Below are 134,939 nucleotides of genomic sequence, written 5' to 3'. Positions count from 1 at the left end.
ACATCCAGAATTACCTCTGGCCCATCCGGCGGATTCCTACACAATCCCCTTTCAGGCAAACTGACAGACTTCCTAGATAAAAGGTCAGAAGCCTTCTCCTTCCCTTTGCCACACACAAGTTCAGAATCTTTTCCTTCTTGCTACAGGTTCCCACACCCTCAGTAGGTAACACAGTCACATCACCTTCATGCTCTCCTTGTGCCCTGGCCAGGATCTCACCCTGATTAGACAGAGTTGCTCCACCCTTTCCCAACCACACACGAGTAACAGGCAAAATACAAGCACCAGAATTGTCTGGGCTCTGGGATTTACATAGACACTAACTGGATGCGACCTAGTTACAGGGCCATTCTCCTGAGCAGACCCAAACTTCGGACCCTTCCCTTCCTGGGCTTTAGCTGAATCCAGAACCAACTCTGAGACAACTGCACGACCCTCAACCATCACAGGCTGAAAGGCCCCTTCTGTCTGCTCCACAGACAAAGAAGAGCCGGACGCACTTTCTCCTTTCCCAGACACACAGCTTGGGATCTCATTCCCCTTGTCCCAGCACACAGGGCTGGTCACAGACAACTGCTTGGAGATCAGGGTAGCTCCCTCCACAGGCAAGTCAACACCCCTGACAGACACAGGCACGTTTCCTTCACTGTCCCAATTCTCCACCCAGCTAACAGGTAAGGTCCAGGGACACTCATCTTCCACTCTCCTCGCCTTCCCACCCTGCTGACTAGACACAGCCCTCAGCTCACAAGGCTGCCTAGGCTCGTCCAAACTTTACTTAACAAGCACCTTGCCACTCCCCACAGATCCCCTGCCCTGCCTGTGTCTCCCCCCACGCAGCTGGGGTCTCAGCTCCCACTGGAGGTCCGAGGGGCCTGGCCCCAGGAAACTCCACACAGACACATAGGTTGGGGTCAGGAGTGGGAGCCTGTCCACCTCCCCACCCATCTGGCTGACGGAGTCTGTGGCCTTGGGACCCAGCAAGGGAGCTAGACACCGGGGCTTTTCCGCAGGGTCCCCCTGGTTCAAATCTCCAGCCTGCTCAAAGGCAGTGAGGTGGCATCCACATCCCCCCCTCCTTAACCAGGGGCAGCAATTTAGTCTCGAGGTTCCCTGCGGAACTGGCCCCCCGGGGTCTATCCCCACTCACCCCGGGGAGGTCCCCTAGGCCTCTCCGCTCCCCCACCGCCAGTTCATGCCACTTCTGCAGCTCTTTCTCGGGCTCTCGCTGTCTCTCACAGTCCTCTTGCTCTCTCGGACTCAGCTCCAATCCCGTCCGTCTCCGATCCCCCGATGGGGAACCCGATCGTGAAGACCCTCGTCTGGTCGGGGACAGGAGTCTTGGGGATGCCTGGCTCCCACTCCAGCTGCTCCCAGATCCTGCTATAGCCCCATTTGGGGTCAGGCATCTGTCCCTTAGCACGGTCATCCTCCTCCAGCTGCACGATTAACTCTGCTTTGGTGAACTTTCCAATGCTCCACCCTCTCTTTCTGCACAGGGTTACAATGTCCTTCTCAAGGAGGCGGTGACAGGCCATCACTCCGCTCTTCCCAAGTTGTTGTGGACTCACAGGCCTGTGTACTCTCAGCTCCCCATGGTCTCCAGGGAGAACCCCTCGTGTGCCAGCCCTTCTCAAGGTCACCACCTCTTTGCCAGGGTCGAGCTGCAGACTCCTCCGCCCCTGGGACTGCTCGCTGCAATCCCCAGGGGGACCCTGTTACTGCAAAAGTCCTTCTCTCTCCCAGGGCCAAGCCGCAGGCTCCTCCGCCCCTGAGACTGCTCACCGCAGTCCCCTGGGAGACCCCATTACTGCACAGTCCTTCTCGCTGGTCACACACTCCCAGGGGTTAACCGCCCCCCGAAACCGCTCCTCTCTGAGCCTTCAGCACGCCTGATCCTCGTCAATCCCCCTTCATTTTACTGCTCCTGAGTCACTTACCTCAGGAAGCGCCGTCCGTGGGGTGCAGTACATCCCACCGCTGCCACCAGTTGTCACGGAGTCCCTGGGCGATGCTCTGGAACTGCTCCCCATGAAGCCAGGCAGGACTCTGGGGAGTCTCCTTTCTGGGAGCAGCCTGTCTGCAGGACACACAGCTCCCCCGGCTCCACCTTCCTGGGGCTGACCTTGGAGCATTCAGCCTCCTCTGCCCCGCTGTGCGCTTCCCACAGCGAGTCTGCTCAGGCGGGGCTCCTGGGGAAGCCAGAGGATCCTGCCCCCAACGCCGCAGTCAGACGTGACTCTCAGCCAGCTAGTAAACCAGAAGGTTTATTAGACGACAGGGACATGGTCTAACACAGAGCTTGTAGGTGCAGAGAACAGGACCCCTCGGCTGGGTCCATTTTGGGGGGCAGTGAGCCAGACAACCACGTCTGCCCTTCACTCCATGTCTCCAGCCAGCCCCAAACTAAAACTCCCTCCGCCCCCCCCCCCCCGGGCTTTGTCCCTTTCCCGGGCCAGGAGGTCACCTGATTCCTTTGTTCTCCAACCCTTTAGCTCTCACCTTGCGGGGTGAGGGGCCCAGGCCATCAGGTGCCAGGAAACAGGGTGTCGGCCATTCTCTGTGTCCAGACCCCTGCACACACCTGCCCTCTAGGGCTCTGCAACGATCATACGCCCTTACTCCATCACCTAGATACTTAAGAACTGAATAGGGGAAACTGAGGCACCCCCACACTATTCAGAGGAAACATTAAGAACAGTCCCACTTCGTCACAGCCCCATCTCCCCAGCCTGGCACCAGGGGGCGCCGCCCTCTGTCCCCTGCCCACCCCCCCAGCCATGCCCCATTTCCCCCACCTGGCACCAAGGGGCGCTGCCTCCGTCCCCCTGACTCTCCCCTCCCGCACAGGGCGAGTTCAAGGTGTCGGAGCGCAGCATCACCATGGCCGACCTCATCCGGGGGCTGCAGGAGAAGCGGGTCCGGGAGGTGTTCGGCTCAGGCACGGCCTGCGTCGTCTCGCCCGTGAGCCACATCCTGTACCAGGGCAAGGTGGGATGCCGGGGTGATGGGCCCGCCGGCCGAGCTGGGTGTGTCGGGGGCAGAGGGCAGGGGGAACCGGGCTTGACGGGGGGGAGCCGGATCCGATGGGGGCTGGAGGGGGGGGACCGGGCTTGACGGGGGGGAGCCGGATCCGATGGGGGCTGGAGGGCGGGGACCGGGCTTGACGGGGGGGAGCCGGATCCGATGGGGGCTGGAGGGGGGGGGGGGGGACCGGGCTTGACGGGGGGGAGCCGGATCCGATGGGGGCTGGAGTGGGGGGGGGGACCGGGCTTGACGGGGGGGAGCCGGATCCGATGGGGGCTGGAGGGGGGGGACCGGGCTTGACGGGGGGGAGCCGGATCCGATGGGGGCTGGAGGGGGGGGGGGACCGGGCTTGACGGGGGGGAGCCGGATCCGATGGGGGCTGGAGGGGGGGGGGGACCGGGCTTGACGGGGGGGAGCCGGATCCGATGGGGGCTGGAAGGCGGGGACCGGGCTTGACGGGGGGGAGCCGGATCCGATGGGGGCTGGAGGGGGGGGGACCGGGCTTGACGGGGGGGAGCCGGATCCGATGGGGGCTGGAGGGGGGGGACCGGGCTTGACGGGGGGGGAGCCGGATCCGATGGGGGCTGGAGGGCGGGGACCGGGCTTGACGGGGGGGAGCCGGATCCGATGGGGGCTGGAGGGGGGGGGGGACCGGGCTTGACGGGGGGGAGCCGGATCCGATGGGGGCTGGAGGGGGGGGGGGAACGGGCTGGAGGGGGGGGGGACCGGGCTTGACGGGGGGGAGCCGGATCCGATGGGGGCTGGAAGGCGGGGACCGGGCTTGACGGGGGGGAGCCGGATCCGATGGGGGCTGGAGGGGGGGGACCGGGCTTGACGGGGGGGAGCCGGATCCAATGGGGGCTTGATGGGGGGGGGGCCGGGCTTGATGGGGGGGAGCCGGATCCGATGGGGGCTTGATGGGGGGGGGGCCGGGCTTGACGGGGGGGAGCCGGATCCGATGGGGGCTTGATGGGGGAGGGGGGCCGGGCTTGACGGGGGGGAGCCGGATCCGATGGGGGGCTTGATGGGGGGGGGGGCAGGCTTGATGGGGGGGGAGCCGGATCCGATGGGGGCTTGATGGGGGGGGAGCCGGATCCGATGGGGGCTTGATGGGGGGGGGCCGGATCCGATGGGGGCTTGATGGGGGGGGGGGGCGGGCTTGATGGGGGCTGGAGCGGGAGGGGACCGGGCTTGATGGGGGGGAGCCGGATCCGATGGGGGCTGGAGCGGGAGGGGACTGGGTTTGACGGGTGGGAGCCGGATCCGATGGGGGCTGGAGGGGGGGGGACCGGGCTTGACGGGGGGGAAGCCGGATCCGATGGGGGCTGGAGGGGGGGGACCGGGCTTGATGGGGGGAGCCGGATCCGATCAGGTCTCGTCTCCTTCCAGACCTATCCCATCCCCACCATGGAGAACGGCCCCGAGCTGGCCAAGCGGTTCTGGAAGGAGCTGACGGACATCCAGGTACTGGCCCGTGGGGGGGCTGGGGTTAGTGCAGGGCGGTGGGTGGGGGGGGGCGGTGGGGAGGGGGTCAGAGCCCCAGGGTTGGCGTTTCAGGTGTATGGAAAAGATCTGGCCCCAGGACAGGGACTGGCTGGTGGGGTGGGGAATGGGGCGCGGGCCTGTCCCCCTAGGGGGTGCCGGCTCCCACCCGGCCCAGGGCAGGGACTGGCTGGCTCAGCCCGGTTCCAAGGGGCCGGTCCCCCCCCCCCCCCCCACGCGGGCTGTGGAAGGGGTGTCTGTGCCGAGCTCCCGCCCATTCTGACCCCCCCGCCGTCTGTCTGTCTGTCTCCTTGCAGTACGGCCGTGTGCCCAGCGACTGGGTGCTGCCCGTCTGAGCCGGACCGGACCTCGCCCCCCTATTGAAAACGGGGGGGGGGGGGGCTTTGGTTTTTAACACTCCCCCAGAGCGACCCCCCAGCTGCCCCCTGTGCTCCGCCCCCCCATGAGTGACACAGGTCCCTGGAGCAGAACCAAACTTGCCCCACCCCCGGGATCCCCCCCTGCCCACTGCCCCCGTCCCCTCCCGCCCTGGGGCCGGTCAGATTGGGACTGGGCCAACACCCCACCCCACACCCCCCCGCACCAGCATAGCTGGGCCAGTGCAAGGCCTGCTGGGTAATCCCGGGAGCAGTGCATTGTGGGAGACCGGATCGGCCAGTTGAAATGCCTTCTGGGTAAACTATCCCGTCCTGCAATTTCTTACCCCCCCGCCCCCCCCTGCCGGCCAGCAGCTGGAGGGTGCACTGAGACGCCCGGGGTAGCCCGCCTCCGCTGGGCCTGTTCTGGGCTCCCCCAGGCTCTCAGGCCAGTCTGTGTCCCCGGGGCCAGGCCTACGGGCCCCCCCCTTGCTGCCCGCAGGGGGCCGAAATGCCCGGCGCTGACCCAAAAAGCTTTTCTATTAAACTAAATGAAACCAACCCACTGGGTCCAGAGTCTGCGTCGGGGGATGGGGGACAGCGGGTGCTACAGGATCCCCCCCGCCCCCCACACCGAGATCAGGGCCCCGTGGTGCCGGGCGCTGCACCGATCCCCACCCCCCCACACCGAGATCAGGGCCCCGTGGTGCCGGGCGCTGCACAGATCCCCCTGGACTGAGATCAGGGCCCCGTGGTGCCGGGCTCTGCGCCGATCCCCACCCCCCCGCACCGAGATCAGGGCCCCTTGGTGCTGGGCTCTGCACAGATCCCCACCCCCCCACACCGAGATCAGGGCCCCTTGGTGCCGGGCTCTGCACCGATCCCCACCCCCCCACACCGAGATCAGGGCCCCGTGGTGCCGGGCTCTGCACCGATCCCCACCCCCCCGCACCGAGATCAGGGCCCCGTGGTGCCGGGCGCTGCACAGATCCCCCCCACGACCGAGATCAGGGCCCCGTGGTGCCGGGCGCTGCACAGATCCCCCCCCCCCCCCCGACTGAGATCAGGGCCCCGTGGTGCCGGGCGCTGCACAGACCCCCCTACGACCGAGATCAGGGCCCCTTGGTGCCGGGCTCTGCACAGATCCCCACACCCCCAGCGAGATCAGGGCCCCGTGGTGCCGGGCGCTGCACAGATCCCCACACCCCCCCACCGAGATCAGGGCCCCGTGGTGCCGGGTGCTGCACAGATCCCGCCCCCCCCCCCCCCGACTTAGATCAGGGCCCCGTGGTGCCGGGCGCTGCACAGATCCCCACCCCCACACCGAGATCAGGGCCCCGTGGTGCCGGGCGCTGCACAGATCCCCACCCCCACACCGAGATCAGGGCCCCGTGGTGCCGGGCGCTGCACAGATCCCCACCCCCCCACCGAGATCAGGGCCCCGTGGTGCTGGGCGCTGCACAGATCCCCACCCCCCCACCGAGATCAGGGCCCCGTGGTGCCGGGCGCTGCACAGATCCCGCCCCCCCCGACCAAGATCAGGGCCCCGTGGCACCGGGCACTGCACAGATCCCGCCCCCCCCCGACTGAGATCAGGGCCCCGTGGTGCCGGGCGCTGCATGGGAACCGTGATCATAGGGCAGGAGGGCTTAGAGAGGAACTGGGCTGAAGGAAGGGATTGAGGGGGGAGTTGGGGGATGGAGGGGGAGAGGAGCTGGCCTATAGCTCAGTGGGGGGGCGGGGCATTGCCCCATTCCCCTCCTCCCCCGGCATTGCTCAGCCCCTGTGGCCCAGGGCCCGGCTCTCCTGTGGGGCCCAGCTGCCGGTCCCTGACCCGGCCCGGGGGTCTGGCTGATGCCCCATGAGCTGAGCGGTGCTGGCCCAGCGGATCTCACCCCTGCGACGTCAGGGCCGGGCTGGGCCGAGCCGAGCTGGGAGGTCTTATAGCCGGGGCTAGGGGGAGCCGTGTAAACAGCGAGCCAGAAGCAAAGGGACTGGCCCAGCCAGAGCCCCAGGACCCCAAACAGCCCCCGGCGGGGTGGGGGGGGAGGGATGGACACAGAGCCTTTCCCCTCTAGGGGGGTCCCACCCAGCCCCAGGGCAGGGACTGGCTGTCTCAGGGGGGCTGGGAATGGGGCCCGGGGCCCTTCCCCTCTAGGGGGGGTCCCATCCGGCCCCAGGGCAGGGACTGGCTGGCTCAGGGGGGTGGGGAATGGGGCCTTTCCTCTCTCCCCACGGTGGCTGAGCTGGTGGGGTCCTCTCTTCTGATGGAGCCCCCTACTTCCCGATCTGCCACCGCCCCCCTCACTGGGGCTGCCTTCCCTTCACCGCTCCTGGCCTCCCTCCTCCAGCTTTTCTTTTGTCTTGTCCTTTTCTTTTGTTTCTTGGGGCCGGGATCCTCCCCTGCCCCTCGCTTTTGCTCGTTCAGCTTTCAAGTGCCTCTTTCTTTCGTGGTTTTCTCTTTCTGTCTTTCTGTGTCTCTCTCACGGGGTCCCCGGATGCTGCTCTGGATCTGCTCCCCACGCAGCCAGGCAGGACTCTGGGGGAGTCTCCTCTCCCGGAGCAGCCTGTCTGCAGGGCACACAGCTCCCCCGGCTCCACCTTCCTGGGGCTGACCCCGGAGCCTCCAGCCTCCCCTGCCCCTCCGGGCACTTCCCCCAGCGAGTCCACTCAGGCGGGGTCCTGGGGAAGCCAGAGGGTCCTGCCCCCCAACTCTGCAGTCAGACGTGACTTTCAGCCAGCCAGTAACACAGGAGGTTTATTAGACGACAGGAACATGGTCTAAACCAGAGCTTGTAGGTGCAGAGAACAGGACCCCTCAGCCGGGTCCATTTTGGGGGCCAGGGAGCCAGACAACCACGTCTGCCCTTCACTCCATGTCCCGGCCAGCCCCAAACTGACTCTCTCCAGCCCCCCAACCCCCTCCTCTGGGCTTTGTCCCTTTCCCGGGCCAGGAAGGCACCTGATTCCTTTGTTCTCCAACCCTTTAGCTCTCACCTTGCAGGGGGGAAGGGCCCGGGCCATCAGTGGCCAGGAAACAGGGTGTCGCCCATTGTCTGTGTCCAGACCCCTGCACACACCTGCCCTCTAGGGCTCTGCAAGGATCATACATCCTTATCCCACCACCTAGATACTTAAGAACTGCCTAGGGGAAACTGAGGCACCCCCACACTATTCAGAGGAAACATTAAGAACAGTCCCGCTTCGTCACAGTCTCCATTCATTCTTCCTAGTTTTCATTTTTCCAAGTTTTTCGTTTGTTCTCGGGTTTGTTCTAGGTTTTCATTCCGTCTCTGGTTCTTTCTCGTGTTCCACAAATTCTTCTTAGCTTTTCATTCGTTCGTTCCAGTTTTTCATTCATTTTTTCCTGGTTTTTCATTTGTTTTTCCTCATTTTCTATTCGTTCTCTGGTTCTTTCTAGCTTTCCATTCATTCATTCCAGTTTTTCATTCATTTTTTCCCAGTTTTTCATTCGTTTTTCCTCGTTTTCTCTTCGTTCTCTGGTTCTTTCTAGCTTTTCATTCGTTCGTTCCAGTTTTTTCATTCATTCTTCCCAGTGTTCATTCATTTTTCCTTGTTTTTTATTCATTCTCCGGTGCTTTCTAGTGTTTCACAAATTCTTTCTAGCTTTTCATTTGTTCCATCCAGTTTTTCATTTATTCTTCCTAGCTTTTCATTCGTTTTTCCTCATTTTTTATTCGGTCTCTGGTTCTTTCTAGTGTTTCACAAATTCTTCGTAGCTTTTCATTCGTTCTTTCCAGTTTTTCATTCATTCTTCCCCCTTTTTCATTTGTTCTTTTGTTCTTTCGAGTTTTTCACTTTTCCCTTCTCCCTTTTTACTGATGGGTACTTTCCATTTCTTCCTTTGTTCCCTCTGCGCCCCCAGCCCCTTTTACATCACCCCTTCTGCCCTGCTGGTCTGTGGCCAGGGTCAGCTGCCTGCCCCTCCACCCTCCCCGCTCCCCCCCCACCCGCATCAGCCCCATCGGGGGCAGGAAGGGTGTAAATATTTAGATTGGAGCCACCTGGAGGCCGGGCTGAGCCATCCGTCACCCCCTCGCCCCCGCCAGCTGTACCCAGCCCTGGCCTGACGCAGGCTCGGATGCGGGGGATCGGAAGTGCATCCTGGAACGTGCTTTGTATGGGGTGGGGGGGTGGATATTTGGGATGGATGGAGGGTGTCGTCATGGGGGGTGACTGGTTTCCTCATGAGCTGGGCCTGGCGGCAGCCGGCAAAGAACCCAGGAGTCCTGGCTCCCAGCCCCCTGCTCTACCCACTAGACCCCACTCCCTTCCCCTCCCCAAGCCAGGAGAGAACCCAGGTGTCCTTGCTCCTGGCCCTTGTTTCTCGGGCCGGGTGAAGGGGTCCCCCTATCAAGAGCCCCTGCCCGCAGCTGCAGGGCACATGACAGCACATTCCTTTCGGATGAGATCGAAATTGCAAGTCATCAAAGCTGGGGGGAGGGAGGCTGGGGACATGGGCTGGGGAGCCCGGGGGGCCCTGGGGATGCGGGCTGGGGCGGGCCTGGCTTGGGGGTCCCCTGGGGATGTGGGTTGGGGGGGCCCTGGCCTGGGGGGCCTTGGGGATACTGGCGGGGGGGGGGTCTCTTGGGACAAGCTGGGGGAAGGGGCTGGATGCTCAGCTGCAGGCAAGTGCGAAGTTGCATCAGGGGCCAGCTTGGCTCGGGCAGCGGGGGGCAGCTGGGGTCATGTTTTCCCTGGCACCGCGCCCGTGTGTGTCAGGCAAAGTCCCAGCGAAGCTGAACCCCCCCCCGCCCGGTCCCCCCGCTGACACACAAACGCCAGCCAGGTCTGGGTGAGCCACGGCCCGGCCTGAGCGCTGAGCCCGTGGGTACAGATGAGTCTGCAGAAACCGGTGCGGGCACCGCCTGTCTTCAGGCCCCAGCCTGGGCCCGTAGTGCCAGGGGTAGGCACGGCTGGGGCGTCGGGAGCCGGGGTGGGGCCCATAATGCCGGGGGTGGGCATGGCAGGGCTGGGGCGTCGGGACCCGGTGTGGGGCCCCTAATGCCAGGGGTAGGCACGGCTGGGGCATCGGGAGCCGGGGTGGGGCCCATAATGCCGGGGTGGGCATGGCAGGGCTGGGGCGTCAGGACCCGGTGTGAGGCCCGTAATGCCAGGGGTGGGCATGGCAGGGCTGGGGCGTCGGGACCCGGTATGGGGCCCATAATGCCAGGGGTGGGCATGGCAGGGCTGGGGCATTGGGACACAGTGTGGGGCTTGTTATGCCATGGGTGGGCATGGCAGGGCTGGGGCGTCGGGACCCGGTGTGGGGCCCCTAATGCCAGGGGTGGGCATGGCACGGCTGGGGCGTCGGGACCCGGTGTGGGGCCCATAATGCCGGGGTGGGCATGGCAGGGCTGGGGCGTCAGGACCCGGTGTGAGGCCCGTAATGCCAGGGGTGGGCATGGCAGGGCTGGGGCGTCGGGACCCGGTATGGGGCCCATAATGCCAGGGGTGGGCATGGCAGGGCTGGGGCATTGGGACACAGTGTGGGGCTTGTTATGCCAGGGGTAGGCATGGCAGGGCTGGGCCGTCGGGACCCAGTGTGGGGCCCGTAATGCCAGGGGTAGGCATGGCAGGGCTGGGGCGTCGGGACCCAGTGTGGGGCCCGTAATGCCAGGGGTGGGCATGGCAGGGCTGGGGCGTCGGGACCCGGTGTGTGGCCCATAATGCCAGGGGTGGGCATGGCAGGGCTGGGGCGTCGGGACCCGGTATGGGGCTTGTTATTCAAGGGGTGGACATGGCAGGGCTGGGGCGTCGGGACCCGGTGTGGGGCCCGTAATGCCAGGGGTGGGCATGGCAGGGCTGGGGCATTGGGACACAGTGTGGGGCTTGTTATGCCATGGGTGGGCATGGCAGGGCTGGGGCGTCGGGACCCGGTGTGTGGCCCGTAATGCGAGGGGTGGGCATGGCAGGGCTGGGCCGTCGGGACCCAGTGTGGGGCCCGTAATGCCAGGGGTGGGCATAGCAGGGGTGGGGCATTGGGACCCGATGTGGGGCCCGTAATGCCAGGAGTGGGCATGGCAGGGCTGGGCCGTCGGGACCCAGTGTGGGGCCCGTAATGCCAGGGGTGGGCATGGCAGGGCTGGGGCGTCGGGACCCGGTGTGGAGCTTGTTATGCCAGGGGTGGGCATGGCAGGGCTGGGGCATCGGGACCCAGTGTGGGGCCCGTAATGCCAGGGGTGGGCATGGCAGGGCTGGGGCATTGGGACACAGTGTGGGGCTTGTTATGCCATGAATGGGCATGGCAGGGCTGGGGCGTCGGGACCCGGTGTGGGGCCCGCAATGCCAGGGGTGGGCATGGCAGGGCTGGGCCGTCGGGACCCAGTGTGGGGCCCGTAATGCCAGGGGTGGGCATGGCAGGGCTGGGCCGTCGGGACCCAGTGTGGGGCCCGTAATGCCAGGGGTGGGCATGGGAGGTCTGGGGCATTGGGACCCAGTGTGGGGCCCATAATGCCAGGGGTGGGCATGGCAGGGCTGGGCCGTCGGGACCCAGTGTGGGGCCCGTAATGCCAGGGGTAGGCATGGCAGGGCTGGGGCATTGGGACACAGTGTGGGGCTTGTTATGCCATGGGTGGGCATGGCAGGGCTGGGGCGTCGGGACCCGGTGTGGGGCCCATAATGCCAGGGGTGGGCATGGCAGGGCTGGGGCGTCGGGACCCGGTGTGTGGCCCGTAATGCCAGGGGTGGGCATGGCAGGGCTGGGCCGTCGGGACCCGGTGTGTGGCCCGTAATGCCAGGGGTGGGCATGGCAGGGCTGGGCCGTCGGGACCCAGTGTGGGGCCTGTAATGCCAGGGGTGGGCATGGCAGGGCTGGGGCATTGGGACCCGGTGTGGGGCCCGTAATGCCAGGGGTGGGCATGGCAGGGCTGGGCCGTCGGGACCCAGTGTGGGGCCCGTAATGCCAGGGGTGGGCATGGCAGGGCTGGGGCATTGGGACACAGTGTGGGGCTTGTTATGCCATGGGTGGGCATGGCAGGGCTGGGGCGTCGGGACCCGGTGTGTGGCCCGTAATGCGAGGGGTGGGCATGGCAGGGCTGGGGCGTCGGGACCCGGTATGGGGCTTGTTATTCAAGGGGTGGATATGGCAGGGCTGGGGCGTCGGGACCCGGTGTGGGGCCCGTAATGCCAGGGGTGGGCATGGCAGGGCTGGGCCGTCGGGACCCAGTGTGGGGCCTGTAATGCCAGGGGTGGGCATGGCGGGGTGGGGCATTGGGACCCGGTGTAGGGCCCGTAATGCCAGGGGTGGGCATGGCAGGGCTGGGCCGTCGGGACCCAGTGTGGGGCCCGTAATGCCAGGGGTGGGCATGGCAGGGCTGGGACATTGGGACCCGGTGTGGAGCTTGTTATGCCAGGGGTGGGCATGGCAGGGCTGGGGCATCGGGACCCAGTGTGGGGCCCGTAATGCCAGGGGTGGGCATGGCAGGGCTGGGGCATTGGGACACAGTGTGGGGCTTGTTATGCCATGAATGGGCATGGCAGGGCTGGGGCGTCGGGACCCGGTGTGTGGCCCGTAATGCCAGGGGTGGGCATGGCAGGGTTGGGCCGTCGGGACCCAGTGTGGGGCCTGTAATGCCAGGGGTGGGCATGGCAGGGCTGGGGCATTGGGACCCGGTGTGGGGCCCGTAATGCCAGGGGTGGGCATGGCAGGGCTGGGCCGTCGGGACCCAGTGTGGGGCCCGTAATGCCAGGGGTGGGCATGGGAGGTCTGGGGCATTGGGACCCAGTGTGGGGCCCATAATGCCAGGGGTGGGCATGGCAGGGGCGTCGGGACCCGGTGTGGGGCCCGTAATGCCAGGGGTGGGCATGGCAGGGCTGGGGCGTCGGGACCCGGTGTGGGGCCCGTAATGCCAGGGGTGGGCATGGCGGGCTGGGGCATTGGGACCCGGTATGGGGCCCGTAATGCCAGGGGTGGGCATGGCAGGGCTGGGGCATTGGGACACAGTGTGGGGCTTGTTATGCCATGAATGGGCATGGCAGGGCTGGGGCGTCGGGACCCGGTGTGTGGCCCGTAATGCCAGGGGTGGGCATGGCAGGGCTGGGCCGTCGGGACCCAGTGTGGGGCCTGTAATGCCAGGGGTGGGCATGGCAGGGCTGGGGCATTGGGACCCAGTGTGGGGCCCATAATGCCAGGGGTGGGCATGGCAGGGGCGTCGGGACCCGGTGTGGGGCCCGTAATGCCAGGGGTGGGCATGGCAGGGCTGGGGCATTGGGACCCGGTATGGGGCCCGTAATGCCAGGGGTGGGCATGGCAGGGCTGGGGCATTGGGACCCGGTGTGGGGCCCATAATGCTAGGGGTGGGCATGGCAGGGCTGGGGCATTGGGACCCGGTGTGGGGCCCATAATGCCAGGGGTGGGCATGGCAGGGCGGGGCATCAGGACCCGGCGTGGGGCCCTTAGTGCCAGGGGTGGGCCCTTGGCACAGTGCCCAAAGGGGAAGGAGGTGTGGGTCCATGGAGGCCGGGCCAGCTGCACGACTTGCACCAGGAAGGGATGGGAGCTGCCCATGCCAGACCTGGGAACTGGGCACAATCGGGCTCATCCCTGCAGCCCAGCCTTTGGCCTACTGGGCGCCCCCCTGTCTGGCCATGAGGCAAAGCCAAATATTTATATTTTCATCGGCTCTGTTTACTGTTTGAGAGCCAGGAGATGAACCTTGAGAGAACCCAGGAGTCCTGGCTCCCAGCCCCCCCAGCTCTAACCCACTAGAGCCCACTCCCCTCCCAGAGCTAGGGATAAGGACCCAGGAGTCCTGGCTCCCAGCCCCCCTACGCCCCCGCATCCAACAGACACCACGTTCCACAATAAACTAATCCTGTTAGCTGTACACACGCAACCGGATGTTGTGAGGTTTTGCAGATGTTCTGAGTAGCTGCTTTAACACCCACACACCCACAGCGCAGGGCCCGGCCCCTCCAGCAGGGGGCGCCAGGGATGCACACACAGCGCAGGACCCCGGCCCTCCAACGGGGGGCGCCAGGGACACACACAGCATGCAGGACCCCGCCCCTCCTGCAGGGGCACCAGGGACGCACACACAGCGCAGGACCCTGCCCCTCCAGCAGGGGGCGCCAGGGACACACACACAGCGCAGGGCCCCGCCCTTCCAACAGGGGGCACCAGGGATGTGCACACAGCGCAGGACCCCACCCCTCCAACAGGGGGCGCCAGGGACACACACACAGCACAGGGCCTGGCCCCTCCAGCGGGGGGCCCCAGGGACGCACACACAGCGCAGGGCCCGGCTCCTCCAGCAGGGTGCGCCAGGGACACACACATAGCGCAGGGCCCGGCTCCTCCAGCAGGGGGCTCCAGGGACACACACACAGCGCAGGACCCCGCCCCTCCTGCAGGGGGCGCCAGGGACACACACACAGCACAGGGCCCGGCCCCTCCAGCAGGGGGCGCCAGGGACACACACACAGCGCAGGGCCCGGCCCCTCCGGCAGGGGGCGCCAGGGACACACACATAGCGCAGGGCCCGGCTCCTCCGGCAGGGGGCCCCAGGGACGCACACACAGCGCAGGGCCCGGCCCCTCCGGCAGGGGGCGCCAGGGACGCACACACAGAACAGGGCCCGGCCCCTCCAGCAGGGGGCGCCAGGGACACACACACAGTGCAGGGCCCGGCCCCTCCAGCAGGGGGCGCCAGGGACGCGCACACCCCGCAGGGCCCGGCTCCTCCAGCAGGGGGCTCCAGGGACGCACACACAGCGCAGGACCCGGCCCCTCCAGCAGGGGGCGCCAGGGACACACACACAGCGCAGGGCCCTGCCCCTCCAGCAGGGGGCGCCAGGGACACACACACCCCGCAGGACCCGGCCCCTCCGGCAGGGGGTCCAGGGGCACACACAGGCTGCTCTAGCCCGGCCTGTTCTGCGTGAGCACTTTCGGGCCCAAAGTCCCAAGTCCCCGGGGATGAAATCATTGTGCCTACGTGCCCTGGTGGTGGGCATGGCCACAGGCCTGAATGAGCGACTGGGGCAAAGGGGATGGTGGTGAGCAAACCCAGGAATCCTGCCTCTCCCCTCCCCCCCACTCTAACCACTCGATCCCCCACCCCCTTCCTGAGCCAGGGAGAGAACCCAGGTGTCCTGGCTCCCCAACACACGCTCCCATTCTCTGACCACTGGACCGCCATGTTCCCCTTCCCCCAAAGAGCTCTGCTCCCACAGGGATGGGTGGTGGTGTGAACCCCGAAAAACAGTGGGGGGGCAGTGGAAGGATAGCTGGCAGCAGGGGTGTCTGGAGATAGGGGAGGGATGGTGGTAGATGGTATCTGGGTGTCGGGGGGGCCAGGAGGGATTGGGGGGTTAGGGTGTTGGGGGACCCTGGAGGAAAAGAGGGAAGGGGGGATGCAGACCCTGAGATGGGGAGATGGGGACCCTTGGGGGGGGTTGGGGGGATCCCAGAGGGATGGGGAGGCTGGTGACCCTGGGGGGAGGGCAGAACAGGAGTGCAGGGGACCCTGAAGGGGGGATTGGGGGGATCCTGGGGGGGGGTGGGGGGCTGGGGAGCCCAGAGGGATAGGAACTGGAGACCCTGAAGGGAGAGCTGGGGGCATGGGGACCCCGGGGGGGCGGGAAGGACAGAGGGGCTGGGGATCCTGGAGGGGGATGTTGAGGGATCCTGGTGGGGGGCCGGGGGACCCTGGAGGGATGGTAGCTGGGAGTGAGGGTGCCAGGGGACCCGGGGGCGCTGGGCTCCCTGGGGGATGGGGACCCCGGATAGGAGGATGGGGGCCTGGGGAACCCAGGGGGATGGGGGATGGGGGACCCCGGCTGCTCCTCCCCCCCCTTCCTTTCCCCGAGTTGCATCAGGTTCCTTTTATGTGGCCGCGGCTGGCCGGACGCTCCGCGAGTCAGTGACCAGAGCGGTCCCATGACTCAGGCCCACGGGGGGGGGGACCCTGCCCGGGGGGATAAATAGGTGCCCAGGGGACCCTCCGGGCTCAGAAAAACAGGAGCAGCCAGAGACGGGCCGGGAGCCCCTCGCACGTCCCCCGCACTGACCTGCCAAGGAAACACAACTCACCCCCACTGGGCTGCCTGCTCGGCTTGGAGCATTGCTGCTGTCGGACGCCTGGGTTCTCTCGCCGGCTCTCGGAGGGGAGTGAGGTCTAGTGGTTAGAGCAGGGGGGGCGCCAGGACGCCTGGGTTCTCTCCCTGGTTTGGGCTCGGATCCGGCACTGCCTGTCAGCCCTCGGCATGTGGGGTAGCTCGACCCCCGTCCCAGCGGAGTCCTGGCTGCTGCTGGCTGCCCTGATGTGGGGGACCCGGCCCCCCGCTCCCTCCCAGGCCGCCCCCCTGCAGAACTCCAGCCCCCTGTACCAGTTCGACGGGCAGGTTCGGCTCCGACACCTGTACACAGCTAACACCCACACGCAGCTGTACCTGGAGATCACCCCGCAGGGCGAGGTGCGCGGGGCCCCCGACCAGACCCCCTACAGTGAGTACCGGTGGGTGATGGCGATGGGCGGGGGGAGGGCAGTTGGGAACCAGGACTCCTGGGTTCTCTCCCTGGCTCTGGGAGGGTCTAGTGGTTAGAACGGGGGAGGGCTGGGAGCCAGGACTCCTGGGTTCTGTCACAGGCTCTGGGAGGGGAGTGGGGTCGAGTGGTTAGAGCGTGGCGGGGGCTGGGAGCCAAGACTCCTGAGTTCTCTGCCTGGCTCTGGGAGGGGAGTGGGGTCTAGCTGGTTAGAGCAGAGGAGCAGGGCTAGGAGCCCGGACGCCTGGGTTCCCTTGCTGACTTTGCTCTGCCTCGGGTGCTGCAGGTCTGATGGAGATTAAGGCGGTGAAACCTGGTGTGATCCGGATGCAAGGGATGAAAACGCTCCTGTTTCTGTGCATGGATCCCAGCGGGCATCTGCATGGGGCGGTGAGTGGAACCCCGGCAGCAGGGGGTAGGGTTAGGGTCTGGGGGGTTAGCTAGATGGGAGAGGGGGACACACAGCCAACCAAAGGGCCCCTCCAGCCCTGCATCTCTCCCCCTCCCTGCCATCCTGCCTCTGCAAGGGGAGGGGGGGTCTAGTGGTTAGAGCAAGGGGGGCTGGGAGTCAGGACTCCTGGGTTCTCTCCCCAGCTCTTGGAGGGGAGTGGGGTCTAGTGGTTAGAGCTGGGGGGGCTGTGTCACGGCACAGGCTGGGAGTCTGGACTCCTGGGTTCTCTCCCCGGCTCTGGGAGGGGAGTGGGGTCTAGTGGTTAGAGCAGGGGGGGCGGGGGGGCACTGTGTCACGGCACAGGCTGGGAGTCAGGACTCCTGGGTTCTCTCCCCAGCTCTTGGAGGGGAGTGGGGTCTAGTGGTTAGATCGGGGGGGCGGGGGGGGCTGTGTCACGGCACAGGCTGGGAGTCTGGACTCCTGGGTTCTCTCCCTGGCTCTGGGAGGGGAGTGGGGTCTAGTGGTTAGACCGGAGGGGCGGGGGGGGGCTGTGTCACGGCACAGGCTGGGAGTCTGGACTCCTGGGTTCTCTCCCCGGCTCTGGGAGGGGAGTGGTTCTAGTGGTTAGAGTGGGGGGAGCCAGGACTTCTGGGTTCTCTTGTGAGCTCTGGGAGGGGAGTGAGGTCTAATGCTTAGAGCAGGGAGGATCCTCAGACACAGCTGCTCACCTGCACCCCTATAATCTCCCTCCCCCGCAGAGCTCATACTCGGAGGCCTGTAATTTCCGGGAGAAGGTTCAGCGCGATGGGTACAACCTCTACTTCTCTGAGACCCGCAACATCCCTGTCAGCCTGAGGCCTGCGGAGGGGCCCCCTGGGGCCCGGGGGCACCCGGCCCCCCGTCTCTTCCACTTCCTGCCCATGGTCAGCCGGGTGCCGGTGGAGCCCGTCCTGCTGGAATACGACTTCTACGGCGACCCGCCGCTGGATGTGGAGTCCTCCGACCCCCTCAGCATGATGGGCCGCCTCTCCCGGGTCCTGAGCCCCAGCTACATCTTCTGAGAGCCGGGACTCCTGGGTCCCCTGCCCGGCTCAGGGAGGGGAGCAGGGTCTAGTGGTTAGAGCAGAGGGGCGCTGGGAGGCAGGACTCCTGGGTTCTCTCCCTGGCTCCGGGACTGATTTCCCCTGGACTGGGACTCTATGGATGCCAGCGCTGAGTAGACTGATGCAGACAGTGGTCCGTGAGACGCAGCGCCATCGGTCCTACGGGCCGCTTCCCACCAGCCGTATTTGGTTCCAATTTTTTTACATATTTAATAACTTATTTATTAGCCAGATGGGTTTATTTATTGAGCGGGTTCGTGGAATCCGTGGCTGGCTGGGGCGGGCAGGCGAGGGGATTCCTGCTATTTATTGGGGCATCGTTCCAGGACTGGCTATTTATTGCGGGGTCCGTGGTGGCTTCGTGGCCAATGGCTTGAGAATAAAGAACTGGTGTGAGCCAAACCCGCCCTGGGTGTCCTGGTCTCTGTGGGGGGAGCGGTACGATTTCTGGGTTGATGCAAAGTCCGGGGTTGGAAAAGGGAGTTTGGGGCAGGACGAACCGGTGGAAATGAGGCCGGGGGCATGACCGAAAGCGAGTCCGGGGACCCAACTGGTGCAGTGTGGCACAGCGCCCCCTAGTGCCGCCCAGCGGCCCCTGCTGAGCCCCCCGCCCTGCTCCCTGCAGCCCAGCGCCGCCTTGGGGCATTGCGGCCAGCCCTGACCACGAGGGGAGAGCGCCTCCTGCTGATCCTGTCTTCTCCCTACACCCAGCGGCCAGCTGGGAGAGCGCGGGACACTTCCACACACGCTGCTGCCTCCATATTGCCCCAGCCGCCCCACTCGGCCGTGTGGGGTGCGGGGGGGGGGAGCGACAGGCCGACGGCCCGGGAGGGCCCAGAGAGCTGAGAGCCGCCTGTGAGCAGATTCCCTGCTTCGTAACAACGAGAGCCTGGGGAGCGAGAGGTGGGGGCTATGGGGCTAGCTAGTGGGGGCTATGGGGTTAGATGGGGGGCTATGGGAATAGCTAGTGGGAGCTATGGGGTTAGATGGGGGGCTATGGGGATAGTTAGAGGGGGCTATGGGGGTAGATAGGAGCTATGGGGCTAGCTAGAGGGGGCTATGGGGATAGATGGGGGGCTATAGGGATAGTTAGAGGGGGCTATGGGGTTAGATGGGGGGCTATGGGGTAGCTATTGGGGCTATGGGGTTAGATGGGGGCTATGGGGATAGTTAGAGGAGGCTATGGGGCTAGATGGGAGCTATGGGGCTAGCTAGAGGGGGCTATGGGGCGAGCTAGAGGGGGCTATGGGGATAATAAGAGGTTACGGGGATAGAGGGGGACTATGGGGATAGATGGGTGGCTATGGGGATAGATGGGGCTCTGGGGGTAGCTAACTGGGGGCTAGGGGGTATTTGGGGTGGCTATGGGGATAGCTAGATGACAGATGACTGCAGGGGATAGCTGGGTAGAGCTTGGTCACTTTGGCCACTAGGGGTCAGTGTCCCCCACTGCATGGCACCGGCTGCCCGGGGCCCATCTGGGTTCTGAGCCAAGGGGGTGGCTGTGTAGGGGGCTGAGAAGCAGCTGCTAGGCAAGATCTCGATGCCCCCTCCCCCTTTGTGCTGGGCTCCCCACAGCGAGGTTACCAGCTGGTCTTGAACTCAGCTCCCATGGAGTGACCCCCATCCTGGGTGGAAAATGGGGCCAGGGCCGGGTTAGCAGGGGGCTGCGGGTCAGGAGTGAGGGGCACCGGCAGGGCTGGGGGGGTGGGAGGGGGAGGGGCATCAGTGCTAGGATGGGGGTGGAGTTTGCTTGTTCAAAGCTCCTCCTTCGCAATTCCTCACCGAGCATCGGGGCCAGCCCTGCCGGCCATAGGGAAGTGCCCCCTGTCAGCCACCCACCCCCTCCTGCAGCCCAGCACCCCCTAGCGCTGCTCTGGGTCTGGGCATGTCCCTGTCCATCTGTCATGGGGATCCCCCAGCCCGCAGACAGTCCCAGTGTCACCCCTCCCCCTGATAATACAGCGCTGGGCGTCTGGGCCCATAATCAGGTGCCAGAGTGGGGAGAGTGGAGCCAGACTAGGGGGCAGGAAAGCAGGGTGGGGGGCATGGGGCCTTTTCCTTTCTGGCTGCACCTATTCAAGCCCGCCCAATTCTCAACTCTAACACACTAGATCCCCGCGCCAGGGATAGAACCCAGGAGTCCTGGCTCCCCCTCCTCCCACTCTAACCATGTAACACTGGGGAAGGGGACGGTCCCATCACTTGGGAAGTTCCTATGAGAAGACCACTTGTAGGTCATTGGCTTCTTGTGACAAAGTGGGACTGTTCTTAATGTTTCCTCTGAATAGTGTGGGGGTGCCTCAGTTTCCCCTAGGCAGTTCTTAAGTCTCTAGGTGGTGAGGTAAGGGTGTATGATCATTGCAGAGCCCTAGAGGGCAGGTGTGTGCAGGGGTCTGGACACAGAGAATGGCCGACACCCTGTTTCCTGGCACCCGATGGCCTGGGCACTTCCCCCTGCCAGGTGAGAGCTAAAGGGTTGGAGAACAAAGGAATCAGGTGACCTCCTGGCCCGGGAAAGGGACAAAGCCCAGAGGAGGGGGTTGGGGGGCTGGAGGGAGTTTCAGTTTGGGGCTGGCTGGGACATGGAGTGAAGGGCAGACAGGGTTGTCTGGCTTACTGCCCCCCAAAATGGACCCAGCTGAGGGGTCCCGTTCTCTGCACCTACAAGCTCTGTTTTAGACCGTGTTCCTGTCATCTAATAAACCTCTGTTTTACTGGCTGGCTGAGAGTCACGTCTGACTGCGGAGTTGGGGGGCAGGACCCTCTGGCTTCCCCAGGAGCCCTCCTGAGTGGACTCGCTGTGGGAAGCGCACGGAGGGGCAGAGGATGCTGAATGCTCCGAGGTCAGCCCCAGGAAGGTGGAGCCGGGGGAGCTGTGTGTCCTGCAGACAGGCTGCTCCCAGAGAAGAGACTTCCCCAGAGTCCTGCCTGGCTTCATGGGGAGCAGTTCCAGAGCATCGCCCAGGGACTCCATGACACTTCTCTATATGCCACCCATCCTGGCCAGGGGATCTTAGGCATCCAATCCCAGGCTGACTGGACCAATTACAGTGGGTGGATCCTGCTGGCAACCCAGCCAGGTACCGGTTGGCCTCCTCCTTGATGTGGTTGTGGAAGGAGAATTTCTGGAGGATCTCCTATTGGAGACGGAGGTAGAAGGACCAGGACCAGGGGTAGCCCATGAGCCAGACATATCTGCTTGTGGAGGCACCTGTCCGTCTCCGACATCCAGTTGTGTAGCCTGTCGTCTTCCCCTGGGACCCTCTGGACCACGTCGCCGGAGAGCACGGCCAGGATGATGCGGAAGAGCGACACCAGCTCCTGGTGCCTCTCCGGGAGAATGTAGGCCTGGGGCTCATTCACCTTGGCCAGGGCGTAGAGGGTGGCATGTTCCTCCCTTTGGTTCCCCCGGTGCCCAATGAAGTTGACAGTCCACATGCCTTGTTCCATTTTGGTAGCTGTGATGGATGGATGGGAACATTGGGTGGAAGGATGGATGAATGAGAACAATGGGTGCAGGGATGGATGGAATGGAAGGTGGGCTGGGTGGAGGGATGGATGGATGGATGAGGACATTGGGTGAAGGGATGGATGAATGAATGAGGACGTTGGGTGGAGTAATGGATGGATGGATGAGGACATTGGATGGATGGATGGATGGATGGATGAGGACGTTGGGTGGAGGGATGGATGGATGGATGGATGAGGCTGTTGGGTGGAGGGATGGATAGATGAGGACGTTGGGTGGAGGGATGGCCGGTTGAGGACATTGGATGGATGGCTAGATGGATGGATGGATGAGGACATTGGGTGGAGGGATGGATGGTTGGATGAAGATGTTGGGTGGATGGATGGATGGATGGATGGATGAGGACGTTAGATGGATGGATGGGTGGATGGATGGAGGGGTAGAGGGCTGGGGGTGGGGATGGATGAATGAAGAGACAGACAGATGGATGGATAGATGGATAGAGGGCTGGGGGTGGTGAGAGATGGGTGGATGGGAGTGGGGACAGGTGGATGGCGGCTGGAGGAGTCGGTATCTTTGGTCAGAGAGGGGCCAGGACAGTTTCTAGGTGGGGAATCTCCCTCCCTTTCACATTGGTGAGGTGGGATTTGGGACCAGGCTGCTTCCTCCTGCTCCCATCTGGGTTCCCTGGGGCGGCTCCAGCTGCAAATATTTGCTGCAAATATATAACAGTGGTGGCAACAGTGATCTATAGGGTTACAGATTATGTTAATAATGTCACACACCCCTTCCCCTGAGGCCCCGTCCCAGGCCCCACCCCTTCCTCCTGAGGCCCCACCCCCTGTTCGCTCCGCCTTCCTTCTCCCTCCATCGATCACTGCTTTGCCCCTCCCTGGGTGGGTCGGGGGGGACTCACCTGCAGAGCTGGGCCTGGGAGCTGCAGCCCCTCCGATGTGGCTGTGCTGGCAAGTGGGGCTTGCTAATACCCTGGGGGGAGCTCTGGGGGGCTTGGGTACGTCACCCTGCCTAGCGTGTCTAACATGTCACCGAAAGCTTCCTGACGCTCCCCCCCACCTCGTGCCCAGAATTTATGCATTAGACATTTTGTATAGCGAGCAGAGTTTTTAAATAACTTCTCACTTTACTTGACCTATTTGCTGGTGGGAGCCAGAGAACTGGGCTCCAGTAAATGGGGCTGGGTGATTTCTTTTTTCCAGCTGCTGCATAACTAGGGTTGGGGATCAGGAGCCCAGCTGGTGACTGGTTGGTGAATCTAACCACAGTTTGCTGTAGTGAAGTGAGCTGTAGCTCACGAAAGCTCATGCTCAAATAAATTGGTTAGTCTCTAAGGTGCCACAAGTACTCCTTTTCTTCTAACCACAGTGTTAACCTCCAGGTTTGGGAGAATCCGCGTGCCTGTTTGCAGTCTGCCCTGCACTTGGCATTTTCGGTGTGGGCCACCCGAGACACCTCGGCTCACAACAGATCAGTAATAAACAGGGGCCTCGAGACAGCAATGGAGGGGTGGAAGCAGCCGGAGACAAAGCAAATTTGCATTTCAGCAGAGACGAGGGAGAAGAAAGAGCCTGGGGCCAGACGTCTCCACCTTGACCGCTCGAATCAATGTTGCTTTGAGGGGGAGCCCTCACAAAAATCCACTCCAAAGGACAACTGGGCTATAAAAGGGAGGGACACACGTTCCCCCCTACCCAAAGCAGCTCTCCTTCTCGTGCTGTTTTCACCTAAGATGACAAATGAACCCGCCCGTTGACCCAGCCTGTGGATCTGGGGACCTAGGGTGAGGATCTGACCTGGACCCCAACCCAGCTTGCTAAGGGTCAGCTCCGAGGAAGCGTTTTTATCATTTGTTCTGACTTGAACACCTGACACTTGTGCTCACTCAAACCCGGCCTCCGCCACGTGAAAGAAATGTGTGTTTCTCCAGCTCAGCGAAGCCCGAGCTGCATTTAAACCGAGCGGGTTGGGGGAACTCCAGTTAAAGTAGCAAACGGTCCCATACGGATCCCTGATGGGAAAACGGGCCTTTCATATCGGGACTGGCCAGGAGAGGGCTGGAAGGTGCAGGTCACATGTTCTGGGGAAAATCCGGGACAGGGCGGGTGTCGGGGTCACCCCACAGGTGCCAACCCAGGCTGGTGGAAGCCACAGCGTGGCTGGGGACGTGAGCTGGTAGGCTGGTTGTGAGTGACCCAGGTTGGGAGAGCCCGGGGCTATGGGACAGGCGGTGCCGCGGCCCTTTGCTGGTTCGGGTTGCAACCCGGGAGCGTGACTCTATGTCTTGTTCACACGATTCCCGGCTGGGGTTGACGAGGCGGCCACGGGTTGCTGCCCGGTGCAACACCATCAACAGCAGCCCGGCAAGGGCTCGTGACCCGCTCCACCCTTGCCGGGCCTCTAGACGCTGGCCCCTGTGTTAATTAACCCCAAAGTAACACTCGGAGCCCCTGCAGCCGCAGCTGTCCCAGAGGCAGATTTCTCCCTGGCTGCTCTGGTGAGCAGAGCTTGCTAATACCCTGGGGGGAGCTCTGGGGGGGCTTGGGTTCGTCTCCCTGCCTAGCGTGTCTAACATATAAATTCTGGGCCCGGGGGAATGGGGCAACCTTAAGCTTTCGGTGCTCGACAGCAAACCTCCAGGGCACACCCAGTCCAGGAGCCGTAACCATATCCCCGTGGCCAAATACTGCGACCGCCCCGTAACCGCTGGCTTTGCAGCTGCAGGGGACTTTTCATCGCTCTCCAGCACGACATTCCCAGCTGCTCTGCACGGGCCATCGGCTTCCCAGGGGAAATATTCTTATGAGTGTCAATACGATGTCACTGGAATATGCTTTATGCACAAGGTCTCTTGTAAGGTATCATTACAAAGCTCAGGATCTACTGAGTGTGGTCATCCCATTTGTTTGAATGTATCATTCTTGTATCTGAAACTAGAAATATGAAGTTAACTCTGAGGTCGGTGTCACGGAGTCCCCAGGCGATGCTCTGGAACTGCTCCCCGTGAAGCCAGGCAGGACTCTGGGGAAGTCTCCTTTCTGTGAGCAGCCTGTCTGCAGGACACACAGCTCCCCCGGCTCCACCTTCCTGGGTCTGACCTCGGAGCCTCCAGCCTCCCCTGCCCCTCCGTGCGCTTCCCACAGCGAGTCTGCCCAGACAGGGTCCTGGGGGGGCCAGAGGGTCCTGCCCCCCAACTCCGCAGTCAGACGGGACTCTCAGCCAGCCAGTAAAACAGAGTTTTATTAGATGACAGGAACATGGTCGAACACAGAGCTTGTAGGTGCAGAGAATAGGACCTCTCAGCTGGGTCCATTTTGGGGGGCAGTGAGCCAGACAACCACGTCTGCCCTTCACTCCATGTCCCCAGCCAGCCCCAAACTGACACTTCCTCCAGCCCCCCAACCCCCTCCTCTGGGCTTTGTCCCTTTCCCGGGCCAGGAGGCCAGCTGATTCCTTTGTTCTCCAACCCTTTAGCTCTCACCTTGCAGGGGGGAAGGGCCCAGGCCATCAGTTGCCAGGAAACAGGGTGTCGGCCATTCTCTGTGTCCAGACCCCTGCACACACCTGCCCTCTAGGGCTCTGCAAGGATCATACACCCTTATCCCACCCCCTAGATACCTAAGAACTGCCTAGGGGAAACTGAAGCACCCCAACACTATTCAGAGGAAACATTAAGAACAGTCCCACTTTGTCACAGTCGGCTTGTAACTATGCAAAGTGTGGGCCATTAATGGTGGCTTGGAATCCTGATGGCTCCTGTTGACGAGGACAATCGGTGGTGGATGGCTCTGTTTACTTGCAAGCCTCCACTGCATAGACGCGGGTCAGTCCTGGAGGAATGGAGGGGGGCTCACAGGACATGTGGCCATGGCACCTGACCCTGGAATCCATGTTTAACCTGGTGCTTTTTCCACTTAGGAGGGGTGGGGACCCAGAGAGAGAGAAAGGGTTCCCGCCTTGTTCCAAAGCTACATAAGTCCCAGTCTTATTAATCTCTCCTCATACGGAAGCCGTCCCACACCCCTGATCACTTTGGTTGCCCTTTTCCGAACCTTTTCCAATGCCACTAGATCATTTTCGAGATGCATCTGCCGTCATTTAAGGCGTCGAGAAACTTTGTCTCTGCATCCCGTCCTGAGGTGATGCTTGTATGCTTGTGTGGGGCTACTTGTCGTGTGGGAAGGAGGGATGGGTCCCAAAGTAACGAATCAAGTAAAGAGCTGCAGAAACAAAACACAAATTCTCTCCAGAGAAAGAAGCCCCAAACCTTCCCACTGGTCGGCTGGTAATCAAGGATTGCAGGGGGTTAGAGAAGGCCTCAGAGGAAGGGAAGTAGCCAGGATAAACCTCTTCAAACTGGGTTTTTGCTAAGGCCAAGAAGTTCGCTAACAGGTGTAAAGAGAGAGCCAGGAACCTGAAGGCACTTTGTCAGATCCTGCCTGATCACGCTGGAACACTCCCTACGAGCATCTCCTCCCTCGGGCTGGCCAGGTTGTAAGTGCCCTGATCACGGGCATGTAACTAGCTTGTTCCTGTGGGCTTATCCCCACTGGCAATTTACGGCACTGAAATGTTCTCGCTCAGGGGGGTGAAAAAACACACACACACACACCCCGAGCGCAGTGAGTTGCAAACAAATAACCCAGTCCCATGGAATCCCCTGCTTTTAACAAATAACCCAGCCACCAAGCGCCCGGCCCTGGGCTGGATCTTGTATGCAGGCACGTCCCACTCCGTTGGGGACGGCAGGCCGTGGCCTTCCGGGAGTAGCCAGTGTCCGGGGCTGGGTAACTTCAAAGGGGCTGGGGGGGGCTGGGCAGCACCGAGGGGTAACCCGCAGCGGCAGGGCCCGGTGAGGCCTGGCCGAGCCCGGGGCTAGGAACAGGGTTTGGATGACAGCTGCTAAGCCCACAGTCCTGGGAGAACCGGTATGGCTCCGGCTCCCTCTGACCCTGCTGCGGCACCCGGTTATTTCCTCTTCCTCTTACCAGCGTTTAGATCCAGCCAGCTGTCCTGGGTGGGACACTCTGCCTGTTGTCATCCCCCCCCGACCCCCCAGGGGCAAAGAGACTGAGGCTTGCTTTGTCAGGGAGGAAGGCTGGAGGTTGGGTCTGAGGAGGAAATAGGGGAGCCAGGACTCCTGGGTTCTCTCCCTGGCTCTGGGAGGGGAGTGGGATCTAGTGGTTAGAGCAGAGTGGGGCTTGGAGCTAGGACTCCTGGGTTCTGTCCCCGACTCAGGGACCCTGTGTCAGTATCTACCCCACCCCTCGAAAATGGACAGAGAGAGAGACTGGATAAGGAGGGATACTCTGACCTGTTCCCTTAGGGACCCCACTCTGCTGGCGCCCCTCACTCCTGACCCGCAGCCCCCTGCTAGCCCAGCCCTGGCCTCACCCCAACCCTCCCTCCACTTTTCTGTGCTGACAATCTGAATTCAGGGGCGCAGGTGGGAGCCCAGGGCTGGACTAGCAGGGGGCTGTGGGGCGGGACTGAAGAGCAAAGGTCAATGTACCTGACTTGTTTCCTTCTGGGTTCGTGCCAGGCCCTTAGGGATTTCGATGTGCCTGATGCCATCGCAGCTGTAGGGAGTGGTGAGACGGGGTCCGGGTGTGCTGGAAAAGTGACAGTCCTGGCTTGTCAAGTCCTTCACTGCATGGCGCATCCACCACCTCTGAGCCCCGGGGGGGAGCTCCCACCCCCGCCTGCTCTAATCACTAGACCCTGCTCCCCTCCCAGAGCTGGGGAGAGAACCCAGGTGTCCTGGCTCCCCGCTCCCCCTCCACTCCCCTCCCAGAGCCGAGGCGAGAACCCAGGCGTCCTGGCCCGCCTATTTCATGAAGAGATCTACTCCCACGCCTAGTTCCTCACCCTCCCTGACTGGCATGGCATGCCCCAGAGTGCCCCAGGCCCTGTGCTGGGGAGAGGCAGGCAGGGCTAGGCAGGGCTAGGGAGGCCCAGGGGCAGCTGGCTGGATTAATGTTTAAGCACTGATAAGAGCACAACTGAAAATAATTGGCTGACGCAGAGTCAGAGGGATCCGGAGCCGGAGCCGGAGCTGGAGCCTTGCTGGGGAGAGCAGGCGGGAGCGGCCGCCCCTGGTGCCCACCTCACCAAGGTAAGAAAGGGAGAGATCCCCTACCTAGAAACTGTCCTGGCCTGTCTCTGACCAAAGATATGGAGCCTCCTGGCTGGCTGGCTCCACCCCCAGCCCTGTATCAACCCACCTACCCACCCACCCTTTCCCCTCCCCAACCCTCTATCTACTCGTCCATCCATCCATCCATCCATCCCCAAACCCAACTCTCTGTCTACCACTCCATCCATCCACCCTCAACCCTCTATCTACCCCTCCATCCATTCTTCCCCAGACCCAGCCCTCCATCTAACTCTCGAACCTGCTGTCCTTCCCCATCCACCCATCCGTCCATCCCCAGACCCAACCCTGTCTACCCCTCCATCCATCCACCCATCCCTCCTCAACCTTCTATCTACCCATCCATCCATGCATGCATCCATCCACCCATCCATCCTCAACCTTCTATCTATCTACTCATCCATCCACTCACCCACCCACCCATCCATCCATCAATCTACCCATGGTTAATCGATCATATATATACAAATGACTGCAAAGTCCTTGTATCAGGTTTGTAACAGTGAAGTTACAGGCTGCTGGCTTGTAAAATCGCTCTGGTAATCTCCAAAAGATTGGCAGGTCCTCAGTCCATAATTCAAGACACTTCTTTCAGTTGTAAATCCATGGTCCAGAGAATCAAAGCAGGAAAGAGGCAACATGGAGACATCTCGGGCATCTTTTTATCTCCTCTGCCATGTGCACAGAAATGCCTCTTCTCTCAGAGCAGACTGTCACCAGGGAAAGAAGCTTACACAGCTTCGACCTTCCTGGGTCTGATCTCGGAGCATTCAGCATCCCCTTCTCGCACCGTGCACTTCCCACAGCAAGTCCTCCCGGGCGGGGCTCCTGGGGAAGCCAGAGGGTCCTGCACCCCAACTCCGCAGTTAGACGTGACTCTCAGCCAGCCGGTAAAACAGAAGATTTATTAGTCGACAGCAACACAGAGTAGAACAGAGCTTGCTATCACAGAAATCAGTGACTTTCAGCCAAGTCCATCTTGGAGTCCTGGGCCAAACGCCCTGGACTCCCCTTCTTCCAGTCCCCACAAGCAGACTGCCAGCTTCCAGTGACCCAACCTCAGACACCCCCTGTCATAAATATAAAGGGAAGGGTAAACACCTTTAAAATCCCTCCTGGCCAGAGGAAAAACCCTTTCACCTGTAAAAGGTTAAGAAGCTAGGATAACCTCGCTGGCACCTGACCCAAAATGACCAATGAGGAGACAAGATACTTTCAAAGCTGGGGGCGGGGGGAGAAACAAAGGCTCTCTCTGTCTGTGTGATGCTTTTGCCGGGGACAGAACAGGAATGGAGTCTTAGAACTTAGTAAGTAATCTAGCTAGAGATGTGTTTGATTATGATTTCTTTAAATGGCTGAGAAAATAAGCTGTGCTGAATGGAATGGATATTCCTGTTTTTGTGTCTTTTTGTAATGTAAGGTTTTGCCTAGAGGGATTCTCTGTGTTTTGAATCTGATTACCCTGTAAGGTATTTACCATCCTGATTTTACAGAGCTGATTCTTTTACTTTTTTTCTTCTATTAAAATTCTTCTTTTAAGAACCTGATTGCTTTTTCATTGTTCTTAAGATGCAAGGTTTTGGGTCTGTGGTCACCTATGCAAATTGGTGAGGATTTTTATCAAGCCTTCCCCAGGAAAGGGGGTGTAAAAGTAAGGGAGGATTTTGGGGGGAAAGACGTTTCCAAACGGGCTTTTTCCTAATAATAATAATACCGGTTAGACGGTTGGCGGTGGCAGCGAAAGTCCAAGGGCAAAGAGTAAAATAGTTTGTACCTTGGGGAAGTTTTAACCTAAGCTGGTAAAAGTAAGCTTAGGAGGTTTTCATGCAGGTCCCCACATCTGTACCCTAGCGTTCAGAGTGGGGAAGGAACCTTGACATGGTGGCAGAACGGTGGGATTAACTTGAAAACATTTTGAGATCAATGTGAGATTTTTTGAACCAGAAACACAGATTTTAAAAGGGAATTTTTTTCCCCTTTGGGCTGCTGGAAAGCAGGTTTCCAACTGGAAGCAGTTGGGGTTTTTTTCTCTGCTTGGGGCCACAGCAGAGAGAAAAAGGAATTGTCTTTTGTGAGCTGGAGTTTTCTCTACCTAAAGGCAGGGTAGTTAACCTCCTGCAGGGAAATTCACAAGTCTTCACAGACCTGAAGTTTTTTGTTTTTTTTTCTTCTCCTAAGAGCAACTAGAGGGGTTTTCTGTCTATTTGCCTGGAGACAAAGGTGTTAGGGGTTTTTTTTTTAGGATTTCTCTGTAGGCTGACAATCACTATCAGAGAACACAGGTATCCGGACAGTACAGCAAAATTTTACAAGCCAAGTTTTTTTTGTTTTGGTTTTCTTTCTAACTCTCGGGTGTAAAGTTAGTTAAAAACAGAGAGGTTAGGATGACAGACTCCACGGTTCAACAAAAGCTGGAATTAGCCAAATTTGAGGCTGAGGAAAAACAAAAGGAATATGAAAGACAGATAGAACTCATACGGAAAGAAATGGAGGCAAGGGAAAAAGAAAGGGAGGCTGCCTACAGGAGGGAAATGGAGGCAAGGGAAAAAGAAATGGAGCCAAGGGCCAAAGAAATGAAGGAGAAAGAAAAAGAGAGGAAGCATGCACTGGAGATGGAGAAGGCAAAGGCTCAGCAGAATATACCAACCAACCCTAGAAATCCTTCTCCAGGTACCACTTCCCATCCCAGAAAGTTCCCCACCTACAAGGCAGGCGATGATACCAAGGCCTTCTTAGAAAACTTTGAAAGGGCCTGCCTTGGGTACAGCATCTCTACAGACCAATACATGGTAGAGCTGAGGCCCCAGCTCAGCAGACCCTTAGCTGAGGTGGTGGCTGAAATGCCTAAGGACCACATGAACAAGTATGAACTCTTTAAAACCAAGGCGAGAGTCAGAATGGGGCTAACACCCGAGCATTCCCTTCGGCGATTCAGAGCCCTAAGGTGGAAACCAGACGTGTCATTTACCCGACATGCCTAACACATTGGAAAACATTGGGATGCCTGGATAACATGAGCAAGTGTTGAATCTCCAGTAAATTTGCCCTGCCTAATGCAAATGGAGCAGTTCTTAGAGGGTGTTCCTGAGGAAAAGAAAGATACATCCTAGATGGGAAGCCCAAAATTGTAATTGAGGCGGGGGAGGTTGGAGCCAAATGGATGGAGGTGGCAGAAAAGAAAAAAAAACTGGTCGCAGTTAGAGAGGATACCAGAAGGGACAACCCCAGACCACACCCTATTACCGGGGGCCACCCAAGGCCCCACCTACCCCCCAAGGAACCCTCCAGACACCTTATCATCCCGCCACACCATTCTTCAGCAACCCACCTCGCCCCAGTGACCCGTCAGCTGGACGATGTTTTAAATGTAACAAGCCGGGGCATGTAAAGGCCAACTGCCCCAAGAACCCCAACAGATTACAGTTCATTGCACCGGAATCACACCAGAGATCCGCAGGCCCAGATACCTCCCAGATACCCTTGGAGCGGAGGGAAACTGTGAATGTGGGTGGGAAGAAGGTCACCGCGTGGAGGGACACCAGAGCACAAGTGTCAGCTACCCATGCTTCCTTAGTGGACCCCAATTGAATCAACCCAGAGATCCAAGTGACGATTCAACCCTTCAAGTCCAACCCTTTCAATTTGCCGACAACCAAGTTGTCTGTCCAGTACAAGGGCTGGTCAGGAACATGGACTTTTGCAGTCTAGGATGATTATCCCATCCCCATGCTGTTGGGGAAGACTTGGCCAATCATGTGAAGTCAGCCAAGAGGGTGGGAATGGTCACCCACAGCCAGACTAAACCAGCCGTCACGCCTAGAGTTGTTCCGGAAACTTCTACCAGGACCCGGTCAGAGGTGATGGACCTGGACCCCAGGCCAATGTCTGCAACAGCAGTAGTGGGTCCAGTCCCAGAGACCCAGACAGAGCCAGAACCAGAACCGGCGGAACAACCAGCACCAGACCCATTGTCAGCACTGAATCCAGTACTTCCACCTCAACACCAGCGGGCCCCACCGAACCTGAACTGGCAGCAGCCCATAACCCTACACAAGAGGCTCAGCCGGAGCCTGAATCCCAACCTAGTGCCCCAGCGGAGAGCGGTTCACAGTCAACGGAAACAGCCCCATCCCCTACATCGCTTCCAGAGGGACCAAGCCTAGGTCCACAATCCAATGAGGAACTGATGTCTCCAGCATGAAGGGAACAGTTCCAGACCGAACAGGAAGCAGATGAAAGCCTCCAGAGAGCTTGGACAGTGGCACGGAGCAACCCACCGCCTCTCAGCTCTTCTAATAGATCCAGGTTTGTTGTAGAACGAGGACTTTTATACAAGGAAACTCTTCCTGGTGGACACCAGGAAGACTGGCATCCTCAGAGACAGTGGGTAGTTCCAACTAAGTACCAGGTCAAGTTCTTGAGCTTAGCCCACGATCACCCTAATGGCCATGCTGGGGTGAACAGGACCAAAGACCGTTTGGGGGGGTCATTCCACTGGGAGGGAATGGGCAAGGATGTTTCTACCTATGTCCGGTCTTGTGAAGTATGCCAAAGAGTGGGAAAACCCCAAGACCAGGTCAAGGCCCCTCTCCAGCCACTCCCCATCATTGAAGTTCCATTTCAGCGAGTAGCTGTGGATATTCTGGGTCCTTTTCCGAAAAAGACACCCAGAGGAAAGCAGGACATACTGACTTTCATGGATTTTGCCACCTGATGGCCGGAAGCAGTAGCTCTAAGCAACATCAGGGCTAAAAGTGTGTGCCAGGCACTAGCAGACATTTTTGCCAGGGTAGGTTGGCCCTCCGACATCCTCACAGATGCGGGGACTAATTTCCTGGCAGGAACTATGGAAAACCTCTGGGAAGCTCATGGGGTAAATCACTTGGTTGCCACTCCTTACCACCATCAAACAAATGGCCTGGTGGAGAAGTTTAATGGAACTTTGGGGGCCATGATACGTAAATTCGTAAATGAGCACGCCAATGATTGGGACCTAGTGTTGCAGCAGTTGCTCTTTGCCTACAGAGCTGTACCACATCCCAGTTTAGGGTTTTCCCCATTTGAACTTGTATATGGCCGTGAGGTTAAGGGGCCATTGCAGTTGGTGAAGCAGCAATGGGAGGGATTTACACCTTCTCTAGGAACTAACATTCTGGGCTTTGTAACCAACCTACAAAACACCCTCCGAACCTCCTTAGCCCTTGCTAAAGAAAACTTACAGGATACTCAAAAAGAACAAAAAGCCTGGTATGATAAACATGCCAGAGAGCGTTCCTTCAAAGTAGGGGACCAGGTCATGGTCTTAAAGGCGCACCAGGCCCATAAAATGGAAGCATCGTGGGAAGGGCCATTCACGGTCCAGGAGCGCCTGGGAGCTGTTAATTATCTCATAGCAATTCCCACCTCCAGCTGAAAGCCTAAGGTGTACCATATTAATTCTCTAAAGCCATTTTATTCCAGAGAATTAAAGGTTTGTCAGTTTACAGCCCAGGGAGAAGAGGACTCTGAGTGGCCTGAAGGTGTCTACTACGAAAGGAAAAGTGCTGGTGGTGTGGAGGAGGTGAACCTCTCCATGACCCTTCGGCATATGCAGCGACAGCAGATCCAGGAGCTGTGCACTAGCTACGCGCCGATGTTCTCAGCCACCCCAGGACTGACTGAACGGGCATACCACTCCATTGGCACAGGTAATGCTCACCCAATTAGGGTCCAACCTTACCGGGTGTCTCCTCAAGCTAAAACTGCTATAGAACGGGAGATCCAGGATATGTTACAGATGGGTGTAATCCGCCCCTCTGGCAGTGCATGGGCATCTCCAGTGGTTCTAGTTCCCAAACCAGATGGGGAGATACGTTTTTGCGTGGACTACCGTAAGCTAAATGCTGTAACTCGCCCAGACAACTATCCAATGCCACGCACAGATGAACTCTTAGAGAAACTGGGACGGGCCCAGTTCATCTCTATCTTGGACTTAACCAAGGGATACTGGCAGGTACCGCTGGATGAATCCGCCAAGGAAAGGTCAGCCTTCACCACACTTCTCGGGCTGTATGAATTTAATGTACTCCCTTTCGGGCTGCGAAATGCACCCGCTACCTTCCAAAGACTTGTAGATGGTCTCCTAGCTGGACTGGGAGAATATGCAGCCGCCTACCTTGACGATGTGGCCATATTTTCGGATTACTGGGCAGAACACCTGGAACATCTACAAAAAGTCTTCGAGCGCATAAGGGAGACAGGACTAACTGTTAAGGCTAAGAAGTGCCAAATAGGCCTAAACAGAGTGACTTACTTTGGACACCAGGTGGGTCAAGGAACTATCAACCCCCTACAGGCCAAAGTGGATGCTATCCAAAAGTGGACTGTCCCAAAGTCAAAGAAACAGGTTCAATCCTTCTTAGGCTTGGCCGGATATTACAGACGATTTGTATCGCAATACAGCCAAATTGCCGCCCCACTGACCTAACCAAAAAGAAACAGCCAAATGCCGTTCAGTGGACTGAAGAGTGTCAGAAGGCCTTTAACCAGCTTAAAGTGACACCCATGTCTGACCCTGTGCTAAGGGCCCCAGACTTTGACAAACCGTTCCTAGTAACCACCGATGGATCTCCCCATCCATCCATCCCCCATCTACCCTTCTTGCCAGCCATCCAACCATCCCCCCCATCTACCCTTCTCACCATCCATCCATCCACCCATCCCGCATCCACCCTTCTGCCCAGGTGTCCATTCATCTGCCCATCTACCCTTCTCCCCACATATCCATCCATCAATCCATCCATCCACCCATCCCCATACACACCTCTTTATCTATAGGTCTACCCACCCACCTGATCCCTCTGTGACATTCCCCTCTGGTGTTGTCTGGACGAGTGATCTTCTAGGTCACTCCAATCCTTGACTCTGGGAGCCAGCCCTACCCTGCTCTGCTTTGAGACCCCCACTCCCGGGCTGTTGAATGACACTAGCCTTGCAAGTGAATGACACTAGCCAATATCTCTGGTCCCAAACACAACCCTGGGAACCTCCATCTTGCAGTGTCCAGTTACACCCGCTGGACACTGCAAAATTAGATGAGTTCGTCAATTTAACAAAGAAATTGCTATGTACCAGGCTTGTTCTCCCAAGGGGAGCCGCTGTCACGGTTCAAACCAAACTTCAGGTAGAATAAACAAACAAATTTATTAACTATAAATATAGATTTTAAGTGATTATAAGTCAAAGCACAACCAGTCAGATTTGGTCAAATGAAATAAAAGCAAAACGCATCCTACGCTGATCTGAACACTTTCAGGGCCCTTACAAACTTAGCTGTTTCTCACCACAGGCTGGCTGCTCTCCCCTTTGATCAGCGCTTCGATCGCTCGGTGGAGGTGTCTGCAGATGGAAGTGGAAGAGACAGAGCAAGGCAAAATGTCTCTCCCTTTTATCATGTCCTTTCTTGCCTCTTGGCTTTGCCCCCCCCCGCCCCTTCAGAGTCAGGTGAGCATTACCTCATCGCACCCCAAAATGCCCAAAGGAAGGGGGGTGATTCCCTCGAGGGTCTAACAGATTCTTTTGTTGCTGTCTCGGCCAGTGTCCTTCATTCCTGTGAGGCTGGGCTTGGTTTGTCCCACACATGCCCTGATGAGGTGTGAACTGCCCCTCTGCTCTTGGAGAGTTTTTGCCTGGGCTTATTTTAAGCCAGGAGGACACATTTTCAGCCTCATAACTATATACCTGAAATTATAACCTGTAACATCCCTATAACAATGACTATAACATCACTATAACAACCATGCTCAGGGCATCATGAGCCTTCCGAAGACACCCAACATGACAAACTTTGCACTGGATCCCACACAATGGGGTGCTGTAGGTGTTCCCCCGATGTACAGAATGCCACACACCCCATCTATCTTTCTCCCCAGCTGTCCATCCATCCATCCCCCTGTCTTCCCTTCTCTCCAGCAGTCCATCGACCCATCCCTTATCTAGCTGTCTCTCCATCCATCCACCTATCCCCCTATCAGCCATTCTCCCCATCTGTCCACCCCGTTATCTACCCTTCTCCCCATCCATCCATCCGCCCATCCCCCTATATACCCTTCTTCCCAGTCATCCATCCACCCATCCCCCACCTACCCTTCTCCGCAGCTGTCCATCCATCTGTCAATCTATCTACTCTTCTCCCCATCCATTGATCTTCCCATCCCCCATCTACCTTTCTTCCCAGCTGTCCATCCATCCATCCATCCATCCCCCTATTAACCCTTCTCACCATCCTTCCATCCCCCATCTACCCTTCTCCCCATCTGTCCATCCATCCATCCCCCATATACTCTTCTCCTTCTCCGTCTAGCCATCCATCCTCCCATCCCCCCTTCTCCCCATCCATCCATCCGTCACCCTATATACCCTTCCCCTCATCCATCCATCCACCCATCCCCCTATCTACCCTTCTCCCCAACTGTCCATCCTTCCATCCCCCACCTACCCTTCTCCCCATCCCTCTGTCCATCCACCCCCATCTACCTTCTCCCCATCTGTACAGCCATCCATCCCCCCCTCTTTCTCCCCATCCATCCATCCCCACCTACCCATCTCCCAGCCGTCCATCCACCCATCCCACCATCTACCCTTCTCTTCCATCCATCCATCCATCCATCCCCCCATCTACCCTTCTCCCCATCCGTCCATCCACCCATCCCACCATGTACCCTTCTCCTCATCCGTCCATCCATACATCCACCATCTACCCTTCTCCCCATCCATCCATCCATCACCCTATATACCCTTCTCCACATCCGTCCATCCATACATCCACCATCTACCCTTCTCCCCATCCATCCCCCATCTACCCTTCTCCCCTTTACTCCACCCTTCCGCATGCCGATTGCCTTGAAACAAAGTCTAAATACTTTCCAAACATGACTGCAGAGGATTATCCCGGGCAGAGACAGCCGTAGTGGTCTGATTGTCCATGCCCATCCCATTGCTGTCATTTTGGGCATCAATGGGTGGCCCCACAGGTTGAGGAGCTGGGCACAGGAGATGGAAAAGGGGGATGAATGGCGGGGGGAGGCATCTGAGCTGGGCTTTCCCCTGGGAACATCTGCACTGGAGAGCTCTGGTTTCCTTCCCCTGGTGGAGGAGCAGCCATGGGCAGAGCAGTGGGAGCGTGAAGCTGGCTCCACTGCTCGACCCCACAAGTACGTCACTGGCAAGGCAGAGGCCCAGATGTACCCCCGATGGTTCTGCTTCGCAAGTGCCTGGGGGCACCCTGAGATGATGGGCCCCGGGTGGTCGGCCCCTTGTTTGGCTGCAGGATCGTGGAACATGCTATATTTTCTGGACACCAATGTCTTCATCATGGCTCACGGGGCTGAGCTGGTTCCTGCACAGCCGTCTTGTTTGGGTTTTACCGTTGGCCTCCAGGTCTGATCTAACCCCCCACCCATACCCCTCAAGGCCACCCGGCTGCATCACCCTCTTCTCACCCATCCATCCAGCCACCCCCCCAACCTGCCCACCTACCCCCTGACTTCCCCTCCACCCAAACCATCTTCTCCTTCATCCAGCCACCCCGTCAGCCTTCCCATCCATTGACCACTCACCCTCCCTGCCTTCCCATCCACCCAGCCCTCTCCTCATTTTCCCAATCACCCACTTATCTAGCATGCTTTCCCATTGCTCCCACCATCCTCCGATGCCCTTATCCTGGCAGTAGCTGGTCACTACGCTTGTGGTGTAGCTAAGAATTAGACCCATCGCAGAGGGTCTGAAATTCTTGCTCTGTCTCCCCCCAGGCCTAGATCGTGCCCTGCCCTGCTTCTCGGAGCCATGAAATCCCTGATCTCTTGGATCTCTGGCCAGCAAGTCCTCCTGATCTTCCTGTACCTGCTGGGTGTCCTGGGCATAGTCTCCTTCCTACAGCTACAGAGCCAGTTCCCCCCACAGGGGCAGAAGATCGCCTCTCCCAGTGACCCACGGCAGCCCCCACCCACGGAGCAGGGTGTGTGGACCGTGAACTCCCTCGGGCGCCTGGGGAACCAGATGGGGGAATACGCCACCCTCTATGCCCTGGCCCAGATGAACAGGCGCCAGGCCTACATCCTCCCGGCCATGCACCAACAGCTGGCACCGCTCTTCCGCATCAGCCTGCCCGTGATCTCCAGATTCAGGGCTTGGAGGATCCCCTGGAAGGACTATGAGCTCCACGACTGGATGTCGGAGGAGTACAGGCACATCAAGGGGAAATACGTCCGGCTGACGGGCTACCCCTGCTCCTGGACCTTCTACCACCACCTCCGGCAGGAGATCCTCCAGGAATTCTCCTTCCACGACCACATCAAGGAGGAGGCCAACCGGTACCTGGCCGGGCTGCGCGGGCAGCGCCGGAACGTGACCTACGTGGGTGTCCACGTCCGGAGGGGGGACTACATCCAGGTGATGGACGAGCGCTGGAAGGGGGTGGTGGCGGACAAGGCCTACCTGGAGAAGGCCATGGGCTACTTCCGGGCCAAGTACCAGGAGCCGGTCTTTGTGGTGACCAGCAATGGGATGGAGTGGTGCCGGGAGAACATCGACGCCTCGTGGGGAGACGTGTATTTCTCGGGGGACGGGAAGGAGTCCTCGCCAGGGAGGGATTTCGCTCTCTTGGCTCATTGCAACCACACGATCATGACCATCGGGACCTTCGGCATCTGGGCCGGCTACCTGGCTGGGGGGGAGACCATCTACTTGGCCAACTACACCCTCCCCGACTCCCCCTTCCTCGAGATCTTCAAGCCTGCAGCCGCCTTCCTGCCCGAGTGGATTGGGATCGATGCCGATCTCTCCCCGCTGCGGAGTGGGACGCCTGGCTAAAGGAGCTCATCCGGTGGCCACGGGCTGCAAACAGGATCTACCCTGTCACGGACACACCCACCGGGCGGGCTGTGCTGGGGACATGGGAGGAGATTGGAGCTGGGCTGGTGGGGTTCAGAGCCCATACGGAGGAGCCAATGACCTACATCGGACAACTTCTCACAGGAGTGTCCAGAGTGACGGGGCCGTCTCCATCTGCACGGTTGAATGGTTAGAGTGGGGAGACTAGGAGCCAGGACTCCTGGGTTCTCCGCCTGGCTCTGGGAGCGGTGGGTGAGAGCAGAAGGGGCTGGGAGCCAGGATGCCTGGGTTCTGTCCCCAGCAGGGAGGCAAGGCCAAGCTCACTAACTAGGAGAGGTAACTCTTGAGAAGTGTGAGCCGTTGTTCATGTTTTAGGACTTTCGTTTTCTATCGTCACCCTTTCCTGCCGTTGTTGCTGCTTGCGGACCCTCCCTCCTGCCTGAAACACACCTCCGCGTGCGCGACGGCAAGCGCGGTGTGGGTCACCGCCGCGGTGGGAACCTGGGGCACACGGCTCCTTTCTGGGGCAGAGGAGCTGGGATTTCTGGGAGTAGCCAGTGGCAGGGGCTGGCGAGCAGGCAGGGACGTGGCGAAGGAATTCGGGTACCGGGGTGCAGCTATTGGTGACCTGCAAGGCAAAAGTAGCATTCCTGGGTTCTCTCCCCAGCCCTGGGAGGGGAGGGGGGTCTAGTGGTTAGAGCTGGGGGGGGGGGGCTGGGAGCCAGGACTCCTGGGTTCCCTCCCCGGCTCTGGGAGGGGAGTGGTGTCTAGTGGTTAGAGCACGGGGGGGGGCTGGGAGCCAGGACTCCTGGGTTCCCTCCCCGGCTCTGGGAGGGGAGGGGGGTCTAGTGGTGAGAGCAGGGGGGGCCGCAAGCCAGCACTCCTGGGTTTTATCCAGTGCTGGGTTGCAGGGGCCTCTCCCCTGGCAGTCAGGGCTGGCCCCAGGGCGGCGCTAAGGTTGGGGGCAGGAACCTGCAGCTGATGGGGTGGGGCACTGACACCTGGGGATTATTTCTCTGCAATGACTCCAGGGCCCTTTGGACTCTGGTAAATCCACCCCACCCCAGCCTGTGAATGAGCCACTTCCTGACATGGGCAAGGCGGAAAGGGGAGGGGGACAGCACCAAGCTCTTCCTGCTGCCGTGGGGGGGAAGGGCTGGAGAGGAGGCAGCTGGGTCCCATGCTGCTCGGCCGGTGCCCCTCACTCCCGACCCGCAGCCCCCTGCTAGCCCAGCCCTGCCGGTGCCCCTCACTCCCTGCTGCCTGGGGTGGCTGGATAAATGCCCTACATCCATTCACCTGATCCCCTAAGAACGTCCGTCCAGAGTGATGGGTGTGACAAAGTGGGACTGTTCTTAATGTTTCCTCTGAATAGTGTGGGGGTGCCTCAGTTTCCCCTATGCAGTTCTTAAGTCTCTAGGGGGTGCGGTAAGGGTGTATGATCCTTGCAGAGCCCTAGAGGGCAGGTGTGTGCAGGAGTCTGGACACAGAGAATGGCCGACACCCTGTTTCCTGGCCACTGATGGCCTGGGCCCTTCCCCCCTGCCAGGTGAGAGCTAAAGGGTTGGAGAACAAAGGAATCAGGTGACCTCCTGGCCCGGGAAAGGGACAAAGCCCAGAGGAGGGTTTGGGGGGCTGGAGGGAGTTTCAGTTTGGGGCTGGCTGGGGACATGGAGTGAAGGGCAGACGGGGTTGTCTGGCTCCCTGCCCCCCAAAATGGACCCAGCTGAGGGGTCCTGTTCTCTGCACCTACAAGCTCTGTGTTAGACCATGTCCCTGTCGTCTAATAAACCTTCTGTTTTACTGGCTGGCTGAGAGTCACGTCTGACTGCGGAGTTGGGGGGCAGGACCCTCTGGCTTCCCCAGGACCCCGCCTGGGCGGACTCGCTGGGGGAAGCGCACGGAGGGGCAGGGGAGGCTGAATGCTCCGAGGTCAGACCCAGGAAGGTGGAGCCGGGGGAGCTGTGTGTCCTGCAGACAGGCTGCTCCCAGAGAGGAGACTTCCCGGAGTCCTGCCTGGCTTCATGGGGGGCAGTTCCAGAGCATCGCCCGGGGACCCCGTGACAATGGGACCCTCTGGGACTTGGTATCGCTCCCCCCTTCCCCAAAGTTGAGTGGTTAGAGGGTGTGGCACTGGCAGCCAGGACGCCTGGGTTCTCTCCCTGGCTCTGGGAGGGGAGTGGGGTCTATGGGTTAGAGCAGGGAGCAGGGAAAGACGCCCCCTAGTGGGGAAAGGCCTGGCTCCCAGCCCCTGAACCGCAGGGCCCCTGGGGAGCTCCCCCACTCCAGACAGGGGCCAGCAGACAGACGGACAGACAGCCCCCGACACTCAGAGATGCTTTATTGGTGGGGGCAGCTTTCAAAGCCGAGGGGTGACACTGTGGGGTGCCATGGCCTGGGAAGGTAGGGAGGGGAACGGGGAAGCGGGGAGGGGTAGAATTGAGAGTGGGGTTCGGGGGGGGGCAGTTTTGGGGTCCATTATCTTGTTTCCCTCCCCCCGCAACGGGAATTCTCGGCTCCTGCCGGAGAGAAACAGAAAGACAAAGAGGAAAGTGAAACCACCGAAGAAACAATGTCCCAGCCCCAGCCCCATCCTCCATCTGAGCTCGGGGACCCCAGCCCCACCTCTCCCACCAGGGGCGCTGTGGGGCGCGGAGCAGAAGCGCTGGCTGTGCGGGAGAGGGGGTCGCGGCAATCTCAGCCCCCCCTCTCCCAGCAGGGGCGCTGTGGGGCGCGGAGCAGAAGCGCCAGCTGTGCGGGAGAGGGGGTCGCGGCAATCCCAGCCCCCCCTCTCCCAGCAGGGGCGCTGTGGGGCAGGGAGCAGGAAGTGCCGGTTGTGGGGGAGCCCCTGGTGACCCCAGCCCCATCCCTCCCAGCGGGGGCGCTGTGGGGCGCGGGAGAGCCGGCTCTGGGGGCGGGGTCCTGGCGACCCCAGCCCCTCTCCCAGCAGGGGGCGCCGTGGGGCGCGGGGCGGGAGTGCCGGCTCTGGGGGCGGGGTCCTGGCGACCCCAGCCCCTCTCCCAGCAGGGGGCGCCATGGGGTGCGGGGTCACCTGCTCAGCCCTGCCCAGCCCCCGAGGTCTCGAATTTCTTCTTCCTCCCCTCCATGCCGCTCAGGGCGTCGATGTTCTTGCGCCAGTCGCCCACTTCCCGGTTCTCCTGCGGGGTGGGGGGGGGAAGAGGGTCAGTGCTGATACCCCGGAGTTAGGGGGGGGGGAGGCTTCCCCTGCTCCCCCCACCCCAGCCCCCCCCCCGCTCACCTTCTCCGCGTCGTCCTTCTTGACCTGCTTGAGGTTGGCCCGCAGGTCCATGGAGACCTTGTGCTTGGAGCCCAGCAGCGCCTGCATCATGGCGTCGGCCGAGAGCCGGACCCGCCGCAGCGCCGGGCGCTTGAATTTCCCCCGCAGGTCGAAGATCTTCTGGTTCAGATCCTCGATCTGGGGGTCAGGGCGGCGGGGGAGGGGGTCAGGTAACAACGGGGCGGGGGGGGCGCGAGGTGCAGGGAGTGGGCCGGGGGGGATCAGCAGGGACCGCTCAAACCTGGCCGGCAGATGCTGCCAGGGGGCACTAGGGGGCGCCGTGCTGTGGGGAGTGTGAGGTGCGGGGGGCGGCGTTTAAGGGGGCGGGGCTAAACCCCAGCCCCGCGGCGCCATCTAGTGACGGGTTTTGTTATTGCAGCCGGAGGTTCGTTCCGTCTCTGCCGCCCTTTCGTGGGGTGGGCTGCGGGGGGGGGCTCTGGCTGGTTTTTGGAGTCTCTGGGCTGGCATGGGGGTGCAAGGGGAGCCAGGGGGCCCCCCCGTCTTGGCCGTACCTCGTTGATGCTCTTGCTGACCCGAACCTGCATGTCATAACGCTCCTCGTCCACACGGTCCACGCGGGCATGCAGCTCCCGGCACAGATCCTGGGGGGGGGAGGGGAGGCGGGGGGAGAGAAAGGAGGAGAAAAGGGGTCCCCTCTCAGCCCCCCCTGGACCCATCCCCCCACCTCTCCCCGGGCTCACCCACGCCCCCATGAGACCCAGCCCTCCTCCCCCTGCCTGGGGGTCCGGGGTAGGGGGGTGGTTTACCTGCAGCTCGGCCAGGGGCAGGCTGGCCAGGGCGAGCGGGGTGCAGTGCTCGGCCAGGTACCGCTGCTTCTCCCGGCCCCGCTCCTCCTCCTCCTGCTCCAGCTCCTGCTTCGCGATCTGCAGCATCAGCGTCTGGGGGGCACGAAGGGAGCCGGGTGACACCCCTCAGTGGGACCCACAGCTTCCCGCCCCGGCCTCCCGCCCCCTCCCCAGACCCGACCCACGGGCCCATCGACCCCGGCCTCCTGCCCCTCCCCAGACCAGACCACGGGCCCATCTACCTGGTGTCCTGCCCCCCCCCCAGACCCGACCCACGGGCCCATCGACCCCGGCCTCCCGCCCCCTCCCCAGACCAGACCACGGGCCCATCGACCCCGGCCTCCTGCCCCTCCCCAGACCAGACCACGGGCCCATCGACCCCGGCCTCCCGCCCCTCCCCAGACCAGACCACGGGCCCATCTACCTGGTGTCCTGCCCCCTCCCCAGACCCGACCCACGGGCCCATCGACCCCGGCCTCCCGCCCCCTCCCCAGACCCGACCGACGGGCCCATCGACCCCGGCCTCCTGCCCCTCTCCAGACCAGACCCACGGGCCCATCTACCCCGGTGTCCTGCCCCCTCCCCAGACCCGACCCACGGGGCCATCGACCCCGGCCTCCTGCCCCTCCCCAGACCAGACCCACGGGCCCATCTACCCTGGTGTCCTGCCCCCTCCCCAGACTAGACCCACAGACCCATCTACCCCGACCTCCCGCCCCCTCCCTGGACCCTACCTACAGGCCCATCTACCCCGGCCTCCCGCCCCTCCCCAGACCCAACCCATGGGCCCATCAACCCCGGCCTCCCGCCCCTCCCCAGACCAGACTCACAGACCCATCTACCTTGGCCTCCCGCCCCCTCTCTAGACCAGATCCACAAGCCCAGATGGGAAGCCTGAGATGTTACCTTGAGCTGTAATTTCCGAGATGCCGTTATCTTGGATTTTCTCTGCATTAGAACAAGCAGGAGAGTTTTCATTAGGTGAATTATGAGACCAGCTCAGGACCCGCCCCCCCGACCGAGATCAGGGCCCCGTCGCACCAGGTGCTGCACAGACCCCCCCCCCCCCCACGACCGAGATCAGGGCCCCGTCGCGCCAGGTGCTGCACAGACCCTCCCCCCTGCCGACCGAGATCAGGACCCCGTCGCGCCAGGTGCTGCACAGACCCTCCCCCCGCCGACCGAGATCAGGGCCCCGTCGCACCAGGTGCTGCACAGACCCCCCCACGACCGAGATCAGGGCCCCGTCACGCCAGGTGCTGCACAGACCCTCCCCCCTGCCGACCGAGATCAGGGCCCCGTCGCGCCAGGTGCTGCACAGACCCCCCCCCGCAGACCGAGATCAGGGCCCCGTCGCACCAGGTGCTGCACAGACCCTCCCCCCTGCCGACCGAGATCAGGGCCCCGTCGCGCCAGGTGCTGCACAGACCCTTCCCCCTGCCGACCGAGATCAGGGCCCCGTCGCGCCAGGTGCTGCACAGACCCCCCCCCCCCCCGCCGACCGAGATCAGGACCCTGTCGCGCCAGGTGCTGCACAGACCCTCCCCCCTGCAGACCGAGATCAGGGCCCCGTCGCGCCAGGTGCTGCACAGACCCCCCCACGACCGAGATCAGGGCCCCGTCGCGCCAGGTGCTGCACAGACCCCCCCACGACCGAGATCAGGGCCCCGTCACGCCAGGTGCTGCACAGACCCTCCCCCCTGCCGACCGAGATCAGGACCCCGTCGCACCAGGTGCTGCACAGACCCCCCCCCGCAGACCGAGATCAGGGCCCCGTCGCGCCAGGTGCTGCACAGACCCTCCCCCACCCACGAACGAGATCAGGGCCCCGTCGCGCCAGGTGCTGCACAGACCCACCCCCCCCGCAGACCGAGATCAGGGCCCCGTCGCGCCAGGCGCTGCACAGACCCCCCCACGACCGAGATCAGGGCCCCGTCGCGCCAGGTGCTGCTCAGACCCTCCCCCCTGCCGACCGAGATCAGGGCCCCGTCGCGCCAGGCGCTGCACAGACCCCCCCACGACCGAGAGGCCATCTGGGGCAGAGCCAGGAAGCAGCCCCAGCTCTTCGGGGTCCCAGCCCAGAGCCTGTCGCGGGGAGCACGTCGCCCCGGGCCCAGCGCCCACCTTGACGTGTGGCTCGGTTGCGTAGGCCCGGTAGTTGGCGGAAGATTTGCGCCGGAGGAGTGGGACGGAGGACGGCGGTGGGGGCGGGGGAGCCGTCTTGGGGGGCTCCGGTTCTTCGGGCCCCTCCTCGGCTGCCTCTTCCTCCTCCTCTATGACATCCTCCTCTTCCTCCTCCTCCTCGTACTGGGGGGGAGGAATTCAGGGCGTCACCCCAGGTTGCACCAAGGTGCCGGGGTGGCCTTGGCGAGCGGGGGAGGGCGACAGGTGTCCTGTCCCCAGAGCAACAATAACTCAAGGCCCCTCCTCCACTTACAGGCAATGACCCCGAAATATTTGGAAAGTGGGCGGAGTCATTTATCCGGGGGGGATACAATGGGGGTGACACCAGCCGGAGCAACATCCAGGAGATTAAATGGAGCGGGGGGCTGGCTGGCTAGGGGTTGTGAATGTGGCATGGGGCCTTTCCCCTCTAGGGGGCGCTGGCTCCCATCCGGCCCCAGGCGGGGACTGGCTGGCTCCGGGGGGCGGGGAATGGGGCATGGGGCCTTTCCCCTCTAGGGGGCGCCGGCTCCCATCCAGCCCCAGGGGGGTGGGGAATGGGGCCCAGGGCCTGTCCCCTCTATGGGGCACCAGCTCTGACCCAGGCCTGGGCAGGGGCAGCCTGTGAAAGCGGCTTTGATCTCACAGAACCACTCCCCACCCCATGGCGCCACCCCAGAGATTCCCCAGGTGTAGCAGGGGAAAGGGGCCCCCCCGGCTCCTCCTTACAGTGATGTCCTCCCTGCAGAGAAAGAAAGAGGGACGGCGATTAGGCTCGAGCAGCCCTAGTCTCCCCGCCCCTTGCTGCCCCGGCCCCTCCTGCTGGCAGGGCCCAAAGCCCTTCGCACAGCGATCGACCCTTCTCTGCCCCCATGAGCTAGGGGGATTTGCCCCCTTTCTCATACTGGGAAATGGAGGCACAGAGCGGGGACAGGGATGTACCCCCTCAAAAAATCACAGGGTCCTGGCTCCCAGCCCCCCCTGCTGTAACCACTAGACCCCACTCCCCTCCCAGAGCTGGGGAGGAACCCAGGAGTCCTGGCTGCCTTCCCCCTGCTCTTACCCGCTAGACCCCACTCCCCTCCCAGAGCCAGGGAGAGAACCCAGGAGTCCAGGCTCCCAGCCCCCCTGCCCCCAGGCTCTACCCACTAGACCCCACTCCCTTCCCAGAGCTGGATAAGTCAAAAGCCAGTAACTCACTCGTCTGCCATCAGGAGCAGGTGGGTTTCACTACAAACAGCTGGGAGGAGAAGATGGAAAAATCTTATTTGCTCTGCACAGGGTCTGGGTCTGGGCTCAGGGGGCCGGGGAATGGGGCCTGGGGCCTGTCCCCTCTAGGGGGTGCCGGCTGCCATGCGGCCCCAGGGCAGGGACTGGCTGGCTCAGGCGGGTGGGGGGCTGGGAAAGACCCTGCGCTGGGGCCCGTTATCTCCCCCAGCCCCGGCTCCTTTCCCCTATTTGGGGCGGGAGCCGCTCAGGCCGATAAGCCCCTAAGTGGCTGCTGCTAAATATAAATCCCTTTATCGGGAGGGAGGGGGTCCCGAGCCCCCCGCCTGGGGGCACGGGGGGAGCTCTGGAAGATCCAGCCAGGCCCTGGAAATGCTACGATGGGGGAAGATGGGGGGGGGGCAGCATTGGGATGGGGGGCTGGGGTCCCCCACGCTCATCTGGGTTGAAAATATCCCCCTGCAGCCGGTCTCCCCCTCCCCGGAGTTGAGGGGATGGCGGGTCCCCTCCCATCCATCCCCCCAGAGGCTAGTGGGGGGCAGGCGGGTCCCCTCCCCTCCATCCCCCCAGGGATCAGTGGGGGGCAGGCGGGTCCCCTCCCCTCCATCCCCCCAGGGATCAGTGGGGGGCAGGCGGGTCCGCTCCCCTCCATCCCCCCAGAGTCTAGTGGGGGGCAGGTGGGTCCCCTCCCCTCCATCCCCCCAGGGATCAGTGGGGGGCAGGTGGGTCCGCTCCCCTCCATCCCCCCAGAGTCTAGTGAGGGGCAGGTGGGTCCCCTCCCCTCCATCCCCCCAGGGATCAGTGGTGGGCAGGCGGGTCCCCTCCCCTCCATCCCCCCAGAGGTTAGTGGGGGGCAGGTGGGTCCCCTCCCCTCCATCCCCCCAGGGATCAGTGGGGGGCAGGCGGGTCCCCTCCCGTCCATCCCCCCCAGGACAGGGGCTCCCCCGGCCGGGTTACCCGAGTGTCCGGACTCCGGAGGCGGCGCGGGGCCGGGGCCGGGGCCGGGGGGTTAAGAAGGGTCCGGAGCCGCCGCCCGCCCTTGTAGGGAACGAGGGGCGGGGCCGGCTCCGGGAGGGGGGCGCTGGGGGGCAGGGCCCGGCTGTGTGTGTGTGTGTGTGAGAGAGAGTGTGTCTCCCCCTGTATGTGTGTGTGTCCCTGCACCCCCTGCTCTCTCTGTGTGTGTCCCCCTGGGTGTGTGTCCCTGTGTCCCCTGCTCTGTGTGTGTCCCCCCCGTGTGTGTGTCCCTGCACCCCCTGCTCTGTGTGAGTGTGTCCCTGTGAGTCCTGTGTGTGTGTGTGTGTCCCTGCTGCCCCTGGGATGTGTGAGTCCCTCTGTGTGTGTGTGTGTGTGTGTGTGTGTGCCTCCTGCTCTGTGTGTCCAGTTGCCCGCTACTGTGTGTCCCTGCACCCCCTGCTCTGCGTGTGTGTCCCTGCGCCCCTGTTCTGTGTGTCCCCCTGTGTGTGTCCCTGCACCCCGCTGCCTCTGTGTGTGTGTCCCTGCTGCCCCAGGGTGTGTGTGTCCCTGTGTGTGTGTGTCTGTGCCTCCTGCTCTGTGTGTCCTGCAGCCTGTGTGTATGTTTTAATCCCTAACGTCCCCACAAGCAGGCCCCAGTTCCCCTGACCCTGTGAGGGTCTCACGCCCTGCAGCTGCGGGGTCTACGGGGCGGAGCTGGGGGGCGGAGCTGGGGGGGCAGACTGGCTGGAGGAGGTGCCTGTATCCACCCAGGAGAGGTGAGAAGAGCTGGGCCTGCGCCAGGCAAGGGCGTCCCCACCCTGGTTCCCGTTAGGGGCACGGCGAAGACAGGGCGGCCGGGTGCCCGCGGGGACACAACATTCTTGGGGTCAGCGCTGACAGCCGGGGCAGAGCGCCCCTGTGACGCTCTGTACCTCGGGGGGACACCCAGCCCCCCCATGTTCACCTTCATAACATGACGGCGTGGGATCCAATGCAACGTTTGTCACGCCGGGTGTCTCCGGAAGGCTCATGACGCACGGAGCATGGCTGGAGCAGTGATGTTAGAGTAATTGTTACAGGGATGTCACAGGGAGGTTATGGGTTAGAATTTCATGGATATAGTTCTGAGGCTGAAAATGCATCCTCCAGGCTTAAATCAACCCCATGCAAAAACTCTCTGTGACGAAGTGGGAATGCTCTTAATGTTTTCTCTGAATACTGGGTGGGTGCCTCAGTTTCCCCTAGGCAGTTCTTAAGGATCTAGCTGGTGGGATAAGAGAGTGTGATTGTGGCAGAGCCCTAGGGGGCCAGTGTGATGGGGTCTGCACAGAGAATGGCCGACACCCCGTCTCCTGGCCACTGATGGCCTGGGCCCCCCCTCTGCAAGGAGCCAATTGAAGGGGCTGGAGAACAAAGAGATCAGGTGACCTCCTGGCCTGGGAAAGAGACAAAGGCCAGAGGAGGGGCAGGAGAGTCTCAGTTTGGAGCTGGCTGGGGAAATGGAGGGAAGCCCAGATGGGGTTCTGGCCTCCCTGCCCCCCAAGACGGACCTGACTGAGGGGTCCTGGTCTCTGTACCTGCAAGCTCTGTTTTAGACCATGTTCCTGTCGTCTAATAAACCTTCTGTTTCCCCGGCTGGCTGAGAGTCACGTCTGACTGCAAAGCTGGGGGGCAGGACCCCCTGGCTGCCCCAGGACCCCGCCTGGGCGGACTCGCTGTGGGAAGTGCACGGAGGGGCAGAGGATGCTGAATGCTCCGAGGTCAGACCCAGGAAGGTCGAAGCTTCTTGCCCTGGAGACAGTCTGCTCCGAGAGAGGAGGCTCCCCCAGAGTCCTGACTGGCTTCGTAGGGAGCAGATCCAGAGCATGGGCCAGGGACTCCGTGACACCCTCCAAGAACAGAGGGGCAGTTCACACCTCATCAGGGTATGGATGGGACAAACCCAGCCCAGCCTTAGAGGAATGAAGGACGCTGGCTTAGGCCCTGTTAGACCCTCGAGGGAGTCACCCCCCTTCCTTTGGGCATTTTGGGATGCGATGAGGTAATGCTCACCTGACTCTGAAGTGGGCGGGGGGCAAAGCCAAGAGGAAAGAAAGCACACGACAAAAGGGAGAGACATTTTGCCTTGCTCTGTCTCTTCCACTTCCATCTGCAGACACCTCCACCGAGCGACTGAAGCGCTGATCACAGGGGAGAGCCGGGCTGAAGGGCAACCAGCCAGCCTGTGGTGAGACGCATCTAAGTTTTAAGGACATTGGAAGTGTTCAGATCAGCGTAGGATGCGTTTTGCTTTTATTTCATTTGACCAAATCTGACTGGTTGTGCTTTGACTTATAATCACTTAGAATGCAGCTTCACAGTTAATAAATCGGTTTGTTTATCCCACCGGAAGCAGCGCGTGGGTTTGCAGGGTGTCAGAGGCTCCCCTTGGGAGAACAAGCCTGGGACATAGCAATTGCTTTGTTAAACCGACCAACGTATATGAGCTCGCAGCGTCCCGCGGGCAAGATTCCCAGGGTTGGGTCTGGGACCGGAGATATTGGCTAGTGTCATTCGGTTGCACAATCCAAGGAGCAGCTCACACGCCAGAGGCTGTGTGAACGGCCCCGGAGTGGGGGTCTCACAGCGGGGCAGGGTGAGGCTGGCTCCCAGAGTCAAGGACTGGAGTGACCGAGCAGATCATCGGTCCGGACAACACCAGAGGGGAATGTCACAGCCCCCGACTGACCCCAGCCCAGTCCCTGCAGCCTAGTGCCCCCCACTGACCCCCCCACCCCTCACTGACCCCCCCCGGCACAGTCCCTGCAGCCCAGTGCCCTCCTCTGACCCTCATCGACCCCTCCGGCCCGGTCCCCGCAGCCCAGTGCCCCCCACCGGCCCCCCCTCCATACTGAACCCCCGGCCTGCTCCCTGCAGCCCAGTGCCCCCCACTAACCCCCATCCCTTACTGACCCCTCCGGCCTGCTCCCCCATCCCAGAGCCCCCCCCTCACCCCCATCCCTTACTGATCACCACCCCACTCCCCGCAGCCCTGCAGGGAGAGTGCCCCCTGCCGAACCCCCACCCCACTCCCCGCAGCTGAACAAACCACCCAAGCAGCCATGATTCCGGGGGGCGGATTTTATTTCCAGTCAAACCTCATTAACACCCCCACCCACAGAGCTGGGCCATGGGCAGACAGGCAGGGGCACATGTGTGGGGCACATGTGTGGGGCACATGTGGGGGGACATCGGGAGCCAGGACGGGGCAAAGCGGGCTAACTGGGAGGGGGGTCCCCGGGCTGCTCCTCCTGGCGCTGGAAGCGGGCCCAGGCCTGGTTCTGTCCCTCGGGCATCCCGCACGGCGCGAAGCCGGCCCCTGCGGCCATGGCCGTCACCCGGTCGAGGAAGGCATCCACCTGCTCCTTGCGCACGTCAGGCAGGAAGCTGTCGGGGAAAACGGGGGGGTGGGGTTAGAAGAGGGGACGGAGTGGGGGAGCAGATCTGCCCCACAGCAGGGCCCCCCAGGCTGGCACTTACCTGGTCAGCTCAGTGATCAGCGTAGCCCTGGGGGCAGAGACCAGCTGCAGCTCTGGGGTCAGGGCATGCACCATGCTGGAAGGCAAAGGGGGGCGTCACGAGGCCGGGTTGGGGAAGGCGGTTGGGACAGGGGATCTTCTCTCCCTCCCATGAGCCGGGGATGGGACTCAGGAGTCCGGGCTCCCAGCCGCTCCCCCTGCTCTAACCCCAGAATCTCCTCCCATCTCAGAGCCAGGCGGAACCGCTGCATCTGGGCTCCCAACCCCCCCGCCCGACACACACACACCCTTTAACCACCAGACCCCCCTCCCTGCCCAGAGCCAGGCAGAACCCCAGCATCCAGGCCCTCCCACCCCCCCCCATTTCCCCGCTCTAACCACCAGCCCCCGCTCTCCTCCCCGAGCCAGGCAGAACCCCGGCGTCCGGCTGGCAGGCCCCTACCTGCAGGAGAAGTAGAGCAGGTGGAAGAGCTGGTGGTACTGGCCCTTGCAGGGCAGCCGAGCTGTGCAGCCAAGCGGCAGGAAGTGAATCCGGACGGGCCTGGGGCAGACGGCTTCTGGGGTGGGATGGGGGGAAACTGACACTGATCAGCATGGGGCCGGGACCTGGGGGAAGGGAATCCCCCACATCTGTGGGGTTCCAGGGGCTGGACTGGGAAGGACCCCTAACACTAGGGTGGGGGGGCTGTGAGGCTGGGGGTCCTCTCCCTACGGGGGAAGGGCCAGGAGTCCCTGCGCTGGTGGGAGGCTGTGAGGCTGGGCATTTCCTCCCCATGGGGGAAGGGACATGATCCCCAGTACTGGGGGGTCCTGTGAGACTGGGGGTCCCCTCCCCACAGGGGAAGGGCCAGAGCCCCCTTGCTCAGGGAGGAAGCAGCTACAGTATCAATGTGATGGACCCAAGGGCTGTAGGACAGACAGATGGAGCCGGGGTTGGAATCCCCCCCAACTCTCCCCCCTCCCCTGGCACAAGGACTCACTGTGATCCTGGAAGTCCGGATCTGGATTCGGGGCGGGGTTCTCCTGGGCTGGGGCAGCCCCACTGACCGCCTCTGAGGTGGGCGGCGGGGGGGTGTAGCGGGCCCGGGCTGCCAGTTCATGGAACAGGGCCGTGACATTGTACAAGGAGATCTCCTGGGCACTCTAGCAACGCAGAGGAGAGAGAGGTGAGAGGGGGGATCCCCAAAATCCTGCCCCATCCCCCCAAGATAAGGGCTTCCCAATTCTCCCACTTCCTCCCCCATCTCCCCGGGATCAGGGCTCCACGATTCTCCCCCCTTCCCCACCCCAGGATCAGGGCTCTGCAGTTCTTCACCCCTCGCCCGCCCCAGGATCAGGGCTCCCCAATTCTCTCCCCCACTCCCCAGCCTCCCTGCAAGGGCTCCCTCCCGCACTGTGGGAGCCCCTCTCCTCGATGGCCCTGCCTCCCATTCCCCCAGGCGACCCCTACCTTGGCGGGGATCCCGTTGACGGTTCTCAGCAGACTCGGTTCCTCGGACTCGATCCCGAAGGGGAGATACGGCCCTGTGCCGATGTCGCCCCAGTACCCCCGGGCTGGCACCAACTCCCCCTTCTGGGCAGGAGGAGACAGGGTGTAACCCACCAGGGAGACAGCTCCCCCCCCAAGATCCCCTCTGGGACTACAGCAGCCCCCCATCTGAGATCCCCCCCACCATCCTCCCGGCCTCCGGCAGCCCCCCTCCAACTTCCCCACCTGCAACATCTGCCCCCCTCCAGTCCCCTGACCCAGGCTCTTGCAGCCCCCCTTCTACCTCCCCCCACGGAAACAATCTTCACCCCTCTCCCTTGGGTCATGGAAGCTTCTCTTCTCCAGTCTCCCCTGCCCCTGTTCGCCCTTGGGCTCCACCCCCCCTACCGTGGGGACCCCCCCCCCACGGCCGCCCTGGTGCTCACGTATCTCAGGAGCCTCCCGGAGGCCAAGGTTTTGTTGGGGACGTCGTAGACGCCCTCCCGCAGCTCGAAGGCCACCCCTGTGTCCCGCCATCGGGAGAACTCCCGCCCGCCGATTGCTCTGGCCTGCAAGGAGTGGCGGGGGGAAGGGTGGTGAGAATCCCACGCCGGGGGCTGCTGGATGGGCCCTCCCATAGCCACCCTGGAACCCAGCTGGGTCAGTACCCCCTAGCGCCGCCCTGGGGCACGGGGCCAGCCCTGTGTGGCAGAAGACAGCACCCCCTGCTGAGCCCTCGCCCCACTCCCTGCAGCACAGTGCCCCCTAGCACTGCCCTGGGGCATGGGGCCAGCCCTGAATGCCAGAGGAGAGCACCCCCTGCTGAGCACCCCGTGGGCCGCACCCAGCAGGGAGCTCGCCCCCAGGCTGTGCCCGCAGCTCCACAGACTCCAAGGGCTCACCCCGCGTTCATGCAGCTTCATGGTGAGGTCCCAGTCGCACACGCCTCGGCGAGCGTCGTAACGGGTCCCTAGGTACTGCCGGACCCGCAGGTCCCAGAGCCGGGCGATCGGGAAGGCCTGTGGGTCCGGGTTCCGCCAGAATCGGAAGATGCCCTCCAGCTGATCCCGCTCCTTGAACTGTTGGACAAAGAGCAACGGGAGGGTTTGGGGAAGAGAGGGTACTATGGCAGCAGTGCATCATGGGAGATGTAGTTGGGGGTCCCTCATGCTCCAGTCCCAGACTCACAGACTGGATTACGTCTCCCAGGATGCACCATGGTCTCTTCTCTAGGTAGGAGCAGCATGCGTCTGGGAGTGGCCAGGCTCCCTGGCCAGACCATCGATTCAGAGACTCCAAGGCCAGAGGGGCCAGTGGAACCTAGTCTGAACCCCTGGATAGCCCAGGCCAGAGAACAGCCCCATGGTAATTCCCAGGGCAGAGCTTTCCCAGCGACAGCCAGTCTGGTGGCGTCTCTCACTCTCACTGTTTCTAACCCTTCAATCATCCTTGTGGCTCTTCTCCGGTCCCTCTGCGATTTCTCCACATCCTCCTGGAACTGCAGGCCCCAGAACTGGGCGCAGGATTCCCACAGCGTCGTCCCCAGGGCCAGATCCAGAGGCCAAACAAACTCTCTGCTCCCACGCGGGGTTTCCCGGTTGATGTGCCCAGGGGCCCGCTAGCCCTTCAGCCCCAGCGCCGCCCCGGGAGCTCAGGTGTGGCTGATTCTCCACCACAGCCCCAAATCTTGCCCAGAGTCCCGGCTGCCCAGGAGGGCGAGCCCCAGCCGGTGCGTCCTCTGGTCCCATACGGACATGCTGACATGGAGCCGTATGAAAACGCAGGCTGGTCGCTTGCCCCCAGCAACCCTGACCTGGCCTCTGCGTTGTTCCCCACGCCCCCAGTTCGTCTCCTCTGCAAACCTTATCGGGGACGATTTTATGTTTATGGGACTACAGCTCCCATGATGCAGTGCGGCCACGTCAGTGCCATGATGCGCGCCTGCCCTACCCAACGAGAGCGTGGTGCATCTTGGGAGATGTAGTCTGGCGCTGGAGCCTGGCCCACAGAGCATGAGGCACGTGAACTACAGCTCCCATAGGGCACCGCAGCCCAGCGCCATGCCCGCTCTAACCACTAGAGCGGGGCCAGAGCACTGCAGGGGTCAGTCCCGCCGCACGGGAAGGCCGGTGGCCGTGGTGGGGACCCACCTTCAGGGCCGACATGTTCACGGCCCCCAGGTGGCGCTGCTGGAAGTCCGGGTCGGTGGCGTAACGGACGAACAGATCCGATTTCTCCTGCAGGTAGGCGGCTGTCGGGCTGCGGATCAGGCTGTTCCCCAGCAGCTCCAGGAACATCTCGCTCTTCTCTGCGGAGCGGAGAGGCGAGTGCTGCCATCAGAGACTGCCTCCCCACCAACCTCCGTCCCCGGTATTGGGAGCCCGGACTCCGGGGTTCTATCCCAGCTCTGGTTAGAGCAGGGGAGGCCGGCAGCCAGGCCCCCTGGGTTCTATCCCAGCTCTGTGTGGGGAGCGGGGTGTAGTGGTCAGAGCCAGGGATTGAGTGGCCTTTACCTTGCAGCCCCAATTTCTCCGGAGACTCCAGGGCGAGGCTCAGAAAGAGCAGCTGCCGGCCCAGCGCCTCGAGGTTATTCTCCACGATGTAGAACTGAGAAGCGGGAAAGAAAACAAGTTGGGAAGCCCTGGGAAAAGCCGGCGTCCATGCAGGGGCGGGCGTTATAGGTTCCCCCATCCCAGAGGGGCCGTGTCTCCACGCCGGGCGAGGGGTCCTCATATACCCAGCCCCCGCGCCCCACCCCAGAGGTGCCGTGACCCAGCGCCACGTGAGGGATCCTTCCTGTGAGGATATAAATGTATGTTTCTACTACAGCCCTGACTTTGCCTGTGAAACCCACTAGGCCAGACTGTCAAGTCTGCTGCAGTAAAGAGCTCGGCTTGTGAAACTGGGAACTCCCGGCAACTCCAGCCCCACCTCTCCCAACAGGGGGCGTTGTGAGGAACAGGGCAGAAACGCCGGCTGTGGGGGGGCTCCCAGCGACTCCAGCCCCATCTCTCCCAACAGGGGGTTTTGTGGGGAGCGAGGCAGGAGCACTGGCTGTGTGGGGAGCTCTTGCCTACTCCAGCCCCATCTCTCCCAGCAAGGGTACCATGGGTCAGTTGTAGCTTCAGAGCCCCCAAGATTTCTCCTCACGCTTCCCTTCTGAACCCTTTTCCCCACCCTGGAATATCCCTGGGGGTACTGAAGCCCCACACCCCCCACGTCCCCCTGCCAGCCTGGGGACCAGGCGATTCGAAGAGGGCACAGCAAGAGGCGGGGAGATCCTCTGGCGTGGAGGAGATCCCGGGGGGCCGTTTAGATAAGAGGCACTGGGGGGCTGCAGGAGGGGACCTGGCAGCTGGAACGGACCTCTCCCCGCGCTCACACACACCCCTGCCACACGTGCCGCCAGCCGCCGGATGCCCCGCAGAACAAACCGTCCCCGTCTCGCCCGTCAGCCTGATGAGTCCTGACGCCAGCTCAGAAACGGCCCACGGGCAGCTGCCACCACGGCCCTCGCTGGCAGAGCTGTCGCTGCAGCCTCTGCCGACCCCGGGAACGCGGCTGAGTGCAGGGGGAAAGGCGGGGTGGGGCACCTGCACTGGGGATCCCGAAGCTCTTCCCAAATGCGGGGAGGCTTGACAATGGCCCCCAGCCCCCCCGCCTCCCGCTCTAACTACTAGACCCCACTCCCCTCCCGGAGCCAGGGGGAGAACCCAGGAGTCCTGGCTCCCAGCCCCCTCCCGGCTTTAACTACTAGACCCACTCCCCTCCCCGAGCCAGGATAGAACCCAGCTCTCCAGAGACTGCTCACTCCTGTGCTCTAACCACTACTCCACACGTCCGGGCCCGGTGAGAGAGAGAGGGGAGCCGGGGCGGGGAGACGCCTACATTGATCCTCCTCCGCGGCCAGCGGTGGGCTTGACTCATGGTCCTGAGGACGTGGCGGCCGTCGACGGAGCCCACCAGAAGGATATTGAGCTCGGGCAGGTCGTCCTGTGACAGGCAGAGATGGGCCATGGAGCTCTCCAGACCTGCAGGGAAAACAGAATGGGTGCATCTCGGGCCTGTATAAACAGCCTCCACGCCCCAGCCCAGGGGGGCCGCATCTCAGTGCCGGGTGAGGGGTCCCGTATAACCAGCCCCTGCACTCCACCCCAGAGGGGCCGCATCTTAGCTGTGGGCAAAGGGTCCCTGTATACCCAGCTCCCGCCCCCTACCCCACAGGGGCCACATCTCAGCGCCGGACAAGGGGTCCCCGAATAACCAGCCCCGCCCCACCCCATAACACTTAAACAGCGAAGCTCAAAGGCAACCCATTTAAAACCGGGAAGAGGACACTGGTAACTCACTGCCACATGTCCCAGAGGGATCAGATTTTGGAATAAGCTTAAAGGGATGATTCCACCCCTGGGATGGGGGAATAGACTGGAGGGCATGAGCCTGGCTCTGCCCCCCAAAGGGGCCAGGAGGAATAGACTGGAGGGGCCAATGCCACCCCCCCCCAGGCCCCTGAGATGGGGAGGGGCCAAGAGTTGGCTTGTCAGCTCTTTGGGGTTTTCCTTGCGCTGGGTCTGTACAGCGCCTAGCACCATGGGGGGCGAGGAAGACCCACATTCCCTCTGCAGGTCGAGCGCGGGGGAGAAGCCCCACCAGCAGGTGGTGCCGAAGCTGCTGCTGCCGGCTGCCGTCATCATGGCTGGAAAACAAAGACACGTGCGCCCCGCGTGGGTGTGGGGCAGCCAGGGCCGGGGGGCCGCCCCCCCTCCACCTTCCCGCTGCCACCCCCACTGATGCCGCTCCCCCCACTTCCCTCGTCTCTTTCCCTCCCCAGTGACCACCTACCTCCCCCGCCGCTGCCCCATCTCTCCTCCTCCCCCACTGGCCATCTGCCCTCTGCCACTTTCTGCGCCGCCCCCAGCTGCTCTCCACTCCCCTTACCCTATGCACCTCCTGCCCCCTTCCCTAGGGATCACCTGCACCCCACTGACCCCCTCCCCATCTCTTCTCCACCCCTCACTTCCCCTGTCACCCCCCCACTGCCCCTCATCCACTTCCCCTGCCACCCCCACACTGCCCCTCCCCACACACTGCCCCCACCCCCACTTCCCCTGTCACCCCCACACTGCTCCTCCCCCCACTTCCCCCACCCCCACTGCCCCTGCCACCCCCACACTGCTCCTCCCCACACACTGCCCCCACCCCCACTTCCCCTGCCACCCCCCACTGCCCCTCCCCACACACTGCCCCCACCCCCACTTCCCCTACCACGCCACACTGCCCCTCCCCACACACTGCCCCCACCACCCCACACTGCCCCCACCCCCACTTCCCCTGCCACCCCCACACTGCCCCTCCCCCCGATCACCTGCCCCCCCACTTCCCCTGCCACCCCCACACTGCCCCTCTCCCCGATCACCTGCCCCCCACTGACCCCCGCCCCGCGCTCTCACCCCGCCTTGCTGCCTCGCGCGCCCCCCCCCCCCCGGTGACGGGCAGAGCTCCGGGCCAATGGGCTGCGGGGCCGGGCCCCGGGTCCCGCCCACAGCAGCGCGGCTCGGCCGGGGCCGGCAGCTCGGCTGCGCCGCGGGACGCGGTCGCCCTGGCAACGGGGCCTCCGCTCCCTGGAGCCCCCCCAGCCCGGGGATAGACTCCGCCCCCTTCCCCGGAGCCCCGCCCCCTGCCCCAGACCCCCGCCCCAGATCCGCCCCACGGCACGAACCTCGCCCGGGGGCTGAGCCCTGTTCGCCCCGCCCCCTCCCGCCCCACCCCCCCTTCTCCCCCTCCCCCCTCTGCGCCTCCCTCTCCCCTGTCCGTCCCCCTTCCCCCCCTCGCCCTCCCCCGCCCACCCCTCTGTCCATCCCTCCCTCTATCTATCCATCCCCAGCCACCCCCCTATCTATCTATCTATCTATCCCCGTCCACCCCCCCATCTATCTATCTATCTATCCCTGTCCACCCCCTCTATCTATCTATCTATCCCCGTCCACCCCCCTATCTATCTATCTATCTATCCCCGTCCACCCCCTCTATCTATCTATCTATCTATCTATCTATCTATCTATCCCCAGCCACCCCCTCTATCTATCTATCTATCCCCGTCCACCCCCTCTATCTATCTATCTATCTATCTATCTATCTATCTATCCCCAGCCACCCCCTCTATCTATCTATCTATCTATCTATCTATCTATCCCCAGCCACCCCCTCTATCTATCTATCTATCTATCTATCTATCTATCTATCTATCTATCTATCCCCAGCCACCCCCTCTATCTATCTATCTATCCCCAGCCACCCCCTCTATCTATCTATCTATCTATCTATCTATCCCCAGCCACCCCCTCTATCTATCTATCTATCTATCTATGTATCCCCAGCCACCCCCTCTATCTATCTATCTATCTATCTATCCCCAGCCACCCCCTCTATCTATCTATCTATCTATCTATCTATCCCCATCCGCCCCCTATCTATCTATCCATCCAACCCCATCCACCCCCTCTATCTATCTATCTATCTATCTATCTATCTATCTATCTATCTATCCCCACACACCCCATCTATCTATCTATCTATCTATCTATCTATCTATCTATCTATCTATCTATCTATCTATCTATCTATCTATCTATCTATCTATCCCCATCCGCCCCCTATCTATCTATCCCCAGCCACCCCCTCTATCTATCTATCTATCTATCTATCTATCTATCTATCTATCTATCTATCTATCCCCAGCCACCCCCTCTATCTATCTATCTATCCCCATCCGCCCCCTATCTATCTATCTATCTATCTATCTATCTATCTATCTATCCCCATCCACCCCCTATCTATCTATCCCCAGCCACCCCCTCTATCTATCTATCTATCTATCTATCTATCTATCTATCCCCAGCCACCCCCTCTATCTATCTATCTATCCCCATCCGCCCCCATCTATCTATCTATCTATCTATCTATCTATCTATCTATCTATCTATCCCCATCCGCCCCCTATCTATCTATCTATCTATCTATCTATCTATCTATCTATCTATCCCCAGCCGCCCCCATCTATCTATCTATCTATCTATCTATCTATCTATCTATCTATCTATCTATCTATCTATCCCCATCCGCCCCCTATCTATCTATCTATCTATCTATCTATCTATCTATCTATCTATCTATCCCCATCCGCCCCCTATCTATCTATCTATCCCCATCCGCCCCCTATCATCTATCTATCTATCTATCTATCTATCTATCTATCTATCCCCAGCCACCCCCTCTATCTATCTATCGATCTATCTATCTATCCCCAGCCACCCCCTCTATCTATCTATCAATCTATCTATCTATCCATCCCCATCCGCCCCCTCTATCTATCGAGCTATCCCCATCCACCCCATCTAATCTAATCTATCTATGTATCCCCATCCAACCCCCTATCTATCTATCTATCCATCCCCATCCAACCCCTCTATCTATCTATCTATCTATCTATCTATCTATCTATCTATCTATCTATCTATCTATCTATCCCCGTCCACCCCCTCTATCTAATCTATCGATCTATCTATCCCCAGCCACCCTCTCTATCTATCGATCTATCTATCCCCGTCCACCCCCTCTATCTAATCTATCTATCGATATATCTATCCCCCGCCACCCCCTCTATCTATCTATCTATCCATCCCCATCCGCCCCCTCTATCGATCTATCCCCATCCACCCCATCTAATCTATCTATCTATCCCCATCCACCCCCCATCTATCTATCTATCTATCCCCATCCACGCCCCTATCTATCTATCTGTCTATCCCCATCTACCCCCCATCTATCTATCTATCCATCTATCCGCATCCGCCCCCTCTATCTAATCTATCTATCTATCTATCTATCCCCATATGCACCAGCTAGCCAGCCAGCCAGCCAGCCCCCCGCCCACACACCCTCATCCATCTATCCAGCCCCATGCACACACCTCTGTCTAATCCAGCCCATCTCGGTATGCTCTAGACCAGCAATTCTCAGCCAGGGCGGGCCGCCACACTGGGCCAGGGTTCGACTCACTGGGGCCCAGGGCGGGAAGCCGACGTCCCACCGCAGGGGACTGAAGCCCAGGGCCCCCCGGGGCTGAAGCCAAAGGCCGAGCGATCGCCCTGCTTGCCACCCTGCACGGTCGTGGTTTGGATACGCAGAACACTCGTTGTGGCACAAGTTGCATGTCGGGGCGGGGGGTAGGGGGGGCTCAGAAAGTAAAAGGTTGGGAACCCCTGGGCTAGCCACTCATCGCTCTGACCTGAGCTGTCAGTCCATCGAGGAAGTGAGCTGGAGCTCACGAACGCCTGTGCTCAGATAAATGCGTTAGTCTCTAAGGTGCCACAAGTCCTCCTGTTCTTTCTGCGAACACAGACTAGCACGGCTGCTGCTCTGAAATCGATCCATTCAGTGTTTAGCCCCATACCAGCCAGCCAGCCCTACGCACGCCTAGCCGACTCTTTCTTTTCTTCCTTCGCTTTCGCTGCATCCCTCTCATCCTCGCTCTGTCTCTCCCTCCCTCTTTGCCAGTCTCTGTCACGCTCCCTCCCCCACCTCGCCTCCCCTTAACGGCACACAATGAATTACATCTCTGGGACGGAAAGGATATATTCATCTTCCTCTAAAGCCCTTGGTTGCTCCTAGATTGGCAAGGGATTTGCTGAGGGCCAGAGTATTTAATACCATAATTTACTTCAGATCAGCAGGCCCCAGGCCGGGCTTCCTAAGCAGGCAGGGCCTGGCAGGTGGCGAACACCTGTTCTCCTGCCCTTCGCTGGGATTACAAAAATTTAGCTACCAGAAGCAGCTGTGAAAGTCCTGGTCATGCAGACGCAATCGCTCCCAAGATCAGCCACAAGCCGATCCAGCTTGCCTGGAACGCAGCTCTTTATATCCTGGTCTGTTATTGTAGGGTCTCCCATGAGCTCTGTGCTGGTTTGTTATTATAGGGTCTTTTGTGAGAACCAGGCCTAGCTGGTTATTGTTGGGTTACTTGTGAACACTGAATCATAAATATCAGGGTTGGAAGGGACCTCAGGAGGTCATCTAGTCCAACCCCCTGCTCAAAGCAGGACCAACACCAACTAAATCATCCCAGGAGCTGGGATGCCGGTTTGTTGGGGTAGGGTCTCCCGTGAGAGGTGGGGCTATCAACCGGGAGTGTGATAAGGAGAAAGCTGATAGAAGTCAAATGGAGCAGAGTCCGCTCTCGCTCGCCCCGCTGTAAATCAAGAGTCGCTTAACTTTTACCTCCCTGCTTCCCCGTCGGAGACAATGAGGAACACACCTTTGAAATATAGAGCTCTTTGATTTATTTATGAACAGACGATGTTACCGCGCGGTCAAAGACATCGATATGAAAACCTGTTCAAAAGGGGTGCGGCGTATAAAGGACAGCACCGCTAAGGGGTGAGAGCGGGGAGGTTCCTCAGAATGGGAGGGTGGGGGTAGAATCCACCCACGTCATAGGTTACAATGGTTCTCTTTGGCCTGTACACGATCCCGTCTGCCGTTATCCTACAGCGTGTCCATCACAGCACGGTGGTGGTCATCTAATTCTTGGCACACTCATTGTTACGGAGGTGGGGAGGTCGTCTTGAACCATGAACAAGGGGTTCACGGAGGACACAGCATCTCTCCAACGCTTGGCAGAGGCCATCTTGCGCCGGGCATTTACACACCAGTTGTTGCTAGAAGTTGGGACTTAGGGTGGAAAGGAGATTGGGGAAACTAGTATTTAACATTGCCTCACAGTTCGCCATCATGTGGCATGGCCATCTTCTTGAATGACCATCCCCATCTTGAGTGGCCACCATCCCGGATGGTGGCCATCAACTCAGATGGCCACCCTCTTGATAATCTCTCTGTTTTTTGCTAGAAGTTGGGGCCGGGGGATAAAGAGAGATGGAGAGACCCAAGGGACTGGTCAGTGGAAGTAATTTAACGTCTCCGTCCATCTTGATGAAGGCCATCTTGAGCAGAGGTCCTCGTACTCTTCACTTTGCTTATGGCTAAAAGTTGAGACTGGGAGTGGGGGTGGGGGAGGGAAGGTGATGGAGAGTTAGCCAGCTAACAAGGGCTCAGCCAATGGAATTAAGACACAATCACGCCTCCAGTCATGCCTGTCACTAAAATTTGGGACCAGAGAGAGGAGACAGAGAGGATAAGATTTAAATAGCGGGGATGGAAGGCATGTTTTAGTCCCCAAGGGGTGCTAATTCTACAATCAGAGGATAGTACCAAACATCCTATCGTGGTCAACACGAGAAACAAAATGGCCACCACCCCCTACACTTGACCATTCTTGGCCTGGTGAGGTGTCCTTCTTCTTGAGCTCATTTTGCTGGGAACAGAAATCCCTGGACAGGGCAGGAACGGGAGATTCTGCTTCGGGAACTAAATAGCTGGAGGAAGCAATTAGTAACAAAATACAGCCAAGCTCCCCGTGAACCGAAACGGAGCCAGACGGGGCACGAGGAGAAAAGTGGCTCCATGGTCAAGCAGGAGAGCTCTGGGTAGCGAAAGTCAAGAGGTCATTGTACTAATACTTTGCAGCCTTGTGTCTGAGGGCTTCAGACTGGGGTATTAGCCCAGTTTTAGGAGTGTTTGAAGAGGAATTGGCTTGCCAGAGGTCAGATGGTGAATAGGACCCAGGAGTCCTGACTCCAGGTCCCCCCTGCTCTAACCACTAGACCCCGCTCCCCTCCCAGAGTCAGGGAGAGAACCCAGGAGTCCTGGCTCCCAGCCCGCCCTGCTCTAACCTTCCCAGAGCCAGGGATGATCATACCGAGTCCCCCCCCTCAAGGACATTAATTAGCTGACAAGTGTGAGTAGCGATGAACAGCAGCAAGGTTTGGTACAGCAGGAACCAGGTGGGGAATCGGATCAGCCTGATTTCATTGGCACAAGCTAAGCAGAAAACAACCCAAAACAAAACATCAACGGAGGTGAATTAAACTGAGCCAGGTAATAATCCCACCGGGCACTGGGAAAGCAGGAGCTGAGCTCTCCGATGCTGGTGCCTTCAAGGGATGGTCCTATTTTGGGGCTTCCACTGAAAGGGGCCTGCATTTGGAGGCTGGGTCTCATGTGTAAAGCTTGCAGTAGATTTAAATGCTCGAGGACCGATTGCCCAATGTGCTCCATGAGGCAGCCAGAGGAGGGACGATATGAGCAAGGAATGTGTATTTGAATGTTGGCCCTCATGTACACTTGTTGTCAACCTGTTGTAAGCCTATAATAAACATGTTTGTAAACCAATAGTATACCTGTTGTAAACCCATACTGACCCTGTTGTAAACCTGTTGTAAACTCACAGTGAATCTGTTGCAAACCTATTGTAAACATGTAAGTCTATAGTGAACCTGTTGTAAACCCATGGTAAAGTCACTGCAAGCCTGTAGTAATCATATAGAAAACCTGTCGTAAGACTGTAGAAAATATGTTTGTAAACCAATAGTAAGCTTGTTGTAAACATCTGGTACATCTGTAGTGAACCTGTTCTAAACCCACAGTAAACTCATTGTAAGCCAATAGTAAACATATAGCAAACCTGTTGTAAGCCTATAGTAAACATGTTTGTAAAACAACATTGAACCTGTTGTAAACCCATAGTGAACTTGTTGTAAACCCATGTTTGTAAACTAATAGTAAACTTGCTGTAAACCCATAATAAACATGTTTTTAAACTAATAGTAAAGCCATAGTGAACCTATTGTAAGTCTCTAGTGAACCTGTTGTAAACCCATTGTAAGCCTACAGTAAAATGTAGTAATAATGTACTAGAGTAAATAATGTACAGTAAAATTTAAAGTAATAGTAAACCTGTTATAAGCCCTCAGTAAACCTGTTGTAAACCTATATTAGACATATCATAAGACCATAAAAAATCTATAGTAAACCTGTCATGAACCTGTAGTAAACCCAAAGTATACCTGTGTGAAACCCATAGTAAATATCTTGTAAGCCTATAATAAACACTTTGTAAAGCTGTAAGTGAACCTGGAGCCAATCTGTAGTAAAGCTATTATGACTAGAATTACAACAGGATTACACATGAAGCCCAGTTTTAAAATATGGCACCCTACCATAATATCCAAGCATGTGAAGCTAAGTGTAACCATTGAGTGAATCTGTTGTAAACCATTAGTAAACATACAGGAATCAAATCTACAATAGGGTTACACATTAAGCTTAATTTTCAAAGATGGCATTGCGCTATAGCATCCAAGTATATAAGTATATTGTAAACCCGTAGTCAACACAGCTACAATAGTTTCACACAGGAGACTTGCAAGATCCAAAGGTGGAAATCTTTAGGATGCCTCCTCTACAGATTTACAAGAGATTTACATGAGGCCTAGCTTTTAAATGTGTCACCACACTATGACATCCACCTGTGCAAAGTTATGGTAGCCCTAAAGTAAACCTGTTGTAAGCCATTAGTAAACAGATTTACAATAGGTTTACACACAAGACCCAGTTTTCAAATGAGGTGGCACAACATGATGGGTAAACCTACTGCAGTCGTATTGTAACCCCACAGTAACCTCATAGTAAACCTATGGTAACTCCATAGTAACCCTATAGTAACCCTATAGTAGACGTCTCACCAGCTTCTTGACACAACGTAAACCTCACGGTTCACACAGCAGATCAGAAACAGAAGGTTTTCTCGAAGATGTTTCAACAGGAACAGCTCTGAAAGAGGAAACAGGCTCACAGGCAACCCCACACACGCATTCTCCAGAGGCGCCTCACCCACACGTTCCCACTCACTCAGGACGGGAGATGGGACGACTGCCCGCCAGCTAGGCCAGGATCGGGGGGGAAGAGGGGGCATCAGGAGGTCTTCATGCCGATGACCATGTTCACCTCCTCTTCCGTCTGCAGGGTGTGCCACTGGGCGATGGGGCGCCGGGGATTGGCCAGCATGTCGGACCAGTGACGCAGCTCCGTGCCCGTGGCATTGCAGCCCACAAAGACCTTCCCAATGGCCTCGTTCTTCCCCAGCTTGTCGTAATCCAGGACGGTGAGAACAACCTGGACTTTCTGCCGGGGGAGGAGAGGTGGCACAGTGAGCTCACCCACTGCGGTGCCCCAGCTGGGGATTGGCCAGGGCCATGAACTTCCCCGGCAGTGGTGCCATTAGCCAGGGATTTCCCGTGCTGTGCTGCAAGCTTCCCTGCAGCAGTGCCCCCAGCTGGGGATCCCCCCAGTGTTGTGATCTTCCCCCACACCAGTAATATCCACATCAAGCCGGTGAGAGAAGGGGGTGCCGGCTCCCATCTAGGGGGAGTCGGCTCCCATCCGGCCCCAGAACAGGGACTGGCTGGCTCAAGGGGGTGGGGAATGGGGCCCGGGGCCTTTGCCGTCTTGGGTGCACCAGCTCCCATCTGGGCCCAGGACAGGAACTGGCTGGCTCGGAGTTGGGGGGCAGGGGGGGACTCACCTGGATCTGCTCAAAGGGAACCTCGAAGCTGAAGGACTCGTTATAATAGGGGTTCAGGGTATTTTTCTTAATGGTCGTTTTCTTCTTCTTCAGCCGCTTTCCTCCCTGCATCAGGTGGATTTTCACATAGGGATCTGGAGGGTGCGGGCGGGAGACACTTCAGAACAGAGACCCCAGGCCCCACCTGGATCTGAAGAGCAACCCCCTGCCCTGCCCCCAGGCTGGGCCAGTCAGGTACCCAGTGAGGTAGCTATCCCACAATTCCTGGCTCCTGCAGGTTCAAGCAGCCCCGTAAGTTTGCTGAGCCCCAAGGCCAGGGTGTCAATGGAGCTCAACCCCCTGGTCATCCAGGCATGAGCCTGACCCATTCTGGACAGAGACAGGACCTTGGCTGGGGCACTGCTGCCAGGAAGCTTGCAGTCCCAGGGTCCCAGCCTGGGGCACTGCGGGGAGGAAGCTCACAGCGCCAGGGTCCCCGGCTGGACCACTATGGGGAGGAAGCTCACAGCAACTGGGTCCCCGGCTGGAGCACTGCGGGGAGGAAGCTTACAGTGCTGGGACCCCTGGCTGGGGCACTGCAGGGAGGAAGCTCACAGTGCCGGGGTCCCCAGCTGGGGCACTGCAGGGAGGAAGCTCACAGCGCCGGGGTCCCCTGCTGGAGCACTGCGGGGAGGAAGCTCACAGCACTAGGGCCCTGGTTGGGGCTCTGCTGGGAGGAAGCTCGCAGCACCGGTGTCCCCAGCTGGGGCACTGCAGGGAGGAAGCTTGCAGCACTGTCTCACCTGACAGCCCCCCCACATCCATCTTCTTCAGGTTCTTGGCTTCCAGCACAATGACCGTGAGCTTCCCGGCCGTGGGGACGTAGCGCAGGGAGAAGCAAACGTCCCCCAACTTCTCCTGCTGTGGGGCACGGGGAGGGGGGGCACAGTCAGACTGGGAGGGCTGGACTGCAGCTTCCCATCCCAGGAATCCTAGCTCTAGGGACCCCCCTCTCCCGCATTAGCCAACACTGCCCCCCTGCAAATCCCATCCCCCAGGGCCCCCTCCCCCCAGGGACTCCCATCCCACAATGCCCTCTCCCCCCAGGGAATCCCAACGCCCAGAACCCCCCTTCCCCTATAGGCATCCCATCCCCCAGAACCCTTCCTCTCCCAGGGAATCCCCTCCCCCAGAGACCCCCTCCCTCCCAGGAATCCCCTCACCCAGAGACCCCCTCCCTGCCAGAATCCCATCCCCCAGAACCCCCCTCCCACCCTGGGAATCCCATCCCCTAGAGTGCCCCTCCCACACAGAATCACATTTCCCAGAGCCCCCCCTCCCCCCAGATTCCCATCCCCTAGAGTCCCCCTCCCCCTGGGAATCTCATCCCCCCCAGACTTCCCCCCCCCCCCAGGAATCCCAACCCCCAGACTCCCCTCCCCTCCCAGAGAATCCCAAGCCCCCAGAGCCCCCCAGAAAATCCCAACCCCCCTCCTCACCGGGAATCCCATCCCCCAGGTTCCCCTCCCCTCCCAGAGAATCCCCCCCCCCCCCGCCTGCTGGGATGCACCCCCAAGGGCGGGGTTGCCAGGCGACAGGGCCCGTGGGTGGGGCCTCACCTCCTCCTGCTCCGCGGACTGCAGGTCCCGCCACGCCTCGATGGGCTGGGCCAGGTCCAGGCTGCTCATGGGCACCCGCAGCTCCCCGATGGCATCGTGCTTGGAGAACCGGTCGAAGTCGTAGACGGCCATGACCAGGGTCCGCCCGCCCAGCTCCACGTAGGGGATCTGGGGGCGCGGGGGGAGAGATCAGCAGGGCCCCTCCCCCAGCGGGGCTGTGGGTTGGGAGTGAGGGGCACCGGCATGGCTGGGGGGGCAGGGCTGGGCAAGTAGGGGGCTGCAAGTTGGGAGTGAGGGGCACTGGCAGAGCTGGGGGGCACGGAGGGGGCTGCGAGTTGGGAGTGAGGGGCACCGGCAGAGCTGGGGGGCACGGAGGGGGCTGCGAGTTGGGAGTGAGGGGCACCGGCAGAGCTGGGGGGCACGGAGGGGGCTGCGGGTTGGGAGTGAGGGGCACCGGAACGGCTGGGGGGGCAGGGCTGGGCAAGTAGGGGGCTGCAAGTTGGGAGTGAGGGGCACCGGCAGAGCTGGGGGGCACAGAGGGGGCTGCGAGTTGGGAGTGAGGGGCACCGGCAGAGCTGGGGGGCACGGAGGGGGCTGCGGGTCGGGAGTGAGGGGCGTTACCTTGAAGGTGAAGGTCTCGTTGAACGTGGGGTTCAGGGTTTTCCGATGCACTTTGGTCTCGTGTTTTTTCTTCTTCTCGGGGAGCAGGAAGACTTTGACGTAGGGGTCGGACGTGCCCCCGATGTCCAGCGCCGGCAGGTCGGCTGCCTGGATGATGCCCACCACCAGCTGGGACAGAGTGAAAGGGAAAAGTTCCAGTCTGACACCAGGTGTCAGCCGCCCTGTGAGCTTCCCCCACAGCAGTGCCCCACACAGAGGACGCAGGACTCCTGGATTCTCTCTCAGGCTCTGGGAGGGGAGTGGAGTCTAGTGGTTAGAGCAGGGGGGTGCTGGGAGCCAGGACTCCTGGGTTCTCTCCCCGGCTCTGGGCAGGGAGGGTTTTTTTTCTAGGCTGGAATTGGGAGGGATGTGAGCCCGGATGCCTGGGTCCCATGGCAGGCCACGTGGGTGCCCCCACCTGCCCGTTCTGGAAGTCGTAGTCCAGCGAGTACTGCAGCTTGCCCAGCTTCTCCTGGGGCTTCTCGTCCTTCGGCTCGGGCAGCAGCGCTGGGTCCAGGTCCTCAATGTCAGGCTGCACCTGGGGCGGGGAAAGGCGGTGAGAGAGAGAGAGAGAGACCCTGAGTACAGCCAGCACCTCAGTTACACATGCAGCGCCCGGCCCCTCCAGCAGGGGGCGCCAGGGACACACACACAGCGCAGGGCCCCGCCCCTCCAGCAGGGGGCGCCAGGGACACACACAGCACAGGGCCCCGCCCCTCCAGCAGGGGGGGCCAGGGACAGACAGACACAGCGCAGGGCGCAGCCCCTCCAGCAGGGGGTGCCAGGGACAGACAGACACAGCGCAGGGCCCCGCCCCTCCAGCAGGGGGGGCCAGGGACAGACAGACACAGCGCAGGGCGCAGCCCCTCCGGCAGGGGGGGCCAGGGACAGACAGACACAGCGCAGGGCCCGGCCCCTCCAGCAGGGGGCGCCAGGGACGCGCACACACAGCACAGGGCCCCACCCCTCCAGCAGGGGGGGCCAGGGACAGACAGACACAGCGCAGGGCGCAGCCCCTCCAGCAGGGGGTGCCAGGGAGAGACAGACACAGCGCAGGGCGCAGCCCCTCCAGCAGGGGGGGCCAGGGACACACACACAGCGCAGGGCCCGGCCCCTCCAGCAGGGGGCGCCAGGGACGCGCACACACAGCACAGGGCCCCACCCCTCCAGCAGGGGGGGCCAGGGACAGACAGACACAGCGCAGGGCGCAGCCCCTCCAGCAGGGGGGGCCAGGGACACACACACAGCGCAGGGCCCGGCCCCTCCAGCAGGGGGCGCCAGGGACGCGCACACACAGCACAGGGCCCCACCCCTCCAGCAGGGGGGGCCAGGGACAGACAGACACAGCGCAGGGCGCAGCCCCTCCAGCAGGGGGTGCCAGGGAGAGACAGACACACATCACTTATACAACCATGACCCAAAATAGCTGCCCTCTACCCCCTCCCCCCATCCCACACACAACTACCCCACCCCTCGGCGCAGCGTCCAGGCAGCCCCCAAGGTCAGAGGCTGCTGCCTCAGGGGCCGAGGGCTTAGGCATCTGGGAGGCTCAGGAGATAAGCAGCTCAGTAGCAGCTGAGTCCCAAACTGAGGCCCCCCCGCCAGCCTCTCACCCTGGTGGGGGCCAGCTCCCCCTAGCAGGGAAGGCCGCAAGCCCACTTCCCCACCCCTTGAGCCAGCCAGTGCCCACCCTGGGGCGGGATGGGAGCCGGCGCCCCCTAGGGGGGAAAGGCCCCGGGCCCCATTCCCTGCCCCCCTGAGCCAGCCAGTGCCTGCCCTGGGACCAGGTGGGAGCCGCGCCCCCTAGAGGGGAAAGGCCCTGGGCCCCATTCCCCGCCCCCCTGAGCCAGCCAGTGCCCGCCCTGGGGCCGGGTGGGAGCTGGTGCCCCCTAGAGGGGAAAGGCCCTGGGCCCCATTCCCCGCCCCCCTGAGCCAGCCAGTGCCCGCCCTGGGGCCGGGTGGGAGCTGGCGCCCCCTAGAGGGGAAAGGCCCTGGGCCCCATTCCCCGCCCCCCTGAGCCAGCCAGTGCCTGCCCTGAGACCAGGCGGGAGCCGGCGCCCCCTAGCAGGGGTCTCACCTTGTCGATGTAGCTCTGGCCCAGCTCCTTCACCTCCCTCAGGTTGATCTGCGCCTTCGCTTTCTCCTTTGCCTTCTTCCCCTTCTTCTTCTTCCCGCATTTCTTGCAGGCGCAGAAGCAGCAGCAGAGCAGAAGAAGAGCCGCCACGATCAGGATGGTGGCCACGGCCCAGGGCGGGACTGCGGCAGGGACAGAGCGGGAGTGAGATGGGGCCCCTCTGGGGCAGGGCGCGGGGGGCTGGTTACCCCTCGCCCGGCACTGGGATGCAGCCCCTCTGGGGTGGGGGGTGGGGAGTGCTTCTACAGGGACCTCTGGCCCAGTGCTGAGATGCGACTGCCTCTGGGGTGGGGCACGGGGCTACGGGGAGGGGATCCCCCCACAAGCACTCACTTGGCAGCTTGCTGAGCTTGTTCATGAACTTGTCCTTCATGTCGGAGAAGACGTTCTCCTTGCTGGGCATCTCGGTGGCGTTCAGGGCCGGCTGGCTGGGAGGCGCGGTCACCTCCGAGGCCAGCATGGCCGATCGCCGAGCTGCGTTCATCTTTGCACCTGGGGAAAGGGAGGGCACAGATCCGGGTCGTCCGATCATCACTGGGCCAGAGGGACTGCCCCAAGTGTGCCCGACCCCCCCGCCTGAGTCCGCTGAGGGCCTGGACCTATTGCTCAGAGAGGTGTGAATTGTCCCAAGTGCCCCATACATCTCGCCGGGGTGTTAACTACCAGCCCCATTGCTGCTGGAGGGGGGTCCCCATTGACCCTTCCCTGCAGGGGGCTCTGTCTGTCTGATACCACCCCCTCCCAGGCAGTCTCCCCCTGGCTTCTGGGGTAGGCACTGCAGGATCCCACTACTGCCACCAAATCAGAGAGCGGAGCTGTGGCAGGGCAGAGCCTAGGGATCCTTGGTGAGGGGGTACCCCCAGCGAGGGGGGGTATGTGGGACGCTGGCAGAGCAGAAGCCTGGGTCACCTGTGGGTCAGTTTTGCTCAGGATAGATATTGGTCTTGTAGGTGTTTATCGTTTAGCCCCTGCAAGGTGCCTGTAAGTTACCGCCGGCGTTAACCCCGGGGGCAAGGTCGGGAATCCAGGAAATAGGTCGCATCAGCTTGATGAGTTTGAAAAAAATCACCCTCAACGTGCGACCAGCCCCCACCCCCGCCCGGCCCATGCAGGAGGACGATCAAACTGGGCAATCAATCAAATCCCGGCTCCCCGCACCTCCCCGCTGTTCCTCTCCCTGGCAGGACCCTCCGTCCCCTGTGCAACGGGCCGGGGCCGCCCCGGGCGACAACGGCTGCCATGGAGCTCGCCTTGCTCCCCGCTGGCAAACTGCCTTTGCACCCTGGCCTGGCCTGGCTCACCGCCCAGCACTCCACGGGGTGAGGAATCGAACCCAGGGGTCCTGGCTCCCAGCCCCCCACTGCTCTAACCGCTGGACCCCTTCCCCCCAGAGATGGGGATAGAACCCAGGGGTCCTGGCTCCCAGCCCCCCACTGCTCTAACCGCTGGACCCCCCCCCCCCAGAGATGGGGATAGAACCCAGGAGTCCTGGCTCTCGGCGCCCCACTGCTCTAACCACTGGACCCCTCCCCCACAGAGATGGGGATAGAACCCAGGAGTCCTGGCTCCCAGCCCCCCACTGCTCTAACCCCTGGACCCCACTCCCCTCTCAGAGTTGGGGATAGAACCCAGGAGTCCTGGCTCTCAGCCCCCCACTGCTCTAACCGCTGGACCCCCCCTCCTCTCCCCTCCCAGAGCTGGGGATAGAACCCAGGAGCCCTGGCCCCCGGCCCCCCCACTGCTCTAACCACTGGACCCCACTCCTCTCCCAGAGATGGGACAGCGGCCAGAGAGACGGGGTGGTGCCCGGGGAGGGGTAGAGGGCTGGCTAGCTAGGGACTGGGGCCAGCCGGCCGGACAGAGGGGGCGTTGGGATGGCTCGATAGCTAGAGGCTGAGAGGGGGGCTGGCTAGAAGGGGGGACAGACAGATGGGGAATGTCGGGGGCCGGCTGTCCCGGGGCCTGGCTGATGGGGAATTTCTCTCTCTCCTGCCCCCTCCCCCTGGGCTCTGATCCCATTAGCACCCGTTAAAGTGCCAGGGGCCGGCCCTGCTCGCTAATCCCCCCCCCAACTCACAGATGGAGCCGAGTGGATTAACCACCCCCCCAACCAGCAGGATTGACCCAGCACCGGGCGGGGAGCGAGCGGTGAGGCACGTCGTGGGGCAAGCATCAGGGGCCGGAGCCTTCACCTCCCCCGGCCCGAGCAGGGCCTCACCACCTCTGCCAGGCACACGGGACGCCTGGCTTCAGTTCCACACCCCTCCTCTGTGGGTCTGGGCATGGCTCAGCCCCGCCCTGGGCCTCAGTTTCCCCATGGAATTGAAAGCACCAGCAACTCTTGATTTAGGCTGTGAGCTCCCCTGGGCTGGCAGGGCCTGGCTCCAGCTGCGGGGGGGCGTGGGCAGTGCCCGGTGCGACGGGGCTCCGATCTCGTCAGGGTGGGGGGTTGGGGGGGGGTCCCGGGGCTAGCATCCAGACGTCCTGGCTCCCAGTCGAGTGCTTTAAGCACAAACCCAGGTGCCTGGACATAGACAGACACAGGGTAGCACGAGAGACCCCCCATCCCCACCCCCGGCGCAAACCCACGGGCCCATCTAGCGCGGTATCCAGCCCCTGCCCCGGAGCAGACCCGTGGGCCCCTCCACCCCTGTGATTGCTCACCCCAGCGCCGGCCGGCTCGCGTTCGCTCTCTCTCTCTCACGCAACCTCGCTGCCCCGGGCCCCGACGCCCACTTGTGCTGAGCTGGGTGACAGCTTCCCCCCCCGCCCCCCCTCCCCGCCAGCCCCTGTCAGACCAGGCCTTTGTCAGCCAGAGCAACCACCGGAAAACACCACCCTGGAAGGAGCCATGGGACATGGGGCCTGACTCTCTAGGGGGCGCCGGCTCCCATCTGGCCCCAGGGCAGGGACTGGCTGGCTCAGGGGGGTGGGGGAATGGGGCACGGGGCCTTTCCGCTCTAGGGGGCGCTGGCGCTGATGAGGGACAATAACCCTGTGTATCCGGGGAAGGGCAGAGCACACAAGCGGGAAGAAGGGATTGAATCAGCCCCTTGAGGCCAACAGACAAACCCCAGCCCCAAACACTCAGCCCCAAACACGCGTCCCCACCCTCTATGGGGCTGGGGGAACCACATCACTTTAATTACATGTTGGGCAGTGTCAGCGGAGTGACGCAGTGTATCATGACTCCTGGGTTCTCTCCCTGGGTCTGGGAGGGGAGTGGGGTCTAGTGGTTAGAGCTGGGGGGCGGGGGCTGAGAGCCAGGACACCTGGGTTCTCTCCCTGCGTCTGGGAGGTGGGTTCTCTGAGTCAACCAACCTCTCTCCCCCGCTACCACTTTTCCACGGCCGTGAAATGAGTTTGCTGGGCTTGAGCCCATTCCGCAGTGGGGCCGGGGCCCCTATTACCCCACAACAACCTCCGACGGGCACTAACCCACAGCCTCAGCAAAGGGGCGATATGGCTGAATAGGAAAGAACTGAGCCCCCACCCTGCAGAGGGTTCCCCTGGGGGTGGGGACAGGAGAAAAGCTATGTATGGGGGGAGCCCAGGGCCGGGCTGGCAGGGGGCTGCGGGTCAGGAGTGAGGGGCACCGGCGGGGCTGGGGGGAGCCCAGAGCCGGGCTAGCAGGGGGTTGCGGGTCGGGAGTGAGGGGCACCGGCGGGGCTGGGGGGAGCCCAGGGCTGGGTTGGCAGTGGCTGCGGGTCGGGAGTGAGGGGCACCGGCGGGGCTGGGGGGAGCCCAGGGCTGGGCTGGCAGGGGGCTGCGGGTCGGGAGTGAGGGGCACCGGCGAGGCTGGGGGGAGCCCAGGGCCGGGCTGGCAGGGGGCTGCGGGTCGGGAGTGAGGGGCACCGGCGGGGCTGGGGGGAGCCCAGGGCCGGGCTGGCAGGGGGTTGCGGGTCGGGAGTGAGGGGCACCGGCGGGGCTGGGGGGAGCCCAGGGCCGGGCTAGCAGGGGGTTGCGGGTCAGGAGTGAGGGGCACCGGCGGGGCTGGGGGGAGCCCAGAGCCGGGCTGGCAGGGGGTTGCGGGTCGGGAGTGAGGGGCACCGGCGGGGCTGGGGAGAGCCCAGAGCCGGGCTGGCAGGGGGTTGCAGGTCGGGAGTGAGGGGCACCGGCGGGGCTGGGGGGAGCCCAGGACCGGGCTGGCAGGGGGTTGCGGGTCAGGAGTGAAGGGCACCGGCGGGGCTGGGGGGAGCCCAGAGCCGGGCTGGCAGGAGGTTGCGGGTCGGGAGTGAGGGGCACCGGCGGGGCTGGGGGGAGCCCAGGGCCGGGCTGGCAGGGGGTTGCGGGTCGGGAGTGAGGGGCACCGGCGGGAGCCCAGGGCCGGGCTAGCAGGGGGTTGCGGGTCGGGAGTGAGGGGCACCGGCGAGGCTGGGGGGAGCCCAGGGCCGGGCTGGCAGGGGGTTGCGGGTCGGGAGTGAGGGGCACCGGCGGGGCTGGGGGGAGCCCAGGGCCGGGCTAGCAGGGGGCTGTGGGTCGGGACTGAGGGGCACCGGCGAGGCTGGGGGGAGCCCAGGGCCGGGCTGGCAGGGGGTTGCGGGTCGGGAGTGAGGGGCACCGGCGGGGCTGGGGGGAGCCCAGGGCCGGGCTGGCAGGGGGTTGCGGGTTGGGAGTGAGGGGCACCGGCGGGGCTGGGGGGAGCCCAGGGCTGGGCTGGCAGGGGGCTGCGGGTCGGGAGTGAGGGGCACCGGCGAGGCTGGGGGGAGCCCAGGGCCGGGCTGGCAGGGGGCTGCGGGTCGGGAGTGAGGGGCACCGGCGAGGCTGGGGGGAGCCCAGGGCCGGGCTGGCAGGGGGTTGCGGGTCGGGAGTGAGGGGCACCGGCGGGAGCCCAGGGCCGGGCTGGCAGGGGGTTGCGGGTCGGGAGTGAGGGGCACCGGCGAGGCTGGGGGGAGCCCAGGGCTGGGCTGGCAGGGAGTTGCGGGTCGGGAGCGAGGGGCACCGGCGGGGCTGGGGGGAGCCCAGGGCCAGGGAGGCAGGGCGGGTGCACGTGTCCCTGCCTGCGTGTGCGGTTTTCCGGTTCTGACTCTCTGAGTACGTGTGTTTCCGCCTCCCCCCCCCCCCCCCCGCACGTGCCCCGAGGCTGGAGGATCCACAACAGCTGGGCCCTTCTGCATCACAACAGCCCCCGCCCCCACCCCACCCCGCCCCAGCAATGAAACCCAACACACCGCGAGATCGGGGCCCAGCCAGGGGGAAGTGACCGGGGACAGAACCCAGGAGTCCGTGTTCCCAGCTCCCCCCAACCCCGCTCTAACCAGTAGACCCCACTCCCTTCCCAGAGTCAGGGAGAGAACCCAGGAGTCCTGGTTCCCAGCTCCCCCCACCCCAGACCCCACTCCCCTCCCAGACCAGGGAGAGAACCCAGGAGTCCTAGTTCCCAGCTCCCCCCACCCTCTTCTAACCACTAGACCCCACTCCCCTCTCAGAGCTAGGGAGAGAACCCAGGAGTCCTGGTTCCCAGCTCTCTCCACCCCCCTTCTAACCACCAGACCCCACCCCTCTCCCAGACCAGGGAGAGAACCCAGGAGTCCTGGCTCCCAGCCCCCCTGCTCTAACCACTCGACCCCACTCCCTTCCCAGAGTCAGGGAGAGAACCCAGGAGTCCTGGTTCCCAGCTCCCCCCACCCCAGACCCCACTCCCCTCCCAGACCAGGGAGAGAACCCAGGAGTCCTGGCTCCCAGCCCCCCTGCTCTAACCACTCGACCCCACTCCCCCCTCAGAGCCAGGAAGAGAACCCAGGTGTCCTGGCTTCCAACCCTCCCCCCACGCGCCAGACCACACACGGGGTCTGTGCTACAGGGCATGTGCTTTGAGCACTGGACAGCCCCCACTGACCATAGCATCACTGGATCAATGGGGCCAGGACCCCAAGCAGGCCTGACCTGGGATGGCCCCATGGGCCCCCGGCCTGCGGCTGGGGAGATGGTTTCACCTGTTAAGTTGGACCCAACCTTGTGGACCGCGCCCATCTGTGCCGGCCTCTGCCTGGCCCTGGGGGTCAGCGGGTGCCCCGCTTGGGGCATCAGGGCAAGAGATGGGCTCCTCCCCAGCCCCAGCCGCCGTGACTCAGCCGCGGGGCCGGCCAAGAACTTGGCTCTGGGCTGGACCCTCTGGCGCCCGGGGTCCCGTGAGACACACAAAAGATGGGAGCCGACAGCTCTGAAATATCGATCCTCCGAATTCCCAGCACCGCTCCGCTTCCAGCCCAGCCCCCTCCCGGACCCTGCCCCCTCCTCGCCCCCCAGGTCCCACCCCACCTCACCCAGGGCCATGAGCTCCCCTCTATCCATCAGCTCCTCAGCGCTCCCCAAGGGGGCCAGGACCCAGTGGCTACAGCTCCTTTGGGGCCAGTGGGGCCAGATCCCCAGCTGGGCCAGTGTCCGCAGCTCCATTGGATCAGTGGGGCCAGACCCCCAGCTGGCGTGATTCAGAGTCACTCTGGAGTGGCACCCCTTTAGACCAGCTGAGCCTCTGGCCCTCTATGGAGCGAATTTGCCCATCAAGACACAGGGGGCGATTCTAGGGACAGATCCTCAGCCAGTGTAAACGGGTGTCACTCCAGAGTGACACCGATGGACCCAGCTGGGACCCGGCCCCGCGCCACGGCCAGTCCCCCCCTCCCCCAGCCGCGATCGGACCCTTCAGCCGCTCCCCGCCCCCCGGCTTTGTTCCCCCCCGCCGCCCCCCTCAGCTCCCGGACCCCCAAGTCCTCAGCGCCGGCTGCTCCCATCGGGAGCCGGGGGGGGGGGGGGGGGGCTCCTACCGTCTCCCTCCATCGCGGCGGAGGGCAGGCGCCGGGCTGCCTGAGCGGGGCTCGGAGCTGTCCGCCCCACGGTGCTGACCGGCGGCTGGGTGGGGCAGGGGGTGGGGACAGGAGGGGGAGGGGCTCCTCCGTGGCAGGCAGGGAGGGGGAGGGGACTCTGCCATCCCTGGGAAGGGAGGGGCTCTTCCGTCGCAGGCTGGGAGGGGAGGGGGCTCTCTTATTGCAGGGAGGGGGGCTGGGGCTGGGGGTCTCCCATCGCAGTGGAGGCGGGTGAGGAAAGAGGGGGGCTCTGGGTGAGGATCCCCAGGCTGGAATGGTTTATCCTGATCAGCAATTGGGGCGGCGGGGGAGGGGTGTTGAGGAACACACACAGCGCAGGGCCCGGCCCCTCCGGCAGGGGGCGCCAGGGACGCACACACAGCGCAGGGCCCGGCCCCTCCGGCAGGGGGCCCCAGGGACGCACACACAGCGCAGGGCCCGGCCCCTCCGGCAGGGGGCGCCAGGGACGCACACACAGCGCAGGGCCCGGCCCCTCCGGCAGGGGGCCCCAGGGACGCACACACAGCGCAGGGCCCGGCCCCTCCGGCAGGGGGCGCCAGGGACGCACACACAGCGCAGGGCCCGGCCCCTCCGGCAGGGGGCCCCAGGGACGCACACACAGAACAGGGCCCGGCCCCTCCGGCAGGGGGCCCCAGGGACGCACACACAGCGCAGGGCCCGGCCCCTCCGGCAGGGGGCGCCAGGGACACACACACAGCGCAGGGCCCGGCCCCTCCGGCAGGGGGCGCCAGGGAGGCACACACAGCGCAGGGCCCGGCCCCTCCGGCAGGGGGCGCCAGGGACGCACACACAGCGCAGGGCCCGGCCCCTCCGGCAGGGGGCGTCAGGAACACACACGTGTGTGTACCTGGGTTTACCCTTCTACACTATTAGATGCCTGCAGCGGTGATGGGAGAGGACTCGCCCCTCCCCCTTCGCCCTGTGTGCGGGGGCGGAGCAGGGGCCTTGTGAAGCAAGTAAACAAACCTAGCGCATGTGGGGGCCGGGGAAGGGGCGATGCTGCCCCCTGCAGGAGAGAAGGGAAACTTTGGCCTTAGGCATTGCAAAGCCACGTGTCCCGGCTCCCAGCCCTGCCCAGCCCCCTAGACTCCACTCCCCTGCCTGAGATAGGGAGAGAACCCAGGCGTCCTGGCTCCCAGCCCCTTCCCCCCATCTCTAACCACTAGATCCCACTCCCCTCCCAACACCAGGGAGAGAACCCAGGAGTCCTGGCTCCCAGCCCCCCCTGCTCTAACCACCAGACCCCACTCCCCTCCCCGAGATGGGACTGGAAGAAGTCCAGATTATCTGGCGTGAGTCGCACCAGGGCAACGCCGGCGCCATGGGAACGAGATGGGGAAATCACCCAGCGTCATAGCAACTCTTGGAGTTGATACTTTGTTGCCTTGGCAACAGGAGAATGCACCCACTCTCCTCATCCATCAGAGGCCAGAAATCAACAGGGTTAGAAAGGGGGTGGGTGGGGGGCCAGCAGGGGGCGCTGAGCTACGGGGGGGGGCCCAGCAGAGGGGTCTCTCCCCTGGCTGTCGGGCCTGACCCTGATGCCCCTGGGAGACACAGGGGGGCTATCCCAAATCTGGGCTCCCCCCAGCCCTGCCGGTGCCCCTCACTCCTGCCCCGCAGCCCCTGCTAGCCCAGCCCTGGGATCCCCCTAGCTCTGCTGGTGCCCCTCACTCCCGACCTGCGACACCCCCGGCTTCCCACCCTATACCATATGTCACAGCTTCACCGGCCCGGTGCTCTCGCCCTTGTCCACATGCTTGTTGACCCCTCAAAGAATTCTAGTAGATTGGTGAGGCGTGATTTCCCTTTACGAAAACCATGTTGATTCTTCCTTAACAAATTATGTTCACCCATGTGTCTGATCGTTCTCTTCTTTGCTATCATTTCGGCCAGCTTGCCCGGTACTGAGGTCAAGCTCACCGGCCTGTAATTGCCAGGATCACCTCTGGAGCCCTTTTTAAAAATTGGCGTCCCATTAGCTACCCTCCAGTCATCTGGTACAGACGCTGATTTAAATGACAGGTTACAGACGGCTGTTAGAAGTCCTGCAATTCCATATTTGAGTTCCTGCAGGACTCTGGGGTGAATCACATCTGGGCCTGGTAACTTATTGCTGTTTAAGATATCAATTTTTTCCAAAACCTCCTCTAATGACACCTCAATCTGGGGCAGTTCCTCAGATTTGTCACCTAAAAAGAATGGCTCGGGTTTGGGAATCTCCCTCCCATCCTCAGCCGTGAACGACGCAAAGAATTCATTTAGTTTCTCCGCAATGGCCTTATCGTCCTTGAGTGCTCCCTTAGCATCTTGATCGTCCAGTGGACCCACTGTTTGTTTAGCAGCTTCCTGCTCTGACTTTCTGAGTCTTTGGCTAGCTGTTCTTCACATTCTTTTTGGCCTTCCTAATTATATTTTTATATATATTTTTATACACTCCTTTCTATTTTCCTCACTAGGATTTAACTTCCACTTTTTAAAGGATGCCTTTTTGCCTCTCACAGCTTCTCTTACTTTGTTGTTTAGCCCAGTGGCACTTTAGCAATCCAGTATCTGTGACTGTGATTAACGAGAAGTGGTTAATTAGCACCTCTTGCAAAAGATTAATATATTTCCATTACTAACATTTAACCATTAATTATGGACATGTGAGTAATTAACAGTTAGGTGAAACCAGTGATCCTTAGCAGTTCACTGTTAATTACATTCATAGAACTAAGCAATTAGCAATGATTCGAAACCAGCTATGGCTAATAACCAAAAATTATTGATAACAGCAAATTAGGGCCAGATCAGGGCTGGTGCCCCCTAGAGGGGAAAGGCCCCACACCCCATTCCCTGCCCTCCTGAGCCAGCCAGTCCCTGCCCTGGGGCTGGATGGGAGCCGGCGCCCCCTAGAGAGGAAAGGTCCCATGTCCCATTACCTGCCCCCCTGAGCCAGCCAGTCCCTGCCCTGGGGCCGGACAGGTGCCGGCGCTCCCTAGAGGGGAAAGGTGATACAATGTAATTCTGTCCTGCCGAGAGCCCCACGATGGAGACAGGGCCGCTGGAGATGCCAGCAGGGTCTCTCCCTGCGCTCGCCTGCCCCTGGGGAGAGGGGCCCAGACGCGGATGCTGTAGCTATAGTTGTGGGCCCAGGACCCAGAAGGCTTCACCCAGCCAGAGTCAGGGAGCTGTTCGAATGAACCTTGAGGGTGAGGATCATCACTGGGGCAGGCACTGGCAGGGGACAGACAGAGAGAGCATGAGACCCCAGAGCCGGGGGGGATAACCCAGGCGTCCTGGCTCCCAGCCCCGCTCTCTAACCACCAGACCCCTCTCCCCTCCCAGAGCTGGGGGAGAACCTAAGAGTCCTGGCTTCCAACCCCCCTGCTCTAACCACTAGACTCCACTGCCCTCCCAGAGCTGGTGGAGAACCCAGGAGTCCTGGCTCCCAGCCCCACCACTCTGTCCCCCTAGAGTCCCCCCCGGGTGGATGTGTTGTTCCTTGACTTTAGCAAAGCTTTTGACACGGTCTCCCACAGTATTCTTGCCAGCAAGTTAAAGAAGGATGGGCTGGATGAATGGACTATAAGGTGGATAGAAAGCTGGCTAGATTGTTGGGCTTAATGGGTAGTGATCAATGGCTCCATGTCTAGTTGGCAGCCGGTATCAAGTGGAGTGCCCCAGGGGTCGGTCCTGGGGCCGGTTTTGTTCAGTATCTTCATAAATGATCTGGAGGATGGCGTGGATTGCACCCTCAGCAAGTTTGCAGATGACACTAAACTGGGAGGAGTGGTAGATACGCTGGAGGGTAGGGATAGGATACAGAGGGACCTAGACAAATTGGAGGATTGGGCCAAAAGAAATCTGATGAGGTTCAACAAGGACAAGTGCAGGGTCCTGCACTTAGGACGGAAGAATCCCATGCACCGCTACAGACTAGGGACCGAATGGCTCAGCAGCAGTTCTGCAGAAAAGGACCTAGGGGTGACAGTGGACAAGAAGCTGGATATGAGTCAACAGTGTGCCCTTGTTGCCAAGAAGGCTGTCATAAATATAAAGGGAAGGGTAAACCCCTTTAAAATCCCTCTTGGCCAGAGGAAAAATCCCCTCACCTGTAAAGGGTTAAGAAGCTAAAGGTAACCTCGCTGGCACCTGACCAAAATGACCAATGAGGAGACAAGATACTTTCAAAAGCTGGGAGGAGGGAGAGAAACAAAGGGCCTGTGTGATGCTTTTGCCAGGGACAGAACAGGAATGGAGTCTTAGAACTTTTAGTAAGTAATCTAGCTAGGTAGGTGTTAGATTATGATTTCTTTAAATGGCTGAGAAAAGAACTGTGCTGAATAGAATGACTATCCCTGTCTGTGTGTCTTTTTTGTAACTTAAGGTTTTGCCTAGAGGGATTCTCTATGTTTTGAATCTAATTACCCTGTAAGGTATCGACCATCCTGATTTTACAGAGGTGATTCCTTTACTTCTATTAAAAGTCTTCTTGTAAGAAAACTGAATGCTTTTTCATTGATCTAAGATCGAAGGGTTTGGGTCTGTGGTCACCTATGCAAATGGTGAGGATTTTTACCAAACCTTCCCCAGGAAGTGGGGTGCAAGGGTTGGGAGGATTTTGGGGAGAAAGACGTGCCCAAACTACGTTTCCCAGTAAACCCAGTTAAAGTTTGGTGGTGGCAGTGGAAATTCCAAGGGCAAAGGGTAAAATTAATTTGTACCTTGGGGAAGTTTTAACCTAAGCTGGTAAAAGTAAGCTTAGGAGGCTTTCATGCAGGTCCCCACATCTGTACCCTAGAGTTCAGAGTGGGGAAGGAACCTTGACAAAGGCCAATGGCATTTTGGGATGTATAAGTAGGGGCATTGCCAGCAGATCCAGGGACGTGATCGTTCCCCTCTATTCGACATTGGTGAGGCCTCATCTGGAGTACTGTGTCCAGTTTTGGGCCCCACACTACAAGAAGGATGTGGAAAAATTGGAAAGAGTCCAGCGGAGGGCAACAAAAATGATTAGGGGAGTGGAACACACGACTTATGAGGAGAGGCTGAGGGAACTGGGATTGTTTAGTCTGCAGAAGAGAAGAATGAGGGGGGATTTGATAGCTGCTTTCAACTACCTGAAAGGGGGTTCCAAAGAGGATGGATCTAGACTGTTCTCAGTGGTAGCAGATGACAGAACAAGGAGTAATGGTCTCAAGTTGCAGTGGGGGAGGTTTAGGTTGGATATTAGGAAAAACTTTTTCACTGTGAGGGTGGTGAAACACTGGAATGGGTTACCTAGGGAGGTGGTGGAATCTCCTTCCCTAGAAGTTTTTAAGGTCAGGCTTGACAAAGCCCTGGCTGGGATGATTTAGTCGGGGATCGGTCCTGCTTTGAGCAGGGAGTTGGAGGAGATGACCTCCTGAGGTCCCCTCCAACCCTGATATTCTATGATTCTATGAACGCTATCTGTTACAGGTTGGTGCTGGCATCAGGAGAAATCAATTTACATTTTCATACTCAAAGCTGCTGCCAAATATTTCCATAACAGCAGCATCCAGAGACCTTGACTGAGATTGACCCCTCTCCCCCACCAGCAGGCCAGGCAGGGCACCCCACCCCACAATCCTCAAGTGAGATCAGGGCCCCCCCTCATGCTGGGCATGGCAGGCTTCCCCCTGCCCTGAAACAAGATGGGGGCCCTACCTCTAGCCTGGGGACCGTGGGGTGGTTACATGGGGACCCCTCACCCAGGGCATAGACACAGCCCCTCTGGGATGGGGCATGAGGGCTGGTTATATGGGGACCCCTTCCCTGGTGCTGGGATGTGGCTGTCTCTAGGGTGGGGCGCGGGGACTTAGCCAGCTCCGTAGAACAGCTGGATGTGGGTTTTCAGTGTTTCTTTTGTTTCATTTCCCCTGGGAATTGATCAGGGTTGTTTATCACCACCACACCCAAACCGGGAGAAAAATCAATGCAAACAAAAAGATGAATAATTTTCCTGGGGTTGATTTTGCTGGAGGGAAAGACGGGGCGGGGGGTGGGTGGGGGAAACAACCAGCCGATTAAAGCTTTGACTTCGGCTCCTCAATGCGGTTTGCTGCCGACCTAAACCAGAACTCACAACCCAAACTCTCCTCGCTCGCTCTCTGCTCCCCGAAGAAAATGTTTCATTTGAATCGAGAGTTAGAGCTGGGCGCTTATAACGATTCACGTTTAATCCCACCCCGGGTGCAGTGCCGACATTCAGCGTCGGCCTCCTCTCCTGGCTTGGCTTTGTCGAAACTTTCCAAGCCTTCCTTGGGTTCTGAGACCGAGTTTCAGTTGTGAGCCCGTCAGATCTCGAAAGCACGCGCTGCGAACAGCGTGAACGGTGTGCATGGCGGGCGGGCGATTCATCGGTGCGTTCATCACGACTCCATCAGGCAACCAGGACTCCTGGGTTCTATCCCCGGCTGTAGGAGGGGAGGGGAGCCTAATGGCTCAGAGCAGGGTGGGGGAAGGGAAATGGGTCCCAGGACACCAAGGGTCTATCTCCTACTTGGCCCCACTTCGTGCCTCAGTTCCCCCCTCCTTACATCAGCCACAAACTTCGCGGGGTAGCGGGCGTCCGTCTCCAGGATGTCCATGGTGCGGGGCCGGGGCTCCGGGATGCACCCTGGCTGCTGTGCCCAATTCCAGGCACCCTCAAGGAGTCGCCGATGCCTGCTGCAATCGGTCCCATTAGCCATATCCCTACCGCCGCCCCGAGCCAGACGCTGTCGAAAAGGAGAGGGAAAAGCCACCCTAACACCCCTCCGCCAGAGACCAGGCGGGCATTGTGGTCCCCAAGTTTCTCCTGGGGAATGAGTGGGAGAGGAACAGGTGCTAGGTCCTGCGTGGGGGGGGGGGGGTGCATGGGCAGGCCTGGGAAAGGTGGGTGGGGGGGAGGCTCAGAGCCAATGCAGCCCCATGGTGGGAGCGGGACACATGGGGGTTTTGGAGGGTTACCAACTTTCTAATGGCACAAACCTGAACACCCTTGGCCCACCCCTTCTCTACACCCCCACCCCACTCACTCCATCCTGCCTCCCCCTGACATTCGCTCTCCCGCTCCTCACTCACGGTCACTGGGCTGGGGCAGGGATGCGGGCTCCAGTTGGGGGTGTGAGCTCTAGGGTGGGGCCAGAAATGAGGGGCTCTGGGTATGGGAGAGGGCTCTGGGGTGGGGCAGGGGGTTGCGATGCAGGTGGGCACGTGGGGTGTGGGCTCTGGGAGGGTGTTTGGGTGCGGGGGGGGGGGGTTCGGGGGTCGGGCTCTCGGCAGGCAGCGCTTACCTCAGGCGGTTCCTGGTCAGCGGCATGGCAGGGCTAAGGCAGGCTCCCTACCTGCCCTGGCTCCACATGGCTCCCACAAGCAGCCGGCATGTCCAGCCCCTACGGACCCCTAATCACGCCCCCTTCAGGCCTCAAACCTGTCACCCCCAGAGCACCATCTCCAGCTCCCTGAGTCTCCAGGCTGCTGCATCCGGCCACTAGAGGGCGCCATGAGACAGGCTTTGCCAGAGGCTTCAACCACCGTTCATGAGAGGGCTGGGAGCCAGGATGCCTGGGTTCTCTCCTTGGCTCTGGGAGGGGAGTGGGGTCAAGTGGTTAGAGCGGGGGGGGGGGGGGCTGGGAGCCAGGACGCCTGGGTTCTCTGCTGGCTCCGGGGGCTGGGGTCATGCTTAGGGTCCGTAGAGGGAGGTCATAGGTCACAGGACTCAACATCCCCATCAACAGCTGGACACAAGTTGGGCCAATAAAAGCTCCCCGGGCCCGTGTCTCTCTGCTGTTCCAGCCGCCCCCCCCACCCGGCCCACATCAGACAACACACGTCATCAAATCAGCTGTAATTGGGCCTGCTGGCCAGTGAGCAGGGTCATAGGTCAAGGCAATAACTTCCAGGTTATTGGTTGGGCAGGTTGGTGCTCCTAGGCCCCGGGGTCGTAGGTCAAGGAACCAACTCCCAGGGCGGCTGGTTCTCGCTGGCCCCAGGGTCACCAGCAGGTTGGCGTGGATGGGGTCAGAGGTCGCCGGGGTCACCAGCAGGTTGGCGTGGATGGGGTCAGAGGTCACGGGCGCCCCCAGCGGGTTGGCGTGGATGGGGTCAGAGGTCGCCGGGGTCACCAGCAGGTTGGCGTGGATGGGGTCAGAGGTCACGGGCGCCCCCAGCGGGTTGGCGTGGATGGGGTCAGAGGTCGCCGGGGTCACCAGCAGGTTGGCGTGGATGGGGTCAGAGGTCACGGGCGCCCCCGGCGGGTTGGCGTGGATGGGGCCAGAGGTCGCCGGGGTCACCAGCAGGTTGGCGTGGATGGGGTCAGAGGTCGTCGGGGTCACTAGCAGGTTGGCGTGGATGGGGTCAGAGGTCACAGGCACCCCCGGCGGGTTGGCGCGGATGGGGTCAGAGGTCGCGGGCGCCCGGCTCAGCTCTCCTTCCAGTGGGGGCTGGCGCGGGGGGCCCCGGCTGCGATCAGCCCCTGGGCCGCGTAGTAGGTGCCCATGACGATGAGCCGGGCCCAGGGCACCGGGGCGCAGAAGTGGTCCCTGGCCAGGACCAGGTCAGAGGCCATGAAGAGCAGGGAGCCGGTGGCCATGGCCAGGTTGGGGGGAGACTGGGCCAGGGCCCGCCAGCCCATGGCCGCCAGCAGCGCCCCGTAGCCCCCCACGGCCGGCACGTAGGGGCCCCTCAGGCAGGGCCACAGCATCGTGTAGGCCCCCGCCCAGGCCAGTGCCAGCAGCAGCAGGAGCTCGGGGCGGGCAGGACGCAGGCCCAGGGCCCAGATGTAGCAGACGTGAGCCAGAGCGAAGGCCACCATGCCTGAGGGGGGGAGAGGGGGCGTCAGAGAGCAGTGCCCCTCACTCCCAACGCGCGGCCCCCTGCTAGCCCAGCCCTGGGCTCCCCCCAGCCCTGCCGGCGCCCCTCACTCCCAACATGCAGCCCCCTGCTAGCCCAGCCCTGGGTTCCCTCCCCCGCCGGTGCCCCCCACTCCCGACTCCGTACCTGGGAGGAATAGCTGCTGCCAGACCAGGCAGGTGTCTCCCACGCTGGAGAACACCAGCCCCCAGCAGACCCGGCGCGCCGAGGGGGTCCAGGCGCCATCGCCCCAGGCCTGGGCCTTCAGGAAGAAGATCAGGCTCAGGAGCGGGAGGCTCTTGACACCGGCGCTGACCCAGCTGGGCTCAGGCAGCCACAGGGCGAAGTACAGGCCGCAGGAGGCCAGGAACGGCAGCAGTTTGAGGCAGCGGCTTGTGGCCTGCAGAGGGGGTTGGAAAATGACACGGCCGGGGCCCATCTACACTGGGGAGAGTACGACGCACCCGGCATGGAGACTACCCCTCGGTCTAATCAGGGAGCAGGGAACAATCATCACACGTTAACTCTTAAACCTACTGATGACCTACTCTAATTTACAGAGCGGGCCTGTTAACTGTCATCATGTTAACTGTGACACCTATTATTACATCAGTCTATAGTAATGTACAGTCTGGCTGTTTCACCGTGGTCACTCTGAAACCTACTGACACAAGGGTCGGGAAACGGGGTGTCATTAGGTTTCAGAGTTAACGGAGGAAACAAGACATCTCAATTCTTATACAGTGGGTTTTGGCCGTTATTTTGCTATGTTAACTCCAACACTTAATGATAAGCGGTTGTAACCAAGAATCCTGTTGGTTATTTCACGGTGTTAACACTGAACACTACTGACAGCCCACTGAATATCATCAGTGCGCTCACTGGCTCACCTAATGATAACCCAGAGTACAGTGACTCCTCCCTGAACATCGTCCCAGTTCACGTCCTCACGTGGCTGATTGATTAGGGAACAAGCTCTTTTAAAGTTGTGCAATGCTGCCTTATAAGGTCGATTGGCAGCTGCCTGCTTTGTCCACAGGATTCTCTGGGAGAGCAGCCCCTCCTGGTGGGGCTTAGAACCTGGGGGGCCCCCCCCGTCAGCTCCCCATAATTCCCAATAAGGGATGCGGCTAGGCAGCTGCCCCTGGCCTCTGCCTTGGGGCTGCTCCCGGAGCCTCCCGCTTGCTGTGCGGGGGGCGGAGAGGGATGCTGATGGCAGGATGTCCCCCGGCTCTGTACCCCTCCTCCACAAAGCGGAGGAGGGGACAGGGCTCGGGGACAGAAGGGGCGGAGCTTGCTGGAAGCTGTTGCTTCCTGCCTGATCTGCTTAAAAGGGCAACATACTTGAAGTGGGGTGAGCGTACTTAAAGGGGCGACGCACATCTCTCTCTCACCCCACAGCACTTTGGAAAGTCAGCCCCTGTGCGGCCGGGCACGTGCTGTCAGGGCAGGAGGAGGGAGTCGGGAGCTCCAGCGGGGGCAGGAGGAGGGAGCCGGGCGCTCCAGCGGGGGCCCATCATCCGGTTCCGTTTTTGCAGGGAAGGGTTTGCGGCCGCTGGCCCCCTGCATCTGTTGTGTTTCCTCCCTCCTGCCTCAGGCCCTGGCTGCCTCGTACAGTGAGAGGCTACATCGGTGGGGGGGGAGGGGGGGGCAAACTATGGCCCGGGGCCACATCCGGCCCTCCAGACATTTTAATCCGGCCCTGGAGCTCCAGCTAGGAAGCAAGCGGCTCCCGGAAGCAGCAGCACGTCCCCCGTTTGGCTCCTACGCGGAGGGGCAGCCAGAGGGCTCCGCACGCTGCCGCTGTCGCAAGTGCCACCCCACAGCTCCCACTGGCCAGGAACCGCGGCCAATGGGAGTTGCAGGGGCGGCGCCTGCAGACATGGCAGCGCGCAGCAGAGCTGCCTGGCTGTGCCTCTGTGTAGGAGCCAGAGAGGGGACGTGCTGCTGCGTCCAGGAGCTGCTTGAGGTAAGCGCCACCCGAAGCCTACCCCCTGCCCCCCTCCTGTGCCCTAACCCCCTGCCCCAGCCTAGATCCCCCTCCTGCCCTCTGAACCTCTCGATCCCAACCCAGAGCACCCCCCTGCACCCCTCACCCCAGCCCCATCCCAGGGCCTGCACCCCAACCCCCAATTTTGCAAGCATTCTTAGTCCACCCTATAATTTCCATACCAAGATGTGGCCCTCGGGCCAAAAAGTTTGCCCACCCCAGGGCTACATTAACAACTGCGTGTTAACCCTTGAGGGCTCCAGCCGAGTGCGAGCTCATCGTTTAGCAGCAAGATTTCCCTGGGAAACATCCCACCCGCGAACTCCCCCGCCTCATCCAAGCGTCACACTCACCCATTGCTGGGTACACTAGTCATTTGTTTAAAACGTACCCTGTGTCTGTCTATCATGTCTTTTGTCTGGCAAAAAACATTCCCGGGACTCTAAATCCTCCCCCCCCCCCACCCTTTACATTAATTCTTCTGGGGAAATTGGATTCGCTTAACATTGTTGCGCACAAAGTCACGTTTTTCAGGAACGTAACCACCACGTGAAGCGAGGAGTTACTGCCTATGGCCTTCTAATTATCTGACCAACCAGAGACCTACCAGGAACACTCAGCGATAGCTACATGTCTCAGGCTGAACCGCAGCTCACTGGAATTGGGAACTTAACTTCCTGTTTACGACTCTTACTCTGGAACCTACTGATAACCCAGATGAGACTAGCCTCATTAACTATTTCACCACCAAGATATCCTAGCTAAATCTACTCAGCTCACCTCCCGGCACCTCATCCCAGTGGGGCTGGGAAGTGACCCCCCTCCCCCATTCACCTCAATGAAGTGTTAACTCTGAAACCTACTGCTGTCATGTAACACATCGTCCTTGGTAATTCAGCTGCCAGAGTAATCGCAGCAACATCCTGCTACGCCTGCTCTATCCCCGACCCCATTCCTGATTCAGCCCCTGTTCCCTGCCACTGTGTGTTAACTCTGAATGCTCCTGACTGCATCACTTCAACCACAACTTTCCAGTTTCATATCCGAGGTATTTTTTCCCCAGGAATTTCCAGTTGAACCCAGGCACCATGCCAACCCTAAAACATCCACCCAACCAAAGTAAAAACTGGGCCCATGCCCACTTACCCTAGCAGACGTTCACTCTGAAACCTACCGATAGCACAATTTAACAACGATTTCACCGTTTTAGCAGGAAGAGCCATTTAATGCTGCTTCTTCGAAGGGTGAAGTTCTGTTCCTATTGATGCTAAACTAGCAGCTTCAACTTTGACTTTGAAACTTACTGATTGTTAACTATTTAATCACCAGGAGATTGGGCAGGAAGAGGCAGCTAACTTTGCTCCTAATTGTCCCAATTTGGCCATGAGCTTGCCCCATTCACACCAACAGGGTGTTAACTCTGAAACCTACTGATATTGTGCTTTCAAGGTCACCCACACTGCCACTGCGATCAGGTCTAATCACTCTGATCCTGCTACCAGCCCCACTTTCCTTCCCCTCTGGGCCCAGCAGTGCCCCCAGCTCAGGCGGGCTACGGGAAACAGTGCAGAATTGAAGTGGAAATGGCTGCAGGGAAATCCCGCCTCGATGGATCGGCTTTACCGGCTCACAGTCCCGGGAGCCGTAACAGCAACACAATGGCACACAGAGGACACTGGGGTTGAGTGGGGGAGAGCAGGGGTGGGGCAGGGCTCGGAGCCAGGATGCCTGGGTTCTCTTTCCAGCTCGGGGAGAGGAGTGGCGCCTAGTGGCTTAGAGCAGGGCGGGGGAAGGGAACTGGGAGCCAGGCCACAGAGTCTCTGCCCCGCCCCCGCCCGGTCCCCTCTTCGTGCCTCAGTTTCCCCCTCCTTACATCAGCTGCGATGTTCCGGTGGTAGCGGGCGTCTGTCTCCAGAATGTCCATGGTGCGGGGCCGGGGCTCCAGGACACACCCTGGCTGCTGCTCCCAACTCCAGGCACCCGCCTGGACTTTCCTCTCCCGTGGGTTCAACAGAGCCAGAGATAAGATGGGGGGGGCGGGAAGAGAAAAATCGATTCCTCCCGCCTCATCCCCACCCAGCACCAGCTGATAACAGGGAGGCAGCTGCTGGAGGAGTGGGGCTCAGGGGGGCTGGGAGCCTGGGCTCCCGGATGTGACCCCTGGTGCTGGGCCCCCCCACAGTGCCCTGCTTCCCCCCGGCCCCTCCCAGGAAGGAAGCTGTGGCACACTCAGGCTTTAACCATTGTTTTTTATTTTCATCTGGAATAACAAAAGAGACGAGCCGGGGACCCACGACACAGGGGGGATGGTCGCCGGCCGGGGAGGCCCCGGGGCAACCCCCAAAAGGCCACTTGATTTGGTTCCTGTTTAAGAGCTTTTAAATATTGCCACTAAAGTGGTAGCCGGGGGAGGGAGGGGGGAATGGCTACCAGGACATCACTGTTGGCTACTGCTGACTTGGGGGGGGGAATTCAGTGCTTTTAAAAAAGGAGAAAGGTGCATCGTGGGGCCATCTAGCCTGGCATCTGGCCCCATCTCCCCCCAGCCAGGGGCCATTCGGGGGGGGGGGGGTTGTTTTAAAGTCTCTTTTGCAAGGGGAGGGGATCAGACCCCACACCCCCTTCCAGCCTCACCCCCCCCCCCCAAGCACCTGGGATCCCCCCCAAAACTAGTGCAATGCAGAACCTCTCTGGAGAGGCTGGGAAGATCAGTGTGGAGGGAGGATGGGAGGCAGCTGATTGGTGGGGGACCCCTAGCCCCCTACAGTCTGAGCCCCTAACGCCCCAAACCCCTATGGGGACAGTGAACTTCCTAGGTCCCCATAAACCTTCCTCCACTCCTGAAGGGCACCGAATCCCTTGGGGTGCAGAGGGAAAGAGGACCCCCCCCGCCCCGTACCATACCACCCTCCCCCCCGCCCCCCAGATCTGCTATAGGGTGGGTTTTGGGGAGGCTGAGGGACCCGAGGCCCCTGCCAAGAGGGAGGGAGCTGCCCCTCTGTACGCAGATACCCCTGCCCCCCAGGACTGAGCATCCCCCCGATTGTGGGGAAGGGGGGGACAAAGGGTTGACCCCCTCGCAGGGGCAAAGGGAGGAGAAACCACCATCAGAGTGGGGGTTGGGCTGGGGCCCAGCTCCTCCTCCTAGACCTTCTGCAGGGAGGCGGCGGGGAGGGGGGGAAGAGACAGCTGCAGGTCCAGGCACCATTGTGGCCCCCGTGGAGGTGGGGGGCAGGTGGCCCTGCTCCCCTGCAGATGGGCTGCAGTCTGAGCCGGTGCTGGTGTGAGCAGTGGGATCCAGGAGGGGAGGTCACTGAGTCGGGGGGGGGGGGGGGCAGGTGAATTGTGGGCTGTTCGGAACCCCTCCCCCACTTGAAAAGTATCCTGCGGGGGGGAACTACCTGTTCCTTCCTCCACCTCTGACTGTCTGGTGCTGTTCCCTGGGGCGTGACCCATCTCTGCCCCCCAACACCTCTGCTCCAGGGAGACGGGGCAGCTCCAGCCCCCCAGGCCAGGGAAATAAATAACAAGGGGGAGCGGAAAACATGAGGTTAAAAGGATCGTAGAACCAGCCGGGGGGACGGACGGACGCAGACCTGTCCCACAGCCCTGAGGTCCAGCCCCCCCTTGTAGTGCCCCTCCCCCAGCAGCCTCTAACCCCCCCCACCCCCAACACTCCCTGACCACATCCCCAGCAGCTCCTAGTCCCACCCACCCATGTCTACCCTCCGCCCCCTGCCCTCCCCACTCCCTCCAGCATTTCTTCCCCACCACCCCAGCTGAGCTGGGCTCTGGGGGGCAGAACCCCGATCCTAGCTGAGGCCCTGGACCCGACACAGAAAGGGGGGCAGGGGTTGGGTTGGGGTTGTGCTTATGCTGGAAGTGGGGATGGGGGTTAAAATCTAATCTGTGTGGGGAGGGGCCCCCGTTCCCATGCCTGGCCCCCCAGGGGAGCAGAAGGGGAAGACAGGGGCAGGCTGTGGAGGGGCTAACCTGGGGGGGGAGGCAGGGAAGCAGAGGGGCAGCCCTCCCCAGAGCAGAATTGGGGGGCTAACCAAGGGGGGTCGGAAGCCCAGTGGGGGGCCGGCATCAGAAGTGGGGGCCAGTGGGGGGCAGGGTTAGTGCTTTCCAGAGTCACTTCTCCGAACGATTCGCTTTTAATTCTGTCGCCCTGCTGCAGATTTCAGTGCAAAAATGGGGGGGGGGGACCGTGCCGGGGGGCTCACAGCAGCCTCCCTGGGGGAGGGGGGCTCAGCCATCTCGCCATGAGCATCCTGTGATGGGGGGACTGTGCCCCCCCGTCCTATGCTGCCCCCCCCCATGGGAAAGGGCTCTCCTTGGGCGGGCCGGGCTCCGGGAGGGGGGGCTCCCTCCAGCCCCCCCCAATCAGCAGCTTCCCCAGGCGCCCTCCATGAGCTTTATCTGAGGAGGAGAGAGAGATGGACGGGGGGGGTCATCACTCTGTCTCATTGCCCCCCAGTTCCCAAATCGGAGACCCCTCCCCCAACCGAAGGCCCACCTCCCCAGGCTGGGGGGGGCGGGTTGAGCTTAGGGCCAAGTTAACACCCCGCCATGCACAGGATTTGATGAGGTCACAGGCTGAGCCCTCCCCCCCCCCGATCCTGAGGGGGATCCCCCCAACTGAGGCCCTCCCTCCAAACAGCCCCCCACTGAGCTGACCCCCCAACCCGGCTGAGCGCTCCTTGGGGGGGGGGGGGGGTCAGGGCTCACCTGGCTGCTGGCTGCTGCTGCCTCTGGGGGGAGCCGTTCTCCGCCTTCGGGGCGTCTGCGGCCCCCGGGAGCCGCTGGTTGACATCAGAGGTAGATAGGGGGGCCCCTTCCGTGCTGGGGGGGGGGGGGGGGGGGGAAGACAGCTGGTTGAGGGGTGGGACCAGGGCTGGCTCCTCCCCCACCGCACAAACCCCATGCCCAAGTGACCTCCCTCCCAGGGCAGTTACCTGGGTGAGGGGCAGGGCCAAGGCTGGCTCCTCCCCCGCCCCACAAGCTCCACCCCCAGCCCAGGGTTCAGCCCTGTCTGAGGGAGCCCTTCCCCCCACCCCACGGGTGCTGGTACCCCGCGCTGGTCCCTCCCTCTTGCTCCCGGCCTTACTTTGGCCTGGCTGCGGCGGGGCCGGGCGGGCGAGCCGATTGGCCATTCCGCGCCGGGTCGCTGCTCTCGCAGGGCGATCCCGCTCGGGGGGGCTCCGGGGGGGCTGCTGGAGAGAGGGGGCGTTAGGGGCCCGCCAACGCGGCCGTTCTTCCCCGCCCATCGCCCCCACAGGTCAACCCCATGGGCCCAACCTCCGCCCTAATCCACAGGCCCAGCCACCCCCCCTCCCTCCCCCAGCTCAGACCCATGGGCCCAGCAACCCTCCCCACACTTAGCTCGGACCCACGGACGCAACCATCCGCTCCCCACAGCCCAGATCCCCTCCCCACACTCCAGGTCAAATCCATGGGCCCAGCAACCCTCCCCCTGCTTAGCTCAGCCCCTTGGGCCCAACCACCCCCGGCCCAGCCCCAGCCGAGACCTACGGGGCCAAGATCCATCCCCCCGCCCGCCCCAGAGGAAGACCCGGGGGTCAGTGCTGGGGGGAGGGGGGGGCAGGTTGCCACGGTGACACTCACCTCCCACCGAAGATACATTGCTACGTGCCGGTTCCTGAGGGTGGGGTCCCTGGGCAGAGCCTGACGGGGCCTCTGACAGGCTGCGGAAATACGCCCCCAACTGGGTCAGACCCACGGGCCCTTCGACCCCGACCTCCCCCCAAGGGCCCATCGACCCCGGCCTCCCGCCCCCTCCCCGGCCCAGACCCACAGGCCCTTCGACCCCGACCTCCCCACACGGGCCCATTGACCCCAGCCTCCTGCCCCCTCCCCGGCACAGAGCCACGGGCCCATCGACCCTGGCATCCCATCTTTCACAGCACCTAGTGCCAGCCCCCCCCCCCCCCCCCCCCCCGCAATGAAGATAAGCCCTGCAGGGGGTGGAGGGAGTTGAGTCCCACCTGGTTTGCGCTGAGGGGGTGTCTGTAAACTGGGCCCAGCTCCCTTCCGTGGGGGGGGCGGGAGGCGTCCAAGCCGGGTCTGTCCCACACGGCCACGCCGGTGTCCACCCCGGCGCTGTCGGGGGGCCGAGCGGGGGGCTCTGCAGGCAGCGGGTCAGGGCTGGCACCTGAGAAGGGAGAGAAGAGAGCGGGGTCAGGGCCGGGCAGCGGCCCGTTGCTCCGATTCCCTGGTGCCAGCGGGCGACACCCGGGCACCCACCAGGTGCCGCGGCTCAGGCTGGCCACCACCGGAGAGCTGGGAAGTGAGGCCTTGATTTGCATATTTAATGAATATGCACCATCGAGTTTACATACATTACCTAGACCCCACAGACACTTAGAGTCATAGAGTCATAGACTATCAGGGTTGGAAGGGACCTCAGGAGATCATCTCGTCCAACCCCCTGCTCAAAGCAGGACCAATCCCCAATTTTTTTTGCCCCAGATCCCTAAATGGCCCCCTCAAGGATTGAACTCACAACCCTGGGTTTAGCAGGCCAATGCTCAAACCACTGAGCTATCCCTGCCCCATCCTCTGGCTCCGGGGGTCCCCCCGTCCTGTTGGATTCACCCCGTTCTCCACTGGGGTCTTACCCTCAGCCTCGCCGCCGCCACCTCCACCCTCCACGCCCCCGCCAGCGTCTTCCTCCTCGCCCTCCTCCTCCTCCTCCGAGTCCCGGCTCCCCTCGCTGTCCGTGCTGCCGCAGCTCCTGGCGCAGGGAGAGAATGGGCCCGGATCAGCCCCCCCGGGCCCCTCTGCCACGGTATCCCGCCTCCTCCCTGCCCCCGGATCAGCCCCCCGGGGCCCCTCTGCCCCGGTATCCCGCCTCCTCCCTGCCCCCGGATCAGCCCCCCCGGGCCCCTCTGCCCCGGTATCCCGCCTCCTCCCTGCCCCCGGATCAGCCCCCCCGGGCCCCTCTGCCCCGGTATCCCGCCTCCTCCCTGCCCCCGGTATCCCGCCTCCTCCCTGCCCCCGGATCAGCCCCCCTGGGCCCCTCTGCCCCGGTATCCCGCCTCCTCCCTGCCCCCGGATCAGCCCCCCTGGGCCCCTCTGCCCCGGTATCCCACCTCCTCCCTGCCCCCGGATCAGCCCCCCTGGGCCCCTCTGCCCCGGTATCCCGCCTCCTCCCTGCCCCCGGATCAGCCCCATGGGCCCCTCTGCCCCGGTATTCCATCCCCCTGGATCAGATCCACAGGCTCATCTGCCCTGGTATCCCGTCCCCTCCCCACCTCCTGGATCACACCCACAGGCCCATCTATCCCCTATTCCACCCCCCAGACCAGAGCCACAGGCCCATCTACCCGGGTATGCCGTCCCCTCCCTGCCCCCGGACCAGATCCATGAGCTCATCCATGGTATTTATCCCAGAGCCTGGGAGAGAACTCAGGAGTCCTGGCTCCCAGCCCCCACTCCACTCCGAGCCAGGGAGAGAACCCAGGCATCCTGACTGCCCCCAAGAACAGGAGGACCTGTGACCGCCCCCTGGAGTCGCTCGGGGCCAGTACCTGGGCCCTGCGGGCTGCGGCCCCCCCCCGGAATAGCCCAGGTCCTTTTCCTGCCAGGCGTCCTCCCCGTCCGAGTCGTCGTCGTCGAACTGCTGGATCCGCTCCTTGTAGCAGACTTCGAACAGGTTGGAGTTGGGCTGGGGGGAGGGGGCAGAGAGTCAGGGCGCCGGCTGGGGGGGGGGGGGGGGGGGGGGGCAGACGAGTTGGGGGACAAGGGGGTGGCCATAGGGGGGTCGGGCAAGAGGCAGGCCAGGGAACATTCATGCGCTTGTCACCGGTGCTCAGCGAGATGATGCCAGCTGGGAACGGGGGGGTGGCAGTGCAGGAGTGAGGGAAGGGCATGGGGCACAGCAGGGATGTGGGGGGGGGCAGAGGGCACAGGGCAGGGGGGTGATGGGGGGCTGGGAAAGGTGGTGAGGGGGGCAGGGCACTCACACTGTCGTCATCGGCGCTCAGGGAGAAGCTCAGGCTGCCCGTCCTGTCGAAGGGGGCGCTGGAACAGAGAACGCAGCATGACAGGGGGCCGAGCCAGCATCAAACGGGGGGCGCTGCTGGCCACCCCCCACCACAAGCATTGGGAAGAGACCCGCAGCTGAGCCCCCCTGCTCTGACTACTAGATCCCCCCCTTCCCTCCCAGAGCTGGGAGAGAACCCAGGAGTCCTGGCTCCCAGCCCCCCCCTGCTCTAACCACTAGACCCCACTCCCCTCTCAAAACTGGGGACAGAACCCAGGAATCCTGGCACCCAGCCCCCTCCCTGCTTTCACTACTGGACCCCACTCCCTTTCCAGAGCTGGGAGAGAACCCAGGAGTCCTGCTTTGGGCAGGCCTCCCTGACTAGGATAACGCCCCCACCCCAGTGGCCGGTGCTGCCAGACCTCGATCCCCCCCAGGGGCCTCTGTGCTAGGAGAGGGGGTGTCACCTGGGGGGGGAGGGCGGGAGAGCAGTTGGGACCCCAAGGGCTGCTGGGACAGTTAACCCCGCGGAGCCTGGAGCTGTGCCCAGCTGAGTCCCGGATTGCGGGATTTCCTGAAAGGGGCGGGGCCAGGGGGGTTAAAGGTCGTTCTCCTCTCGCCCCCCCCCCCACTCCCCGCTCTCAGGGATGGGGATGGGTCCGGCTGCTGTCGTATGCCCCCGCCGGGGGGCCTGGGGGGAGGGGGGGGCACCAGGGGTCGTTACCTCTTGAGCTGGCGGAAGTGGGCACTGGACGCAGTGGAGAGAAAAAGAGAAGCAGAGACATGAAGCCAAGAGGGGCTTGGGGCGGGGGACTCGTGGGGGGCTGGTGTGCCCCACTCCGAGGGGCTCTGCTCAACAGGCAGGGGGTGGTACTGCCAGCACCCCAGCCCCACGGCCATGTGGGGGGAAGGCTGATGCGATGCTGCCCCACTGCTCTAGATGGGGTCCCCGGGGAGGCAGGAAGCCAAGGAGGGGGGTTATGGGGTGTCAGCCCCCCTCCACATGGGGGTCCCCAGGGAGGCAGGGGTTAGCGAGGGGGCTGATGGGGTACTGTGTGCGAAGATGGGTTAGACACACACATTCAGCGTCCCCCCGGAAAGCACCGGGGTTCGTTTGTGCAGAACCCCAAGTTAGTGTGAATGAGCCAGGGTGGGGTCACCCCAAAAGGCGCAGCTGAGCCGGTCCCAGGCACCGACAGGAGTCATGGCACAGCTGGGGAGAGGACCCAGGAGTCCTGGCTCCCGGCCCACAGCAGAGAAGGTGGATCTGGTGCCATGTAGTGGCCCTGTTCCCCAATGCACCCCCACAGCGGGTCTGTCTGCCCAGGTGTCCTGGGGGGCTGGCCCCAGAGTGTGGGGCAGCGGGGGCTGATGGGTGGGAGTGGGGGGTGTTCCCAGGCAGACACACACTTGACACTCTCCTCCTGCTCCCCGAATTCCTCGTCGTTGAAGCCGAAGTGGTCGATGAAGGCTGAGGTCACCTGCTGCATCTGGTAATCCACGAAGGCCTGGAGAGGAGGGACAGACACAGACAGGCGCTGGGAGGGCATCGGGCACAGGGGGGCTGGGTAGCCGGGGACCCCTGGCCCGGCGCTGGGATGTGGCTGGCTCTGGGAGGGGGGCAGACCCACCTGCTGCAGCACGGCCTCCTGGGGGAAGTTGAACTCCTTCAGGTCGCTCTCCTCGTCGTCGCTGGACGAGTGCAGATTGTGCATGTTCACCTGCAGGGGGCGACGGGGCGCGTTAGGGTCATGGTACGGGGGGCGGGGCCGAGTCCCGTCCCTCCCCCCGACACCTCCCAGCTGAGTGGGGGGCAGCACCGGCTGGGTGGGTCCCTCAGAACATGGGACAGAGCCCCGGGACATTGCTCGGGCGTTAGCCGGCGGAACTCCCTGCTACAAGACGGGGCTGGGGCTTGAGTAAAGACGGGCTCGTGGCTTCCACGGTGCTTGGCACAGGGCAGGAAGCCAGTGGGTACGTGGGGCTGGTATCGGCGCTGACAGCTGGACAGACGTGGGGGTAGCCCTGGGCGGGATCAGCCTGTGGGGCTGGGGCTGGGGGGTGGGCGGGAAACTCACCAGATCCACCACGTTTTTCTTGTTGGTCTCTGCCAGGGGCCCCGAGACGAATTTCTCCCACCGCTCCTGCTCCTCCTCCGGCAGCTCTGCCAGGGCAGGGGCAGTGGAGTGAGATGGTGCCCCCCCATGGGCGGCAGCCCCCTGCCACAGCTCCACACCACTGCCCCGGGGGCAAGGAAGAGCCACAGAGCTGGGTGCCCCAGCCACCCCCTATGGGCCCGGGGGGGGGGCAGGAACACCCACAGCGCAGGGCACCCCGGCCCCGATCCACCCCCTGTGCGTCCCGGGGGGGCAGGAACACCCACAGCGCAGGGCACCCCGGCCCCGATCCACCCCTTATGGGTCCTGGGGGGGCAGGAACACCCCAGGCACAGGGCGCCCCAGCCCCGATCCACCCCCTATGGGCCCTGCGGGGGCAGGAACACCCACAGCGCAGGGCACCCCGGCCCCGATCCACCCCTTATGGGTCCTGGGGGGGCAGGAACACCCCAGGCACAGGGCGCCCCAGCCCCGATCCACCCCCTATGGGCCCTGCGGGGGCAGGAACACCCACAGCGCAGGGCACCCCGGCCCCGATCCACCCCCTGTGGGCCCTGGGGGGGCAGGAACACCCACAGCACAGGGCACCCCGGCCCCGATCCACCCCTTATGGGTCCTGGGGGGGTAGGAACACCCCAGGCACAGGGCGCCCCGCCAACCGCCTACTAAGGGTCACCACAGGCCCACAGCCGGGCAGGGAGCTGGGAGCCAAGGGGCTGGTTCTGTGCCCCCCGCTGGCCCAGCGCCCCCCCCGCACCCACCTTTCAGCAGCTGCCCCACGAGGGCGACGTGAGGACCCTTCTCGGAGCTCTGGACGAGGGCGTTGGCGATGCGCGTCAGGTGGCCCATGTACCCCCTCCGCCGGCCGCCGGCTGCCCTGCAACGGGACCCGAGGGCCGGGCGTCACCGCAGCGCCCACCCCGCCGGCAGGGCTGACCCCAGGGCGGCGCTGGGCTGCGGGGAGCGGGGCGGGGGGCTCAGCCGGGGGCAGCCCTCCCCTGTAGTCAGCACCGGACACTAGGGGGCGCTCTCACAGCATCCACCCCAGCACAGGGCTCAGAAGAGCTGGGCTCCACCCCTCCCCCGCCCAGCTCTGGGAGGGCTGTCGGGTCTGGTGGTTGGGGGGGGCTGGGCTCCCTCATAGCGGGGTGTCTCGCTCTTTACCCCCCCCCACCACTTACTGGGTCTGCTCGTTCTCCTCCCAGGCCGACAGGATTCGTCGCACCAAGTGGCATTTCTGCAGCAGCTGCAGGGGCGGGAGAGAAGGGGGCAGCGGGTCACGGCCGGGCGGGGCAGAGGCGGGACCCACCACTGACTACGGGGGAGCAGGAGGCAGCGCTGGGTAGTGGTCTGCAGGGGAGCCAGGACTCCTGGGTTCTCTACGGGGCTCTGGGAGGGAAATCGAGTCCAGTGGGTTAGACGGGGAGGGGGCTGGGAGCCAGGACTCCTGGGTTCTCTACGGGGCTCTGGGAGGGGAGTGGGGTCCAGTGGGTTAGACGGGGAGGGGGCTGGGAGCCAGGACTCCTGGGTTCTCTACGGGGCTCTGGGAGGGGAGTGGGGTCCAGTGGGTTAGACGGGGAGGGGGCTAGGAGCCAGGACTCCTGGGTTCGATCCCAGGCTCTGGGAGGGGAGTGGGGTCCAGTGGGTTAGACGGGGAGGGGGCTAGGAGCCAGGACTCCTGGGTTCGATCCCCGGCTCTGGGAGGGGAGTGGGGTCCAGTAAGTTAGATGGGGAGGGGACTGGGAGCCAGGACTCCTGGGTTCTCTCCCTGGGGCCAGTCATAACCCCAGAGGAAGGAGGAGACTGCAGATCCTGCCCACACTGGGCTGCCCGCCCCCTGCCCAGGAGCTTCAAGGGCCCCCCCCACTCACATGCTTGACGACGGGGCTGTCTGGCGGGGGCTGCGAGTCCTCGGGGGGGGCGCCGGCCCGCAGCAGGGTGCTCAGACACGCCTCCAGCTGGGCATGCAGGAAATTGTTGTAGGTGTATTTGAAATACAGGTCCTGGGCAAGAGAGAGACGGAGCTCAGGACTGCGCTTGCAGGGGACACCGGGCACCAGCCTGGCTGTGGTGCCCAGCCGCCGGGGGCTGGGTACACGGGGACCCCTCGCCCGTTGCTGGGATGCGGCCCCTCTGGGCTGGGGCACGGGGGCCAGGTATACGGGGACCCCTCACCCCATGCTGGGACCTCTGGGGTGGGGTGGGAGGGCTCGGTATATGGGAATCCTGCCCGGCACTGAGATGGGCCCCTCTGGGGTGGGGGCTGGTGGTACAGCTGGCCGCTTTGGGACAGGAAGTGAAGCAATCTCCTTCCCAGATCCGGGACTGGTGCTGGACTCCAGGGGTTTCCGTCCTGGCCTCGTCTTCTAACCAACGGGCAGAAATCAAAGCAAACCCGCCCCCTCAGAAACCTCCTGCCCTCGCTCAGCACGACCCATTCCTGTCGCCAGACAAGCCGAGCACTGACCAGGCTAAATGGGCCCCTGCCTCTGACCCGGGGCGGGAGGGAGGGGGCAGAACACCTGGGCAGCTGGGCCACTGGCTCTAACCCGGGGGCGGGAGGGAGGGGGCAGGACACCAGGGCAGCTGGGCCCCTGGCTCTGACCCGGGGGCGGGAGGGAGGGGGCAGGACACCCGGGCAGCTGGGCCCCTGGCTCTGACCCGGGGGCGGGAGGGAGGGGGCAGGACACCCGGGCAGCTGGGCCCCTGGCTCTGACCTGGGGCGGTAGGGAGCGGGCCACCCCCCCCGCAGCTGGGCCCCTGGCTCTGACCTGGGGCGGTAGGGAGCGGGCCACCCCCCCCGCAGCTGGGCCCCTGGCTCTGACCTGGGGCGGTAGGGAGGGGGCAGGATACCTGGGCAGCTGGGCCCCTGGCTCTGACCCAGGGGCGGGAGGGAGGGGGCCGCCCCCCCCCGCAGATGGTCCCTGGCTCTGACTTCACACAAAAGCTGACCCCAGGATTGGTCCTTGATGTTGGCCCTGCCCCCTCATCACCGTCCCATTGGCTGAGCCCTGCCCTGCCCCCAGCACTCACCAGCATGGTGTCCAGGGCACCCAAAGCCAGCAGCTCCTCCTGCAGCCCGGCGTCCCCCGCCCCCAGCGCGCTGCCCAGAAGCTTCACCACCTGCAGCCGCGTGTTCCCCAGCGGCGGGTCCAGCAGCCCCCACGACATCTGCAGGGCCGGCCGCTGTGGGGAGCGGGGGTTAGCACAGGCGAGAGAACCCAGGCGTCCGGGCAGCCCCCCCAGACCTAACGCCCCTCCCAGCGCCAGGGATGGAACCCAGGAGTCCTGGCTCCCGGCCCACCCTGCTCTAACCACTAGCCCCCACTCCCCTCTCAGCGCAAGGGACGGAATCCAGAAGTCCTGGCTCCCGGCCCACCCTGCTCTAACCACTAGCCCCCACTCCCCTCCCAGGGCCAGGGATGGAACCCAGGAGTCCGGGGGCCCATTACCTTCGGGGGTTCGATCAGCAGCTGGTGGAAGTCCCGGAGGTAACCTCTGAGGGCCAGCAGGGTGCTGGGGCTGGCCTGGCAGGCGCTGCCTTCCGAGCCCAGAGGCCCCAGCTCCAGCTGCCCTTCCAGAGGGCAGTAAAAGCTGCCCATCCCCCCGGCCTCGGACCTGCAGGGGGCAGAGGGAGGGATGAGCAGGGGCGGGGTGGCCAGCTGGCCCCGCCCCCTCCCGCCAGCTCCACCCCCTCACCTGGCTCGCCGTGGCTCCAGCAGCGTCAGCAGCACCTGGATCCCGCTGACGATGACGGACTCGTCCCGCTCGTCCGCCAGCATGTTCCCCAGCAGCTGCTCCACCGTCTCCTGCCTTCGGGGGGGGCCCAAACACCCCACCCCCACCCCAGTCAGAGGGGCCGGCCGAGGGGGGCCCCAAACACCCCATCCCCCGGGGACCCAGCCCTGCCCCCAGAGGGGCCGTGTCTCAGCACCGGGTGAGGGTCCTTGGCTCGTGGTCCGGGAGCTTCGGGATTCTGCTTCGCCATCGTTAACTTGGGTTGATACTGGGAGGGCCAGGACGCCACCCTCCAACCAAGGGGGCCCTGGGCTGCCCCCTTCCCCAGCCCTGCCGGTGCCCCTCCCTCCCGACCCGCAGCCCCCTGCTAGCCCAGCCCTGGGCTGCCCCCTTCCCCAGCCCTGCCGGTGCCCCTCCCTCCCGACCCGCAGCCCCCTACTAGCCCAGCCCTGGGCTCCCCCCTCCCCCAGCCCTGCCAGTGCCCCTCCCTCCCGACCCGCAGCCCCCTGCTAGCCCATCCCTGGGCTGCCCCCTTCCCCAGTCCTGCCGGTGCCCCTCCCTCCCGACCCACAGCCCCGCACTCACTTCTCCAGCGTGGCCAGCAGCTGGTCGGGTTCGGGGCTGTCCTGGATCTGCATCATCTGCTCCCGGCTCAGGCGGATGATGTCACACAGGGACTGGGAGGCGTTGGAATGTTGCTGGGGTGGGGGGGAAGAGACCCAGTTACCGGGGCGATGGGAAAGGCGGGGCCAAGTACTGGGAGGCGGGGCCAGTCCCTCTGCCCACGCCCCACCGGAGCTGCCGGCTTAGAGGTACGGACCCCCATCGCCAGTAGGGGCTGGAGGCAGTGGGAGCCAGGACTCCTGGGTTCTCTCCCCAGGTCTGGGAGGGGAGTGAGGTCTAGTGGTTGGAGCGGGGGGGGCTAGGAGCTCCTCGCCTGTAGCTGTCCCCCCCCATGCCCCTCCCCCACCAGGTGGGGGCCACGCAGAGCTGCTCACATTGTCATCTTTCGAAGGGTGAATCATCTCGATCAACCTCTGCACGATCTTCTCCTCGTTCAGCCACTGTGAAGGGAACAGCACATCTTGGTGCCCCTCACTGCTGACCCGCAGCCCCCTCCCAGCCCAGCCCCGGGCTCCCCCCCAGCTCTGCCAGTGCCCCCCCCCACGGGGGTTTCCCTCTGGCTCAGCCTGGCTGGAAGCTGTGACTTTCTCCCTGCCGGGGGGGCAGCAGGCAGGGCTGGCCACTGGGGGACGGGACGGCTCCAGGCAGCTTCGACCAATGGAGTGCCCTGCTGAACCTGAGGTAGCCCTGGAGTTGCCAATGACATGCGGGCAAAGGGGCAGGGGCGAGCGTGGGGCTGGGCACAGGGTAGCAAATGAGATGGAGTGGGGGGGCCCGGCAGGCAAGAAGGGGCGGGGCCGTGGGTGCCCAGGGGCGGGGCCAGCAAGCAAGGGGCGGGGCCGTGGGTGACCAGGGGCGGGGCCAGCAAGCAAGGGGCGGGGCCATGGGTGACCAGGGGCGGGGCCAGCAAGCAAGAAGGGGCGGGGCCAGCAGGAAACCCCTCCCTCACGTTGAAGACGTCCTGGCGGAGCGCTGGCTGCTCCACGCAGGTCAGCAGGCGCAGCAGCAGGTCCATGATGGCCGAGGTGCCGATGTGCCGCAGCAGCAGGCTGACGAAATCGTCCTTCTTGCGCAGGAAGGCCACAATCTGCAAGGGACCGGTCCAGCCCCATTAGCCTGGGGAACTCCCCACCACTGGGGCCAGGCATCCAGCTTTGGGGCCTGAGCTGCCTCCTGCTCGGGGTGATGAGGAGGGAACAGGCTCCCAAGCTCCGCAGCCGGGACGCCAGGCTAGATGGGCAGACGTGCCGCAGCGATGCCCTGGCCTGGAGGACATCTGGGGGGGTCCAGATGAGCCCGTCCCCCACCTGCAAGCAGCAGCGAGTGTCTCACTCATGAGGGGCAGCAACAGCCAATAGCCCTGGGCCCAACTAGCCTGGTCTCCTGCCTGTGCCAGCTGCTTTGGGAGGTAGGGTGCTAGGGAGAGGGGCCACCCCCTCCACAGCTCAAAGGGGGCCAGCTACTGCCAGGCTATTGGTGGTATTATGGTAACACCCCCGCCCCCACCCGCTGGCTGGGATTGGGGGCCCATCGTGCCAGGTGCTGCACATAAGTGGAGCGAGAGCCAGTCCGGACCCCAAGAGCTGGCAGGTGGAAGGGAAACTGAGGCGGGGGAGGCTGGGCCTGGCCGCCCGGCGCACCTGGTCTGTCTTGCGGTTGATAAGGATTCCCATGACCTTGCTGAAGAAGCTGGCCAGCAGCGGGTTGAGGACCCCGTGGCCCTGCAGGAAGCCGTAGAGACGCCGCAGCAGGCCCTCGTCCTCGCCCAGCGCGTCCGTGATGGGGCTCACGTCCGATGTCAGGATCTCGCACGACACACTGGGGTACCTGCGGCGGGGCACATGAGCACCAGCCAGCTGTGGGGGAGCTGGTGCCCCATACTCCCAACCCACAGCCCCTGCTAGCCCAGCCCTGGGCTCCCTGCAGCCCTGCGGTGCCCCTGACTCCCGACCTGCAGCCCCTGCTAGCCCAGCCCTTCCCCCCCAGCCCTGCTGGTGTAGTAGTAGGATTTTATGTTTGCATTTTTATATAATTTAGAATGAAGAATAGTGAGGTAATAATGTAGCATGTATTAAACGTATTGGTGTGTCATATGATCATATCCTGCTAACCACCCTTTCTGAATAGCAGAAAGGAACAGGCCTAATGGGCCATTTGGTAAAGATGCATCAGCCGAAGTCAGTGTCTGGGCTGATTTCAAGGCAGTAACAGACCTTTAAGGGTGACGACTTTTGTCGCATTTTAAAATTAGTAAAAAAAAAGCTGTGATTGTTTTCTTTTGCACTGCAATTTAACGTTCCTGTTCAAAATGTTCTGTGTAAATTAATTCCGTTTTCTGCGTAAATAAAAAACGTGTACGTTAAAAAAGAAGAGCAAAAGCCATCGCTAAACCAAATGGTCTAGGAAGGAACCGAAAACAGACGCAAGGACACCAAGAGGCTGCAACATGCCCCTATTAAAATATCAAAAAAGGGCAAATTAACAACTCTAAAAATAAAACAGGCACCTATGAATGGAGACAAAATAGCTGTGATCAAAACCAGTATAAAATAACTCCCTAAAAAACTTAATAAAAAATAAAATAAAAAAAAAGTTTAAGAAAACAAGCTCTCATCAACCAATTGATTACAGCGTAACAGTGCAAAACTCATTGGTCCCCAAAAAAATAAAAATCACTATATAAACAAGGGGCCTTGCCATGAAACTTTGGGTTTGTCCTGCCAAGACTTCCCCGGAGCATCGTGTCCTGAACGACAGAACCCGGCTCCTCCCTACCCGTGATCAACCTAGCCACTAGATTGATCCAGACTCTGGACTGGTAACTATAACGTCGACTGGCGGGACAGTGTGTGTGCGCGCGGGGTGATTGAATGCATGTGCTAATTGTTAGATCTTCAATAAACGCGGTGTATTGCCTTTTCCCCTGAAAAAGATCCCGTGTGCTTCTTATAAGCATAACACCGGTGGCCCTCACTCCCGACCCGCAGCCCCCTACTAGCCCAGGCCTGGGCTCCCCCAACCAATGGGGGGAGGGATAGCTCAGTGGTTTGAGCACCGGCCTGTTAAACCCTGGGTTGTGAGTTCAATCCTTGAGGGGGCCATTTAGGGATCTGGGGCAAAAATTGGAGATTGGTCCTGCTTTGAGCAGGGGGTTGGACTAGATACCTCCTGAGGTCCCTTCCAACCCTGATATTCTATGATTCTATGATTCAACCCCGGCTCTGCCGGCGCCCCTCACTCCCGATCCGCAGCCCCTCACTTGTAGCGCAGCCGCTCGTCCAGCTCGGCGGGGGGCTCCTCGGTCACGCAGGTCACCAGCGCCTCCATGTGCTGCGGCTGCACCAGGAAGTCCAGCAGCCGGCGGTTCACCACCTTGCACTCCTGCAGCACATCGTCCTCGTCCAACAGCTCCCGCAGCGTCAGGTCGGCGCGCTCCAGCAGCGTCTCGATGTGCGAGCTGGAGTGCAGGTCGAACTTCCAGAACATGGCGCCCTGCGGGGCGGGGATAGAAAAGGGGGGGTCAGCGGCCACAGATCCCAGCATGGGCGGTGGGTGAACCTCGGGGAGGCTAGCCCCCAGCCCGGACCACCCCTTCTGCCCGAGGCCCCTCCCCTCTGAGCCCAGAGTTCGCCCCCCCAGAATTCAGCGCCATGTGGGTCAGTCACAGACCCCGCCCTAGAGATCTGGACAGGTGAGGTTGGGGCAACAGGAGAGATCAGGAACCACCCCACCCACCCACACACACATCAACAAGGGCCCCACCGGGCCAGATGCTTCATAGATACACCCCACCTGGAACTCGATCGGGGCTAGATCAGAGCCAGTGCCCCCTAGAGAGGGAAGGCCCCATGTCCCATTCCCCAGCCCCCTGAGCCAGCCAGTGCCCGTCCTGGGGCCGGATGGAAGCCAGGCCCCACCAGAACCCAGATCTCTCCTGTTTCCTAGAGAGATGCTCTAGCTGGTCAATATCCCTTCCCTGGTCAGCCCTGGGCCAGCAGGGGAGACCGGCTCTGCCCCACATTGGCTGGGGGTAGGGAGCGGCTCATAAACAGGACTGGGGGAGCAACTCTCAGAGCGTGGCACGTGGGGGGGAGCAACAGATGAGGGCCCGTCCATCACATGCCCTGCGGGCCCCCCGCTCACCTTGCTGTTCGTGTTGGAACATCTATAGGCCCAGACTGAGATCGGGGCCCTGTCGCACCGGGAGCTGCTCAGACCCCCCCGACTGAGATTGGGGCCCCGTCATGCCGGGAGCTGCACAGACCCCCCCGACTGAGATTGGGGCCCCATCGCGCCGGGCGCTGCACAGGCCCCCCCCCCGAGATTGGGGCCCCGTCACGCCGGGCACTGCACAGACCCCCCCCCGACTGAGATTGGGGCCCCATCGCGCCGGGCGCTGCACAGACCCCCCCCCCGACTGAGATCGGGGCCCCGTCACGCCAGGCGCTGCACAGACCACTCCCCCCCCCCAAACCGAGATCGGGGCCCCGTCGCGCCGGGCGCTGCACAGACCCCCCCCACCCCGACTGAGATTGGGGCCCCGTCGTGCCGGGCGCTGCACACACCCCACTCCCCCCCCGACTGAGATTGGGGCCCCGTCGAGCCGGGCGCTGCACAGAGAAGGCTCAGCCCTGGGCCCGAATCTATACAGATGAAGGCAGGGTCCCCCCCGTTTCCCACACGGAGCGTGGACTCAGCAGCAGCCCCGGAGCCGGCGCTCGCACCCAGCTCTCCCACGCTACTCGGCCAGCCTCCCTCCCGGGTGAGGCTTCCAGCCATCGCCGCAAGGCTAACGAACAGGCTCCGGCCCCCCTCCCGCCCACACAGCCCCCGTTCGCAGCCCTACCCCTGCGGCAGCCAGCTTCCTTCCAGAGCCCGGCCAGGCCCCACGCCCTGATGGGCAGGGGAAGCACCAAGCCGGCAGATACGGCTGCGGAGGCCTGGGTCCTTCCCGGGGCGGCCGGCTTTGGGCGCCACAAGAGGAACGGAAGCGGCAGGAAATGGGTTTGCAGAGAGGGTTGAGAAGCAGCGCTGGGAGAGCAGAACAGAGCGCGCGAGGGGCGGGGGCCACAGCCCAGAACCCCAACCTGCCGCCTCCAGCCCCCCGCTGGCGTGGGGGCGATGCCCCGCACTGCCCCTTAGCCTCAGAGCCCTGCCTGTGCACACTGGAACCTGCCTGCGGTGGTCTCCGGGCAGCACCTGGTGCAACAGGGCCCTGATCTCAGCGGGGCAGGGACCCTCTCTCGCTGGGTCTGGGCAGCGCCCGGCACGACGGGGCCTGATCTCAGCGGGGAAGGGACCCTCTCTCGCTGGGTCTGGGCAGCGCCCGGCACGACGGGGCCCTGATCTCAGCGGTGCAGGGACCCTCTCTCGCTGGGTGTGGGCAGCGCCCGGCACGACGGGGCCCTGATCTCAGCGGGGCAGGAATCCTCTCTCGCTGGGTGTGGGCAGCGCCCGGAACGACGGGGCCCTGATCTCAGCGGGGCAGGGACCCTCTCTCGCTGGGTCTGGGCAGTGCCCAGCACGAGGGGGCCCTGATCTCAGCGGGGCAGGAATCCTCTCTCGCTGGGTCTGGGCAGCGCCTGGCACGACGGGGCCTGATCTCAGCAGGGAAGGGACCCTCTCTCGCTGAGTCTGGGCAGCGCCTGGCACGATGGGGCCCTGATCTCAGCGGTGCAGGGACCCTCTCTCGCTGGGTCTGGGCAGCGCCCGGCATGACGGGGCCCTGATCTCAGCGGGGCAGGGACCCTCTCTCGCTGGGTCTGGGCAGCGCCTGGCACGATGGGGCCCTGATCTCAGCGGTGCAGGGACCCTCTCTCGCTGGGTGTGGGCAGCGCCCGGCACGACGGGGCCCTGATCTCAGCGTGGCAGGGACCCTCTCTCGCTGGGTCTGGGCAGCGCCCGGCACGACGGGGCCCTGATCTCAGCCGGGCAGGAATCCTCTCTCGCTGGGTGTGGGCAGCGCCCGGCACGACGGGGCCCTGATCTCACCGGTGCAGGGACCCTCTCTCGCTGGGCGTGGGCAGCGCCCGGCACAACGTGGCCCTGATCTCAGCGGGGCAGGGACCCTCTCTCGCTGGGTCTGGGCAGTGCCCGGCACGACGGGGCCTGATCTCAACGGTGCAGGGACCCTCTCTTGCTGGGTGTGGGCAGCGCCCGGCACGACGGGGCCCTGATCTCAGCGTGGCAGGGACCCTCTCTCGCTGGGTCTGGGCAGCGCCCGGCACGACGGGGCCCTGATCTCAGCGGGGCAGGAATCCTCTCTCGCTGGGCCTCCCTGGTGCAGGCTCATGAGCTTCCCACCCCCACTCCCTGCCTTTCAGAACGGCCCCAGCAGCACATGGGAGAGTCCAAAGATGAAACTGAGGCACTGCACCCCTCCCCCTCCAAGGTGAGATTTGAACTTGGAGCTCCCCGGCCCAGCACTGAGCCAGCAGGTAACAGGAAAGGCCGAACATTCGCTATCTTAGAATAAAGCCCGCCTGACACGGGGCCACAGGAACCCAGCCAGGTAGCAAATGGGAGCAGAGGGGAGGGCTGGAGACCCGCTGATCTTACGCTGATTACACTCCAATTTCAGAACTGGTTTGTGCGCGCGGGGGGGGGGGGGGGGGGGGGAGGAGTCACTCGAGATTGACCCCACCTGGCCACCAGCAGGTCTCAGCTTCTAGCAAGAGAATTTAGCTGCTGAGTGCTTTGGGCCGGGGACTGTGCTACTCTGTCCAGCACCTAGCGCATCAGAGCCCGGGCACTGGTGAATGAGACGTGATTAATGAGGAGGGCCCTGACTGGAACGAAAAAGACCCCCTAAGAAGGCCCTGTGCCCCATGCCCCACCCCTCTGAGCCAGCCAGTTCCTGCCCTGGGGCTGGATGGGAGCTGGCGCCCCCTAGAGGGGACAGGCTCCGTGCCCCATTCCATGCCCACCTGCAGTCCTGTAACCCTTTCCCTGACACACCGGTTAGGATTTCTGTCACCCAGGTACCAGAAACGCCCCCCGCCCCCAAGCTGCTACCGACGCTGTTGACGCCAGCCACGGCAGGGAGATAGAGCACTCCGCCGGGCCATGGCACGCTGCCACCCAGCCACCGCGGTGCATGGGGCTTTCACCCCTCCTGCCGCCAGGTCAGCCGACGCCGGGAGCTGCGCACGCCGTCGCCTGCCCCGGAGGCTGCCCGCTGCGGGGACAAGGCCTCTAGGACATCCACACCCCAGGCTCACGCCACCACCGCCCCAATTCCCGCCCCCCTGCTGTAACCACTAGTCCCCACACCCCTCCCAGAGCCAGGGAGAGAACCCAGGAGTCCTGGCTCCCAAGACGGCAACCAGAGCAGCCCCCCCGCCCCATGCGGCGCACACAGAACCGGGGCACAGGCTCCGTCTCCCTCCAAGGCGGGGGCAGGTTCCCTTAGCCCCCCACGGCCCCTTGGCCGTGATGCGAGGGGAGGGCGAGATTTGGGGGCGGGGGAGTGGCGCAGAGAGCACATCTGTGCAGCGCCGAGCGCGGGGCGGGAAGCTGGGCTGAGACCCCCCCACAGAGCCCCCGAGGCCGAGGCAGGGTCCCCGGGGGGTGCAGGGGTGTCTACAGGGCCATGGGGGTGCCCCTGCCCGGAGAGGTATCCCCAGGGAGTCTTGGGGGGGCTCCCTCAGCCCAGCTCAGTGCCCCAGCCATGCCCAAGTGAGCCTATGGGGGGCCCCGGTGGGGGGGGTTTAAAGGGGGGGGGCCCGGCCCTGGGGATTCCGGACCCCGGTGGGGGGGTTAATTGGGGGGGGTCCCGGCCCTGGGGCTTCCGGACCCCGGGCTGGGGGTTAATTGGGGGGGGCCCGGCCCAGGGGATTCAAGGCCCGGGGGGGGTCAATGGGGGGCCCCGGCCCAGGGTCCCGGCGCTCCCCACGGGGCTGAGAGGCCAATATGGCGGCCACCGAGAGACGCAGCTCACCGGGCCCCCCCTGGGTCTCCTGGCACCGCCGCGATCCCACAATGCCCCGCGCCCGGAACCAGCCTGCGACCGCTCTGCCGCCCCGTCTCACTGCCAGGCCCCCGTCTCCGGGGCAACGCGCATGCGCCGAGCGGACACTTCCTTCCTCCTCTCCGGGAGCCCGCACATGCGCACACTTGGCACGAAGGGTTCTGGGGGGCCGCGCCCGCGAGAATTCGGGGCCCCGCCTCCCACTGGATGCGCATGCCCAGAACCTTCCCGCTCCTGTTTCCCAGGTTAGATACGCATGCGTCACACTCCCATTTATTTTTTTAACCCTGCCCACCGCCTCATCTGGGCGAGCATGCGCAGAATAACCTCTCCTCCTTCCAGGGCGAGCTACGCATGCGTAGATGTTTCGTTGCGTTGCCTCAGGAAGTGCGCATGCGTATAGCTTGTTCCTTCCCCCCGCGCCCCGCCTGCGATCGTTCGCATGCGCCCCGAAAATAGGTCTGGGGTCCTTGGGTGCGCATGCGCTTGACGCAGAGCCAGGCCTTGACCTTCCCCTGCTCGTTCCCTCCCCTACGTCAAGCGCCGAGGCGCATGCGCAGGGGCCACTGGCATCCAATTAATATTTAAATTAAGGAGGGAACGTTGTGGTGCTTTGCAGAAATCTGCATATCCAGGTAGCTGAGCCTGGGTCTGTGACATCGTCACGCTGTGTGACAGCACCGGCCAACATGACATCATCTCTCCACACGTCTGACATCATCAGTGCGCGCCACCCCGCACTGGGGCACGTCCCCCTGCGTGACAGCATCACCCTGAGACAACCCCTCCCAGGGGTGACCTCATCCCCTGGTGTGACATCACCACCCCGCATGTGATGTCATCTCTCCAACTGTGTGACATCACACCGCAGGGCACGTCGTCATGGCGTGACAGCGGAATTCTGAGACTCACTGACATCATCGCCCGGAGCTGCATCATCAGCTAGATCATGTTTGACATCATCATTGCACCATCAGCACTTTAGCCTAATTGCTGGGGGTATGACATCATCACTGTAACCTCATCAGCTAGAATACCCCTGGGGGGGAAAGGCCCCGGGCCCCATTCCCTGCACCCCTGAGCCAGCCAGTCGCAGCCCTGGATGGACCCCCTAGAGGAGAAAGGCCACGAGCCCCATTCCACAACCTCCCACCCTTTTGCCTAGGTCCCAGCTCTTCCCATGACACTCCTCCCCCCGCCCTCACCCAGTGGCCCTGGCACCCCCCAGGAAAGAGAAAAGGATCCACCCAATGCAGAACTTTTATTAGAAAACCACTGGCAACAAGAACACAGGAACAGGCAGAGCAGGAGGGCCCCAAGCTACATCCCCCAGCTCAGCCCCCCACCCTGCCCTTAGACCCCCCCCCCCCCACATGGGGAGCATGTGACAGCAATGGGCATAGCACCTATCCTCTGGTCTCCCAAGTCAGTCGGCACCCCCACACGCTCAGGTGGGTCCCGATCAGGGCCGGCAGTCCCCAGAGGGAAAGGCCCTGTGCCCCATTCCCTACCCCCCCCCCCCCCCGCAGCCAGCCAGTCCCCTGCTCTGGCGGCACCCCCTAGAGACCTCACCGGTGGGAAGTGTTCTCAGTTTCACCCCTCGCTCCCTGAATTCACCATTACAACTCGAGTGGCGGGGAGGAGGGGGTGTCTCTTGCAAGATCTACACAGAACAAATGGGGGCCAGAGGCTCCTGGTTCTGATCCAGCTGAGGGCCCTTCTCTCTGGGGTGGCTCCAGCCCCTCTCCCCAGCCCCATGTGGGGTGGCGGGGGTAGGCAGCCAGTGGCCCTCAGAAAAGCCACCCACACGAGACAACAGAAAAGGCCAGGAAGAAACCACCATTCTGAGGAGTGGGCACCTCAGGGAAGTCACCGATCCAGGAGGGGGGGACGGGGGACACCAGGGGCTGGTCACAGATCCGGGGGTGGGGGGCACTCGGGGGACTCATCGATCCATGCTGCTGTCCTCGGGGGGCGTCTGAAAGCAGATGCGCTGGAGCCGCTCGCAGAACTCCAGCTCCTCCTAGGGGAACACAAGGCGCAGGGGTGAGCAGCTGGGCTGCCCCACAGCCGGCAGGGTGGGAAAGTTCCCAAGCTAAGTGGGGTTCGGGTGGGTCGTGGTGTGGACGGGAGACCCAGCGGGGTGTTGCGGGGCACGGGCTCAGCAGGGGGCGCTCTCCCCAGGCAGTCAGTGCTGGCGCGGGCACTAGGGGGCACTGTGTGCAGGCTGAGCGGGAGGCCCAGTCCTGGCACTGCTGCTGGGAAGTTCACCACAGTCCAGCTGAACTCCCGCTTGGGAAGGAAATGGGGGTAGGTGGGAGCAGGGGCGGGAACGAGCGAGGACCACTCTGCCCCCCACGTACCCACCATGCCATTAGTTTAGTTAAGGAGCCGCAGGATCTCATGACTGGGTGGAGCAAGGACAGAGATTCTCTGTGAGCCGGGCTGCCGCGGCGCCAGCTCACCCACAAATGCACGGAGACGCTTGCGGAGGGGACCGAGTAGAGCTGGGATCATTATTGGATCGCATACGGAGGGCAGTGCCCCCAGTGCCAGGCGAGGGGACTGAGCACGGTCAGGGGCAGAGGGCAGCCTCAGGTTGTGCACAGGGTGTGGCCGGAGGGTGGTGCCCCATAGCACCAGGCAGGGGGAGACGGGCAGAGGGACGACATGCGGGTGGCTCTGACCCGGAAGAGCCTCCCTCCCCCCCTCCTACCTGGAACTCCTCCTGCTGCTGCAGCAGCTGGCAGCGCTCCCTCAGCAGCTCCTCCAGCGCCAGCTGCGGCTCCCGGCACTCCCGCACCCCCTGGGGGAAATCCGTCACCAGGCTGCGGGTGGGGGCGGGGCAAATGGGGGGTTATTCTCAGCACAGACCAAGGTCCCATCACTCCCACTGACTACTACCCCCCTGCCCCCCAGCTCTACCCACTGGGCTCCACGCCCCTCCAGATCTGGGAAGGGAACCCAGGAGTCCTGGCCCCCGCCCCCCCGTTCCCATCTCACCTGCAGAGGGCCCCCAGGACGTGTTCATGGAAGGGGCTGTGCTCAGAGCGGATCAGAGCCACCAGCTGCTGAACCATCCCCATGGAGCACAGGGTCTCTGGAAAGGGAGAGCAGCGAATTAGGGGGCTGGAGCATGGTCCCAGAGATTGTCAGAGCTGCCCCCAGGGCTGCCCCCAGAGGAGGCCTGATCTCTGAGATGGGGCCTCCTGAATGGTAGCTGGGTCATGGGGGGTGAACCATGTAATTGAGCCTGCGAGCAGGTGACTCCCACAGGGTGGGGCTGGCTCAGGGGGTGCCTCTGGGGGACGACAACAGAGGATGACTCCCCCCCCCCCCCCCAGTGCCAGGTTGGGTGGGAGATGGGGCATGGCAGGTGGGAGGCAGAAGGTGGCACCTGGCCGGGCAGAGGGGGCCGGGCCGGGCAGGAGGTGGCGCCTGGCTGGGCAGAGGGGGCCGGGCGGGAGGCAGAAGGTGGCACCTGGCCGTGCTGACGGGGCAGGGCTGGGTGGGAGGCAGAGGGCAGCGCCCCCCAGCGGCCCCTCACCTTTGTGCTCCGGGTGGTCCAGCAGCAGGTTCTGCAGCAGGAAGGCGGATTTGACCTTGAGCTTCTCCACAGGGCTCTGCATGGCGCGCATCAGCACCGAGAAGCCGTCCAGCCGCAGGAACTGCTGCAGGCCCCCCTCCTGGGCGCGCACCAGGCCTGGCGCCGGGGAGAGGGGCAGAGAGAGCCTCAGCTGGGGCAACGCACGCAGCTCCTCCCCGCGCTGCAATGCCGCCTCTGGGGGCAGAGGAAAGCAAGGGTTCCGCCCCCTGGCCTCTCTGCTACCATGGGGCCCAGTAATCTCTATGGCTGTGAAGCCAGTGCCCCCTAGAGGGCCCCATCCCCACCCCTGCCTTGGGGCCAGATCAGAGCCAGCGCTCCCTAGAGGGGACAGGCCCCGTGCTCCATCCCCACCTCTCGCCCTGCGGCCAGACAGGAGCCAGCAACCCCTACGGGGGGACAGGTCCCGTGCCCCATCCCCACCCACTGCCTTGGGGCTGGATGAGAGCCAGCGCCCCCTAGATGGGACAGGCCCCATGCCCCATCCCCGCCCCCTGCAGGACTCACAGGAGATGGCAAAGAGCGCCTTGATGCGCACCGCGTCGGCCCCGTCGTGGTCCAGCAGCCGCAGCAGCTTGCGCATGCAGCCCAGCGCCAGGGCCTGCTCCTGCACCTTGGGCACGTTCTGGGCGCAGGTGCCCACGAGGTGGGCAGCGCGCCAGCGCAGCTCCGGGATGGGGTGCTCCAGGTAGCGATGAGCCAGCAGCCGCATCCCGTCCAGCTTGCAGAAATCTGGGGAGGAGGCCTTGACAGCAGGTGCCCCAGAGACCATATGGTGCCCATAGGGGGTTCTCAGGCAGCTCCAGCGAGGCACCCCCTGAGCCAGCCCCACCCTGTGGGGGTCACCTGCTCGCAGGCTCAATTACATGGTTCACCCCCCATGACCCAACTCCCATTCAAGGGGCCCCATCTCAGAGATCAGGCCTCCTTTGGGGGCAGCCCTGGTGCTCTGACAATCCACCCCCGCCCTCAGAATCCTCACTGCCTTCCCCCCACAACACCATCCCCCACTTCCCAGTCCATGGGCACCCCCTGTTCCCATCCCCCCTGCCCCAGCACTCCCAGGATAATCCCCCATCCCGGCTCCCTCCTGTCCTACCCCGAGTGCCCCTCTCCTGCCCCCAGAACCCCCTGCCCTGAGTGCTCTACCCCATACCTGCGGCGTTGTCCAAGTTCTCGCACAGCTCAGCCAGCAGCTCCAGTGCGCTGGCCTGGCGGGAGGGGTCCCCCTCGGCCGGCTCCGAGGTCTCCCCGCCGTCCCCTCCAGGGGACACGGCCTCCAGCACCCGCAAACACTCCTTCATCTGCTCCACCTCCTCCAGCTGCCCCCTGAACGCCTGGGCCATGGCCTCCTGCAACCACTGCCGCCGCTGGGGGGCGGGGAGAGAGGGGGTCAGCGTCCAGCCCCGTCCCAACCCTCCCCGAGCCGGGGGGAGAACCTGGCTCCCAGCCCCCCGCCCCCGCTCTAACCACTAGAGCCCGCTCCCCTCCAAAGTCAGGATAGGACCCAGGAGTGCTCGCACCTCGTCAGACATGGGCTCCAGCTGGCTGGGCTCGGCGTTGCCAGCGGTGATGGCCATCTGCAGCAGCCCCTGCAGGTTCTGCGGATGCTCGCGCGGCGGCTGATTCCCCCCGGCGCCCCCTTCAGCCATGGCTGGGGCAGTGCGGGGCCAGAGAGCCGGCGCCTCGGCCACGGGCCCTGCAGAGAAAGGCACAGACAACAGGAGTCAGGTACGGAGCTGGGGAGAGAACCCCGGCACCCTGGCTCCCAACGCCCCCCTACTCTAACTGCTAAGCCCCACTCCCCTCCCAGAGCCGGGAGAGAACCCAGGAGTCCTGGCTCCCACATGCCCTGCCCCCCAACTCTAACTCATCGACCCCACCCTCCATCACCTAGGTCCGGGGGGTCCCGGCGTTACCAGACGCTGGGTCCGCGCTGAGCACTCGGCCTGTGGCGGGGGGGTCGCTGGCGTCCGGCTCCCACCGCTGGCACCACAAGAGGGTCTGCTGGGGGGCGGGGAGAGAACCCAGGTCAGCATGGGAGGGGGACCCAGCCAGGCTGTGGGGCACAGGGTAGCGAGGGAGGTGTCCCCCATTAAACAGCCCCCCAACAGCCCCCCTCCCTGGGGAACAACATATCACCCCTCCCCCCATCTTCTGCCCCACCCCCCTCAGCCACCTCCCCCCGTCCTCTTCCCTGCACTGCTCCCCCCGTCTTTTGCCCCCCCGGTTCTGAGCCACCCCCCCGTCCTCTTCCCTGCCCCGCTCCCCCCCCCTCTTCTGCCTCCCCGGTCTTCTGAGCCACCCCCCATCCTCTTCCCTGCCCCGCTCCCCCCCTCTTCTGAGCCACCCCCCCATCCTCTTCCCTACCCCGCTCCCCCCTCTTCTGCCCCGCCCCCCTCACCCTCCCCATCCTCTCCCCTGCACCGCTCCCCGCCCCTCCCCCACTGCCCTGCTCCCCCACAGCCGCCCCTCCCCCACCGTCCTCTGCCCCGCTCACCCCCTACCGCGCCGCGCGCTCCCCACTCCCAGCCCTGGGCGCCGCCATCTTGGCCGGGCGGGCGGGGGGCGGGGCCGCGAGGAGGGGGGCGGGGCGACCCCTGCTGGCGGGAGCGGAGCATGGGCGGCTGGGCGCGAGCCTGGGGGGATGTAGGGGGGATTGCTGGGGGGGAGTTGGGGGATCCAGGGTGGGATTGCTGGGGGGGGGATTGTTGGGATCCAGGGGGGAGGTTGGGAGGAGGGACCTAGGGGAGGGGTTGGGGGGATGTAGGTGGGATTGCTGGGGGGAATTGGGGGTGGGGTTGGGGGGATCTGAGGGGGGGTTGGGCGGGTGGGGTTGGGGGAATCTAGGTGGGATTGCTGGGGGGGAATTGGGGGTGGGGTTGGGGGGATCTGAGGGGGGGTTGGGCGGGTGGGGTTGGGGGAATCTAGGTGGGATTGCTGGGGGGGAATTGGGGGTGGGGTTGGGGGGATCTGAGGGGGTGTTGGGCGGGTGGGGTTGGGGGGATGTAGGTGGGATTGCTGGGGGGAATTGGGGGTGGGGCTGGGGGGATCTGAGGGGGGGTTGGGCGGGTGGGGTTGGGGGAATCTAGGTGGGATTGCTGGGGGGGGAATTGGGGGTGGGGTTGGGGGGATCTGAGGGGGTGTTGGGCGGGTGGGGTTGGGGGGATGTAGGTGGGATTGCTGGGGGGAATTGGGGGTGGGGCTGGGGGGATCTGAGGGGGGGTTGGGCGGGTGGGGTTGGGGGAATCTAGGTGGGATTGCTGGGGGGAATTGGGGGTGGGGTTGGGGGGATCTGAGGGGGTGTTGGGCGGGTGGGGTTGGGGGGATGTAGGTGGGATTGCTGGGGGGAATTGGGGGTGGGGTTGGGGGGATCTGAGGGGGTGTTGGGCGGGTGGGGTTGGGGGGATGTAGGGGGAATTGCTGGGGTGAATTGGTGGGGGAAGGGAGTTGGGGGAATCTAGGTGGGATTGCTGGGGGGAATTGGGGGTGGGGTTGGGGGGATCTGAGGGGGTGTTGGGCGGGTGGGGTTGGGGGGATGTAGGGGGGATTGCTTGGGCGAATTGGTGGGGGAAGGGAGTTGGGGGAATCTAGGTGGGATTGCTGGGGGGAATTGGGGGTGGGGTTGGGGGGATCTGAGGGGGTGTTGGGCGGGTGGGGTTGGGAGGATGTAGGGGGGATTGCTGGGGCGAATTGGTGGGGGAAGGGAGTTGGGGGAATCTAGGTGGGATTGCTGGGGGGCGGGGAATTGGGGAGGGTGGGGAATCCGAGTGGGGGCTGGGTGAGGATATTAGAAGGTCCTGGGGGGTTGGGCAGGGGGATCCAGGGAGAGTTGGGGGGATCTAGGTGGGATTACTGAGGGGGAATTGGAGCGGGGCTGGTGGGGGCCCTCCCATGGGGGGTGGATGACAAAGTGGGAATTTTCTGTCATACATGGATGGTTCCTGTGCCTGCCTCAGTTTCCCCCGCCCCCAGACTCCAGGTCGGTGCCTGGTGGGTGCAGGCCGGGGGGTTTACAGCCACTGCAGGCAGCCCACCAGAGCCGTGTGGCGCAGGGGTCCCGGGGCTGGCTGGGGTGGAACGAATGGGGTGTGAAAGGCCATGACCCAGAGCAACTGGAGGGTCGGGAGAGACAAAGGGTCACTCCTGGGACCAGACAATTCACCCCGAACAAGGGGATTCTCCAGCTCTGGGCAGAGCTCTGGGGGTGAAGCAGGGGGTCTGGAGCCCAGGGCTCAGTCTTGGAGGCCGGCAGGCCACAGGGCCTGGCTCTGGTGGAAGAGGGGGGGTCTGCCACTCCGATGGGTTCCTCCAAGGGACGGTTTAAAAGACGGGGTGTGGCCCCGATCCTGGGCAGGGGGATCCAAGAGGGGGCGATGGCGGGGATTGGGCAGGGGGGTCCTGGAGCTGGCTGATGGGGTGGGGGGAGTGCAGGAGGAACTGAAGAGGCTGTGAGGGGATCAGGTGGGGCAGGATTGGCCAGCAGGGGCCCACCACAAGGGATTGGGCAGGGGGCTGCGGGGAGGGATTATTTGGCATGGGATCCAGGGGAGGTGTGCGGGGGGGGGATTCGGGGGGCCTGTGGGGTATCTAGGGTGGGGGGGCAAGGCAGCGACTCATCCCCCACCAGCCCCAGTGGAACAAAACCCCCAAATCACTGGGATTTCAGCCTTGCATTTAAAAGGAGGAGCCAACCATGGGCCGGGGGCCATCGCGCGGGTCCTGCCCCACCGTGCGGGGAAACATCAGGAAAGGTCACATCCATTTCCAAACACTAGATGCGCCCCTGCCCAGTGCCTCCCCGACCCATGCCAACGGCGCCCGCTCCACCAGAACCAGCGCTGGCCCCGGCCCGGGTATTGGAAACAACCCGGGATCATGACAGCAATCCCCAGGGCCAGCTTGAGAACCAAGAGGCACCGAGGTTAGGGACCCAGATCCGGATAAAGCCGCCGGCCGAGGACCCCAGGACGGCTCCCGAATCTCGGCATCCAGCTAAAAAATAAAAAATAAAAAAGTTTCTAGCCGGCACGGCTGGGGAGGACAGTTTGGAAACGGGGCCGAAGCTGCCGGTGTCTGCAGAGGGCCCAAGCCGGCCGCTCGCGGGGTGGGAACAAGCAAGGAGGGGACATCAGAGCTGGCGTTTCTGCACTTAGCCCGTCTCTGGGCAACAGAGCTAATGGGGAAGGTGCAGGGGGGTCGGATGGGGGCGCTGAGGCCAGGCTGGGCTGTGAGCTGTTCCGTGCCCTGTGAGGGGTCACACACACAGCGCAGAGTCCAGCCCCTCCAGCAGGGGGCGGCAGACATGGGACACACACACCCATAGGCGCACTGACATTCACTGTCTTTGTCACACTCTAAGACAGATCACACACCCCGTGTCTCTTTGTCACAGCCTGTCTCTCACACGCACAGTTCCACACACAATCATACCGTCACACAATACCACGATAATCACCGACACCATTACACACACCACAATCACACCGTCACAGCCACGAGCCTACAACTACACAGCCAAACAATCCCAGCCACAGTTACTCACACCACACTCACAGCCACGATCACACAGTTACAGTCAGTCACAGACACAATTACACTCCTGCCAATAACGGCCGCAATCACACAATTACCCAGCCATACGATCACATTCAATTACACACACAACCATCACACAGTTACAGTTACACAATCACAGACACACTTAGACACACAACAGTCAGTCGTAGCCACGATCACACAATCACCCAGGCATATAATCACAGATCCAATTACACACACAACAGTCACACTTACCCAGCCATGCAATCACACTCAATTACACATACAACCATCACACAAAGAACCGGAGGACTTGTGGCACCTTAGAGACTAACCAGTTTATTTGAGCATGAGCTTTCGTGAGCTACAGCTCACTTCATCAGATGCATACTGTGGAAAGTGTAGAAGATCTTATTATATACACAAAAAAGCATGAAAAAATACCTCCTCCCACCCCACTCTCCTGCTGGTAATAGCTTATCTTATGCTTTTTGTGTGTATATAATAAGATCTTCTACACTTTCCACAGTATGCATCCGATGAAGTGAGCTGTAGCTCACGAAAGCTTATGCTCAGATAAATTGGTTAGTCTCTAAGGTGCCACAAGTCCTCCTTTTCTTTTTGCGAATACAGACTGACACGGCTGTTACTCTGAAACCAACCATCACACAGTTACAGTTATACAATCACAGACACAATTAGACACACAACAGTCAGTCGTAGCCACAATCACACAATCACCCAGCCATATAATCACAGATCCAATTACACACACAACAGTCACACTTACCCAGCCATTTAATCACTCACAGAGTTACAGTCATACGATCACAGAAACAATTACACATGCTGCAATCACACCTGCCATCACACAATTACCCAGCCATGCAATCACACTCAATTACACAACAATCACACAATCACAGCCGCAATCACAGTTACCCAGCCATATAATCACAGACCCAATTACACACACCACAATCCCCACAATCACACAAAATGACAGTCACACAATCACAGCCAAACAATCACTTACACAGTTACCCAGCCATACAATCACAGGCACAATGACACCACCACAATTGCACAATGACAGTCACACAATCACAGCCGCAGTCTCACAATCACAGCCATACAATCACAGCCCCAATTACACACACCACAAGCGCACAATTATGCAGCCAATCACAGCCACGGTTGCACACCCAGCAATCACACAATGACAGTCACACAATCACAGCCACGTTCACACAATCACAGCCACACGATCACAAATACAATTACACACACCACAATCGCAACCCACGATCACACAGTTACCCTGCCAGACACCCAGACCCTGAGTCCCCCCCCTCCCGGTCACCAAGGCACGACACCCGCCCAGCGACAGCCCCCCCCCCCCGCCTGCGCCCCCTATCACACCCCCCTTCCCTCCCCCCGATCCCCCTCTGTGCCCCCCCGCGCGGCGGGCCGGGTTCACCCCGCCGGCGACTGTCACCCGGTGCCCGGATGCTGATGCGGGGGGGGGGGGAGAGGGGGAGGAGGCAGCTGGGGGGGGGAGCCAGGGACGAGCATCCTCCAGCACCCGTCGCAGCATCCCTGGCTGGAGGGGGGGGGGAAGGGCCCCCTCTATCATGCTGGTACCCGGGCGGTGAGCTTCCCTCCCAGCCCAGCCCCCCCCCCCCCCGGCCCCGGTCCCTCCACCCCTCCCCCCGGCCCCCCCAAATCCGCCGGCATGCGGGGCTGAGGGGCTGGGGCCTCCGTCTATTGTTCCTGCCCAGGGAGGGGAATCGAGGCGGGGTGGGGGGGGGAGGTGGCAGACAAAGGGGGCCCGGCCGTCATGTCCGGCGGCAAGGAGCCTGGGGGGCACCCCCCGGGCCCGGCCCCCCAGCACGCCCAGTACGTGGGGCCCTACCGGCTGGAGAAGACCCTGGGCAAAGGCCAGACGGGTGAGTCTGCGGCACCGGCCCCCCCCCACACTCCCCCTCTGCGGTCCCAGGGGCAGATCCCCTGCCCTAATACCAGGGGGTGGGCCCCAATACACCGCCCTTCCCCCCCCATTCCCTGAGGTAGATCCCCTGCCCTGATACCGGGGGGATGGGCCCCAATACCTTGTTCTCCCCTCCCCCCATTGCCTGGGATAAATCCCCTGCCCTGATACCAAGGGGGTGGGCCCCAATACACTGCCCTTCCCCTCCCCCATTCCCTGGGGTAGATCCCCCGCCCTGATACCGGGGGGATGGGCCCCAATACACTGTCCTCCCGCCCCCCCATTCCCTGGGGTAGATCCCTCACCCTGATACCAGGGGGATGGGCCCCAATACACCGCCCTTCCCCTTCCCCATTCCCTGGGGTAGATCCCCCGCCCTGATACCGGGGGGGGGCAATATAGAGTCCTTCTGCCCCCCATTAGCTGGGGTAAGTCCCCCGCCCTGAAACTGGGGGGGGGGATGGACTCTACAAGATATTTCATCCCTACCCCCCCCCCACACACACAGACACTTCCCAGCTTAGATCATCTGCCCAGATGCAAGGGTGATGGGCTCAGCGTAAAGGCCCCCAGTAGAATTCCTTCCCACCCCCCACCCCCCCGCTGGACCAGGCCAGAGTGTGGTCAGAGGGACACAGGAGGAGTGTGGGCAGTGGGAGGGGGTTTAATATCCCCCCAGGGATGGAGCTGGGCGAGTTGGGGGTCAGTGATGCCAGGAGCTTAGGGTAAGGAGGTTGATAGACTTATGGGGTCTGGGGTGAGGTAAGTGGAGTTGTGGGGTCATGGAATGGGGGGTCCCTGGTGTGATGGATCTGGGGGGTCAGTGCAGCCATGGGATCTGGGGTGGGGGGTCCCTGGTGCGATGGGGTTGGGGGGTCATTGCAGCCATGGGATCTGGGGTGGGGGGTCCCTGGTGCGATGGGGTTGGGGGGTCATTGCAGCCATGGGATCTGGGGTGGGGGCTGTACCTTTCCTGGGTAGGACTGAGAAGTGGGAGGGGGGGTGCTGGGAGTCAGTTTTCCAGGAGCTCTGTGCATGGCGAGGGTGGAGGGACGGGGAGCAACCCCAGGAGTGACGGGGGGGGGGATCCCTGCCTGGCAGGGGTGCATGTGTGTCTCTGTTTCACCTCTGTCCCGGGGGGGCTGGTCAGTTTCACACCTGGGCCTTGGGGTGGGATGGGGGAGTGGGGCTGGACGGACAGACTCTGGATCTGGACCCACTGCAGCCAGCACAGGGGGCTTGAGGGAAAATCTCTAGGCAGAGGGCAGGTGTTTGTGTGTGTGTGTGGGGGGGGGGTTTCTGCTGCAGGGAGTGTGGGGCGGGGGAGGTGCCCAGCCCAGATGTCCATTAGGTTCCTAGCCAGCAGCCTGGAAAACCCACCGTCCACCCCATCCCCTTGTGCTGGGGGTGGGGGGTTAGAAATACCAGAGGTCACTCGGATATGGGGCAACCCCCCCCCCCCCCGCTCCCTCATGCCCTTGTCTCTGTGTGTGCGGGGGCGGGGGGTTATATTTGTACATTGAGAGGTTGTGGGTTGTGGGGGGGGGGTGGAATGGAGCAATTTGCTGCAGTGCCGGGCTGTGGGAACCGCGTGGACGTCTGGCGCGGGGGGGGGGGCGGGGATTCGAGGAAATCCCGCTGGAGGGGGAGGGAAATTGCTGCAAATCTCCAGGCCTTGCTTGGCTCACACCCGGCGGTTCGGGGGAAACAGGGGAGGCGGCGATGTATATTGGGGGGGGGGGGCAGAGCTGACGGTGGATCTAATGTGTGTGGGGGGGTGGATTTTGGGCTGAGGTTGGAGGCGAGCCGGTTTAATGCAGTGATTGTATGGAGGGGGGGATTCAGCCTGTGAGATAGAAACCCCCACCCCCAGCCAGCCCCCAGGGCTGGGGAGCTGGAGGGGTTAAACTTGCAGGAAGGATGGAGACCTGCTGGAGAGGGGGGTTCCCATCTTGGCCCCCTAAGTGGGGGGGAGCTCTGTCTCTCTGCCCCCCACAAACTGGGATACCCCCCCACTCCCATGCAACACGCCGTGGGAATTCATGCCGGGGAGTTGGGTTTGTGTAGGGCCTACAGAAATGTTTTTTGTTTACTCCGGGGGTGGAGCAGAAGGAGGCAGCGCAGGGAGGGCAGGGCCATGGGCCCGGAGCTGGGAAGACTAGAGCTGTAATCCCAGTTCTGCCTATGGGGCTGAGTCGCTCTCTGACTCAGTTTCCCCTTCTAGCAAACAGGGGTGGTAGCACCTGCCCAGGGGAGCGAGCGCGAGGGGGGATGGGATGGGCTGAAGGGAGTGGGCTCAGGAATCTGCTGGTGACTCTGTGGGTGTCCCTGGGTGAGTCCCTGAATTGCTCTCTGCCTCAGTTTCCCCAATCCTCCCTCTGTCTAGTTAGATTGTGCGTTCTTAGGGGTGGAGGCCGCCCCTTGCTGTGCGTCCGTGCACTGCCGGGGGCCGCGCCCATTTGGCTGGAGGGAAGTTGGGGAAGACGGAGGGAGACAGGAGGCGAGGGGCGAACTCTGGGAGCAACACCATGCTGAGACCCTCAGACCCACGGGCAGGGCCAGGTGGGTCCCCTGGCCAGACAGATGCGCAGACCCGTGGCGCAGGCTCACCTGGGATGGGGCTTGTGCAGAGGATGAGGGTTCGCCTGGGGTCCCAGCCTGGGGGGGGGAGCTTCTCCTCCCCCCCCGCCCCATCCCGACATCTTCCCATTGGGCACCAAAGACTTGTGAATCCCAGGACGCCCGGACGGGCACCGCTGCTAGCCCAGCGAGAGGGGGTCCCCAGGGCTCTGTGCTCCAGTCCCTCGGGGAGTTTGGCCTCCGGACTCAGGGGAGCGTCCGGTTACAGCCTTCGAACCCAGCCCCTGCTGTCACTGGCCGCCCCCCGTCCCCCCCGTCCACTTCAGCCCCTGTAGGTTGCTTAGGGAGGTTTCTGTGTCCCCCCTGCCGTCCTGGAGTCAATCCCTGGCCGAACCGGAGCAGATCTTTTGGAGACACTCGGTGGAAAAGTGGCCCCCGTGCTGGAGGATGCGCCCCTCGCCCGGGGAAGCCGGTCCCTCCTTCACCCCGCGCCCTGGTAAAAACGTGCCCCTCGCTGCCGTTGTGGGGGCAGCGGGAGGCCCGGCTGAGAAAGGGAACAGTGGGGAGGTCGCAGCCCGAGACACCTGGGCAGCGTTTGGATCAGAACCCGAGGACGCTCGAAAACGAGCCCGGCCCCCATTCGCTGGATTCAAAACTGGCGAACGGATGGGTCTGAAAATGCGCCGGCGAACGGGGCAGCGCCTGAGCTCCCCGGGTGGCACTGGGGCCGAAGGGCTAACAGGACCCTGGGGCGCATCAACCGGGGATCCCCGAGTGGGAGCAGAGGTGGTTTGGCCTCTGGCTCTGGCCCGGGGGCGAATCCTGCGCCCAGTGCTGGGGCCTGCAGCGTGAGGAGGTTGTGGCGAAACGGCAGAGGCCGGAGAAGAGCGAGGGGGACGAGTGAAGGGTTAGAAAACCTGCCGGAGGGCGAGACACACCAGGAGCTCCAGCTCTGGTGCTGAGCGCGGAGACAGCTCGGGAGGGGACTCGATCCCCGGCTCTAGGGCCCGACGTGGGGAACGAATATTTCCTCCCGGGCTCCTCAAGCGGGCAGAGGACGGTCGAACCTGACCCCCTGGCTGGACATCGGAGCGAGACAGACCCAGCCAGGAAAGGGGGCCGCCCGCTTTTAACCCAGAGGGGAATTAACCCTTGGACTGGCTTGCCAAGGGCTGGGGGGGATTCTCGGGCGCTGGCCGCTTTGAAATCCAGCTTGGCTGTGTCTCTGAGGGATCTGCTCTGGGAATGATACCAGGGTGGCTCTCCGCTGTTCAGGATTATCCCGGCTGGCCTTGGAAAGGGCAGATTTGTCCTTTTGCCGGTCGAGTTTCCAGCCATTTCTCCGGCCAAAAGGGGAGATGCCGGCCAGAGGACACGGTAGCCAGGAGAGGTGCGCTGAGAGATGGGCCGGCCGAAAGTGGCCACCCTCCCCTACGTAGCAAAACGTCTGTTCAGGAGGGCTGCCAGAAATCCACGTGGGTTGGGGGGAACACGGAGGCGGCAGGGATGGGGCGGGGACACACACACACACACACACTGAGCTGTTCGGATGATCCAGGGGATCGCCCCGATTCTGGGTGTCGGGGATTCTCTGGGACCCTCTGCCCCCTGGATCCCAAAGGGCCCCGGTCACGGACCTAGGGAAGGACAATGGCTCCCTCTTGGTTGTGACTGTTGGAGCGTTTGGGGCCAGGGGAGGCGGGTGACGGGCAATGCCAGGGAGGGGTGGATTGGATCGAGGCACAGTGGGTGGAAGGAGCCAGACAAACAGACAGAGTTGGGGGGTGTTAACCCCCCCACCCCCCCCAGTCCCTGGTCAGTTTCATTTTTCATCTCTGGTCAGTTTCACTTAAAAAGCCAGGCCAGCTCTCCCTTGACACCACTGCCCAGGTGTGAGGGCCCCATCTCGATTGGGGGGGGGCGTAGGTGCAGCACCCGGCGCAACAGGGACATCAGCGGGGGGCACGTAGGGGTTCACTGGGGTGCTGCACTGCAGGGAGGAGGGTCAGTAGGGGGCGCTGTGCTGCAGGGGGGTTTTGTGGGGGTGCTCGGCAGGGCCAGTGGGGGGTGCCGCGCTGACCCCTCTCCCCACCCACAGGGCTGGTGAAGCTGGGCGTTCACTGCATCACGGGGCAGAAAGTGGCCATCAAGATCGTGAACCGGGAGAAGCTGTCGGAGTCGGTGCTGATGAAGGTGAGTGGCTGGGGGTGATGGGGGGGGGGGGAAGCTGTGCAGGCCCCTCCCCTTCCCAGATCCAAAGTCCCCCTTGATCCCCCCTCAGCCCCCCTGGGAGTAGGGGGGAGCGTGGCTGAGTTTGGAACCCAGGCTTGGGCCCCCTGGCCCCCGGCCCCCATTCCTCTGCCCCGCCCCGATTCCCTTCCCCATCCCCCCCTCTCTCTGTCGCCCCCTGCAGGTGGAGCGGGAAATCGCCATCCTGAAGCTGATCGAGCACCCGCATGTGCTGAAACTGCACGACGTCTACGAGAATAAGAAATATTTGTAGGTATTTATAGACGCTCCCTGCGCGGGTCCCCCCCATCCCCCTCCCGAGCCAGCCAGTCCCCGCCCTGGGGCCGGGTGGGAGCCGGCGCCCCCTAGAGGGGAAAGGCCCCGTGCCCCATTCCCTGCCAGCTGAGGTCTCCCAGCCCAGCCCACAGACAGCCTGACACTGCTTAACTTTGGCGGGGGGGCGGGGGGGGACATGGGCTGTCTCCTACCCTGGGGAGGTCCTGTGATCTGTCTTAAAACTGGGCCATTCTTGATTGGCTGAGGACATTGCCAGCTGGCCAATCGGAGCCCTCCAATCTGGGCTGTCATTTCGAAGGGCTTCAATTGGCCGGGGAGATGGTGAGCCAGCCAATCGGAGCCTTTGAATCTGTGCTTTCGCATCTAAAGGCAACTGCTCTGGAATGCGGGGGCGGGGCTGATGTTCTAGAGCACTGCTCTGGAACGGGGGGGGCGCGTTGGTCGATGTTCTAGATCGGCATGGTCTCGGGGCGCCACGCCCTGGAGCAGCGCCCCAAACGGTGACTCTGCGTGCTAGGTCGGCCCTCTGGAATTGGCCGCACTGGCTTGTCTAGCTGGCGGTTCTGGAGGGAGGCCGTCCTGTACACGAAGCTCTGGAGTTTGACTCTAGAATAAGGGCCTCTGTCCCCGCTTTGCTATTCTAGAGCATCGCTCTGCAGTGGGTGTGTTGGCTTTTCTAGGTGGCCGTTCGGTAATAAGCCGGTCCTTCGCTTGTGGATCAAGGTCGTGGACCTAGAATCGGGACAGGGCATTGCTTCGCTGTTCTAGAGCAGCGCTGAGCAACGGGTGTGTTCGGCATTCTGGAGGGCGACTCTGCACTGATGCTTTTCCGGAGTGGGGTGGTCTAGATTCCTGGCCCTAGAGTTGCTGTGATGGTCTAGATCTTGGTCCTAGAGCTGGGGCAGGCTTGTTGCTTTGATGTTCAGTTTGGAGAGGGTGCGTTTGTCCAGGGGACGGGTGGGGTGACCCGGCGTTCCTGGAGGCGACGCTCTGGATTGCGTGTCTAGAACCCGCTGGGCGTTGATGGTCCCGACTGTGGCTCCAGAACGCAGCTGGGTCGGTTGTGCTAGACCCTCACACGGCCGTGGGCGTGTTTGCTTTTCCGGCAGGTTTGCTCTGTGATGACCCTCCCGCCCCGAACGCGATGTTCTAACGCGTGGGGATCTAGACCTGGGGCGGCCCGCTGGTTTGAGGCTCTCTAGCGTGGCTCTGGAATGGGCGTGTTTGCGTGCCCGGCGGATGGGTGGTGTCACGTCTGGAACAAGGCTCAGTCCGGGGGCGGGGGGGATTCTCCGACAGGGCTCCGTGAGTGAGACCCTGTGCAGAGCCGGCCGGGGGGCGGGGGCGGTGCCCTGATTCCCCCCGCTGGAGGGGCCAGGCCCTGCTCGGTGTGTGTCCCTCTGCTCCGTGTGTGGTTTGTGTTAGGGGCAGGGTGCGTTAGATGCCAGGCAGTGACAGCTGGCTCCCCCCACCCCCACACATGCCCACACAAGGTGCCTTTGTCATCGCTGGGCTGTGATATAATGGGCTGATGTGACACATGGGGGTGAAACCTGGCACAGCCCCCCCCCCCCCCCCGCAGTGCTGCCCTGGGGCAATGGGGCCGGCCCTGCCTGCTGGGGGAGAGCGCCCCCTGCTGGGCCCCTGCCCCGCTCCCTGCAGCGCACGGTGGGGTCACTGTCCCAGCCCGACCTGGCTAAGCCAGGCTGGCGGGGGTTGGGGGGGGCAGTGGTGTCAAGGGAGAGCTCTGATTGGTTGTGACCTTTCCTCCTCCCCCCATTCCCTCCTCCCCACTTAACCCCCCACCCCTCCTTCTGCCCCTTCCCTGGCATTATCTCACTTCTCTGCCCCTAATCCGCCTCCCCCTGAGTCCCTCAACCCCCTCCCCGGCCCTGACTCCACCCCCGATCCCCTTCCCCATAACCCCCCTCTCCCCATTTGCCTCCCCCCCATGCCCCCGCCAGGTACCTGGTGCTGGAGCACGTCTCGGGCGGGGAGCTGTTCGACTACCTGGTGAAGAAGGGGCGCCTCACCCCCAAAGAGGCTCGCAAGTTCTTCCGGCAGATCGTCTCCGCCCTGGACTTCTGCCACAGCTACTCCATCTGGTGAGCCCCCCCAGCACCCCCCCCGGCCCCCCCCAGCAACCCACCACAGCCCCCCCTGGCCCCCACCTCCCCCCGTTCTCTCCCACTCCAGCTCAGGCAGTGCTCCCCTCGCTGGGAACAGTAGTATGTCTTTTATCCTCTCGTTTTTCCCCACATCACACGCAGCCTGCGAGTGACAGGTCTGAGCTGAGCCCCCCACCCCCACCCCCACCCCCCGGATTGATTTGGAGTCACTCTTGTTTGAACTGAGGACAGGACTGGGTCTGCTCTCAGCCCCCTGGGTCAATCCGGAGTCACCCCGACTGCAGTGGGGGCAGGGCCAAGTTCTGATCTCCACGCCATGGGGTCAATCTGAAATCACTTCTGTTTGCACTGGGGGCAGGGCCGGTTCTGATCTCTAACTCCTGGACTCAATTTGGAGTCACTCCTGGTTGCATTGGGGATAGGTTTCTGATCTCAGCTCCCCAAGGGTCAATTCGGAGTCACTCCTGTTTGCACTGGGGGCAGGGCCGGCTCTGATCTCAGCCCCCCAGGGTCAATCTGGAGTCACTCCCATTTGTACTGGGGAAAGGGTTATCATCTCAGCTGCGTAGAGTCAATCTGGAGTCACTCCTGTTTGCACTGGGGTTAGGTTTCTGATCGCAGCTCCCCAGGGGTCAAGCCGGAGTCAGTCCTGTTTGCACTGGGGGCAGGGCCAGTTCTTAACCCTTTGGGGTCTCTAACCCTCCCACTGCCCCACTGCAGCCACCGTGACCTCAAGCCGGAGAACCTGCTGCTGGACGAGAAGAACAACATCCGCATTGCGGACTTCGGGATGGCGTCCCTGCAGGTCGGGGCCAGCCTGCTGGAGACCAGCTGTGGGTGAGCCCCATGGGGCAGGGGGCCGGGGGGCTGGCGGGGCGGGGTGGGGGGGGCTGAGATCCGCAGGGGCCTCGGGGGACTGGCCAGCGGGGAGAAGGGGCTGCTGGGGGTGCTGTCTGCCTCGGTGCCCCTCCTCCCCGCCCTGGCTGGGGGTGGGGCTGGGCGTCCATGGGGAGGTGTGGGGCGGGGGGGGCGGGGCCTGTGTGACTCAGCCGCCCCCCTCGGGCTGAGCCTCCTTTTCACTCCGTCTCTCCCTCTGTCTGTCTGTCTGTCTCTCTCTCTCTTTGCTCCCCCTATTGCTGGCCCCCCAGCTCTCCCCACTATGCATGTCCCGAGGTGATCAAGGTAAGTCACGGAGTCCCGCCCCCTCCCTGCCCCTCATGCCAGCCCCATGGCCCATCAATCCCCATATCCCGCCCCCTCCCTGCCCTACACGCCAGCCCCACAGCCCATCGACCCTAGTATCCTGCCCCCTCCCTGACCCATGGCCCATCGACCCCCATATTCCGCCCCCTCCCTGACCCACACACCAGCCCCATGGCCCATCGATCCCCTATCCTGCCCCCTCCCTGTCCCACATGCCAGCCCCACAGCCCACCGACCCTGGTTTCCTGCCCCTTCTCTGCCCCATGGCCCATTGACCACCATATCCTGCTCCCTCCCTGCCCCCCAGCTCAGCCCCATGGCCCATTGACCCCCTATGTCCTGCCCCTCCCTGCCTCACAGCCCATTGACCCCCCATATCCCGCCCCTCCCTGCCCCCCAGCTCAGCCCCATGACCCATGCAACCTGGTATCTAGGTGGCTGCGGATGGGTGGGGTGGACAGACGGACGTGGGGTCTCCAGACACTATTGAAGGCGGCCGGGCGCTGAGTGCGGCCGGGGAATTGGAGGCGCGGGGTGAGGGAATGGGGGGGCTTTCCCTCATTGGGGGCGGGGCTGGGGGCGGGGCTTTTCCTCGGGGAAGGGGCCAGGCTGTGGGCCCCTCCCCCTCATCCTGGGGGGCCTGTGGTCCCACTTGTTCAGGGGTTCGGTCCCCAGGGAGGGGCAGGGTGGGGGTGGGGGAGACTGTGCCCTGGGGAGGAGGGGTCTACCTCGGGGGAGGGCCTGGGGGTGTCCCCTGGGGAGCCCCCTCCCGGTCCCAACCCTGTGTCTGTGCCACGCAGGGTGAGAAATATGACGGGCGACGGGCCGACATGTGGAGCTGCGGGGTCATTCTCTTCGCCCTGCTGGTGGTGAGTACCCTGAACCCCCCTACTCCTGGACCCCAGACACCCTGCACCCCATCCCCCGTGCCCTGCTCCCCCTGGACCCCCGGTCTCCCCTCCCCCTGGACCCCCGTTCCCCTGCGCTCCGGACCCCCTGCGCCTCATCCCCTGGTACCCTGTGCCCTGCTCCCCCTGTGCCCCTGAACCCCCTGCCCTCTGTACCCTCGGACTCCCCTCCTGCTGTACCCCCGAACCCCCCTCCCCCTATACCCCTGGACTTCCCTCCCCCTGTACCCCTGTAGCCTGCTCCCGCTGCACCCCTGGACTCCCTGGACCCTGTCCCCCTGCGCCCCTGTAACTCCTGTCCCCCCACTCCCCTGTGCCCCAGACCCCCTGTACCCCTGTGCCCCACTCCCCCTGCACCCCTGTACTCCTGTCCCCCTGAACTTCAGACTCTCTGCGCCCCATCCCCCCGTACCCCTGTATCCTGCTCCCCCTACGCCCCCGAAACCCTGTGACGGAGCAGGGTGTGGGGCGGATTGACCTGGGGATGTTGCGGGGGAGTTTCACTGGGACTGTCGGCATGGGGGATGGGATACTGGGGGTGACTTCACCGGAGGGACGATACTGGAGCAAGTGACCTGAGCCCAGGATGGGGATGGGGCCAAGTGACACCTTCTGCCGGGAAGCTGGACAAAGTCTGGAGGAGGAGCCGGGGGGAGGCTGGGGGAGTTGGCTGGAGGGGGTTTGAGTTTGGGAGTGGACTGGGGAAACGGAGGGAGCCCCAGGGCTGGGGTCTAAGCTCCCTGCCCCCAGATGGACCTGACTGAGGAGGTCCTGTTGTCTGTACCTACAAGCTGTGTTTGGGGCTGCGTTCCTGTCGTCCAATAAACCTTCCGTTTTACTGGCGGCTGAGAGTCACGGTGAATCGCAGGAAGTGGGGGGTGCAGGGCTCTGACTCCCCCACACTCCGTGACAACTGGTGGCAGCGGTGGGATGTACTGCACCCCGTGGACGGTGCTTCCTGCAGTAAGTGACTGAGGAGCAGTGGAACGAAGGGGTATTGACGAGGACCAGGTGTGCTGAAGGCTCAGAGAGGAGCAGCTTCGGGGGGCGGAGGAGCTACCCTGAACCCCTGGGAGTTTGTGACCAGCGAGAAGGACTGTTGCAGTAACGGGGTCTCCCTGGGGGCTGCGGTGAGCAGGCTCAGGGGCGGAGGAGTCTGCAGCTTGACCCTGGGAGAGAGGTGGTGACCTGGAGAAGGGCTGGCACAGTAGGGGCTGCTCCTGGAAACCATGGGGAGCTGAGAGCACACAGGCCTGCGAGTGGCTAGCGGGAAGCTGTATCATAAGCGCCTTAAGAGCGACCTGGTGGAGCTGGGCAAGGCAGAGGGGGCTGCGCATTGGAAGGCTCACCAAAGAACAGCTCATTGCCCAGCTGGAGGAGGAGGGTCGCTCAGAGGAGCCAGTCCCTGTCTCTGAGGGAAGCAGCCCGGCAGATGCAGGGTGGGCACCAGTGTCTGTCCCAGCCGGGTGTGGTCAGACAGCTGCCGAGGGCATCCCGGGAACCCTCCCACCTATGCCTAGGGGAAGGGCTGGGAGGAGCCCAGTGAATACTGAGGGCACCGTGACCCCCACAGCCAGCAGGGGATGCTCCCGGCGGAGCTCCCCATCGCTGCAGCTGAGGCGGCTGGAATGGGAGAGGGAGATGAAAATGAAAGAGCTGGAGTTGAGGCGATGAAAATGAAAGAGCTGGAGTTGAGGCAGCGGGAACTAAAGGAGGAGTGGGAAGAACAAGAGAAGCAGAGACAGCGTGAGCTGGAGTTGGCCGGGCTGAGGAGCAGTGAGCCCCCGGCTGCGGTGAGTGCGGGGGGACCCAGGACTGCCTGGAGATTTGATAAGTGCGTCCTGGCCCAGCGTAAGAAGGGGGAGGACATAGATGACTTCCTGAACGCCTCTGAGAAGGCCTGCGAGCTGCACAGGGTTGACCCTGCCAACAGGCTCCAGTTTCTCACCCCCTTACTGGACCCCAAAGCCGTGGGGCTGTACGGCCAAATGAAAGGGGCGGAGGCAGGGGACTATGAACTGTTCAAAAAAGCCCTTCTCCGCGAGTTTGGGCTGACTCCCAAGATGTACCGGAAAAGGTTCTGGAGCCAGCATAAAAGGTCACATACCTAGAACTGGCCCTCCGGATGCGGGGATACACCCACAAATGGGCAGATGGGACCCAAACTAAGGAGGACCTGCTCAACCTAATTGTACTGGAGCAAGTGTATGAACAGCGCCCAGCCGACCTGAGGCTGCGGTTGGGGGACAAAACGCCAGAGAACCCGCGACTCGCAGGGCGGCTGGCCGACAAGTTCATGAACAGCTGGGCAGGGGATGGCAGGGAGGAGTCCCAAAGGAACAGGCCCGCCATGATGCAGAGAGAGAGTCACCCTGGGACCTCCCAAAGGGAGAACATGGAGCACCCCCTCCCAAGGGCAACATCCGGCGTCAGGACCAACCAACCAGCTTGAGGGGACCAACGGGACCTGAGCTGCTATCACTGTGGCCAGAGAGGCCACGTACGGACCCACTGCCCTGGGCTCAGGGACAGACTGAGCAGACCAAACCCCCACAGGGTTAACTGGGGAGGGACCCAGCTGGACAAGGGGCAGGCTTCCCAGGCAAGGACGGCTGGCAGCTTACCAACTGCTCAGGAGGGAGGAGTTTCCCAGGCCAGCTCCTCTCGGGGGCTGGATGCTCCAGACTTAAGGTTCTCCGTTTACAGGGGGGGCGCGGGGCTGTCCCTCCGGAGCGAGTGCCTTGTTCCCCTGGAGGTGGATGGGAGGAAGGTCAATGGATACTGGGATACGGGCGCTGAGGTGACTCTGGCCCGGTCCGAGGTGGTTGCCCCAGATTGGGTGGTGCCCAACACCTACCTGACCCTGACAGGGGTGGGCGGGACCCCATTCAAGGTGCCGGTGGTGAGGGTACATCTGGGGCGCCAAGGAGGGCCCCAAGGACTTGGGGGTGCACCATCATTTGCCCACCGAGGTGTTGATGGGGGGGGGACCTAGAGGAATGGCCAGGCAACCTCCAAAATGCCCTGGTTGTGACCCGTAGCCAGAGCCGGCGAGGGGCACTGCGCCCCGACCTTGGGGAGGGTACCACACCGGAGGTGCAGGACCCTACCCTGGTGGGGATGGAGCGCCGAGGGGCACGGCTCAGAGAGGCTGTGGCCTCAGACCCGGCAAGTGAGGGGGAACCGGTCCCTATCCCTTCCCCAGCCGCTGAGTTCCAGGCCGAGTTGCAGAAAGATCCCTCCTTGCGGAAGCTCAGGGCCCTGGCCGACCTCAGTGTGGGACGGACCATGAGGAGAGGCTGCCAGGAGAGGTTCCCGTGGGAGAAGGGGTTCCTGTACCGAGAATGGGCTCCCCCAGGGGAAGGGGAGTCCTGTGGGATCAGGAGGCAGCTGGGGGTCCCCCGGAAGTATCGCCGCAAGCTACTGTCCCTGGCCCATGACATCCCCCTCGCAGGGCACCAGGGAATCCGGCGCACCCGGCAGAGGTTGCTACAGAACTTTTACTGGCCCGGGGTCTTTACCACGGTCCAGCAGTATTGCCGATCATGTGACCCCTGTCAGAGGGTGGGGAAGGCCCGGGGCAAGGGGAAAGCGGCTTTGAGACCTTTGCCCATCCTAGAGGAGCCTTTCTAGAAGGTGGCCATGGACATCGTGGGGCCTCTCAGCAAGACGACCCAGTCGGGGAAGAAATACATTCTGGTGGTGGTAGATTTCGCCACCCGCTACCCCGAGGCAGTGCCCTTAGCTTCCATTGAAGCGGACACTGTGGCGGATGCGCTCCTGACCATTTTCAGCCCAGTGGGGTTCCCCAGGGAAGTCTTGACAGACCAAGGCTCCAACTTCATGTCGGCCCTGCTCCGGTGCTTGTGGGAGAAATGTGGGGTCCGGCACGACTGGGCCTCAGCGTATCACCCCCAGTCCAATGGGCTGGTGGAGAGGTTTAACGGGACGCTAAAGATGATGCTGAAAACCTTTATGAACCAGCACCCGCAGGATTGGGACAAGTACTTACCTCACCTGCTGTTCGCGTACAGGGAGGTGCCCCAGGAGTCTACCGGATTTTCGCCTTTCGAACTGTTATATGGAAGGAGGGTGAGGGGCCCCCTGGACCTGATGAGAGACGAGTGGGAGGGGAAGGCCACTCCCGATGGAGAGTCAGTGGTGGAGTATGTCCTGACCTTCCGAGAGAGGCTGGCTGAGCTCATGGGCCTGGCCAGGGAGAATCTGGCCAGAGCCCAGAGGAAGCAGAAGGTCTGGTATGACCGCACGGCGCGGGCCCGTGCCTACACCACCGGGAATCAGGTGATGGTTCTCATCCCCGTGAGAAAGAACAAACTACAGGCCGCCTGGGAGGGCCCTTTCAAGGTTGTCAAGCAGCTCAATGAGGTAAACTATGTGGTGGAGCTGTCGAACCGGGCGCACCACCGCCGGGTGTACCATGTGAATATGATGAAGCCATATTATGCCGGGGGAATGTGGTGTTGGCCGTGTGTGGACATTGGGAGAAGCAGGGAGGCGACCCTTGAGTAGATCTATTCCCTGAGACAGCAACTGGCTCCCCCCTGGAAACAATTCCCCTCTCGGATCAGCTGACCCCTGCCCAGCTAGCTGAGGTCAGGGGGGTGCTGCATCCCTACCGACAG

At 62.5% G+C, this 134,939-nt stretch overlaps 10 protein-coding genes across 21 annotated transcripts in view; 4 read left to right on the top strand and 6 right to left on the bottom strand.

Moving 5' to 3' along the window:
* The window catches only part of BCAT2 (branched chain amino acid transaminase 2), a 14,407-nt gene extending 8,960 nt beyond the window's left edge, over positions 1-5,447 (top strand). The window contains exons 9-11 of the mRNA XM_037888680.2: positions 2,851-2,991; positions 4,417-4,491; positions 4,827-5,447. Of these exons, the coding sequence (XP_037744608.1) occupies positions 2,851-2,991; positions 4,417-4,491; positions 4,827-4,865 (255 nt within the window). The 3' untranslated portion in view covers positions 4,866-5,447. The remainder of the gene's footprint in view (positions 1-2,850; positions 2,992-4,416; positions 4,492-4,826) is intronic.
* Positions 5,448-15,697: 10,250 nt separating this feature from the next.
* FGF21 (fibroblast growth factor 21) lies at positions 15,698-18,311 on the top strand. The gene is made up of 3 exons (XM_027819103.3): positions 15,698-16,355; positions 16,681-16,784; positions 17,544-18,311. The coding sequence occupies exons 1-3, from the start codon at positions 16,115-16,117 to the stop codon at positions 17,844-17,846; spliced, it is 648 nt and encodes a 215-aa protein (XP_027674904.2). The 5' UTR covers positions 15,698-16,114; the 3' UTR covers positions 17,847-18,311.
* Positions 18,312-37,351: 19,040 nt separating this feature from the next.
* Positions 37,352-38,501, top strand: LOC102941010 (galactoside alpha-(1,2)-fucosyltransferase 2-like). Its single transcript, XM_027819097.3, has one exon. The coding sequence runs from the start codon at positions 37,352-37,354 to the stop codon at positions 38,375-38,377; it is 1,026 nt and encodes a 341-aa protein (XP_027674898.2). The 3' UTR covers positions 38,378-38,501.
* Positions 38,502-40,722: 2,221 nt separating this feature from the next.
* TNNI3 (troponin I3, cardiac type) lies at positions 40,723-45,997 on the bottom strand. Its single transcript, XM_043534514.1, has 9 exons — positions 45,866-45,997; positions 45,395-45,407; positions 44,627-44,809; positions 43,409-43,450; positions 42,464-42,595; positions 42,209-42,298; positions 41,658-41,834; positions 41,451-41,556; positions 40,723-40,917 (listed from the first exon to the last, which is right to left on the bottom strand). Exons 1-8 carry the CDS (start codon positions 45,874-45,876, stop codon positions 41,455-41,457), a joined length of 750 nt encoding a protein of 249 aa, XP_043390449.1. The 5' UTR covers positions 45,877-45,997; the 3' UTR covers positions 40,723-40,917; positions 41,451-41,454.
* A 3,954-nt stretch (positions 45,998-49,951) lies between these two features.
* On the bottom strand, positions 49,952-57,412 carry DNAAF3 (dynein axonemal assembly factor 3). Of its 4 annotated transcripts, XM_037888418.2 has the most exons (12): positions 57,283-57,392; positions 56,445-56,528; positions 55,721-55,863; positions 54,346-54,439; positions 53,983-54,140; positions 52,735-52,911; positions 52,279-52,401; positions 51,815-51,937; positions 51,345-51,507; positions 50,807-50,921; positions 50,366-50,440; positions 49,952-50,272 (listed from the first exon to the last, which is right to left on the bottom strand). In XM_037888418.2, the coding sequence occupies exons 2-12, from the start codon at positions 56,524-56,526 to the stop codon at positions 50,104-50,106; spliced, it is 1,422 nt and encodes a 473-aa protein (XP_037744346.1). In that variant the 5' UTR covers positions 56,527-56,528; positions 57,283-57,392; the 3' UTR covers positions 49,952-50,103. The 4 variants fall into 4 exon arrangements, with proteins under 4 accessions (XP_037744346.1, XP_043390716.1, XP_037744344.1 ...); XM_043534781.1 differs by lacking the exon at positions 56,445-56,528 and having other exon boundaries at positions 57,283-57,412; XM_037888416.2 differs by lacking the exon at positions 57,283-57,392 and having other exon boundaries at positions 56,483-56,535.
* Positions 57,413-61,823: 4,411 nt separating this feature from the next.
* On the bottom strand, positions 61,824-83,559 carry SYT5 (synaptotagmin 5). Of its 2 annotated transcripts, none has more exons than XM_037888590.2 (9): positions 83,074-83,559; positions 70,035-70,193; positions 69,645-69,823; positions 67,986-68,105; positions 67,529-67,696; positions 66,908-67,075; positions 66,092-66,209; positions 65,310-65,443; positions 61,824-64,909 (listed from the first exon to the last, which is right to left on the bottom strand). In XM_037888590.2, the coding sequence occupies exons 2-9, from the start codon at positions 70,183-70,185 to the stop codon at positions 64,700-64,702; spliced, it is 1,248 nt and encodes a 415-aa protein (XP_037744518.1). In that variant the 5' UTR covers positions 70,186-70,193; positions 83,074-83,559; the 3' UTR covers positions 61,824-64,699. The 2 variants fall into 2 exon arrangements, with proteins under 2 accessions (XP_037744518.1, XP_037744516.1); XM_037888588.2 differs by lacking the exon at positions 83,074-83,559 and adding an exon at positions 76,469-76,590.
* Positions 83,560-84,350: 791 nt separating this feature from the next.
* Positions 84,351-89,529, bottom strand: TMEM86B (transmembrane protein 86B). 2 transcript variants are annotated; one of them, XM_037888405.1, is made up of 4 exons: positions 89,233-89,529; positions 85,517-85,769; positions 84,892-85,333; positions 84,351-84,765 (listed from the first exon to the last, which is right to left on the bottom strand). In XM_037888405.1, exons 1-3 carry the CDS (start codon positions 89,281-89,283, stop codon positions 84,939-84,941), a joined length of 699 nt encoding a protein of 232 aa, XP_037744333.1. In that variant the 5' UTR covers positions 89,284-89,529; the 3' UTR covers positions 84,351-84,765; positions 84,892-84,938. The 2 variants fall into 2 exon arrangements, with proteins under 2 accessions (XP_037744333.1, XP_037744332.1); XM_037888404.2 differs by having other exon boundaries at positions 84,351-85,333.
* Positions 89,530-92,086: 2,557 nt separating this feature from the next.
* On the bottom strand, positions 92,087-106,823 carry PPP6R1 (protein phosphatase 6 regulatory subunit 1). The gene is given in 24 exon segments (XM_037888400.2): positions 92,087-92,204; positions 92,470-92,575; positions 92,988-93,067; positions 93,368-93,423; positions 93,425-93,534; positions 94,001-94,116; positions 94,913-95,049; positions 95,348-95,405; positions 96,092-96,115; positions 96,778-96,875; positions 96,999-97,088; positions 97,446-97,531; positions 98,246-98,361; positions 98,666-98,730; positions 99,356-99,487; positions 100,518-100,670; positions 100,937-101,102; positions 101,184-101,297; positions 101,808-101,920; positions 102,221-102,286; positions 102,796-102,933; positions 103,487-103,673; positions 105,106-105,338; positions 106,693-106,823. Coding segments are annotated over 23 exon segments (2,556 nt in total). The 5' UTR covers positions 105,333-105,338; positions 106,693-106,823.
* A 3,583-nt stretch (positions 106,824-110,406) lies between these two features.
* Positions 110,407-116,003, bottom strand: HSPBP1 (HSPA (Hsp70) binding protein 1). Of its 7 annotated transcripts, none has more exons than XM_037888583.2 (9): positions 115,920-115,999; positions 115,339-115,426; positions 114,943-115,118; positions 114,576-114,789; positions 113,927-114,151; positions 113,363-113,518; positions 112,819-112,915; positions 112,532-112,643; positions 110,407-111,838 (listed from the first exon to the last, which is right to left on the bottom strand). In XM_037888583.2, the coding sequence occupies exons 3-9, from the start codon at positions 115,069-115,071 to the stop codon at positions 111,761-111,763; spliced, it is 1,011 nt and encodes a 336-aa protein (XP_037744511.1). In that variant the 5' UTR covers positions 115,072-115,118; positions 115,339-115,426; positions 115,920-115,999; the 3' UTR covers positions 110,407-111,760. The 7 variants fall into 7 exon arrangements, with proteins under 7 accessions (XP_037744511.1, XP_037744510.1, XP_043390670.1 ...); XM_037888582.2 differs by having other exon boundaries at positions 110,413-111,838; positions 115,313-115,426; positions 115,920-116,003; XM_043534735.1 differs by having other exon boundaries at positions 110,413-111,838; positions 115,313-115,426; positions 115,927-115,994.
* Positions 116,004-120,529: 4,526 nt separating this feature from the next.
* BRSK1 (BR serine/threonine kinase 1) overlaps positions 120,530-134,939 on the top strand; it is a gene marked incomplete at its 3' end in the record, with an annotated part of 25,405 nt that continues 10,995 nt past the window's right edge. The window contains exons 1-7 of the mRNA XM_037888211.2: positions 120,530-120,909; positions 125,629-125,723; positions 125,944-126,029; positions 128,021-128,161; positions 128,906-129,022; positions 129,334-129,367; positions 130,189-130,257. Of these exons, the coding sequence (XP_037744139.2) occupies positions 120,801-120,909; positions 125,629-125,723; positions 125,944-126,029; positions 128,021-128,161; positions 128,906-129,022; positions 129,334-129,367; positions 130,189-130,257 (651 nt within the window). The remainder of the gene's footprint in view (positions 120,910-125,628; positions 125,724-125,943; positions 126,030-128,020; positions 128,162-128,905; positions 129,023-129,333; positions 129,368-130,188; positions 130,258-134,939) is intronic.

The sequence above is a fragment of the Chelonia mydas genome, chromosome 23 (assembly GCF_015237465.2).
Source record: "Chelonia mydas isolate rCheMyd1 chromosome 23, rCheMyd1.pri.v2, whole genome shotgun sequence".
NCBI classification, from domain to species: domain Eukaryota; kingdom Metazoa; phylum Chordata; order Testudines; family Cheloniidae; genus Chelonia; species Chelonia mydas.
Note: the sequence above shows the minus strand (reverse complement) of the source record. Positions and strands in the feature narration are given on the sequence as shown.

Coding starts and splice junctions, on each gene's coding strand:
- SYT5 (XM_037888588.2), bottom strand. Junction 68,106..69,644: donor GCCAGAGCTACATCGACAAG/GTGAGACCCCTG, acceptor TCCCCGCCCCAG/GTGCAGCCTGACATTGAGGA. Junction 66,210..66,907: donor AGTCCGCGGAGCAGGAGGAG/GTGAGGCCCCAC, acceptor CGTGCCCCACAG/CAGGAGAAGTTGGGGGACGT.
- TNNI3 (XM_043534514.1), bottom strand. Junction 43,451..44,626: donor CAACCGAGCCACACGTCAAG/GTGGGCGCTGGG, acceptor GTTCTAATGCAG/AGAAAATCCAAGATAACGGC. Junction 42,299..42,463: donor TGCCCCTGGCCGAGCTGCAG/GTAAACCACCCC, acceptor TCCCCCCCCCAG/GATCTGTGCCGGGAGCTGCA.
- LOC102941010 (XM_027819097.3), top strand. CDS start 37,352: ATGAAATCCCTGATCTCTTGGATCTCTGGCCAGCAAGTCCTCCTGATC.
- TMEM86B (XM_037888404.2), bottom strand. CDS start 89,283: ATGGACATTCTGGAGACAGACGCCCGCTACCACCGGAACATCGCAGCT. Junction 85,770..89,232: donor ACCGGAACATCGCAGCTGAT/GTAAGGAGGGGG, acceptor CCCCCTCTGCAG/GCCACAAGCCGCTGCCTCAA. Junction 85,334..85,516: donor GCAGCAGCTATTCCTCCCAG/GTACGGAGTCGG, acceptor TCCCCCCCTCAG/GCATGGTGGCCTTCGCTCTG.
- FGF21 (XM_027819103.3), top strand. CDS start 16,115: ATGTGGGGTAGCTCGACCCCCGTCCCAGCGGAGTCCTGGCTGCTGCTG. Junction 16,356..16,680: donor CCCCGACCAGACCCCCTACA/GTGAGTACCGGT, acceptor CGGGTGCTGCAG/GTCTGATGGAGATTAAGGCG. Junction 16,785..17,543: donor GCGGGCATCTGCATGGGGCG/GTGAGTGGAACC, acceptor CCTCCCCCGCAG/AGCTCATACTCGGAGGCCTG.
- HSPBP1 (XM_043534732.1), bottom strand. CDS start 115,071: ATGGCTGAAGGGGGCGCCGGGGGGAATCAGCCGCCGCGCGAGCATCCG. Junction 112,644..112,818: donor GTCCTGGGGGCCCTCTGCAG/GTGAGATGGGAA, acceptor CCCCACCCGCAG/CCTGGTGACGGATTTCCCCC. Junction 111,839..112,531: donor AGCAGCAGGAGGAGTTCCAG/GTAGGAGGGGGG, acceptor GTGTTCCCCTAG/GAGGAGCTGGAGTTCTGCGA.
- DNAAF3 (XM_037888418.2), bottom strand. CDS start 56,526: ATGATGACGGCAGCCGGCAGCAGCAGCTTCGGCACCACCTGCTGGTGG. Junction 52,912..53,982: donor TGAACATGTCGGCCCTGAAG/GTGGGTCCCCAC, acceptor TTTGTCCAACAG/TTCAAGGAGCGGGATCAGCT. Junction 51,508..51,814: donor TCAACGGGATCCCCGCCAAG/GTAGGGGTCGCC, acceptor CTGCGTTGCTAG/AGTGCCCAGGAGATCTCCTT.